Below are 144,179 nucleotides of genomic sequence, written 5' to 3' on the forward strand. Positions count from 1 at the left end.
CTAGATCTCACTATATACATTTCTAAGAAAAAAACCTACAGCAGTTAGAAAAATAGCTTGACACAAAAATTTTCACGGATCACAGGTCTCTTTTTGTTTGAGAAATGTGTCAAAGTTAATCTCGAACAATGTCAAAAAAATTTTAAGTAACTGTGAAACATTTTTTTTCTATGTAGATTTCGAAAAATAATTATTTTTCAGTGGTGAAAATAATGTTTAGAATTGACTCTAAAACTCTGGTCTTACATATATGCCGCTATTGAAGAAACATTTTTTTTAAATTATTTGGGAACTATTTTGCTATCAACGTCAATAAATTTGTAGCAACGACCAAATAATTTTAGTGGGGGTTATTCTGACTTGCAGAATTTCTTATAGTTAATTGATATAACAATAATTAAATATTATATAAATGGTTAATGTAGATGTTTTATTAAATTTATCTGTTATTGTTTAGATAAATATTATTAAAAGTGAATTATAAGCTTTATAAACATAAATGACTACAAGAAAGCTATATTTTAGTAGTATCTTACAAGATAAAGATTTCACTAACAAACACACGTAATTCTAACGTCCCCAGCAAGTGAAAGTACGTGCAAGTGTGGATAATTGGCTATTTTGGAACTAGGAGTTGGAAGGAAAAAAAGTGTGGGTTCAGTGATTTCTAGGTTAGAATCGACATTTCCTTGCATTCTTGGGTGAAAGTATCACACGTTCATTGACTGCGGGCCTGGGAGACGTATAAACTGGAGAGAGTATGTTTTTTTTTTTAATTGGCCTTGATGAACTGTGAGCCAACAGCAGAAGTGGAAAAAAAAATTATATAATATTTTACTTTTAACCTGACCAGAGAGGAATCCGCGAAATTTTACCCGGTATCTACTTGCACCGCGTATTTCTTCTGCATCCAATAAACTTTGTATGAGGAGCAGTGATGTAGGGTGAACGCGTTGGGAAAAAGGGAAAGATGAAAGAAAAAGGGGGGGGGGGAGAGAGAGAGAAGGAGTGAAGCAGGGACCGACTGACTGTGGTATTGTTCCCGTGAAAATTGACGGTGCGCAGACGTGGTTTGCCACCGCGTGCGGTCTAGCAGAACGCCGACCCGCGGCATATGGCATGTTTCTCGCGAGATCGTGAAAAAAAAAAAATATACGTATAGTAGTTTGCGGAACAAGAGAGAGGGAGCGAGAGAGAGAGAGAGAGAGAAAGGCGGGAGTCAGCATCATAAACCTGTCCGCGTGCTCAATGAACACGTGACGGCATCCCGTATTTCAAGTCCCGTTTCCTCTCCCACACAACACCCCTCCCTCCTACCACCCCCCCCCCCCCCCATCAGAACACACGGACCCCTTTCGGGTCCTTCTCACCTCACGTGTTAAGCCTGATTCGCACGAGCGCCGACTACGAAGCGCAAGCCTAAACCAAAGCAAAACTGAAGTTAAAAAAAAAAAAAAAAAACAGTGTTTAAAGAGCGATGGGTTATGCACACAAAAAAATAGTTTTATGACTCATTTATTGTTTTATACCGAAGGTTTTTTTTGCTATAAATGCTGTCACTTTGTATTTTTACGATAATAAATTTAAAAGTTCTGAGACAGTAAAGTGAAAAAAATTTTAAAAATATATATTATATCTTATTTTATTAAAATTTTCTTTAAAATTTTCTTTACACTTAATTTCTGGAGCAATAAAATTATATCACTTGAAAAGCATTTGATGTATAATTTTATTGAAAAGTCCATAACAATTTTATGTTTTTTGTAATAGTTTTTTGCAGAAATTAAAATATTATATATTTTGCTGAAAACTAGTTTCAAATATATCAAATATTGTATTTACATAAGGTTTACATCAAGTCATTCACAATTGTTGCAGATGTTGATATTGTACCTGGTTACTAAATAAATATATATATATTTAAAGATTATTTTCAAAATAATATATATCAGTTAAAGAGTAATGCATAATGCTAAGAAACCAAGGAAAGTTTGTTTTTAAGTATGTAACTTTATATTCATATGATAATAAATATTTTATACAATAAAAAAATGGGGAGTACATTATTATTTTGGAAATAAATGAAACCACCTTAGTCACTTAGATGTACTTAAGGTTTTTGTCATGTTTGACTTTGAGGAGCAAGAAGGTGAATGGGCAGCATGAAATCACAACAATTTACCTCATAACTGTCACTCACTAAGAACAGGCATTTTTTTCGCAAAAAAATATCTGAACTCCTGTTTTTAATTTAAAAATCTCTACCCCTCCCTTAATTATTAAATGCTTTTGTTACGCAATCATGAATAACATTTATATTGCTAACAAACTTCAATACGGTACGCCTGCATCAGATGTTTCTTCTTTATGATTGGCGGCCGTCTGCGAGAGAAGCCACTGCGTTTTTTTTTTTTTTTTTTTTTTTTGCCGCGTCATTGAGGATGTGTTTGCTCACGCCCTAAATGGCTGATAATGGCTTGCCCTAATCAGAGATATGCCCGAAATAGACCCACCTATTCACGAAACACAGAGACGAGCTTTTGAAAAAAGAAAAAAAAAGTGAATAACATACTTTCATAACAATTCAAAATAAATTCAAACATGCTGTAAATTTCATTAAAAAAAATTCTTTGCACGACTTATCCGGCAAAATAATATTTAATCGGGCAACTTCGACCATTTATACTGTAAACCAAAATTTACTAAGCGTAAGTTGTTCGTTCAAAAAAGGCATATTTTATTAACATGGAAACTTTTTTACAGTGTTAATAGTATAAGTTAACTTATTAAAGATTTTTTGTTTAATATGTCGTGCAAATAATTATTTATTTTCGCAAATTATGTTATTTTAAATTTTATTTTGATTTGTTAGCAATATAAATGTTATTCATAATTGCGTAACAAAAGTATTTAATAATTAAGGGAGGGGTAGAGATTTTAAAATTAAAAAAAAAATCTTTAGCTCAATAACTACACTTTATTTATTTATTTATTTTTATTTCATAAACGTAATTAATTGAACTATGAACTGTTTTCGGTTTGACGTTGAGTTTTGGGATATGCTTTTATGTGTCATAAAAGAGCTAAGATTTTTTAAAAATTATATTTATAGTTTAGGCCTACTGTTAAGAGGTTTCTATGGAGCCCATTGTCTCGAGCTTCACTAGTTCCGCGAAAACGAGATTCGCTGATCCAGTGGCGTGAGACTATAGTTAGAGTAGTGGCAGATAGGGTCGCAAAGTGGAAAAAAATTGGTGTGTGTAAATATATAATTATATGTGCGTGTGTGTGTGTTTTACCAAATAGAAAACTTATTGGTTTGTATCAAACAAACCTTCATTATCGTTTTTGTGCTTTGCAAAACTATTCAAATTTGACAACAAGTTATATTACTAGGGACTGAAAAAATTCGCCGCTTCAGTGACCCCCAGGATGGACTCCACAATCCTCTACAACAACGGGCAAATGCCACCTACTTGTTGGCTGCCCCATTTTGTGAGCCTTGTAATCTGGGTTGCTTGTGATTTGATGCTTTGCTCTTTGAGGGTTTACCATTGGCCCATGGTCCTTCTGATAAACTGTGGTCCAATCACTAGAGACCTGCAAAATTCGCGGTTTCGATGGCCTCCAGGATAGACTGCACATACCCCTGTACACTCGGGAAAATAACGCAAGTTCATTTGCTGCCGACTTGTAAGTCGTCTCAGCTGGTTTGTCTGTGATTCGATCCTTCTTTGGTTGAGGGTTTATAACTGGTTGAGATTCGTCCAGATGAACAGTAAGCCAATAGCAAAATTATCTAAGAGGTATGTGTGTTTGAATTCTAGCCTATCACCGAATGAATCCGCGAATTTTTCATGTCTCTACCAATCACAGAAGCAGGAAATAGATAAACGAGTTTGGTTTCTAACCTATCACGAGATTAATCCCCAAATTTGTTTTCCCTGGTCCCTGTGTATTACTGTCCGAGACTGTTAGGCGTTCGTGTGAACCGGGCTTTACCCTCAGGAGGATCTCGCCAATCAAAACTTCATCCGGAGGATAGTTTTCCGTCTGGCCGCACATTCGACCAGACGGCGCTTATAACTGAGAGTATTTACTATCCACCCCGCCCTCCTGTTTTTTTTTCTTGCCCCCTCCGACCTCCCCGTTTGGCGCAAGGCGCCTTTTCGTCACCTAGCGTCGTTTGGCGTTATAAAATCATTTTCACACTTGCCTTGCTACTGGGAGGTCTGGCGGTCGTAAATGTTTCTGCTTCCCCCCCTTTCCCTTCCCCACAAAACGTTCCTTTTCCATCTTCTCTGTTCTTTGCATCTCACAGTAAACATGGCGCTTCTCGTGATAGGAACGAGATCCCGAAAATTTCCAGGAAAAAATTTACGCATGATTATTTTCCTTTCGAAACCGAGGCTGCGCGTACAGTCTGCGATATGTTACTTGTTCTCAAATTTGATGAATTTTGGAAAGCAGCACCAATGGTGTACGTCGAATCCTTCTATCACTGTTGTTCTGTAAAATAAAGTTTTCTTTTGTAAACAACTTTCAGTGACTGTGTCTATATTCTTCATGTGTGGCTTCGCAAGTGACGGTTGGAAAAATGGGTTCCACCAAATATTGAAATTTGGACAATATGGGACAATGGTAAGAAATACGCGAGACAAGTGATTTCAGCGAACCTGGCGGCGTGGAGTGTACCTACATTTTTGTACAATATGTGTTTAAAGTGCGTGAGACTATGGTCACAGTAGTGGCAGATAGGGTCGTGGAGTGGGAAACAGCTAGAAAGCAATGCAGTAAAGTATCTAGCGCTTCACCAATGCTGATTGGCCAGAGTTTCCCATGTTGTCCTATTACGATATTTGTTTCTACTGATACTGTTTTTTAAAACTGTCAAATTTAAGACAGACTATATTAAAGTTTTTACAGATTGTCTAAAAGTTTTTGCACCAAGCTCTTGTATACCAGAATACACATAAATTAAATGTTATCATTTTGTTTTCCCTGAATGATATTTTTTTCCCCGTTTTTAAGTGAGTTACTACGAACAGTTACCTTAAAGCCTAACCTCAAGAGATTTTTTGCGATACTAGTATCCGAAAATATGGCATCCGACATCGATAGAATACACTGGGAGGCAACACCAGCATACTCTGGTAAACAACAGGGGAACTAAGTGGTAGTATTTCGGTTGGACCAGAAACAAAAGCTAAGTATATTTTGTAAGAGGGTTCCGGGTTAGGGAGGAACCTAGGTGCATCTCAGGCCGAAGCCTATATGCATAGTCATGCTGGGTATAAGCCATGCAAGGAAGGGTCGCATGCAGATTTTGCTATTAAGGGATTGGCCAGCCATGGCAGCGATTGATGCCATGACTAACTCCCCTCACTCTTAATTCTAAACTATAACTAAGAGATAGTTTGGGCCCAGGTAAAATCTGCATAGACACAGGGAAATTAATTCTCGGTAGCGCAGTGGCAAAGTCAGGCCCGATCACAACGTATCGAGCCACGGACGCTCAAGATCAAAGCCGAAGATTCACGAATGGCAAACCTCAATCCTTCAGTCTACAGTTAGTAATTTCATAAGGAATACGTTTCAGCAGAATGTCATATTATAGCTACGCTGGTGGCCACAAATAATTTTTTTTTGATGAGCAACAACTTAACTCTCGGTTTACAAATTTGGTAGGATTGTTTCGTGAATGGAACGGAAGTCGCATGGATCGAACCAGCAAACAAAAGTTCACAAAGTCAAAGAAAGACGTTACAGCCTTTGCTGTTTAATGCATTTTAACAAGATAGGCAGTAGTTTAATCAAATTTCTTAACGAAAATCAGATCCAAAGCCGAATTTTAGTTTTTTTTAAGACTTTTCCGATTTTATCGGAGCCGTTCCAATATAGTGCTCTGCAAATAGAATGATTCGATAGTCGACGTAGCTGCTCCTGCTCAGGCAGTGAATTATAGCGGCGGATACGTGTGATTTGCGTCCAGAAATGTTGTTGAAAACACAATTTGCGTAAATTTATTTTATGCTCGGCATTATTTTGAATAATTCTAAGGTAAATATTGTTTCCGAGTTTTGTATTGTAAGTGCATTTGCAGTATGAGATCATATGAGTTTGCTTGTCACTGATGTTAGATGCTATGCATCTCTGGCGAGGACTGAAAGACTCTCTCACATTAATTTTCCTTAGGTACACATATGCTTGAAGTTATACTTTTGTTAAAGATGTTCCAATATAGCGTTGGAGGAAGACGTCACACGGGAGGTATAGCAACCCTTCAGAAGCACCCCGATGTTCTACCATACCGCCGCAGGAGAATAATGGTGTTACGGGGGTGCGAATTGGGTAGGAGTGGAGGGGGGACAACTGGCGAGAGCAGACGCAGGGAAAGAGACCCCATGAATTCAGAAATGAGGGGGGGACGCGGGAAAAACCCACAATGAAGATTTGCTCCACTTGACCCCTCTCCTCCTCTCTTCACTGGCGACTGCGCAGGTTCGTACATGAGTGTTTGGGTCAGCCACCCCACTGTTCTTTGCCCACTCCCCATTTTCCCCCTTCCCGAAACCCTCACCCATGCACCCTACTTTTCGCGACCCTTAGTCTCGTTGGGGTGGTACGAGAATCACTCGTTTGAAGAGACATATGTGTAGAGTTCCAGCATGTCCCCTGTTGTAGCGAATAGTTACAAGTATTCCTTATTCATCACTTTTGCACAGTATTTACTACACCTTCATGTATTAAGTAATGGGACTCCTCTAAAAGATCGATGAACTTTTACGTTACCGAATAAACTTTAGAATTTTTATATATATTTTTTAATTTAGAACTAACTCCGTTACCCTGCTTTGCAAGATTAAATAAATATTTTTAACAGAGAAAGTTTCTTTTTAAAATCGATGTAACAAGTGATTTCTAATTAATGCCATGTTCCAACTAATAGTTTGGTTACATGGCCTTCAAAGGCTGAGTCGATATGATGGCAAAGATAATTACAGAAAGACTGGATTGAGATCCGGAAATTATGTTTAGTTGCGATAAAAATAACAGATATAACGGAGTGACACAATCCTATACTATGCCTACACGTTGTGCGATAAATTTATCTTGTTATTAACTATGATGTTTGATTGGTGTATTTCAAACATAATATACGAAACTTAAGTGTGTGTTCCTAAGAAAATGATAAAATTAATTTCAAACGATTAGCTATGAAGATTGTTACACTAAGTTTCAATATACTCGGAATGGGTGCCTTATTTTAAATAAACATGTAAAAGTATCTCAAATAATTCCGATGCAACATTAAAAAATTACGTATATTTAGTTTTATTTTGTGAACAACGTATTTTCCATTCCATGGTTCACTATTTAATTTCCAACAGAAAATACAATTTATTAAGTCGTAAATAGATACAGATGATGTCAGAGATTGTAATGATTCCAAGCGTTGCATGATTCCGTCAGTACCAAAAATACAATCTCAATTAGATACTTCTTCAATTGTTAATCTCAAAATGTATTAACTTATTCTGAAACTTGTATTCTAAAAGAAATATAATTGCTTGCTATGGCTTGACTCATTACTTGAAGAGCAGGACCTCTGAGTTTAAATTACTCAAATTTATGTGTACAATTAAATTAAACAATGTGTGATCTAACATGTAATATACGCTATCCTCGTCAGATTAATTAGCTATTTGAATCAGTTGGTCACGATTTGTATCAAAATGATTTGATTCAAATAAGAAGTTAACAAATTACAAATTCACTAGAATGAAGAAAAAAAAACACGAATTAAATTTAACTTGGACATCAGTACAGTGGTTCAATATTACCTTTAAGGAAAGAACAGTACCTTTAGCGTTATGGTATCGAACAGAACTACTAAACGCTCCTGATGAATAATCGATGTATCGTACAGCTTCCAACTAAAATTAGCACTCGTCACGAACCAAGATCCTATAACGGTTCCAAAGGTTTCGTTTAATGACGAACGGGTTCCGAGTTTGGATTCAGCTGTTGATGGCTCTACGGATGGTGCTTCCTTCATTCAACCCTTCGATCGACGTAGTGGACTCGTCCTTAACTAATGTGCTAAATGTCTTGATGTTGCAATTATTCTTCTAAACACCACCACTAATCATAATGTTCTAATTGTTTGAATTTAGTCCACTTGTAGGATAGTAGTTATATCGTCTCTTGCTGTGAAATATTCTATCGAAGTTATATTCTAGTCTTCTTACAAATTCATGCGATGGTTCAAATGTTCTATAAACTTAATATAATTCATGAAACACAATATTAAAATTCTTCACCAATTGACATGAAATTCTTCAGTAGTCTTGTAGAACATGTATTAAATATTTCACTCGTGCATAAATACCTTTTATCACAATTAATTACAATCGTCGAAAAACACTTCTGACCTTCAGGATGGTTTTTTATAGACTGATTTGATTTCACGTCAAACATAAGTTACCACAAAATTATTTTCTCGTACAAACTGTTTTCTTTAGAACAGAAGATAAATATGTATAATTTTTGCACCCCTTCCTATTCAATCATAGATTTAGAAAACCATATATTTAACTATCCAAAAACAAAAACCAAACACTTGAAAGTAAACGAACATTTAACACTTTTTTTTCATCTTTCATAGAGAATATATGAATAGATAGTAGGTAATTAATTGTTTTGTAAATTTAGCTGTTAAAATATTTAACAATAATATGCATAATAATATATAAAAAAGAGATATGATACACATAACGTTATATAAACATAACCGATTTAACATGCATACTGATATATAAAATAAAATATTTCGTATGCGTAAACCCACCACTTGCCAAAGCGAAAATATTATCTTGTTTTATCAGTAATGGGTTAATCGACGAAAACCAAGAAATCTGTCAGTTCGGTTTTATTTCCTTGGCTTTTAACTATAGATAGTGCTCGATATCTTATGGGAAAAGAGAAAAACTTTCTCCATATTTATAGTTTTTCTCATTTTATTGACCCCGGGCGGTGAAATAAGTCCGTTTTGCACTTAACTCAGACAATGAGGAAAGTAAAATATACATACAGAACGTTTGTAAGTCATCCTTAAATAACTTTTCTATCGAAAAATTACTGTTCCAATTCATAAGAGTAAGAAAAAAACAGAGGATTGGTGACTTCCTTGGTGCAAAATATGTTCGTGGTAAAAACCATCTCTAATCACGTATTCCAATTCTGTGTTAAACAATTTTTTTTTTTTATGTTTAACGTGTTAGCTCTCGGAATACGGCATTTGGTAGGAGTAATTTCGTGAATGAAATGGAAGTCGCGTGGAACGTAAATGTGTAACCATGGTGCTGCCTTCTGTGGTGGATGGAGAGAAACAAAGTTCACAAAGACAAAGGTAACATTAACATATTTTTTACAATTTTATACACTCTATCTTGCTTACTTTAGATCAGAAGTTCATGAATAGATAGAAGTTATCTTTCTATGTGCTCATTGATTTTAACTAGCCTGGAATAATTTATTACTAACGTGTCTAGATGTTGTTTGGAAGGATTAAAGAGATACAATGATATATATTTAATTTGTCTAACATGAGTCAATTTGTAGGTACACTAAATAATTTTGAATGCTACATCCAAAAGAGATCATGTGTCCCCTTTCCCAGTGTTTTGTGTAGATAAATTACTGGAATTTGCAAACTGTTTTAACCTTGGTGTCACACTACATCGCATATATATAAACATAATTTTATCTATAATATAAGTTTGATTTCTAAAGTTGTATATTATTTCAATACTAAGTATATTTCGACATCTAAGTTCGTGTACCTTTACTAGTTCTAAATGTTAGAATGGCCCCCGGGAAATTAATTTAAAGTGTCAATCTTTCTGGAAATATCATACTGCATTAGTTTTTATAAAGTAATAATATTTGTCAAAGAGTTTACTTTCAGTAAATTAGGTGGTGGTGTCACCAAAATATTTTATTGATGGTTTTTTCAATCATAATTTATCAACCATGAAAAAGATAACAGAATATTCAATAATTGGGCTCAATTTTGTTTTATTATGCTTATTATGTACGCAGTTAATACTGGAAAACTATTCAGGGAACAGTTTACAAATGACTTTAACTATTGGAGGTACTGAGACAACACAAGGTATAAATTCCTTGGTAGTAATCCGAACCCAGTATTATTACTGCGAACACTGTTTTGAATTCACAAAGTTTTTTTTTTAAATAAAGGTACAAATTTACACATGCATGTAACTTTACATGAGTGTTTCTGTCCCATTTACAAAAAAAAAATAAAAAATTCGCAGTGTATCGCTCGCCGTGAAATTGTTAAGGTGTGCTCTGAATCATTTATCTCAATGGAAAAAAAACTAAACCTCCCCCAGAGAATTGGAATTCTGCGTACGACCTTGCTCGTGCACACGCCTGCAGCTTGCTGCGGATTAGTAAAGAAACTTGGAACTTTTTTTTACCGTCACGTGAGTTCGAACCGTTAGCGTTCGCGGTCATCCAAGGGCTCCCGACACCGCCTGCTGATTGGTCGGTAACGCGGTTACCCGGACGCTGAGCTCCCCAAAGGACACGCAGTCTTCGCTTAGGCGAGAACACATCGACCTCTTTCGGAGCCAATCTCTCTCTCCCTGAGCAATTACTCCGACTTACGCCACATGCTACCTCCGCAGAATTGGTACGTTTACTACCATTAGTAGAGACCTGTAAAATTCGCGGATTCATTTCGCGATGGGATAGAGTCCAAATACTTTTGACATTATTTTGCTTCAGTGATTGGGCCACAGTTTATCTGAAGGACTCTGGGCCAATGAAAAATCTTTAACATAAGAATTAGCGAATCACGATCATTCCAGTCAACGGATGTTTCGAGTCGGTAACCAATCAGCAGATGTAATTTGCACGAGTGCGTAGAGGATCATGGAGTCTATCCTTTAGGGATTTGAAATCGCGAATTTTACAGTTCTCTAACCATTAGACTGATAAATCTTACAATTAATACTGGTCACAATAATTATTTAGGTGTCTTCGTAAAACTTAAGGACTTCCTTTAATGTACAAATATCCGAGGTTATTTACTACTTTCAAAGCATTTCACAAGAATCGTATTGATATATTAAAGAAAACTAACCGACAAAAATCACACTTCGTACATTCAAGTACGTGTTTACTTAGTTTACCATTAACAATAAACCCGTAAATGGTAATATAACGTACTTCATACAATAATCCAGTTATTTTAATCAATAACTTAGGTTTTTTGATATGAATTATTCGCAGAAAAAAACTAGATTAGCTATAATTTATAAAAAGGTATATTAAAATTTAAGGCTGGAGTGAACTAGGTCTGGAATCAACACTAAACGATGATGGAGTGAGTGAAGAATAATATACTATCAACAGTAAAAATATCGGTTTTATTGAATTTTTCTCGGAGAGACAAAACTTTGATTATAATAAGACTGTAAGAATGTTGAAATAAATTATTAGTTTGACACTTCCATAATATTGATATTTTATGGTGAAATATTTTTACCAAGCTAAATGTATTAAAATATTAAAAAATATACAGAATACCATATTTCTGACATTTAGGTGAGTTCTCAAGCGTTTTTCTTTTCTTCAAAGAGTAGGGACCTATCGGTCAGGTCCTTGGTTTGATTTCCTGTCGGGTTGGGTAGGTTTTACTCATGGAATATATCGTTTCCTTGTCCAGAAAAAAAGTTGTCGTGTTGTCTCTCCACCATCATACTATGTAAGGCAATGGATAAATTCCGTAGAACAACGTCGCCTAGCCCCTTCTTCCCCCCCCCCCTTCCCTTCAACAAGCCAAGTTCAGACATGGCTATCTTTGAATAAAGGTGGCTGGGAATCCACGAGGAAACCAGTTTACAGGCTGATCATTCGTCATTTGTTTGCTAATAAATGGCCGTAGTTGCAGCCAATAAACCACCGAGGTATCCAGTGTACATCAAAGGATCCGCCACGCTATTTCGCTTTTGCCAGTTTGTTTATTATGTGCTTGAACATTCGCTGGGATCATCCTTTGGCCGCTTAACTCCAAGAGTTTTAACGCGTCAATCTTGCACACATTCCAAAACATCCTTCGTAAAATAAAAATATAAATATAAAGGATACATGCTTTTAACTGGATTAAACTATCAAAATTAAAATCTCTGAACGACACTCAGTCGAAACGAAATAAAACAAATATGAATTTTTATGTATTAAAAGAGATGACATCAATCTTTGGATAAGTCAACTTTCCGAATACGATGAATACTTTGATCTTCAAAAACTTGAATTTAACAAAAAAAACTCATATCTCAACAGATTGCTTCAAGTGGAATGTAGTATGGTGCTTAATTAATTTCTTTTAGTAGTATAAAAAAAACTCAAATAGGTTCATTATCAGTTTCAATAAAGCATGGTCCAGAACGCAATGAATCATCGTTGTGAGCCATCGTTGTAGTTGATGGCTATCACTGAAACAGTGTTTGAGTACTTGAAGTCAAATTTAAGAGATTTTTCTGTTGTTTTTAGAAATATTTCATAATTTATTTCTAGACTATAACATTTGTAAATGTTAGTACTTAATTTAAACATTCAAATTAATTAAATCAAAAGTAATACCGCACGTACCATATATCACTGAAGCTATCCGGAAATGATTTAAGCAAGACAATTTGAATAAAAGTTTTCAACGGTCGTCGGCTGGAATTGAAATTTAAATCTGGTTTCAGGTTTAATTTTGTAGGAAATTCAAAGCTGCGCGCAAAAAAGAGAGAGAGAGAGAGAGAGAGAGAGAGAGAGAGAGAGGCAACCAAAGGCAGCAAATTGCAAATCTCATAAAATCCTCACCCCACCCTCGTTTTTTTTCACAACCCGTATAGTTCGACGCCAACCAGCTGTATCCATGCGCTCGCAAAATCGTTTAATATGTGTTAAAACTCTTTCATCCTTTCTCCCTCCCCTCCTCCACCACTGCTATGCTCATTTCATTCCTCCCCTTCCCCTGCTCTTCTCCTATCCATTCTAGTTCCCAATTTATGTGAGCCTCTGTGTGCTTGTGTGTGTGCGTGTGTGTGTCTCTCACACGCACGCTGTTCCTCTGTGATCTGTTTCATTTTGCAGGCATTAGAATATCAAATCCGCGCGCCGCCTCTTCCTCCCCTCATCCCACCCCCCTCCTCCTCACCGACCCCCCAGGGCCGAGCCTGATCATCGCCCAATCAGCGCCGGGCTATACGGGCCCGTAATTCAGTTAATCCGGCACGGCCCGCTGCCCGGCAACGGTCGTAAATCGCATCTGGTCACGTGATTCCCGCGTCGGAAAACCCACCCCCTCCACAACCGACAATCCCACCCTTGCAGCCGGGCTCATGAACCAATCCCCGTCCGTCGCAACGGCCGCGTGTGTTGGCTCGTGTAGCTTCCTGCCGGAGTCGAACATCCGTGTGCCTGAGGGATGACGCTAAAGCCCCTCGCGTCGCGTTGCAATCGGACTGTCCGTGAACTAGTACAACGGCACTCCCTCGTTGCAGTACGTTTTTGGATGTAACCTATCATTAGGGACACCTGTATTTCGCGATTTCATTTCATGTCAAGGTATTTCACAAAACACTGTAGCTTTTTCTAAGAGTAATGGCTAGAGACCGGAAAAATTCGCGGATTCATTTCGTGATATGCTAGAATCAAAAAACGTTTGCCTTTTTACTGCATCATTGATTGGGCCACAGTTTATCTGAATGATACTCGGTCAATGAAAATCCTTTAACAAAAGAAGTACCGAATCACTAGCGTCCCAGTTAACAGGTGCCACGAGTCAGTAGCCAATGAGCAGACGTAATTTTCCCGCGTGCATAGAGGATCATGGAGTATATCCTACTGGTCATTGAAATCGCGAATTTTTCCGGTCTCTAGTAATGGCAAATTGTGAGGGTGCAGCAGTACGGTGACCACATTCTCATTGGCCCCGTCAAGAGTGGTACGACACCTCTGACCAACCTCAGCCAATAACCACAGGAGAAAAGCTACAGTATTTTGTGAACTACCTTGACACGAAATGTATTCGCGAAATACGGGTGTCCCTACCTATCATTAGAGACCGGAAAGATTGGCGGGGTCAATGACCTCCAGGATGGACTCCAATATCCTCTCCACGCTCGGGTAAATGCCACCTGTTCATTGGCTGCTGACTTGTGAGTCGTCTCGACTGGGTGGCCTGTGATTCGACACTTCTATGAGTGAGGGTCTCTAATTAGCCCTCAGTCCTCCAGATTAACAGTGGACCAATGGCAGAAGCAGCACTAAGGTATAATTATTTGAATTTTAGCATAACACGAAATGAATCTACGAATTTTTCAGGTCTCTACCTATCATTAGGGGCAGGCTTTTTTCACGGATAAATCCGAACGCCTATTAGACTGCAACAAGGTATAGCCGTACTAGCGATTTCTTCTTTATGATTGGCGGCCGTCTGCGAGACAAGTCGCTGCCTTCTTCGACCGGGCCAATCAGAACGCGTTTGCTTCCCCACTGAATTACTGTGATTGGTGTTGTAACAATCGACGTGGAAACTGAAATAAACTTACCCAACCACGAAACACAGACGATGCTACAGTGTTTTAACTTTCAGCTAGTCGTGGAATATTTTCGCGAAATATGCATGGCCCTACGGCTATCATCTCTAATGAAATGAAACTTCCTTTCTCAGTCCGGTAAGCTTTAGTCGAAGCGATGACGTCATCAGCGCAATGAGAGAGGGAAAAAAAATTGCGTGTAAAAGTCAGGAAGCGAATGGTGCGACCATGGAAGCAAATAAGTAAGGGAGTTGGTGTGTGCAATCTTTGCCTTGTTAATACTTGAAGTCAAAATAAGAACGACCTCCTAAACTACATGCATGGCGAAACAATTTTTGGTTTTCATTAAGTTTAACATTTTTATTTTACAGATGTTTATTATGTTTGTTTAGCAATATTCACTACATGATGGCATTGTTATGATTCTACGTAGAGAATTTTTGCAGGCTATTATCTAATGCCCGGCATACGTTTCAATGCCACTATGTAATTATTTTAAGTTTGTACACACATACAAAGCATCTCTCTCTATCTCTCTGTAGGTAATTTATTAATATCTCTTTATATTCATCTCTCCATATCACTCCATATATCTTAATCTCCCTATCTCTATCTATGTATCTCTATATCACACCAAATATATCCATATCTGCCTATATCTCTATATGTATCTTCGTATATCTCTATATCTCAACATATCTATCTCTATATAGTTTATGGTATACAGCTACGATTTGTTTTGCTTTCCAATTGCTAACTAGTTGAATTTAACTTTAGAACAGACAACCACTCCATAGACTAATAGCGGCGTGATTTCAAAGGTCAAACGTTCAAAATTTCATAGTTATAAGAATAACGACGAGCTATCAATGCAATGATGAAATTTTATCAATAATAAATCAATTCTGCTTTAAAGATTGGTTTTACCAGAATCTCACCTAGACAGTATGGTAATTACCATTATGTACAACGATTGCCCATCCAATACGGTCAAATGTTTCGTTCTCGCCAATAATAAGATAGACGTTTTATTTTATTTTTTTATTTCCAATTTAATATTTTGCCCATAAACTTCTTTTCCCGTACAAAACTATGTATTTTAAAGTTGAAAACCATTATTTGTTGTGATATTACCGGTTAGTTATTTTAATTAACAGAAATACGAAGTTGGAGATTGTGTAAAGTTTCTTTCGAAGAAGTTTTCATTCTTATATATAGTCTTTATCTGCAGTGCATTAATATGCGGTTAAGTTGATTACTGTGTAGACTGCGCACTCGCATAGCCCAATATCGATATCGATAGCTTTGATCGTATGTCCACAAATTAATTACTCTTTCATTTTTTTTCCACACTTTACTCTCCCCACTGTAGCTCGGCTCGACGGGAGCTCAATTTACTGCTCGTCTCTTTATCGCGCACCTCTGTGACAGCACACTGCCTCTCGCCACTCGTCCATCCGCCGCACGTACAACGTCCCGGATGCTTCGGTCTCCGATACATAGAGACCGGAAAAATTCGCGGGTTCAATGACCTCCAGGATAGACTCCAATATCCTATAGGTACACACTCGGGCAAATGCCAACTGTTCATTGGCTAATGACTTGTGAGTCGTCTCGACTGAGTGTCTGTGATTCGACACTTCTTTGAGCGAGGGTCTCTAATTGGCCCTCAGTCCTCCAGATTAACAGTGGACCAATGGCACTAAAATATAATTATTTTAATTTTAGCATAACACGAAAAGAACCCGCGAATTTTTCCGGTGTCTACCGATGCATCAATATTCACACATGAAATCATCCTCTCGTCGCCCGCTATCGCTCACCAAGGGGTCACTCCGCTACCCTCGCATCAGGCCGCTCCGAGGATCCGCCGGTGTCTCGCCGCCAGCCCTCTGTCACTGTCACTGTCACTCTCACTCTCACTCTCACGCTAATCCCGCGGGCCGGCCTTCGTCTTTAAACACGCCAGTGACGTAGCTAAGGTGACTGGCGCCACTGGCCAGAATTGAAAATGGGGCCCCCTCTTGGATTAAAAGAGGGGGGGAGGGTTCCAGTAACGCGAAACCGTCGCGGCAGGCAACATTTTTATATGTTCTCCTTTGTTGTTGCTTTTAATTGTTTTGTCTTTGTGTGTTTTTTGTCTGTCTGAACGTATTACTGTTATTTGTTTTTGTACCTACCATAAAATACCGTAAGCCGTATGTATGCATGTAACAAATCAAAAAATTAAAAAAAAATTATCATACCTGTATCACATTGTTTTAAAAAAAATTATCTTTTATTTTCCGCTATAGAAAAACACACGACTGCGTAATTCATTATTGCTGACGTTTTTTGTACTAAGACACGTGGTATTGTTGGCGTTCGCTTCCTGAGATGATGAGAAAAAAAGGGAGGGGGAGAGAGAAGACAAAAACCAAAATGGCGCGCGCAAGGACCAGAGCAGAAACGTCTAACCTTGCACTAACCTCTCCTATATTTCTCTCAGAGACCGCCCCCCCCCCCCCCCCCCCCGCCCCAACACACGCGCTGGCGAACTGATAGATCCCCGTTCCGCGCGCAACAATTTATATCTGACGCCGTCAGACAGCGTCCTTTATTACCGCGCGCTGGATGGCGGTGTTGTTGAGGGTTGTTGTGGAAGAGGGGGGGGGGGGAAGTAGGAGCAGGACTGGCTGCGGTGGCATTTGTCGTACTCCAACAGGGCTGCCAACCAAACTAATAAAATGGGGGAAGAGACTGCCAGGGAAGGAGGCGCTTTTCAAATGACTTTGACCTATGGAACGCGATTCCGTCATCAGTTACGTGTAATAAAGGACTACGAAGAAGACCGCGAGGCCATTTTGTATACACCTGTATCGGCAGTTGTTTTTCTTTTGTATATGCCTGTTATTGCGGCGGTTGTTTTGTATGTGCCTGTTATTGTGGCGGTTGTTTTGACGATAAAGGAAGGCGTTTTTTTTACAAAACTTCCAAGAATATGTTACTAAGCACGAGTACGTAAAAGTGCTTGCACTTCTAAAGAAACTCATTACCAAGTTTATAATGACTAAATTATGGCTCAATTTATGAACAATGAATATTCACAATTGAAGAGTAGCCTTCTCTCTAACACTTATTAGGATCTGAACATATCTGCAAGTTGGCGGTTAAAGAACACAACGTCACAAAATTTAAAATTTTTCAGGTGAGTAGTTTTCTATCTGTGTCAAGATAATTTTCAGGTTTCATTGTTAGCAATAGCAATTGATTTGGCAAAATATTCTAGGTATGCTTTATTTAACTGAAATTCTGTCTTGAAAATAATATTTTTTTTAAATGTAGAACCCTGAAAAACAGCATATTCCTATGCATCTTTACGTCGTATTTTGCTGTCTACGCCACAAAATGGCTGCGTTGCCACCGACATTCTAAAAAAGCTACGCACCCTACAGCTTTATTTCTTCACAAAATGAACACAGTGTCATTTTATATACGGGGTACAGATAAATGCAAACCATTGTTCCTTTGTTGTCCATTTTCTGATTTTTCTGATAATTATTATTTTTTTATTTAATTGATTCATACAGTTTTTTTTACTGATTAATTTGTTTCAGCAATGCACACGGACAGAAGAATATTCACCCGCAACCATGAACGGTTTCCATTTATACATTTGCAGCTACATCTGCCATCTGATCGATCATACACCTATTACGCCATACAGTCTATTTATCTGGACATGTTTAAATACAGCGGCCAGCGGAATATTATTTTTTTAGATAAATAATTTAAAAATCAACTAGATAGGTAATTGAAATGGGACTTATTAAATTTACCAATCAATCCGCATTTTATATATTTATAATTTTCAATTCGCAATCAAAATATAAGTACCTACCTATCAACATTTTTACAAAAGATGAATTGTAAACATAAATTGAGTTTTAGAAAAGCGTGTTTTTTGGATTTTTTAAACTATTGTTTATTTACTTTCTTGACTCTGTGTGTCTGTTCGGTACAAATTTTACAATCGATTTTAAACTAACTTCCCAACGAGCTACAGACTTGAAACTTGAAGCACAGCTCAGAACTGGGTGTCAATGCACACGCGAGACTATAAAGCAGTAAATAATTAAATCAAAACATTTGATTTAATACTCCACTTTTTCAAACGGACGAAAATTATTTTAAAAAATCCTCCTAGCCGCATACAGATTACTAACCCCAAACAGATTGTCCTGACAATTTATTATTGAAAATTTTTGATACCTATAAAAATTCTTCAAAAAATTCGAAACGAAAAGCGTAGGGCGCATGCGATAGATGATAATAGTAAGGAGAGTAAGGAGTAGCTGTTGAGATTTCTCACACAACAGTTCATATCATTTACAGTGCAATAAAATGTTTATTGACTTAGGTGAACTACTTATGCATACATCATCTCTTCCATGCACCCTGCATTTTTTTTTTTTTTCGTTTTAAGTCTTACAAGTACTTTTATAGGTATTGAAAATTCCCCACAATTACAAATTTACAGGACAATCTGTATGGGGTTAGGAATCTGTATGGGATTTAAAATATTAATGAGGCTAGAAGGAATTATTTTATCCTTTTTTGTTCATTTTAAAAATTTGGTCCATAAAGTTTTTTATTTTAAATATAATTTTTTTAGATAGTATTATCGACACAAGGTCACAATAACGACCTCTCAGCTCTGTGTGTTCAGAACGCAGCTGGCAGCAATCATTTTCCACGTCACCGCATTTTTTTTTTGTCAGTCCGTGGCGCCCATATTGCCAACATTCCGAGTGGTTCGAGGGGGGAAGGTTCGTGAACGCGCAATGTTTACCAACCTACTCATTCCGTCACTGCTGCGCTCTCCCGGTCTTCCCCCCTCCCCATCATCACCAACCGACACCCCCACCACTTTCAATATCTGACGAAACTACGGGCCTCCCATTTATCGGATAAAAAATGCCCCTATCGTCTCTCGGACCGGCGACCGTCAGGTTAACGTTCCACCCCCAACCCCTCTCCCACGGCCCATCACAAAAAAAAAAAACCTTTTTGAATATCACGCCATACACAGCCCCACACCACTCATGCGCGTCGCCCGATATAGGTTCAAAGGGAATCGGCGAATAATGGCGACGCAAAAAAAAATATACATGTATACCGGACATAATTATTCGTGGGAGAAGGGAAAAAAAAGGCCGGGAAGTGAAGGGTAGAATTATGTTATACAGTCACTGCCGTAATGAGGAAGTTCTTTCCATTTGACCGCGGAATGATATATTGCTCTCCGCCGCTTTTGGTGAATGTTAGGAAATGAGTGACCAATCGTAGGTCGGTAAACTATATACCGTAGCTGCTTTCTACGGCTTTACCGCTTCGAACAGAATAAAATGACGATATCGATTCGGTGCCAGCGATTTTTTTCATGGGTTTACCGAAGTGCCTAGCTAATGCCCAACATACGTTGCTATGTCTCTTTCATTTTTTTTTTTTTGTAATTTGTTTGAAGTAAATACACATACACAAAGCATCTCTCTCTATCTCTCTACATATGCCCCTCTATAAATCTCACTATATTTCTCTCTCTCTCTCTCTCTCTCTCTCTATATATATATATATATATATATATATATATATATATATATAACCAGACATCTCTATCTTTCTATATTTCTCTCTGTTAATCTATATATATCTATTCATATATCTCCATATCACTCTATCTCTCTTTGTATCCCTCTATGTATCTATGTTTCTACTATATCTCAAACTAGCCCTTATCTATATCTATTTATTTGTATGCCTCACTCTCTCTATCTCTCTATATCATCCTATTTATATCTTTATTTGTACAAAACAGGAGACAAACACATTCATTGATATATTTTTACCTATCTAAATTTATTTTATTTAATATAAAACACCCACATATTCAAATGCTATTTATGTAGTGGGAATTTCTCATTTTGACTTCATTTATTAACATGGTGAGAATTGCCAACTCCCACTCACCAACTATTACCTCCATAATCTTTGCAAATAAATGCAGGCAAGCAATTTGTTTTTCACTCACGGTAAATCACTCTTAACTTACTTATGCATTTATTGACTTGTTACATGTTTGAAAAAAATATCTCAAAGAACACAAGACTGAGCGAACTGTGCGTGCAAAATGCTAAACTATAAAATGTACTGAAAATTTAGGTACGTTGCTCAGATTTATCCACTATAATTTATATGAAATGAGGAACACAGGAAAGGGAAAATTCTAATAAGAGTTCTGTAATAAGATCTGACTGTATCAGTAACCAAATTTCAGTAGTTGCTAGCTTCAGTACGATGTGTATTTAATTGACTTTTCAACTGTTTCATGGATAGTTTAAATATTGCTGAATAGTTTTATTTATGAGAAACTACGTTTTAGGCAATAATGTATACGAACGGAGTGCTCTGTATAAAGTTAACTTTAACTTTAATTGCAGTTATCACGATAAAACGTTGTAAAAAGCCACGTTGCATGTTACCAAGAGTAGAAAAGAAGCGTTAAGTAACTGTGACACACGCATTTTCGTTCCAGCTGCAGGGTACCAGGTTGTAGAAATATTTTGCTGCTTCACTAAAGGTAACTGTTTATAGTTAGTTATACATTATGATAGTGTAGCCAGACTTCTACGTTTCTTTGTAAGGGCCATTTAACAGAACATTTGTGTTAGTATTATAATATATTTTTTACATTGACATCCCCATATTATTCCGCCTAAAATATTGCGGAAATGGTGCTTTACCACGTGTGATGATGGTTGCTAAGTATGAATTAGAATCTCCGTCGTTAAAACTAGTCACTTAAATAAAAAAAATATTCAAACATGTTTCCTTGATACAAGCACTTCATTTCAGCCAAATTTTTGGACGCCTGGCCAACATGGTGCAGACCACCCTATTCCTCGGGAACGAATTTTCTCTGTTTCACATATTATTTCTTCACGGAAAGTAGTATCTGCTCATGGCCAAGCCTTGCTCATGTTGAAAGGCTTTTCTGCGGGAATTATTATCAGTGGCTCGTTGGACGGATCATCCTTCAGTGGTCCACGCAGCGAGCTGTCGGTGTCAGGAGTCAGGTCGGGGCGGTCGTTGACTCCCCAGCCCTGCGCTTCCGCCGAACACTGCCCGTCAGTAGGTGGAGCGAGGGTGTTCTGCGACATTGGTGGTAGAGGGGTGAGGGGACGGAAGCGGTGTAAACACTATCATTAGTTCCCCGGCGAAATGTTCCCTCGGCTAATCGCACCGCGAGGCCCGTAACACCGAGCCCAACCCTCCTCCGCGAATCAACGCGGACGCTTGCCCCGTGCAGACGCGGGGTGGAGTCTCTCTGGCACGGTGCACCGCCAGCCACCTACCCCCCCCCCCCTCCCACCAATTCCTCCTCCACGAACATGAATTGCAGATTCCTGCTTAACGAGCGCGCAGATGTTGGTCTCCTGACCCCCACCACCCGTCCCTGGACTACCGCTAACACCCCTCCACCCCTTCCTAGCCTTGATTACCACCACCACCATCCCCGTGAGGGGAGGAGGGGAGTTGTGGACGATCCTTGCAGGACACGCGAGCGATCCCACGACTCAAATGATTCGCGAAATCTAATCGGGATTGATTTGTGTCTCCCACGAGGAGGAAGGGGGGAAACCTTCCACCCCTTCCTGATAGAAAGGTTCGGTTAACCCACCCTTCCCCCTCCCCCTTCCACACCTTACCGTCCGATCGACGGGGTCTGCTCGCCTTCGTGTTCGGTGTAAATACTGAGTGCCTTCCCCCATCCTCCTCTTTCCTCCCACCAATCACCATCACATTCCCGAACTCACCTCCAGCCACCCCCCCCCCCCCGAAGCACATCTGTGTGTCTCCACCATGCCCTCCACCCCCCCCCCCCCTCATCCTTACAGCACCGCCGAGCACGCGAATCCTTTCTCTCAGGACATTATGCAGTCTCCGTAATGCAAGTCCAATGCCTCATCCTCCTCCACCACAAAAAAAAATGTACCGGGGAAGGGTTGATACCCATCTCCACCCCTTCGGCCAAATACAACCCCTTCCTCTCTCTCGGAAAACCTTTCAAACTCCAGCCAAATTAGATCTTCGCCCCCGAGGTTTTAAACTGGCGCGGACAACAGCGTCGTTGACTGGTAACAAAGAGGGGTGAAAAGGAACAGGGTAAGGGGTAGGAGGAGGAGGAGGAGGAAGGTGTGAAAACGAAGGTTGTGTGCGAAAAAAAATATACACTCAACCCTTTTACCCCAACCACCTCCTTTCTGCCTCCTCTTCGGGGCCGATTCTTCCGCCGGCCGCGTGCGTCGCGCGAAATAAAGCGGTCAGCGAGGGAAATGGCGCCGGTAATAGAATGCTCTAATTCCATAATGAATTGATTTAGTTGGAAAGGAGAGAGGTCTGGCAACAGACAGGGGAAAAGCGTACAGGGTGAACCTGGAGAAAGAAAACCTGCGCACCCCTCTCAACCCCTCTAACAGGACTTTGGTATATCCTGAGGTCCTATCAGAGTGCCGATTCTCTACTTATTCCAAGGTGGTGGCTTCTTTATCTCTCTGCTTGTTTAACATTTCGAATGCACCCTTCGAGCAGCGAGTGAGAAAGGGAGGCAAAGAGTAAAATTCTCAGAAGCCCACTAATTTGAATGGAAAAAAAAAATAATTTTCCTAGTGTACGATTTAAGTGATAAAAAAAACTCTGAAATTAAATTGTGTCAAGTACATCGTTTCATGGAAATGAAACACAGTATGTTGGTATTCAAAAAAAAAATTAAAACAATTAAGAATTTTATAGACATATCACGTGTTACAAATGAATACTGAAAATTCCCTAATTAGGAACTGGAACCAAATTAATATGTATAATAATAAGTTATCAAAAAAGAGAACTTCCATATGCATGTATGAAATAATAGGCCGTGCATGCTTCAGGTTGTTTAAATTAATAATGCAAGATTTTACAGAAACTACTTAAATAAATGTTTCAACCATGTTGATATAAATATCATATATATAAATTAAATACGTCTGTAACTAACGAATTGAATCATAAAATGTATCCACATGTGAATAAGCAAAGGGGACAATAATTTAAATATGATACGGTAATGAATATTTTCGAACCATTTAAAAAGTAAACAACCGATTTCATCAATATATGTACATCTATGAGGTAAGCGACGAGTGTGTGTTTCAAACAATATTATGGAGTCAGAAACAAAAAAAAATTATACAATTCAAAGAATAAATAATATAATACAATAAAAAAATATTGACAAAAAAGGAATTGGATTTATGCATGTGGCAATGTTGAAAAATGTCGTAAGCAGACAGAGAATTTTTTTTCCGCTTAAAGACATCAAACATTACAACATGTAAAATACTACTTGTCTCTCATGTTCTGATTAATGTAGGTCTACAAAATGATCATGAATAATAATAATAATAATAATAATAATAAAATTATATAGATATTATTGTGCACAACAGAATCACAAAAGAGTTAGCATTTCCAGAACCCTCAAAATCACATGAAAAAAAAAATATTTTTCTACTGAATGTGTACACTTTCTCAAATAACATTTTTACTATCCATAGGTTAAAATTAAATGTAATTCCGATGCATATGTTGCATTGAATTACTCAGTGGTGCGAGGTGTGAATTTAAAGGCGACGCATCCCTTCCGGGGTGTGGATAGGTGCCTCGGTCCATTAGCAGGATGCGCCTGCTACAGATATAAAATATTTTACGTGCGAAATGCTTTTAGCGGAATGTCCATTTGGGCTGTCATGTACGGAGCGCTTTGTGGGGCCGGCAACTGCCGCGCGGCCTGTTATTGGTTTCTGTCCATCTCTCTACCTCCTACCCCTTTCCCCCTCGTTTCTCCCATTTCACCCCCCTCCTTCCCCCCCACCACCCCCTTTTCTACCCTCTCCCCTCCGGCTGTCGACCTCATACAGAGGCGCATTTGAACATCATATAAATTCCGGAAGATGGACGGGTTACACCGAGCAAGAGAGGGTTGGTCGATATGACCACTTCCCCGACACTCCCCTCCTAGTTCCCCCCTCCCCACCACCTACCTTCTCCTCTCTCGGGCGGACGTGGGTGCGAGCGAGACGGGGGGAAGGAATAGGTCTGAAAGAGGGGTGGGGGGCGGGAGAGAAGTGGAGGGGAGAAGAGCTGGACAACTGGGTACTGCGCCACTCTGCTGCGCACGATTCTCCCTTGCGGTGTTGCCGCGCCTGTGTCCGGCACACAAATCATCCTCCGTTCCTTTCCCTCTGCTCCGCTCACCCCTGAATTCATAATGCGCCGCTCGTACCGAGGCGTTTTGCCAAGTCTCAGTCTTCCTCCGACCATCTCTCCTGATCTTCTTCTGTTCCTCGGCACGCAGGAAGAGTCGGGGCCATAATTAACTACCTCCAACGGAAGGAAACTACAGAATTGCTCATAAAAAAATATTGATTAAAAATCAGCCACGTCCAGTTGCTTGTTTTAATTTAATTTAATTTTCACTGAAACATCCTCAAAAACACTGGTAAAAAAATGAGTTTGGTGTTTTCACGTAAAATTGATGATCAGATGCCGCATTTTTATTTTCATATTTTAGTGTGTTAAGTGAAAACTTACCATTTCCCTTCATATTGGGCATTTAAAGAATAATAATAACAAACTATATTCATCACAAGGTTTTAACATGGTTGGACATTCTTTTCAATCTTACTGATATTTAATAACAATTTACAACAAGAAAACTAATTGGGAATATTTTCCTTCTATATATCTACCATACAAAGATTAATTTTTCTTAAACTATTTTCATTTTCCTTCTTACAAAGTTCGTTGGGAAAAAAAAACATTTAGTCAGAAATTTAAAGTTTAAGAAAACAAATCATACAAAAATGCCGTTCAAATTTCACTTAATAGATAAGTATTTGTTCAAATAGTACTGCAGAAAAGCATTGTAAATGTTTGAGCATTATCTCAAAATAAATCTGTATTCTGAATGTTATTTCAATAATAATAATAATAATAATAATGATTAAAATACCCCTTCATTTATATCTACAGTATACATTGACACAAAAAGTTTAATATTTACCTATTTATATGTGTGTATGCCGAAATCAAAGTTTTACATACTATATGGCAGAGGCTGCTAATAATAGGCCATTTCTTGCGTATAGAATCGAAGCGGGATATTTTCTTTAGCAAATATTTTATTTCCATCTTAAATGAAATTGTTTATAATGGGGTTGCCTTCAAACTTGCTTACCTTAACATGAATATAGTTTAAGTTATTCAGTAGATGTGAATTACTCTGACAAGCAATGGCTTTATCAGGAGGGAAATGGAATTCGGTTGTCCATCCCCCCTTCCAAAGTGGAAAAATAAATACAAAACAAAAAAATATGTAAACAAAAACTACTAAAAAACATTTGCAATCACGTTGGTTGTTGGTATTTTAACATATTTAAATAAAATAATTATGCAATATAGACACTGCATCATCTGTGAGAAGTCATAGGACCTTGCTCCCCATGAAAGAGGTTGAATCCCGAAACATTCTTCCTCCCCCCCCCCCTTCAACCATTTCCATTTTTATTTGAATACGCCCTTAGTCAGTGGGGGATCCAGGATTTTGGTTTGGGAGGGGCTTGACCCAGCTGAGGCTAGGCTTTATCGAGGCAAACACTTAAACAATAGTGGACCCAAATGCTTTTGGGGGGGGCTTGAGCCCCTTAGCCCCCCCTCTGGATCCGCTACTGCCCTTAGTGATTAGTAATCAACCGAGCATAGCTTCTTCCGTTATTAATAATAGAATCACTGTTGTAACCGATATTTTTTTATGAATTTTCAGCACATAAATTCCTTGTTTTAGATCTTTAGGTTCGTCTTCGCCCGCAATTGAGGTGTTTTTTTTATTTTATACAACTATACTTTATAAAGTAATTACTACTGTTGTTTTACTATATAAGCATCGCTTATATATTTTTTGTGTCAGATACATTCTGCACATAATCTTTTATGTACACTCAAACTAAAATTATCGCCCAAATAATAGGGTAATATTTATTTTCTGAGCTCCTCAGATAAATAATACAAACATCTTTGCAAATTTAGTCCTAGTTTTGAAATATTGCTTCACAAAATTTTGGAATCAGCTAAAAATTTTACGTGCGTTTAAAGCTGAGCATGAAAAGAAACTTGAAATGAGTATTACTGTGAAGTATATTTAATGTTCACTAACTTTTTAATTTTTTATTTAGTCATATATGGAGGTAGCCTCCATAATTCTTATAGTCAAAGTTATGACAAAGTCTATAAAACTAAGTCATAAACAGTAAAACCATACACATAAATATGAGACATGCAAATTTCTATTATTTTCTGAACATCAGTCTGAACTTAACGACCTTGTAAATTAATAACTATGTATCTTCTGTTCATTATTTGCTGCTTCTGTCCGGCTTACGCAAATCTGGGTAACATAAATCTTAGTAATGCTGTGATTGGATCCCTGTCCTTCAGGACGTGTCGAACTATCCATGGTCCAATGAGACGTTAAAATGTACTGGTATGCAGTCTAGCGTGTATTCTACAACCATACGAATTTTGAAGGTCTCCTCACACAAACCTTCCATCAACTGCCTACTAAGTCGATAAACTAGAAGTGTACCACCCGTGACATGTGTCTCATTAAAGTGGCTGAGAGACTCTGGTACACTGTAAATGTAACAGAAATATTCATGTAAAATTATAGATTTCTCATTGCAGTTATACTGGGTTTGGATTCTTACCCGGGCATTTATGCTTTGTGTTGTCCCAGTACCTCCAAAAGTTAAAGTTGTTTGTACACCGTTCCTCGAATGGCTTTCCAGTATTAACTGAGCATATTAATAAGCATTTTAATACAAAATAAAGTCAAATTATTGAATATTCGATTATCATTCCATGGTATAAACATACTTTACTTGAATGAAACATTGTTTTTAATATAAAAGTATGCGCCCATGTTCGTAATAAATGCTCAGTATTGTTTCAATAAATTATTTCATATATGCCGAAATAAACATAGAATGTGTTGTACAAAGTTACAAAAGATTTCTTGTAGCATTACAAACTGGTTTCCAAAAAAAATTTTTTTGTAAAAGTACAGAAAATTTTTTTCTGTGTACATTTCAGTCGGAAACTTCTTTCGCCCTCCAACGAAATTTAACCTTTCCCCCTTTTTTCCCCAGTCTTTCTCTTTTTTTTTTATTCGAATGGTCACTTCGATACGGACCATAAAGTAAGTACTTAACAACATTCATCCCGGTAGGCGCACTTGAAATATGGAACTGTTTTCAACATGGCCGCCGAGGCGGGAGTTGGGCGAGGAGAGGGGAGGGGTTTGAGGCGAGGCCATTGGAGGAAGGAGGAAGGATAGAAGGTTTTCGAGTTAGCGAACCATTTCTGCACGCAATTTATGGTCCCGAGATGACCACTGGGCGAAAGAGAAGGGGATGGGGGTTGGATGGCGGGTTCGGAAGGGAAGCCAGAAATGGGGGAGGGGGAGGGTGAAGGGGGACAGAAGGGTCATCCAGTATCTCTACTTGATAATAGCTTCTCCGCCGAGACCCATACATGGGGAGGAATATCCCGGCAATATATATTCTGTCAGAAACTCGTACATCAGCGGGGTAAGAGGGACTACGGACTTTGGTGTGGTCCGGGCGAAGTTGGGGGGGGGGGGGGACGTAAAAAAAAATACAACCACCCTCACCATGCGCCATTTGCCTCTTACCAAGTGTCTTGCTTGGCGCCCCCGGCTTTGGACTCGTACGGGGGGGGGGGGGGGGGGTTGAAGGAGGAAATATGCTGCTGCCAAACTTGCGAGATGTACAGCCGTACGAAAAACAGCTCTGTTGCCCATTAAATTTATTAAATAAACACTTCATTGGAACCGTTCTGCTTGAAATAATTTATATGTATACACACCATTGAAGTGAAACAAATATAATTTAAATTATAAGTATGTTATCCGAAAAAAAAAATAGTTCCTTTTCATCTTACACAAGCAGTTAAATATATGTTTTTTTTCCTTTAACCTGATTTGAGGGTTACCTACTTCAAACTCACCAAAAATTAATATAAAATCAGCTTTGGTATAGTAATTTACTGGTGGCCTTAAAAATTCTATAACATTATCAGCGGAAAAAATAAGTTTTGAACTAGAAAATTTACCAAGAAAACGTTCGCATAGAAGTGGAGCTCGTGAAAACAATTTTCTGAATCGGTCGAATGCTGGATCAGTGGTGAATAATTTTCTTATTTCCTTCAGAGAGTTTGTAACCCAACACACTCTGATACATCGGTGGGATTCGTGAGTGAATGCTGCTGTCAAGAACTGGGAATTTTTTCATCTGCTCGTCAAATATAGACCGTAATGTTTTGATGGTATATTTTAATTCCGGCATTTAAATATATATGCATATCTTTATGATTTTATTGTATAGTCACATTTTTGAATATTTGCTATATTACAACACTATAATAATACATTATATTTCATTCATCCTTCGTTCTTACTCAAATAAATTTTCTCCTCACGTATATAGGCAACCATAAACAAAAGAAATTAATTATTCTTTCTTTTTTTAAGAAAAATATTTATAATATCTATTGCTTAAAACAAGGCACGACCGAAAAATCTGTTAAGGTTTCTGTCACTTCAGTTTTGCCTGTGTTTTTACGGGTAAATTCCTTTGAAACCAAGTTCCTAAATATTTTCTCAAAAATATACGAATAACATAGTAACTGTTAAAACTTCCTCGTTCAGAAACTATTAGAAACTTACATATTATGATAAACTTAGTTTTTTGTCATACGTTTTGTGTAACTTCAGCTGTGTGCTAGAAACTGTACGCTATTTTACTTACAGCATTGCAGTAAAATATGTTGGTAATTATTCCCATTTTAAAAACTGTTTTTTTTTCTTTTTTAAAATTATATATTTATGACAGTATCACTATCATTTTTAAAAAACTACAGTTTATGTTCTTATTTACAGTGCAATGAAAATAAAATCTTGTAACCTACTGTCACATTTATTATTCTGAAATAGAATTTGACAGGGTTTCCATTCAAAAAATTTTGCTGTGCCACGGCATTAAAATTAATGCGCGCTGATTTCCCCTATCATAAATTATATCAAGCTAAATTCACCATATTGGCTCCAACGCTCCCACATATTCTCCAGCCAAATGAGTTTGTAAATGTTGCCTGTCGAAATCTAAATAAACATACAGTGCCTGCATCACTTGCACCGCGGTCGTAGACTTTCAACTCACAGCACAATGATGCACGAGCAGTTGCATACACTCTTGGATACAGAATGTTCTCTATTAAATACGTTACTTATTGCAAAACATTAAAATATTATCTACAAATTTTGTATGAAATATTTTTGTTGTGCAAACATATTAGCTCTTGGTATAAGGCATTTGGTAGGAGTAATTTCGTTAAATGGAACGGAATTCGACGAACGTAAATGTGAAACAAAGGTGGTGGACCCACAAGTAGTAACTTAAACCCTTATAAAGTCACTTTTGTAAATTTTAGGGTACATGTCAAATGTGTTGGTGAGGCAAATGAAACTTTATGATAACCTAAAGTATATTTGGTAGACTAAAATAGTCGCAGTGAAAATATCTCAAGTTTTAAAATACCTTAGCAAACTGGCATTACAATGATAATAATAAATACTCTCCCCTAAATTGTCAATTGGCTTGGTATATTTACATTAAAGATAAGGTAACTGCACAATTTACTGTCAGTTTAATTAAGGCCCTATTACGAGAATGCGGGCCAGTGAAACTTTTGCAGCGGCAAGTGGTTGATGGTGTTCACAGACTCCCGGCTGAGTATCAAACGGCATACCGGACCGTAACGCGATCATTCAGGAACTTCCCGAAGGCGAACATGTTACAGCACCGCCGACCCTACAAAACGCTCCAAAGGAAGAAACACCTAATACCGCCAAAGCGAGTGCTGCACTTAAAACGATAACTGGGTACAATAATTATGGTGGGGAACTGTCCGATCAGGAATTACCTTCACAACTGCGGACAACTGCTTACATATGAGTTCTACAACGTCAATAAACCCGACGGCATACAAGAGTAAGAATATTTTTTCACTGGTGTCAGGACATATACACCGTCTATCACAGGCTAATATCATGTACATATGCCATACCATTTTGGCGCTGGTTAAAACTCCGCATTGCTACGATTATGACCGTTCCAGGAGTCGACCTACCAGATGATGACATTGTGAATATTCGATTCAAGTTGTTTCCACGCGTGCGCCAGCGCGGAGTTATGTGGCTCTTCACCCGAGCCCTTGCAGCACATGTTATCCGCGAAAGTGCCGCCGGATTCACAGGGCTTCTTGCAACGTCTCAGACTAGGGAGATGGGAACTAATTCAATACAGTACCTTCAAACAAGTAATGGACACACCTTATTTGGGTTTTAAGAATTGTGTGTTAGCGTCTTCATTGCACTGGAGTACCTACTTAATACATAGTAGTACCAATAATGGAATTGTCATTATCCAATGTTATGTATTTTATTTCTAAAAATAAAATAATAAAAAAATAGCACAGCGATAGTGCACGCGCTTGTTAACTTCAAGGGACATGATTCAAAGCTCGTTACTGGAAAAAATACCATTACTTAACATTATAATGTTATATAAATCAATTATACGAACTTATACATAATTTTATAATATGTGTTTTAAAATGTTTCAGGTTAATATTTTATAAATTCCTTAGAAGTACGTATACATTCTAACGTGTGCCGACAGAATTCTTTCTACGTGTGCGCTGGAGGTTTTGTAAGGGATGGGGGTTCGAATATGAATACGGTTAAGTTCTGCACTTGGTTTTGCAAGGGTACCTACCCCTCCCCCCTCTCCAGCCTCGGGGTCAGTTGGGGGTGGGGATAGGAGGAGATTAAGGGGAAGTGGGGAAGGTATGGTTGGTAGGTTTTGGTACACCCGCTCCTTCAGCGATATATAAATTTTTTTTTCTGCGCCCACTATTTCTAATCTCGGTAAAGTGGTAGCCCTGGCCGGCCACGAAGAGAACGAGCAGGAGAGGAGATGGTGGTGGGGGAAGGAAGGAGAGAGGCCAGGGGGGAAGTTTAAGGGGAATTGTGGGGAGGGGGGAGAACCTTCCCTCCTTCGCCGTGCATCAATCTTATTTATGTGGCTACAAAACTCGCGGAATGGTGGCTGGCTGTTGCGGCGGCTATTCCTTCCAAACTCCCCCCCCCCCACCACCACCCTCCCTCAGAAAGCCCGCCTTACAACTATTCTACTACCCTATCCTAGCGCAGCCTCCCCTTATCCCCTTTGCTACCACCAACTCCATAGCTACCCTAAAGCACCAACAACTACCTTATATACGGCCGGCCCTCACAATGGATCTCAAGTTTCTCCCCCCCCCCCCCTTTTCATTCCTCACTCGACTACCACCTCCTGCAACTGATATTCTCCATCAACTTATCACACTTTTTTTTATTTCAGGTTTAACCCTTACTTGGTTCTCAACGTTGTACGCTTTTCTTATAATCAAGACAAAAATAATACTTTGTGCACCAAGAAACATAAATCTTTACACACACACACACACCTACACACACCTACACACACACACACTAGCTTATAACCCACGACTACGTTCGTGGCAACTTCAATATATTGCTGATATTGCACTATTGTCAGACAGTTTTGTGAATAATTCCAATACTTTCAACTAAAAAAAAATCACATTGAATATAAGATATATTTGAGATTTCATTCATAACAAAACTATGTAAGATTGAAATATGTAGCTAATGTTGTAAAAAGTACCTGGAGAATCGACACACAGTATCCCGCCTGAGGCAGGGTCTGCATGGATGGAGTGGGGCTGGCACTCACAGGAGCCGGCTGCCCTGCATGAGGGGAGATGAGATGGGGTATGAATTGATGCGGGAAACGGGAGTACCCCGAGAAAACACCACAGGCCACGGCATCGTCCGCCATATTCCTCACTTGCGAAAAAAAAATCCGGGTTCGACTCCACCGTGAATCGAAGCCCGGTCGTATTTTTTTTTTTGGGGGGGGGGGGGGAAGGAGGGTAGAGTGAATGTTCTGACCACTCGATCACCGCGCCTCTTACTGTTGTAGAACGTAATATTTATTAATTTTAAGTATAGTTTAAGTACGATGGTTTTATAACTCTCGTTTTACTGTGTTCAGAGATATTTTTTTGAAATCTTGTTGAAATAATACTTTCCTTTTTTTTCTGCGATAGCATATTTTAAAATTATTGCAACACGCGCGTTTGTATTTAACTTTCATTTATATTTTGTCATCTCTGATATTTGATCAGATGCACAGAATAGTTAAAATTAAACTTCCCTCTTCTTAACTTCATTACAGACACATGTGTATATTATTTGAAGATTTTTGAAACAATCACATTTTAAATTGAAATGTATAATACTGGTATCAATTTCCTCTTTGTACGTGTGAGTATATTAATAGTTATGGTTAGTACTAATAAATCAAATCTCAAAAGAAAATTCACCCTCCCACTTGATTATATTCGTTTATATGATTTTTTTTTAAGTTTTTTTGAAAAATGTTAATAGTTTTCAGTTTCAGGTGATATGTGCAGTAAAAACCGCTGCTACTAATTACAACTTAGCAAAAAAAATATAAAGCTGTATATTGAAGTGCAACTTCTAGTTTTAAAAATAGAATAAAATTATATTTACAAAAAATAAAAAACACACTTTTATTGTTTTATGACATGAAAAGTAAAAAAAACTCTTTAAAATTAAGTAATTTGTTTAACAGTGACACAATAAATATCAGTATAATGTAATTTTTTAATAAGTTTAAAATAAGAATCAAGTACTAAACAAAACAATTTCAATTAAAAAATAGCGTGAGGTGCTTGATATATGTTGCTCTAAATTTTCTACTACTAAAAACTATTTGTTAATATAGTCATTATGAAAATGAAAAAAGAGAGCAACGCACGCTTGATATAAGTTTTTAATTTTCTACCACTAATGGCTATTCTTCAAAACAGAGTCATTATGAAAAGGAAAGAAGAAAGCACCCCACATGTTATTTCAATAAAATTAATGTTTTTGTTTATTTCTTGGTTCTTATTTTAAGCTTATGCAAACAAATTACAATATACAGAGTCATAGTTCATTCTATCGCTGTTGAAAAAATTACTTACAATTAAAGATTTTTTGAAATGAAAACTTATCCACGTTAGCCACGTTTTATACATATTTAATTTTTTTTTATTTTTAGTTCATATTAAATTACATTTTTTTTTATAAATTTCTCGAAATGCACCACTAAATCAATTTTCAATGTTCCGAAAATTTAAGGGGAAATTGACCCCCATCCCGCGAGGGGTACAGATGGTATCCGAAGGCCTCGGAAGGACGTCGATATTAACGTTCTTCAATTTTCCAGAATTTCGAAATATCGCAGAAAAATAAACTCCATTCGGAAAAGGAGGGGGGGGGGGGGGGATCTAACCCCGAACACATTTTACACCGTGGCCCGGCCTCGTGGATTGTAAACACTCCAATTCAAAAGAGAATGTATTTTCGAAATTTTTGAAATTTTTGGGTGTTGACCTCTTGACGGTTGAGGGGTGGTTGGAGGAGGGGCAGTCGATCACCGACGACTTTCCCACCATGCGCCGGCCTCATGGATAAACAAAAAAAAAATTATACTGCGCATAACTCGAAAGAAGTGTTTTTTTTTTTTGCCCATAGCTCGAAAGTAGCAGTATTCTGTCGTTATGACACCCTCTCTCTTCAGGGTATAGTCATAAAATTATTGTATTGTCATCCGGATTACATAAACTTGCAAAGTTTCAAATCGCTACGACAAATAGAAGTAGGTTAAAATCGACTATCAAGTTTTAATCACACAGTTAGTTACAAATGAAGCTAATAAAGGTTTGTTAAAAAGATATCTCTTCGTTGGTAATTCTTCACAGAACCTAACATTTTAAATATCTTTGGCGCCATATTTGTTCTAACACAACATAATCTTTCATTTCTTTCAAGCTGCTCTCGTGTTCTGGAGAGATAAAAATATGTACAACTTTTTAAGTCTAATCATAAGCTTTTAAACACACAAAGATTCATACAAATCGGTCCAGTAGTTTTTGCGTGATGCTTGAACGAATAAAGACGTAACGGACGCACGAAGTGATAACGCGTTTCAGATTTCAGGCAACGCCATCTATTGAGGAAATTCAAAACTAAACTGTTATTAGCGCCGTTAGTTCACTAGCCGCCGCGAGCTTCACTAAGCGGACGGGTCTCTTCAAGGAGAAAGATAGGAATTATCTATGGAAAAAATGTTATTTTTTATGTAATAGAATATCCGGATCCTATCATCGTAGCGAGATAAAATATACACAGATTTCTAAGTCCAAAAATAATTTTTAAACACAAAAAGGTTAAACAAAATCGGTCTAGTAGTTTTAACGTGATGCTAGATCAAACAAACATTTTAAAGTTTAGCGGTTTTTTTTTTTCAAGTCTTATTCGCTTTTATCAGAGCCATCTCACTACATAGTTTAAAATTTCGGTCTGCTTATCAAATGATTCAATAGTCTACGTAGCTGATCCAGCAACGAATTATAGCGGCGGGTGCCTTTAGCTACATGCGATTAGCGTCAAAAATTTAATTTTCATTTGAAAACACAAGCTCGTCATTATCATTAAAAGAATTCCACGTTAATTTTTCGTGTCCAAAGTTTTGTATTGTAATTGCATTTGCAAACATGACAACACGTGAAATTGCTCGTTACCGACGTTTGATGTTTACAAGTCACTGGCGAGTAGGTACTTACTGAAAGACTCGCTCATATAATATATTTTTGTTCGAAATTTTCCCCCCTTTCCCCCTTTGAAAAAAAAAATAATTTTTGTATCCGGCCCTGATGAGAATTGCGAATTTTCTTGTGATCGCGAGAGGAGGCGGTGAGAAACGCGACGAGTTCTCTCGGGAGGCTGTCGGATTCTCGCGGCTCCGTGTCGTCACGATCCGGCCATTAAACACGCCCCGCGTAGGGGGGGGTGGGAAGGGGGGAACTCGGATCAGGAACCTTGGGATTACACGTGTTTTCCCTTCGTCTGCGACTCCCCTGACGTGGTTAATCCCCGCGACGCATCCGGACTGAAGCGAGATTCTCCTTTCCGAGCTCCAGGATTAAAATCGCATGTTGCAGAGGCAAAATGACATGGTTACGTGTTCATGCAAGGCTCCGTCTCTGACGCCGTGATAGTTATTCCTTGTTAGTTTATCAAGATAGCTATTTTTATATTTCTGTGTCGGAAAGCAATTTTTCGGCCATCGAATATCTTCAAATCGACATTTTCGATTATCAAATTTTATCAAATGTCACGAACATAAATATCTGGTGATATTAAATATATGTTGTAATAATATCTATTATAATAGAACAATGGCTAGACCATTATGATTTGACAAAAGATTTAGTCTTATATGTATATTTTTTATTGGTGTCAGTTTTATGTGGCATTGGTTATTGTGCATTTTGGGACGTCTGTGATATTTTTTTTCCAATAATACTTTTTTTGTTGTTGTTTATGAATAAACTTGTATTCCTTTTATTTTTTGGTCTTAGATATTATGTTTTTATTTAAATTTTTTTAAATTGCACACTATCAGACTTTGCGGAAAAAAAGTACTTTCTTTAGAAAAAAAAACTTTTACATCTAGGCTACAACGAAACTTGTCAAAAATTATCTTACCTACCATTTTCCGCCATCTTTACTGATCTTATGTTCCCCTGAGTTTATTTTCATCCCGACGCGACGTTGCAAGTGTTTAGCAAGCGCAGAAAACTAACATTCCAAAAATATTTATTACTGTATTTTTAAACGACTGTTGAGAACTTATCAAGATAAGTTACCTGCAATAATACGAATGTATAATTATGCACAGTTTCACGCTAAATCGGGGAAATATTAATTAATTGTATTTAAAAAAGCTTAAAGGGACTTGCATGGTATAATTACAGACTTGTTTGCTTCAACAATAAGGAACAGAGCTTTTTTTTCGATGGTGACAGCCCTACAAAGACATTTCGACTGAACTAAATATGAAATATTCTTTCCCAAACGCAATGATTGTTTTCACGTAAACATATCTAACGCTCATTCTCTGCGTATCAAATTGTTTTAAGCGTTTAAATTTTACACTGATAATTGTAAACAGACGACTCAACCCTATTACACAGGTTGTCTTATAACGTCAAGCCGAGAACAGTTGATAGGCCAAAAAATTGCGATTATGAAATAAAAAACCACAATTATTAAAGTGTCATAGTTTTTGACGTGACAACATCTAATAAATCGATAAACGCCGGCTGCACGCTCGAAAAAGTGTCCCGTGACGCACACTGTCCCGTTACGGTGCGTCCCGTTACTCTCATTGTACGCTTGCGCCGCATCTATCTCTCTTCCACTCGATTGGAACAACCATCGATTTGACGTTTTCGAGGCACATTAAACTTGAAACACTCCCATTCGTTTCCTACTTTTCCTATCATCGTCCTATCCTTAACAGAATAACACAGATTGGAAGAAGTTAAATAGCAAATATGTATTAAAGTTATAGTTAAAATAATCTCTTCGTTAAAGTAATAAATATATTTGAATTAATGAGTGCAAATAAAAGTAAATTCATCAATTAAATTGTAGATTTCATTTCACTCCTTCTTTGAATCCATACAAAATAGTGATAATTCAATAGAAATTATTAATTCTTATTCATAAAAGTATGCAATAATTTCATCAATGTATTGTTATGACGTCACGTTAAACTATCGTCCGTAAACCGACTTTACAGACAACCAATTTTTTTTAGTTAAAGCTATTTTTTCGAGAGGTTTTAAATACCCGCCTTTCACGATATTATAAGATAGTGTGATTAAACATTTTTAGTAATTCAGAATAAAATATAACATGCTATCCTTTTAGGAAAAAAATTGTTTGGAAGACTTATGAGGCAAAAAAAATATTATTCTGGTAAATACAGTTGTACTGTAAAAACATAGCCTACTTTGCCAACTGAAGTTATATGAAAAGATGGCTACTTAAAGTAAATAACTTGATAAGTTAGCAAATAATTTTTTTTTACAGTGTGAATAGTCAAAGTTACTCGATCTATAATTGTTGTCACATAAGTCGTGCAAAGAATTTTTTCATTCCAAAAGTATAGCAATTTGAATTTGATTTATCTTGATTTATTTATCTATAGTAGGGTTAGTTATGATTGCATATAAAAACTTTTTTGTCACAGTATCTAATATTTGATGGAGGGTGGAAATTTAAAAAACTTTTGAATATATATAACTCGATAACCACGACACTTTTTGAATTTTTTGTTTTTTTATTCATAATCGTGATTAATTGGCGTATCAATTTTTCTCGACTTGACATTGAGTTATGGGACGTCATTTATGAGCTTCATATCATTTAATATGCAAAAATTACACAAAGTACGTTGTTTTTATTTCAATAACCATTATTCCTCAAATGGGTGATCAAACATGTACTCATGTTGCAGAATAAATCTTGCAGGGAATTTAAATGAATTTGAAAGTGATTGGATCATGTTTGAAGCACTTCTTACTGGATTATCTGCCAAAAGGATGGTTTGTGGCTTAGAAGTCACACTGCAAAAGCTGCAAAAGGTTTTATTAAAAGCATAGTCAGAACTTAGCGCATTGCTGTAAAAAACGGTTGCATTAATTAGCACTCGTTGATTTACGTGTTACATAACGTGAAAATTTGGATTTGAAACAAAAAGATTGCACAAAAACATTTAATTTTTCTTTTTTTTATATGTATTACTTCAAAGATGAATTATTTTTTTGTACATCAATTTTCAAAACAACTGGATATTTTTTCCTGGGACAAAAGATCTATTCCAATTCTTCTGGGAAGCCTTGTCGCTGTGGGCATTAGAGAAAATTGGATTCGCTAACCGAGAAGAAAAACTCACATCCCTTCATATTTTTTTTTTACTCGCCGCTGGCAAACAGAATCAAGGAAAGAAGGGAGGAAAAAAATAAGTTTTGAAGTCAATCTTCCACTTTGAGTCGCCAAGTCTCATTGTCGAACATTCTTTTTGCGTCCGGGTCAATGAGTCGGATGAATGCAAGATGGGTAGCACCCCCGAGATTAAATTTTTGGGACATAATTCTGGATGAGAAAGTGTTCCCGAGGGAAGACGCTCTACCGAAAAAATTCCCTCCTCCTCCTCCTCCTCCTCCCCTTTTCCTTTCCCAACCCCTCGCCGTAATCCAACGCTCTTCCTTTATGCAGACGCTCCGAGATGGAGACGAAATCTTAATAATTGCGACATAAACATCTAGGCGCCCTCAGGGTTCTTAATGGTTATTGCTACTTCGCTGTAGCGTCGCCACGCTTCCCATACTAACCGTACTGAAAACATCTGCCATACAGAAAGTTCCCTCTTCTAAAAAAAATAAAATAAAAAATAAACAGAATGAACATAATAACAATAACTTTGATAAATAGCTAAGCATGTATTAAAGCTGAAATATATATATTTTTCTTAATGCTGAAATGGCAAAAGACCATATAACACATAAAATTGTGTTCGCACTCCAATAAATCAAGTTCCATTAAGTAAACTTCTGGCGAGTTATTGTTAACTGCAATACATTTACATATTTTTTCTATAGCTAGCATCTGAAATGTTTACAAACTAACGTCTCACAGTCATCACAAACCAGCTGTGGGATCGTTTTAACGTAGGTAACATATGTGTGAATTCCTTTCAATTATTGGATTGCTGCAACTAAATGTTTGTATTTTTCATGAATATGCTATATATTTAACTGTGTACTAACAAAGTTTAAGGATATTAAGTTTAGTTTTTTAGTATTTTTAAGCCTTATATGTTTATTTCCTACTATAAAAAAACAGATAAGTATTCATTGAGGTGAAGCGAAAAATATTTTTTGATCGAAGTTAGGTTGCTGAATATATGACCAAATTATTTAGTATAAAAACTTAAATATATAATTTTAATGATTTACCTGACACAGGTTTAATTAAGAAGATTTTACTCTTGAGTATACATACTTGCTACCTTACTACAAGATGAATGCTTAAAGTTGTAAGTCATATTTACGTGAACTTATAAATTTATTTTTTAATTTTAATATTTATTTTATTTGACATTTAAAATATGGATATCATCTTGATAATAATTAAAAGACAGTAATTGCGTAAAGGGTAGGGAAACTTCACCAGCTCGATTCTTATTGGTCCTGTCGAGTGCCGAACAGCATTTTTCAACTACCGTAGATAATAATTTTAAAAAAATATTTCATCCCTATGTTGAGGAACACAAATGTTCAGCCTTATTTTCCGAGCGACATTAAATTTAATTAGTCAATATAACATTTTCGTGAAGAACTAACTCACACAAAATCCTTCGTACGTTCGAGTAATATTTATAGCTACAATTTAAAAAAATATATATATATATATATATTACAACAAACAAGTGACAAAAGTGATTTTGAATAGACGTTCACGGTCTTGATCACACAATGTATTTATTTTTTGTAAATGGAACTTCAATATTCATACAAAAATACTTGAAAACTACTGTATCGCTACAAAATAGTATTCGCAGTAATAAAAGGGTTCAGTTCTTACCCAGACATTTATGCTTTGTATTAGCCCAGTACCTCCAATAGTTCAAGTTATTTGTAAATCTTTCCAGAATAGTTTTCTAGTATTAACTGAGCACATTCATAAGGATTATAAAACCAAGTCAAACCGAATGATTTATTATTCAATTATATTTTACATGGTTTAAAAAATTTATACCTGAATGAAAAAAAATTAAAATTTAATATTATGCGCCAATTTTCGTAAGAACTACTCAGTATAATCTCAAAAAACGTATATAATACATGCAAAAAAACACAACCATGTGTTGTACAAAGTTACAACATATATTTTTTGTAGTATTACAAACTATATCTTAGCAACTGATTTCCAATGGACTATTCTGTGAAAGTACAGAAATTTTTTTCTTGCGAAGAAAAAATGTGCCCGATGTTTCAGCTTGCCATGTTGCAGCTATCTTCAATTCCAGACAACTGTATAGTCTGAACTTCTAATTAGCAGTATCCTGATTGGCCAGACCATCATCATAGGAACCATATGGACCATTATATTTCTCGGCCATGAATGGCAGATACAAAAATATTAATTTAAGAACACCACTCCTTCAGTGGTCTGTCGCCTTTAAAGATTGCTGTAACTTGGCAAGAAAAAACACCGAGAACATCATATTTCATGGAAGTGTCTCAACCCAAAGAGCCAATAAGTAGAGATAGAAAAAGATTCGCGGCTACATTTCGCGACAAGCTAAAATATTAATACACATACCTTTAATCGGCTTTTGGTATTGGCTCACTGGCTATCTGGATGACTCTGAGCCAATGAGGAACCCTCAACCAATAAAAAAGTATCGAATCGCACAGGCAATCACTGAAACCATGATTTTTTTCTTTCCATTTCCTAAGAATAAATTGTCAAGACTGTCCGATGTTTTCGACGCGGTTAGTAAAACGTAAAGTAAAGTCTCGTATAGAGAAGCTTCCAGCAAAATATCGCACGAGTCTTCAAGCATTTATAAATGAACGGTCCCCGTGAAAGAAGCTACTTCTCTCCTCCCCCCCCCCCCCCCTACTTTCTTCGCGCGCCCCGTAAAACGGAATATTAAATTAAAACTGTCAGCGCTTGCTTATATTTCTTAAGAGCTTTCCTTCTTCGAGAATTTCTTAACGCGCTTTATAATTATCTTAACCCCTCCCCAAGACTTCCCCTTAACTGGGGCGCGGAACAGTTATTAACCATTTATCTTTATGTCAGAACTTGAAATGTTTGTACTTAGCGCGAAATGGGGTAGTAACAGAAAGACTTCCGTAATTTTTTATTTCAGTTTATTTCAACACATTTTGTTGTAACATCAAAACTCTTCACTTTAAGACAATTTCCTATTAGCAGAAACTAGACCAATTTCTTTTTAATCTGTTTCAAGGATACCTAGTGATATTTGTCCAATATTTCAACTCAGGTGATACAATTTATATTAAATTAAGGAGTTGTCCAATGTTGTATCAATATATAATATATATTTTTGAATTATTGTGTATGATTAGGTATTATTTCAGAAAATCTTGTGATTGTGACTTTTGTTTGGCCCACGCTTAATAAAACTATACATAAATAATTCAAATATATATATATATATATCACAATTATGTGGACACGATAACTTCCGCAATTTTTCACAAATCTTTTCAAAACTGATGCATAAAATCAAATTGTGGAAAATCTCAGTTGAGTGCATTAATTGGAAATTTTTGACCAAAGGGGTAGAAATGGGGAAGGATTTTTTAAATAATAAAAATCGCTGTAATTCCCTTAATATGTAAAATATCACATCAGTTTTAACGTAATATAACTTGTAGGAGTAATACCAAAAACGTTTTAATAAAAAATTGTTTCATTCAACCAACCATAATTGCAAGGGGTGGAAAAAACAAGGGTTGGATGAAAAAAAAATCATAATTCTGTTCGTAAGCACACCATATATTTTTTTTAAAAGTGTTTGTAAATCTTATAATTTTTATCTAAAACTTTTGTCTGAAACAATTTTTGATAAGATGAACCATTGCTCCAAAGTGCTGAAAACAATATATATATATATATATATATATATATATATATATATATAAAGCCCGTACCTTGTGCACTATTAATTACGTTTGTATTTACTATAAAAACATAAAAATAAAATCTACAACTTTCGTCCAAAAATATAAGACCAAATATTACAGCAAAGGGTGGTAAGATAAGTGGAAAGATAGTGGAAAAAAACAAGGGTTTGAAGAAAAAAAATCATAAATTTCTTTGTAAAGACACAAACGAATCCGTTCAAATTGTTTGTAAATCGTAAAAAATTTATCTACATCTTTTGACTGAAACATTTTTGATAACATGAGCCATTGCTGCAAGAGTTTGAAAAAAAACCAGGGTATAATTTAAAAAAAATTAATAATTTCCGTACCATGTACACTATCAAATTCGTTCTAATTTATTTTAAAACCTTTATTTATTAACCTACAACTTTTGTCTGAAAAAATTTTAATAGACCTACAATGACTGCAAGGTGTGGAATAATAAACAGGGTTTAGATGGAAAAAAATCCATAACTCCTTATTAGGCACACTATTAAATCCGTTAAAATTGATTGTATATCTTATAATATTTATGTTAAACTGTTGTCTGTGATATTTTTTTTATAGAAACCATAATTGCAAGGGGTTGAAAAAACCTGGGGTTGAAATAATAAATAAATAAATAAAACATCCCTACTATGTACACTACCTAATCCATTCTCATTTAACATTCTAAATTACACCAAGGGTTGGAAATAACAAGGTTTGAAAGTAAAAAAGATCATTAATGTTTTTTTAATAGATATACTATCAAATCATTTATAATTTATTGTACGAATCCTATACTCTTTTCTTAGAAATTGAACTTCTTCCAATACTCATAATTTGATGGAAATTTTAGGATTTTATTGGCCCACCCTAGTTTTAAATCTACTTTGCTATCAAATTGAGCCGCAAAATAAGCGCAGCTCTATCTGTCAGCTCATGTCCCTGACTACTAGGAACTGGAAAAATTCGCTGTTCCAGTGACCTCTAAGACGGATTCTCCAATCCCCTGCATACTCGGGCAAATACCACCTGCTCGTGGACTGCCGAATTGTGGGACTAAGTTGCTTGTGATTTGACACTTCATTCCTTTGAGGGTTTTACATTGGCTCGTAGTACATCTGATAAACTGCGGTCCAATCACAGAAGCAGGAGAAATAGGTAAACCGACTTGGCTTATTGCTAGGGGCAGGCATTTTTTTCGCGAAAAAAAAAAATCTGAACGAATAGTAGACTACAACAAGGTATACCCGCACAAGCGGTTTCTTCCTCGTGATTGGCGGCCGTCTGCGAGAGAAGTCGTTGCCATATTTGACCGGGCCATTCCGGACGCGTTTGCTTCCGCACTGAATTACTGCAATTATTGGTGTTCCAGCAATCGACATGTACGGGAAATAAACTTAGCCAGTCATGAAACACAGACGATGCTACAGTGTTTTAACTTTCAGCTGGTCTCGGAATATTTTCGCGAAATATGCATGTCCCTACATATAGCTAGGGCCATGCATATTTCGCTAAAATATTCCACAACTACCTGAAAGTTAAAACACTGTAACATCGTCTGTGTTTCGTGGTTGGGTAAGTTTTATTTCAGTTCCACGTCGATTGTTACAACACCAATCACAGTAATTCAGTGGGGAAGCAAACGTGTCCTGATTGGCCCGGTCGAAGAAGGCAGCGACTTGTCGCACAGACGGCCGCCAATTACAAGGAAGAAACCGCTGGTACGGTTATACCTTGTTGCAGTCTAATAGGCGTTCGGATTTATTCGCGAAAAATGCCTGTCCCTACTTATAGCTAGAGACCTGCAAAATTCGCGGATTCATTCGGTGATAGGCTCGAATTCACATATACCTCTTAGATAATTTTGTTATTGGCTTACTGTTCATCTGGACGAATCTCAACCAGTTATAAACCCTCAACAAAAGAAGGATCGAATCACTAGCGTCCCAGTTAATAGGTGTTACGATTCAGAAGCCAATGAGCAGATATCATTTTCCCGCGTGCATAGAGGATCATGGAGTCTATCCTACAGGTAATTGAAATCGCGATTTTTTTCCGGTCTCTACTTATAGCCTGTCGCGAAATGAGGATCCGCGAATTGTTCCTGTCTGAACTGACTGCACCCTTCCCAAACCCGCACCAGACTTAAGACGAGGGGAGGGAAAGAAGGAAGGGGGAAGAGGGGGGGCGTGTCGGGGCGCCGCGCCGCCAGCACGTGGCGCCACCCGACGTCGCTAATCGCGACGATGACGCCCCCGCGACGCCCGATCAATATGGCGTCCGTGCAAACGCGGTTGGTTGTGGTGGGGGTGTGAGGGATAGATGCGCCCCCAACCCCCCCTAAAAACCCCCCGTCGGTACGCCGTATTATTAGCTTTCATGTGATGGATAACCGGCCAATCAGGCGCGCCAGGGCGACCGGCGTTGGAATGAAAAGCTTTTTATGCTCACCTCCCCCCCCCCAGTACGAACCACCCCTTCCCGCCCCCTCTACTACACCAAACACACACACACAGACACTCTCAGCTCTTCATCCCCTGACGCTAAACTCCACCGCACCGCCTCCCACCATTCTACAGCTACCGCCTAAACTATCCCCTCCCCTTTAAGTTTGGAAGCAGGGGGGTGGCAATAAAAAAAAAAAGATTTTTTTTTCTCCCCCGCTCCTATACATGACTGACTAAAATGCCCAGATTTATACCGGCCCGTGCTGAGATCTCGCAAATAGCGTTTAATTGAGGATTTTTTTTTATTTCTCTCTCTGGGATCAGTAACGTGCAATTCCGTTATGGAGTGTGTTTCAAATCGATAAACCTGGTTTAAAATTTCGCGTCATATTGTCGACAATAATGTCAAGTGAAAACATTTATTTGGAAACCGGACATATTCATTGAAACGTTTAATAAATAGGCACGAATTCATATTTTAAATAAATAATAAAAATTATAATTTAAATATATTGTTTATTGATAAATATATACATAATGAATTATAATCCATACAATTTCACAAGAGCTAAATATTTGAAGAAGAAAAATGGTGTGGTTCTACTTCCAAAAATCTCATTATTTACTTTGCTACGATTGAAATACAAAATAATGAATTAAGAGTAACAGGAAAAGTTCGAGGATTCATTTCGTGATAGGCTAAAATTTTAATGCTACTTCTGCTATTGGCTCACAACATATCTAGAGAACTCTGGCCCAATGAGGAACCTTTAACCAAAGCAGTATCGAATCACAGGCTAATATGCTCGCACTTTCAACACGCCAGCAACCAATATCTGGATAAAATTTTACCGAGTTTGCTTAGAACTATAGAGTCTATCTTTAGAGGTCATTCAATGAACCCGCGATTTTTTCCAGCCCATATAAATTAATGTGTCAGACAATTTTATCAGCTACATTTGATTTTAAATCCTAATTTAATACCTAAAATTAAATAATCGTTAATTGATCCAAAAACTTTTGATTTAAAAAAATTAATCTAAAACAATAGTATTTATATTGTTTAGTGCCATTGTATATTGTTTATGCCTAGGGACTGGAAAAATTCGCGGTTTCAATGACCACTAGGATAGACTCCACGATTCTCTATGTACTCGGGCAACTATCACCTGATCATTGGATACCGACTCGGGACACCTGTTTACTGCGATTCTTATGATTCGATACTTCTTTTGTTGAGTGTTTGCCATTGGCTCAGAGTCCTTCAGGTAAATTGCGGTCCAATCACTGACGCAGCATTAAGCTAAACGAGTTTGGATTCCAGCATGTCTCGAAAGGAATCCGCGAATTTATGCCATTAGTAATGTTTTGGTAAAATGTTCTGAATGAAAATATACTTTAATAAATTTAAGAATAGTAAATCCAAAATAATTTACAAAAATACATTCTATTACAAAGCATGATTTAAAAGAAATTTAATTTTTAATTTAATTCAAACGCTCTAAAAAAAAAGACACACATTTCTTGTACGTTAAAATCATTCAATAAAATATTTACGTATTTACCACTTATTCTAAACGAGATATTATTTAATTAATTGTATACCAACTAAACATTCGAAATTTCTTCGAATATTAATTTAAACATACATAAATATTTAAAAAAAACTTAAACAATTATTTAACCGATTGTTAGAGCCATGACTATTTCGCGGCTACATTTCACTTCAGGATGGACTGAACTGACCTATATATAATAAAGCAATTTTAGAGAGTTCGTTGAGTCATTGGTTGATAATAACAAGGTTACGTCTTTTGGCGAGTTACACTTAATTGGTTGGGGCAGGCATTTTTCGCGAAAAAAAAATCTGATCTCCTATTATACTGCAACAAGGTATAACCGCAGCAGCGGTTTCTTCCTTGTGATTGGCGGCCGTATGCGAGGAACGTCGTTGGCTTATTTCAACGAACCACTCAGCACGCGTTTGCTTCCGCACTGAATTACTGTGATTGGTGTTGTAACACTGAACATGTACCTGATAGAAACTCACCCAATCACGAAACACTGGCGATGCTACAGTGTTGTAACTTTCAGCTAGTCTGGAATTCTTTTCGCAAAATGTGCATGCCCCTAGTAATTGGGTAACCACTTATTCCCCTTGTTTATAACTGCTACAGGGCCGCTAAATTCCCTGTAGTCCAAACATCAAAGTGAAGCAGGTGTATAAGTGCCTCAAGTTTACTTTGCTACCCAATGAATCCGCGAATTAATTGAGGCTCTGCTAATTGTTATAAATCTGGGAACAAGAGTTCAAAAAAAATTGCCAAACACTAAACGCAGAGTAAATTATTACTTGTTTATATCATTAGTTTCACGGAAATTTTAATATTTTTTTGTATGATTGACTATAAATTTAATAATTTAAATCACTATTTTCTTTAGACTCATGCTGGCCGTAATTATGTTTATTATTAGGATAACCATCCTATCATTTACAATGCTTAAATTATATTATTGTGATTTATTTTTCAAAGTTCAAATTGTTTGTGACTCCAGTCGTAATTAATAAATGCTTTTAAACAGGGTGTCTCAGTTCTTTATGGCAAAACTCAAGAAATCATTATAACAGTTCAAAAGAAACAAAAAAATAATCTTTTATTCGCGAGATATTTTAGATTAAGTATGATTCCAACTTTTCACTACCTTGTCGTTTAAAAATTTTAATATTATAAAAACTTTTTCAATATTATCCTAATACGTCATTTGAAAAAGCGTTAGATTTTCCTTAAGGCAATCTTGTTTTCAATTTTCATTTTAATTTATAATGTAAACCTCTAATTCAAAAATTAAAATATTTCAAAAATAATTTTTTTTTAACTTTTGAACCTTTACTCGACTACAAAACCTACAACTATTCAAATTTTACTATAAAAAAATCTTTTAATTGATTTTTTGCTGGTAAATCCACTTGTGAAAGTACTGTTGTAGCAGGATTAAAAAATGGTAAAATATTTTCATAAAAAATTTCATTTTCAATATTTACAGAAACTGTTCAAATTCCTTCTTATTCTTCTTCGTCTTCGTCTTCCAAAATGCAGAAAGTATTAATATTTTGTAATTATTTTCAGAAGATATATAAATTTAAAGAAAACGAGATCATTTAATTTTTAGTGTGAATCTTCAGATTTTGATTTGCTGAATAAAAGGAGTCTTTGTTTAATTCACTAACAAGTTGTCAATCGTTTTCTTTTATCGTTAAAACAATCTGATTTTAACTACGTTTTGTAACATTCGATCATCATTTATTAGCACTTCTACATAATTTTTTACGCCAAAGTATAGTGTTAGAAAAACTTTTTGTGAATTTTTACGCGCAGTAGGTATTTTATTTTTAGTCCAGCAAGTGTATGATTATAAAACAGATGGAATTACTGAAATTTCGAAATTTTTGAGCTGATGTTGGTTACCTCTTTAAATGACACTGAAGAATGAAAACCAGATTTTCTGAAGGGAAATTTTTCTTTCATACAAATGTTTATCTTTTCAGATTTGTTGTCACCTATATTTATATTAAATTATACGCACTTACCACCCCAAGATAGTGAAAAGTTGTAAAACCAAATATGAAATATCTGGTGAACGAAGACCTTTAATCGGATCACAAATGACAAAAAAATTAAAAAAGCTGTGTTGCGTACATAATTGCGCCACCGCATACTTCACTCTCTCTTGTGGTGCACTAGAGCAGTTTAGACGGAAGTTTTATGGCGTCTTAAAATGGTGTTTAGCGAGCTAAAGCATGTCGCTAAACACATTTAATCCCAACAAAAATTAATAAGCTGAAATAACTGAAAAAAATTTTATACTCGGTTAAAAACAGCACTCTACGAGTTATGTTCTGCGTACAAGCCTAAGTGCTTAAATTCGTTATAGACCTATTAAAGTTATTACTTTTTTTTCTCTTCATATGTTTATCCTGACCCCTGAAAGTACGCGAGTATAGTTTCGCATACTTCACACCCAGTTTAAATAGCCATCGGGGTGGTACCTCCGGTGGCAGGTAGGTACATATATACAAGTATACAAGTATACACTTCACTTCGAATTCGTACACGGAACCTTTAGTGCACTGCTTGAGACGGTGAACGCAAGGAGGAATAAGCTGAATGTTCCGAGCCTCATGGAACATGGTGTAGTCTCCTAGTCTCTCTCCCCCTCCCCCCTTACTATCCGTTCTCCTATCCGCACACACCCTGCGAATTACCGAGGGTGAGTTGCGAGCGTGGATAGGGTGGGGTGAGGCAGAGAGGCATTTAGCCGTCAGTGACAAAGCTGAATTTACATAAAGGTAACTAACTAACTGTTGGGAAGGGAGCGACCGGGGATGTTGACGAGTGTCGTCACAGGGGTGGGAGAGAGGGAGGGGAGGTCGTCAAAGGGGGTGAGTGGTGGGGGGAAGGCCCGGTTTGAGAGAGGGGGGTGGTGTGGGTGGGGTTGGGGGTGGAATAGCGCGCGACACGAGAGAGGCGGGCAGCTGACTGACAGGCGCGGCGATAGATGGCAGTGCGGTCGCTCGTCATAGCGTCACGCGGGCGGTGCGGCAGCCTTAACGTCAACCCCTCCGACCCCCCTTCCACCTCCCTTCCTTCCCCCTCCTTTCCCACCTCCACCCACCGTCAAACCAGCGCTGCCAACGTTGTAACTGCCAAGCCCGCGAATAAAGGCAACTCTCTGGCCGCAGTGACGCATTGCATTGCTGCATCTGCACGTTCAGTAGTTGTGGTGAAGTCTGGAGATGTTAGTTTTCCGAAAAGAAAAAAAAAATTCTGAATATTTTCTAATGAGTTTTACGTTCACAGATACAAAAAAATGATTTTTTTTATCATTTTTTTTATTTTACACAAGCAGTACAGAAAACATACATGAGGCCTTTCTTTACAGCGTAATGTCTCACCTAACATTTGAAAGTTGGTAGGGCTATTGCTACCCTCTACCAACTTAAAGGAACAAAAACAATTGTTGTTTGAACAGTATGCCTACGTCGCAATCTGCAGAAAAATATATTTTGTTTAAATTAATTTTAAACTATGAAAGTCTATGTTGGTAATGGAAAAAAGTAAAATTTAAAAATAAAAACATTTTGATGATATTTTTCCAAAAACGTTTCCTCGTTAAATATTCCTGCTCACATCTCTAGTTAGGACATTATTTATTTCTAGATCACCTTTATAATTAAATAGAATAAGTTCTTGCTTTTTTTAATTTAATTGTAATTAAAATGTCTAAGATTGTTCGTTATTACTAACATGCAAATAAGTTTCCGAATTTTTTGAAGGTCATCCCTGCAGATAAATCCACATTGTTTCAATAATTAGCTAGATTTTAATAAACACTCATGTTGAATTCTCCATGCACTGTATCCATCATTAAAATATTTGAAATTAAACATCTTAACGTTCTATTTAACCAAAGAATATTAACTATTGTTTCTAAAACTTGAATATTTAATTTTTCATATTTCGCGCAAGAAATTTTTTTTAATCTTCATACTATACAAAGGATCAAGCGTAATCAACCTTTGTTTCGAAGATAAAGGCTGGATTCAATTGGATTAAAGAAAAGTTATTTGAGGGGCTTTATTATAGATCTAAGAGCATCGTCAACTTTATTCTCAAAGTACTAGTTTTCATTAAGGTTACCATCAACATAACCATGTTTACTAAAGAAACTTCTTCTACCTAAATTATATTCGTCAATTAAGTTAGATACTCCATTTATTTCTCATCAATTTTTTTACTTACAATACGTGTCATTTTTGCGAAAATTGTTTAAGTTTTAACTTATAGACGATAGTAATTAGCCAGACATATTCTACACATAAGTAGTCAACTATTATTCAACTCTTTAGGGCAGTACGACTGCAAAGAGTGTCATATCACAAAAAAGACTTCAGAAACGTTTCCATGTAAATGTTTCTTTCCATTTGCAAATCGCCAAAAAAAAATAACTAAAATGGATAGGTGAATTATAAATATTTTCCACAAAGAAAATAATTTCTTTACTTCAAGAGAAACAAAATTCAGGATAAAAAAAAACAGAAACTAAATGGTTTAGATGTTCTTATGGACCGAGGACTTTCAGAAATTAAAGTAAATTTACGGACATTTCAGCGAAGAATTCACCTGAAGTATACGAAGCGTTCTTCGTAATTTCAGGTGAATCGATCTTCGTAGAAACTACGCCGTATTTCAACTGCTTATTTTTTTTTTCCGGTAAAACCCCTGGGAAAAATAACAGTTTTTTTTGCATGAAGTATTAACTAGTTTTTAATTTTCTTTTTTGCTTTTTACGAATTTTTTTCTTGTAGATTTATGTTCAAAGTAAGTAAATTTTAAGAAAATAAAAGATTTATTTGAATATCTCTGGATTATTTCTAATCAGCGTTTTTTTTTTTTTGGTAAATTAAAAATGAACATTTTTTTTTTACCGTGTACGTGGATAATAAAGCTAATTCAGCTCCGCTCCCTAAACACGACGGCTTAGCTTCAAGTCACGCGCGCTAGACATCGGCCCCCAAGCGGGGGTTTAGGAGCGCATTCCGATAACTGACGTCACGACCGCCCGGCGCAAATGCGCTCCTAATATTTTCCTTCCCTCGGCCGCTCCCAGGTGTGCCAACAACGGCGGGGTCCCACGAGCCAAGGGAATTCCCCCCCTCCCCACGCAGTGCTGCCAACCCCCGTCTGGGGGCGAGCGGTCAGTGATATTACGGGCTCGGAAAAAAAAGAAGGGTGTATGTGTGAGGGGGAAAATGGTGGCCCAAAAGGGGCCAGTGGGAAGCGAGCGTGCCCCGCTCAAGTGTGTGTTCTCCTTCCTTACGTGTATCCCCCCCTTTTCTCTCCGTTCCTCTCTCTCCCCTTCCTTCCTTCCTTCCTTCCTTGTTCTTCCTCCTTCCCTTCTCGCGGGGCGGTATTGATCACATCTGGGGTCCGGCGAGGTCCAGCATCTGAGCTCACGCAGCCTTTGGCGTCGCGACGCCCCTCAGAGCGAGAACTCGCCGCCGACGCCCGGCGCTCCCGCTTTTACCGGAGATTCCCCCCCCCCCACCCATTGCCCCGCCCACACCAGAAGACGAGAGCACACCTCGCTGTAATGTCGCGAAAAAATATCCCTTCAGATTCCCAGAAAACACGCCGTCACTCACTCATCATGCGAGCAGGGGCGTTGCCGAGGGGGGTGGGGAGGTTTAGGGGTTCAAACCCCCCACCCCCACCCCTTTAGCATCAAATCTTTAATTAATTTCTTATGCATCACTCAAAAAATATGTCATATTAAAATTAATAAAAAAATTCTACCATTACAATATTTTAATTTAAGTACTGAAAACTGCTAAAATAGCACTATTTTACACCTTAAAATCCAAATTTTCCCGGGGGAGGACCCCCTGCCCCCCCCCCCCACTTTAATACAGGGGGGGGGGCATTCTTCTTAACACCCCCCATACACAAATCCTGGCTACGCCACTGCATGCGAGTATTATGACTTCCAAATGCGAAACTCCGAAAAGGCCCCCAGCTGACCCTGGCACGCATGCACACGGGGTGCAGAGCTTCAGAAAAATACCACGTGAATGAAAAAAAAAATATATATATATATATATATATTGTTCAAGATATCCGAGTGGTGTCTGTTTCCGAAAAAAAAAAAAAGCATTTATGAATAAGTTTGAGTGCGGATGAGTAGTTATGCAGCTGAACGGTATTGTTAGAATATTTTTTTTTAGAGTTGAATTTTGTTAAGTACTCCAGGGACTTTGCATTGCAATTTTTCCTTCGTTTCTTAGCCCTGTAATCTTATGATTACAAATCATATAATATAGTGGTCATGTACGAGAAGACTGCGCGCCAGTTCAAGGCCTTGTGCCTGGAGGCGAAACCTCGCTAGAAACAACAGCGAGCGTCGCACTTATCATCCCGGCTCATTGAACACGGACACGGCCCCTGGCCAACACAAGAAAAACCGTTTAAGAATTGATGTTCAAGGTCAATCCTGAGACAAAGAATGTTTAACTGTTACGCAGGTTTTTTTTTTTTAAGTTCCGTGTCCAGGCCGGATTTATGAACCACGCAAGAAACGCAAGACGGAAAAAACGCAACGCAAACACCGACCAACGTTCAACTTGTTGCGTTTCGACTTCAGTTTGCGCCTTCTACAGTTGAAGTGAAGCGCCCCGAATAAACCTCTAAAAATGTAGACGTAATGTGTAAAGAAGGCTTCGAGTTTATTTTTACTCCACGCGTCACATTTTAAAATGTGACACAATAAAATAAAATGTCACTTTTGAATAATGTGACACGTCGAAAAAAAAAATTACGAAAAAAACTGCACGTAGACATATTTTCTACAGTTTTACAGTTTCAAGATGTAGTATTTGGTGATGTCTCGCGACTTATGGTTGAGTGTTTTTACGTCTTGCTTTCTTACGTTTCTTGCGAAGTTTATTAGCCCGGCCTATTCCGTAATCGTGCAAATAGAACATTTATTACGGTTCTTTATTCTGAGATTAATGCTTGGTCTGAATTGGTAGCTCAAAAACACATTTCCTGATATGTATTTAAAGTACCAACTCACTCTTAGTACTTGACAGAGGATAATAAATATAGATTTATTCAGCCAAGTGTAGTATTTTAAACACAGGTATATTGCTCATGTTAAACCAATCATTCTACTTCAATTATAATTAAATATACTTTTTATTTGATTCTATCTTACACCATGTTTATTTTATTTGATAATTTCGGGAGAAAAAAAATGTAACGTATTTTCTATCCTACTATGAAGATATTTTGTTGCAAAAAGGAATGTCTGATTATTTTTAAAACTTCTTAGACTGTTTGGCTGTATTGACCAAATACCGACTGCTTCTAAACAGTTAAATTTTCTAGTTATTTTCCTTCCCCCTCACGAAAAAACGTCCTTTTTATTGTCAGTCACAGTGTCATACTTATTTATTTTTTGACTAGCGGGAATTCATAAAAACCCAGAGGACGACTTAGAGATAATTGTGAATTTCTTAGTAATTATCCCTTCCCACATTCATGGGGAGGGATAAAGCAAGACTAAGACTGTTGTTATGGAAAGAAAATTCCCTAAAAGATCTTTCTTTCTTCCCTTCCCTTTTTTTTAGCCAAAGAATGAGGACGAGGCATTTCCATACACTTATTTCAGATTATTCATTTTCTGCTTGGCAGAGGAAAGTAATTTCCACGAGAAGAAGAGAACATTTCGTTTTAAAGAGACGCGACTTAAAGTGAAGTTTCTTATTACCCTCGGAAAATTCTGAACTTCTAATGGAAATGAGAAATCTGCTCCTCATCCGGTTTGAGGCTGGAAAATTATGAACTTGCAAATAACTGTACTATCTTAGCTAAAATATTTCAGCAATTTTTTTTATTATTATCACTTCGTTTTGCTTCCTCTGAAATATTTTTTTAATATCGTTGAATAAGATCAATTATCGAAATGGATAGAAATTTGATTCACAATTACATCAACATTATTAAAAACATAATACTAAAATCAATTTATAGGGGAAAAAAGGACGCTAGGAACGTAAATATTTAATTTGTACGGAAATGAAATAAAGTATTACGTGATAAAATAATGAGACTAATTTGTAGTGTGTTTCGTATGTTTTTCTACAATTTTTACAAATAGAAACATACTAATACATTATCCATTTGAATAAATCGTTTTACCGTGTAACAGTATGCTAAAGGGAAAGGAAACAGTAAAAGTTTTAAAAAATTGTAATAATTAACTCTAGAATATTCAAAGAAATATTTTTTGCTATTTTCAACTAAATTTAAATACAATATGCTATCAACAAGATAATAAATTAACATTGACTTCGGTTTTTACGAAAAAAATTATTTTAGTGGTTAATTGAAGCAAATCTTTTATATTTTAAATTTTATTCGTTTTCAAGTTAAAAATAAAAGCTAAACTTCCAGGTTAAAAAGGGAAACTTAAGACTATCGTCCGAGGCAAATATCTATTCATATAAGTTATTTCATAAAACTGCGTTATAGAATATATTTCTTCGTGCAAACATACGGAAAATTTTTTATTGAGTCAAGTTTAATTTGACCTGTTACCATATCAATCAAGAGATGTGAAAATTAATTAATAAATTCTATTCAAACTATTTACATGTTAGAATTATATATAACTGTATATTTCACAAATTTATTTGACTTGGTCTGTGAATTATAATGTATAACATACCTATATATTTTTGCAGTAATTTTGAAAAATAATTAAATGGCATTTTACACTCACACATATACTACTAAAAACTAAAAAAAAAAACTTACTATAACGTAATTGATTACAAAAAAGTATGAGTATGTGTTTAGAAAACTGATTTTTTTAATTAAAAATTAAGCTACACTCAATACGGCATTTATATCCATTCATTCTTCATTATAGTTGCCATGATTTAACAACTAGAAAAACATATTTGTTTTGAACAACCTCTGCGATTTATAACTAGCTATTATACGGAGGGCGTTTCATCAAAAGTAGGTAATTCTGCAAAAATCCACCCGAAGTAAACGCGGTATCTTTGCCTCAATCAAGTTCTTCTTCTTCGCTTACATATACGTTTATAATAAAAACAATTAACAGCAAATTTTATATTCATGTTATTATGTATAACAAGCGACCCGTCCGGGCTTCGCACGAATGTGATCTACTAATGTGACGTCATTTGTAGGGGCAGGCATTTTTCGCGAATAAAGCCTATTAGACTGCAACAAGGTAACGAGCACCAACTGTTTCTTCCTTGTGATTGGCGGCCGTCTGCGAGAGAAGTATAGTTGCCTTAGTTGGCTGAGCCACTCAGGACGCATTTGCTTCCGCAATGAATTACTGTGATTGGTGTTTTAACAATCGTCATGTACTTGAAAGAATCTCACCCATTCACGAAACACAGATGATGCTACACTGTTTTAACTTTCAGCCTGTCCCGAAATCTTTTCGCGAAATATGAATAGCCCTAGTCATTTGGATTTAATATGTAAGTGCTTATAAGCATCAATTTATCGTAAGTGTCCAGTGTTTTCAAGAATTATGTACATACTGACACGAACTACCCGTTACACCAAGGTGTGCTGAGAGCAGAGAATAACATAAAACCTACTTATTTAATTTACAGGTAAATAAAAAGCACGTAGAATGCGCTGTGAGCATCTAAAATCTACCAGTATATAAAAGGAGCTCCAAGGACAAGTTTTAAAGCTGAGGTGCCTGAGGTGCTGACCGCCATCTTGGATTGTGACGTCATGGCGGCCATCTTGGCCAATATTTACCTTGACCTTGACCTTGAATATTTGCCAAATATTACTTAAAATTTATCAACAATTGTTCCAAATTCGCTAAAAATTTCCAGTTTTTAGGGAAAAAAAGTTCCACCAAAAAATCTTAAGGAATCAGTAAAATAAACATTTCCCTACTTCGAAGAAAAAAAATCCCGTTTTGAAGGAAAATTTCCCTTTTCCCTCCTACAAAAATTCAAAAATTTGGAATTTAAGAAACCTCAAAGACATTTGATGGTCAGTGTTCTAAAAACTAACATAATGTGACGCTTTGCAAGTGACAGTTGGGGAAATAGGCATTTCAGACACCTTTTTTGGGAGCTGCCATATTTGAGACAAGTTTCATGGACACAGACATTAGACAGATGACTCACATAGTTGCTTCTGGGATGAGGAGCCTGGTTGATAGTGCGGTCGCTTCTTGGGAGGGTGGGTGGGGAGGGGAAGATAGATATGGGAAATATTCCCCCTCACACCGAGGTTGTAAAAGTATTTGCAAACTATCAGTGAAGTCAGTATGTTATTCTGGGTGATGCAAGGTTAGCTCTTACAACACCTGGAATTTCAACTATGTGAGAAGCTACGTCGACTAGGTCTACTTCTTTAGGCCCATAATGTGTAAAGTGTGCTAGTGTCAATAGAAATGTAAAATTTTTTTTTAAATGCACGTGTTCAATTTGTTTTTAAAATCTCCCTTCACCACTTAATCAGGGTTTGAAATTCCTATACCCGCCACTAAAGGAGAGAATGAGCGATAAGGAGTGGATAAATAAGGGTTCATAAATGGGGAGAGGGAGGGGGGAAGATGTTCGCAGCAATAGGATAATAAAAGGGCGCGGACGAATCTTCGCTCCGCGGACCTACTAACCGTCACAAAAATAGCTGCCAAGCCGAAACCTATAAACAACGCGGGAATCTCTTCGCCGGAAACAAAAGCAGAGACGCCTGCGCACACCGCGGGACCGGTATATCATCCTCGCGAACACTAACACTCCCGGTCGGACGCTGCAGTTTGTGGGCTCGCACTGGAAATAAACAACAGCGTCCCAGAACTTAGCTGGGCTTGGATCAAGGCATCGAGAAAGTTTGTGGCAATGACGTTTGTGTCTCGAAATAATACGTTTTCTGTTTTAGATAAATACGCTAGTTTTCTTGGAAAAATTTCTATTTTGAATATATGGGTGTAGATTACAAAAGTATTTCAACTCTTAACAGTATTTTTCTATTTTTTACTAGTAGTCCTTGAGTATTCTTAAAAAAGCATTTATCTTTATAAACCAACTAATATTACTATTAAATTTTACTTCTTATATGCATTTGATACTGCAAATAATTTTATCGTCGGTTCTTTAAGAAAACTGAAATGTGGTAATGGGTCGAATCCCAATTTTCTTAAATCCAAATCTTAATTTTGAATCACTAAGTGTGCTTTTAATCTACCCCTCAAAAAAATATTAACTAAGTTTTTTTAAATATTCAACCTATTAATGTTCGTTTAATGAAGCATGTTCCCTAAATCTATGTGTATACTAAATTTATATTGCAATATACTAAGTGAAAAAATAGGTGTGAAGGAAGGAGCATAAGTACCTGATAAACTTGAGAGATATCAGTGCTGAATTTCTGAGTTTATTTCATTTCCTCCAATTAATTACTTTGAACAATTTTTCTTCAACATCAAATATTTATAATACTAAAGATAGATGACATTTAATGATTCGAGGATTTAATTGGCCGATCATTACATAAAAGCATAAAAGACTTAGTAATCTACCATTATTTTGGAATTTTCACGGAATTCATTGTGCAGAAAAGTAAAATTGAAGCACATATGCATCTTTACGTTGGTAATTTGTCTACAGAGGTATTGACAGACCTTTGACGAATCTGAGTGACGTATGAAGTAAGTGACCTAAATCGTTCTTAAAACATTTTGATAATATAAACAAATTAATCCGTGAATTAATCGGGCATGAACCGCCATTTGAGAGTGTACCGTTATATTGAGGGATTGTACCGAAAGTTTGGGCACTGTAGCATTATTTCGGGGCAATATGCTGTTATTTCGGGTATAATGTACAACTATTTTGGGAGAATGTACCATTATTTAATGGTGACGAAACATTTTTTTTTTTTAATATTGTCGCGGGTTGAAATTTTGCAGGGTTGTTGAAATCAAATTTAGGGACTTTACTGACGGGACTCTGGGCTGGCTGCTCTGTTCACTCGTCAGCGCAAGTGGCGTGACCAAGTAATTGGGGCACGGGGCCGGCGCGGCGCGCTGCGGGCTTGCAGAATTTTGTTTGTTTGTTTGGCCGCACGCTGGCGCAGCCACGGGCCGCAGTTACTGGGGCGCGCTGTCGTAACAAGCCGCGCGGTGTGGCCTGCACATTGGGGTAGAGGGGGGGTAGTCTTCCCAGATGTTCTAGTTAGTTGTTTAGTAAATTTGACTTCAATAACGAGCTTTTGTTATGGTAGGCGCGGCAGGGCGCGCGAATTTAAGCGCAAGTGAGTGGTGACTCGGGGCTCACTCAGGCGGAGGCTATGCGTCTCACCTGTGGTCACGAGTTGTTAGTTCGTTCGTGATGTAGGAATTCAGGCTCACTCAGGCGGAGGCTATGCGTCTCACCTGTGGTCACGAGTTGTTAGTTCGTTCGTGATGTAGGAATTCAAGCTTTCGGGCGGAAGCTATGGCCGACGCCAGAGGCCACGAGTCGTTTAATTTAAGTTAGGTCATAATGTAGTCATCTTCAAGCTTTCGGGCGGAGGCTATGGCCCTCGTCAGGGGTCACGCGTCATAGTTTTTAAAATGTAATGTTCGTTCGGGATTTCAAGGGCAGGAGAGGCCCCTACGTTATTTTTTTAAAGTAATCGATCAAGAAAGGCTTTTCGGAAAATGTGAGTATGGACTTATCTTTGTTTTAATTTTAAGTATTAATTATGATTTGAGGTATTCGGAAGGACTAGGGAAGTGTTTAGTGAAGTTCTCTCATTCTCTCTCTTGTAAGGTCGTTCAATCGTTAAGGAAGTAAAGAGATTATTGTTTTAAATTGTAATCCCGCTATTTAAATGTTCTTTAAAATGATGTTGAGTATTTGACTTTAAGAATAAAATAATTTTAATTAAGTATTATGTTATTTTGCAAAATCTCCTTAGTTCAGCTCTCACCAGACATCCTGTACGGGATGACGAACCTATGATCCTAGGTACAGTAAAGTATTTTATGAAGTTAAGACTAGTTGATGCCAAGCGAGTTGTTTCTATGTAAAGAGCTACGATTCTCGCCCCCCCCCCCCTCTGAAGGTGGATCGTGACAGAAATGGTGGAGGCGCCGGGTAGGTTCTATTTCTGGAGAGAGAGAGAGGTAGATTTTTATGTTTATTATTAAGTTAGTTTCAGCTTCTGATAGCAGGTTATTAAGAGTTTACTTGAGGAGAGGATTACGGAATTTTAGTCTATAGTGGAGGAAGTCTTTGAGATTTTTTTTTTGACGTAACAGATGTTTATTTGAGTATACTTGTAAGGATAAAGTTTATAGTGATAAGTTGTTTTAAGTCGTTGAGTTTATCAGGGATTTTTACGTGAGGAGAATACGTTATAATTTAAATGATTAATAGAGATAATGCAAGTGGTTTAATTTAATTGAAATTAATTTTAAGATTGTAGGTTAAGAGAGTTAAAATTTAAAATAAAGTTTTTTTCGTAAATAGGAATTATTTTCAAGAGAAGTTTGTTTTGTTTTCGTGCGCGTAGGAGACGAGACGTACGAATTAAATCAGTCGAGGGAAGGATAAACGTTAGAAAGGAATTAAAGAGAAAACGAGAGTTTATGTAAAAGAGAGTTATAGAATTTATAGTGATGTTTTGTTTTAATTAGAAAAATGTTGAGAGTTGTTTCAGAACGACACGTCAGTGGACGTGGCAGAGTGAACACGTGACGGGGAGGTGCTGAGACCTAGCGGAGAACGGAGGAACCGCAAGCGAGGGTTGGCGCACCTGATGGAATTCGGTGACGTCACGGGCTCATACGGAGACGTGGACAGGCCGTGACCTTGTTTTGATCAGCTGTACGGTAACTTAGCGATAAGAAAATAGACTATTGGTTAAATAAATTTAAATTTAAGTGTGTTTTAGGAGAAGAGGAACTTTCAGTATGTAAGTAATTTATTTTAAGAAGTGTATGATGTATAGGCTAGAAGTGTTTCGTTGTAAGTTGTTTATGTTTTTGTTAGTTAAATTCTACCTCGGTTTTAAAAATATTTTTTTGGGATTTGTAAACATTATTAAGGAGGTACACTATAAAATCGATAAGCATTGAGAAAACTAGGAAGGCTAGATTTTGTGTGTAGAGGGAATTTACTCCAAGGGAACAGAGAAAATTAATGTTTTCATTAGGGCAAGGGACCCTAAGGTGAGGTGTTGTGTCCCTGGGAAGTAGGGATTGTAGAGCAGACCCATAGGAGATGGGCTATCTACGTGAATTAAGGGTTAGGAGAATCCTGAGTGTTGTTAGTAGTTTGGGGCAGGAGTTCCCCATGGTAGTACCGAAGTGGCTATCCTGTATGGGATAGGGTACCATTTCAATGAAGTTTGTTGGTGGGGTTAGAGCCCCCTGTGTAGTGGGCCTATAGCAGATAGGCACTACAGTGAAATTTTTGGTTATTTTGTGAGGTAAATTCCCTGGAGGTTAAGTAAGATTGGATTCAGTTAGGAAGGAGGGAAATGAGAAACATTGCTGTAGAGAGTTAGTGTACTTGCCTAATGTGAAATTGAATTTTACTAAATTAATTTAGGAGAAAGTTTTGTTCGGTAAATAAATAATAATGGAAGATAGCTAGATAATTAATTAATTTTTTTTGAGTAAGGTGTTTTAAGTAATGAAATAAAATAAGGTGAAGTAATTTGTATAATTGGGGAGGAGTTTCTTTAAGAGTTTAGATAATTGTTTTTGAATTTATTGAGATATTCAGCCAGTGAAGTTTGAGTGTGAGAGATACAGTGAGATTTTAAGGAAATCGGTTGTTTATTAATTAGGACAAATGAGATTTTATGATTAAGAGTCAGTAAGCATAGTTAAAATTTACGACATGATATTTGTTGACAGTTTACAGTTATTAAGGAGAAAACAGAGTAATCTATTTATTTTTATTTTAATGGTTTGAAGATAAGATTATGAATTTTTTTTGGAAGTTTCTTTGGCATGTTGGAATAATTTTTTTTGATTTTTAGAATTTACAGAGAAAATTTAATTGATTTACATTAGTTTGGAAGTATGGAGGTTTAGTGTTCGATTAGCCCTAACTTGATGGTCGGATCCCAAAAGAATGCCGTAAAACCGATAGCCAATTGAGAGGAATGCGGTAGGCGCTTGTGTAGAGAGGGGTTGTGGGAAAACTCCTTGGGACTGATGGCAGATCAGGGGCCCTAAATAGTGTGTGATGCTGTAAAACCAGTGCAGGGAAAGCCTGGTATGCTTAAATTTTTGGGCACAGGTTAGGTAAACCTGGGGTTCCATGGGATTTAGTCATGTTAGCTGCTGTGAGACATTAAGATTTCCAGGCTCCATAGTAAATTCAATGTAAATTTTTGTTTTCTTAAAATAATAAATTTGTTTTTAATTTATTTGAGATATTTGATTTGGAACAGTGAATACAGACCCCGAGGAATAAGAGTTGTCATGCTGTGAGAGGAGAAGGTGGTAGGCCTAAAAGGGTACAGGCACCACAGAGGTTATGTGCATTGCATAATTTAAATATAAGGAAACTTGAGAATTTGAAATTTTGTTGTTGGGTTGGATACCCATAAGAAGAGTATAGGCAGAATTTTTATTGTTATGAGATGTCTAATTTAATTGAAAAGAAGAAAGTTTAAAGATGCAAGGTAACATTATTATTGTAATAATTGAAAGAGATTAAGAGGTAGAGAGAAATAGGCAGTTTTTGTTTGTAAGTACTAAAGTTTACATATAGAAATTTAGTAACTAAGAATGAATAATAAGTTAAGTCTAGTGTAAAAGTTTTTTTTAAGTTTGTTAAGTTAAGAGTCACAAGTAAATTTTTTTTTAGAGAGAATGTCTTTGATAGGAAGTATTAGAAACTTATGGGAATTTTAGGGTAACATAAATAATGTAGGTAATGAATAATAAATAGATGGTAGGTCTTAAGTTAGGATTAACATTTGAAGCAGAATTTAATTAAGAAGAAGGAAAATAAATAGGCCTAATGAAAAGAACAAAAAAGGATTTTATGGTAAAGCATTTTTTTAAGTAATAAACAATGAATAATAATGTTGTTTCAGGGTAATGTGTACTAATAATACAATTTTTTTTTAGGACCAAAGAACAGGAATTATGTAATTTAAATTAACATGTATTTTTGAAACTGTTACAGATTCCTTAAGATGAGCTGAGCAGCAGTCCAGTTTACAAGATGACAAGAGTTCGAGAGACAAGATACAAGATCACTGAAACAAGAGCCAAGACTGAAGATTCAAGAGAAGAGAAAGCTGGCAGCCATGGACTTACAAGTGGAGATTAATAAGGTCATGTAAAGTTTTATTTTTTTTTATGGAAGACAGTAACTGGAGTTTTTTTTTGTTATAAACATTATTTACAGAACTTTTTAGGTTATAGTAATGTAATGGAACTAGTGAGTTGTGGTAGCTGTCAAAAAGAACTAATACCTTAAGTTTAATTTTTAAAGTTAATTTTCTTAATTTACAGAGGGATTAGTAGTTTTTTTTAAACCTTATTTAGGTTGGAATTTAAATACAATAGCTTATTATAAATGTGTACGAACAGTTCAAGTTCACAGTACTGATAGGTAGGTCAGATGATCTTATTGATTTTGATGATTTGTTGTTTTGAGTTGATTTTTAAGTGTTGTGAATTAGACAATGAAATAGTTCTGAAAACTTAAATTATTTCAAGCTAAGAAATAGTAAAGTTAATTGTAACTCAAAGGACACCAGAATTTAATTTTTTTTTTGAATTAGTAATGTTTGAAAATTTTATACTTTACAAGAAAGGTTATAAACAAACAGATCGGATGGAACAAGGATGCAGTAAATCACAATTTCATTTAGAATTATTGATTAGCTTTTGAGGTTATGAAGTAAAAGTAATTATAGTTTAAAAGTTTGAATAAAAAAAAAATGTTTTTTTTTATTTGTTTGAAATAGAAAGTTTAAAAGTTAATTAGTCATGATCTAGGTGGGTGATGGGGTGGGAATTGGCCACTCTTTTTCCCTATAACCTCCCTAACATGGCCTTCTATTACAACTAACAGAAATAAAGAAGAAGAAAAATGAAGAATTATTAGTTAGAATGTTTCTTTCATGAAGATACCTGATGAACTTTTACTGTTTGGAAGAATAGAAGCAAGATTAATCAGATGTTTTACTCAGAAGAAGAAGAAGAAGAAGATAAAGCAGTTTTATGACTCGACAAGCCAGAGATTGGTGTTTCCCCTCTGCGCTTCTATTGACTACGTTGTTTACTCTCATGGGATAGCTGGTTCGGCACCATGGAGAGAGATTGGTGGGCATTGTGGTTGCCCCCAGAAGAAAAGAAGAGTAGAAGAGGTTATGGGTGGGTCATGTGAACTGACCTTCAACCCAGTTACTTCGTGGGGACTATTTGCTGTATAGAGAAGATCAAGACTCAAGAGTTAGGGAAAATCATTGGAGGTCATGTTTCCCTTCCTTAAGTTTTTCCTATCAAATTATTTGCCTGATTAGATTATGCTAAGGGTGGGATACTTTATGTTAGCAGTTGAATTAATTAATTTTATTTTTTTGTGTGTTTGCATCCTTGCCCATCGATTGCAGTTTAGTAGTTAGTTTTGTATTTGTCAGGCGTGATGGTAATGCCTGTTGATGATGTTTCAGAATTGTAATCTGTTCGTGATGAGGATGGCACAACTCCGAAGCAGATGTGGGGAGAAGTTGTGAGCTGCCCTGGAAGCCAGTCCAGTAGCTGTTGGAGTTGAGTGGTGTTTGCTGATGGCCAGCCCAGGGAGCTACTCTTCTCGACAACACTGACTTCGAGGAGTTGCACCAACCTTCACGAGATAAGAGTTTAATTAATTGAAACACTGTAAGGACACTTAATTTTTTTTGAAGAACGAAAGAAGTATGGTATTAAACGGAAACCGAAAAAAAAAAATAATAATAATTATCAAGAATTTGCACATTGTTTAACGAATACTGAGAAACTAAGAACAGTAATTTAATTTGTAAAGAGAGCTTCACTAACAGAACAATTTTTTTAGAATTGAGAACTCGAGCCTCTGAAGGTTCCTGTGAGAACAAACCAGATAAAAGTTTTACATTTAATTTTATGAATACTTGTTGTTTTAAAATAAATCTTATGCAGAATCTAGATGTATGTTCAGACAGCAAGGAACTAAGAAAATTATTATTTTTGTGAAATGAGGAATTTATAGTTATGGTTTAATGGAAAAAGACAATTTGTAATTTTGAGGTAGCTCGATGGGGCTCGAGCTCTGTGAGGGGAGGGTTATGTCGCGGGTTGAAATTTTGCAGGGTTGTTGAAATCAAATTTAGGGACTTTACTGACGGGACTCTGGGCTGGCTGCTCTGTTCACTCGTCAGCGCAAGTGGCGTGACCAAGTAATTGGGGCACGGGGCCGGCGCGGCGCGCTGCGGGCTTGCAGAATTTTGTTTGTTTGTTTGGCCGCACGCTGGCGCAGCCACGGGCCGCAGTTACTGGGGCGCGCTGTCGTAACAAGCCGCGCGGTGTGGCCTGCACATTGGGGTAGAGGGGGGGTAGTCTTCCCAGATGTTCTAGTTAGTTGTTTAGTAAATTTGACTTCAATAACGAGCTTTTGTTATGGTAGGCGCGGCAGGGCGCGCGAATTTAAGCGCAAGTGAGTGGTGACTCGGGGCTCACTCAGGCGGAGGCTATGCGTCTCACCTGTGGTCACGAGTTGTTAGTTCGTTCGTGATGTAGGAATTCAGGCTCACTCAGGCGGAGGCTATGCGTCTCACCTGTGGTCACGAGTTGTTAGTTCGTTCGTGATGTAGGAATTCAAGCTTTCGGGCGGAAGCTATGGCCGACGCCAGAGGCCACGAGTCGTTTAATTTAAGTTAGGTCATAATGTAGTCATCTTCAAGCTTTCGGGCGGAGGCTATGGCCCTCGTCAGGGGTCACGCGTCATAGTTTTTAAAATGTAATGTTCGTTCGGGATTTCAAGGGCAGGAGAGGCCCCTACGTTATTTTTTTAAAGTAATCGATCAAGAAAGGCTTTTCGGAAAATGTGAGTATGGACTTATCTTTGTTTTAATTTTAAGTATTAATTATGATTTGAGGTATTCGGAAGGACTAGGGAAGTGTTTAGTGAAGTTCTCTCATTCTCTCTCTTGTAAGGTCGTTCAATCGTTAAGGAAGTAAAGAGATTATTGTTTTAAATTGTAATCCCGCTATTTAAATGTTCTTTAAAATGATGTTGAGTATTTGACTTTAAGAATAAAATAATTTTAATTAAGTATTATGTTATTTTGCAAAATCTCCTTAGTTCAGCTCTCACCAGACATCCTGTACGGGATGACGAACCTATGATCCTAGGTACAGTAAAGTATTTTATGAAGTTAAGACTAGTTGATGCCAAGCGAGTTGTTTCTATGTAAAGAGCTACGATTCTCGCCCCCCCCCCCCCCTCTGAAGGTGGATCGTGACAATATATTGTACCTAAACATTAGGAAATGTAGCATTATTTTGGGGCAAGATTTTGTTATTTCGGGACAATTTTGGGAAGATGTCCCATTATTTTATGGCCAAGAACCATTATTTTAACCGTCCTGTACCATAATAATTCGTTAACATTCCTAAATCCCCTCGGTGCTAGGCACGTGTGCTTTCTCGGAGGAGGCAACCGACTTCTCTCCATTTCCCGGCGAGGCATTCGATGTTTTTGAAGTGCGCTCGAGATCCTGCCGCCGCAGATTGCGCGCTCCTTTACAGGCTCGGATTACTTTCGTTCCTTCTCTCATCACCGCCTTCGTTCTTTTTCCTCACCCCTCTTTCTACCCCTGTTCCTCCCTACCAGCTTCGGCTTCCCTCGGCTTTCTTCGCGGATAACCTTCTCCTCTTCCCCCCCCCCCCCCTCCCAAACTAACACCCCCGTCATTCTTGAGGCAAGCTGAGACGCATGCCGCCTCCTCTTCTAGGCTGCGCCGCGAGGCATGCCGGGACTACGGTTCAAATTCTCGCGACATTCCTCCCGCGGAATGAAGTTGAGATCGCAGGGAAATGAGTCACGGACGAGTCACGTGACTTTCAGCACTTCCCTCCCCTCCCCGAGCCACCACCCCTCCCCCCCTCCCCGTTTCCACCCAAAAGCCGACCCTCAACAGCGGGCGTCGTTTTCCAACGCGGTGCAGCGCCTGGCGTGGTGGCAGCCCGCAGCGCAGTCCAATATCAGAGCAAGTAGTTTACCCCTGGCGCGGTGATCCGACTACAACACGTCGCACACCGTGCTAAACAAGTGCTGTTTCGTTTTTATGCTTCATTATGCCCGATTGGCAAATGTTTGATCCTCATTTTTTTTAATGAATAACCAAAAAACTCTGATACAACTGTCTTTTATATATATATATATATATATATATATATATATATATATATATATATATATATATATATACACCAATCTCCAAATTCATATCTTTAAAAAATATCGAATTGACATACAAAATTTCATCCCAAATTTAGCACCTTTAGGAGACGTGTTTAAAAAAAAAAAACATTTATATAAGGAAACCATGTGCAAATGTTCGTTCTTCTAGACCCACCGGTTTGAGCTGTACGTTGTCTATCTGTCAGCGTTAGAGTTTTATTATTATTTATATCCATAGTTTGATCTTTGCTGAAAAGGGGGAACTACGCGCCAAATATTTTTTCATCGACGTTTTCATGCCAAATTATATAGAAAATAGTTTCTCCTTAAGTCTGCCCGACATCTCCTTGTGGTTCGACGGGTCCTTGTGATTGTGTATAGGTAGGTTAAGTCTAGCCAAGAGTGATATGAATCAGGCAAATAGTCGTGACAATTTTTAGTTTACGTATCTTACATCTATGAAAATTTTTTAAGAAAGAAAGCTCAACTGTGTCAGTATTATTGCTGAATTATGGTAGCCACGTTCTTAGTTCTAAACGATATTGGAATTAAGGAATTAATAATTTATTTTATCATTTACTTTCTTAACCCTTTGATAACAAAAATTAATATTTATTCCCTAACAATGCTATAAAACTGTAATAAAGCTAGTGCCATTACGTTAAAATATTTTCATTTCATACCATAAACAGTAATTTTAGAGCAATCAGTATTGAAAAAAAACTCAATCACTCTTGATAATAATAATTTAATAATGAAACTTTATGTATTTATGTCAATTAGCGTTGAAACGTGTGTGTCAAAATGTTCAGTACAAACATATAAGTACATTATCTCATAAATTCGTCGTATTAAGACACTCGTATCCGTCTTCGGAGAGCAAAATCTGTCATAACTCAAAACTCGAGTACTAAATTTATCCCATCTAGTCGGGCTGGCAACAGCAGCCTCCTTGGAGGTAGGTATTAGTATCGCTAGTGATGAAAAAAAGAAAAAGAGAAGGAAAATATACTCCACTCTAACGAGAGTGAAGTGTTGACAAATTCGAGCGTCGGTGGTCTTGCGGGGGCTCCCTCGCTCATATTTCATAACTTGGGTGCTGGCCAAAACTCTCTCTCCCCCCCCCCCCTCCCCAATTCCTTTTCCCATCCTCCGCCCACTAAACAAACTTTTACGGTGATTTTACGGTCCGAATGATGTTTCCTTGATGGCACATCTTCATAAACCTTTTGACAGCTACAGCTTATTACTGGAAGACTCAAGAAAGAGAGGGAGAGAGAGAGAGAGAGAGTGTGTGTGTGTGTGTATGTGTGGCCCTCACCCACCCACCTACCCACACACACACACACACACACACACACACTTCAAACATATGAAGTAGTCGGAGAGGACCAGCATCTTTATGAAGTGTGAGGTAACTGCTACCTACCGGAGAGCCATAACATTGGTTTTGACACTTTTATAGCCCTTTTTCCACGCGCCCGATGCTCCAAGAATTTCCGACCCTTCGAGCGCCAACAGATATGAAGGGACGCACCAACTGGCCACCATTAATATTTCATAAAACCCACGTGAGACTTCTAATGTTCTCGCAGGATAGCTCTGAGCAGAAGGCATCACGGAGACCATAGTTAAATTGTTGTTAAGTCACTTTTTTTTCTATCGAATCAACAGGGGCCGTTTTAAGTAAGTAAAATCAGAGAAAATATTTTTTTTTTCAGGTTAATCATATGGATTAATAATTCGCTTTGACTTAATTCACGATCTTTCCAGCTGACTTAAGACACAGAAACCATATATAGATAATTCAAACTGACAATATATATAACGATGTAGGACAAATCTTCATTGTACGCTAGTTTTACGTTTCTCTTAAATATATTGTCTCACCTAGAAGCTATTTCTGTATCTAAGACTTTTTGTTGAATAAAAGGTGACTTAAACCACTGTTATTTTAACCAGTAGAATTTATTAAAATTCAGAAAACGTATTATTTAATTTTTTTAAATCTGAAAATTTTTATGCTGAAGTTCCGCTATTTCGCCTCGATATATAGCTAAAGCATTTCTAGATACAATCGTGTGACTTTCAGACAAAGTATCGTTAATATTTATGACTGAATTCGTGTATTCATTGATTTTTTCCCGTACAAACAAGAACAATACAAAATTTATCTTAATATTTTTATATACATACTGGAAGTAATATTGTCTCGAATTAAAACTCTTCTGATTTTAAATACTATATCAATCATAAAATCATATTCAACCATATTTATCTCTGTATTATCGCTATCTCTTTTGGTATTTATATTAATTTTATCTAAAAAAAAATGGATGAGAATTAGTAACCAGTATTCTTAGCTAAATGGTGGTAAGATCAAATTAATATTATCTAACGAGACATTTGCCTACGAATATAATAAATTACTGAACAAATCGGAGAATAATTTCACTTGATAGTTATTGAAAACAACTGTAGCATGACAGAGTTATCATACTCTTATTTTTTAAAAAAATAAATAAATAAATAGGTGCGCAATATTATACTTTTGGACATCTTGCTGTATAGTGACATTATAAAAGCATTTTTTTATGTGAGGTACAAAAAGATGATAACAATTATTTATTCAAGTAAATAAATTTACTATCAATCTGTATTTCGTATATTATTTTAATTGATCTGTGTCTACATATCATTGATTTATCAATGATTTTTCACTGATATCCCAGTAAATCCAAAATAGCTTAATCACAAACGTCACAGGCAATTCTGCTGCTTTTTTTACTCTGCAACTACTCACAAACATAATTCTCAGTTATAACTTATTTAAATCACTAGTTAATATTATGCTGCGAGGCGGCCCAATGTTAAGGCTCAGAGTCGCATCTCAGAAGGACACGTGTCCCGGTCTGACTGTGCTGGTTTCTATATTCCGTGTGTTCCTGAGATCAATCTGCTCAAATGCTGTGATGAACCCTTACTAATTGTTACGGACGTTTCCTTCCCAATTTTCCTTTAACTTTGTTGTTGAGATCAGCCTTCTCTAAAGGCCTTGCAGCCTGTCGAGTTTTCGTCTCCATTAGTATTTGACAACAAAGTTTGGCGGGTGATAATGGACAAAATTAGGCTTTCAACTTCTCCATAAAATTATATGAGACAAAAAAAACTAACACTTTTTTTTAACCCTGTCTTTATTATTAATGGATTGAGGTAGCTCAAAATTTAGTGCTGGATGTAAAATTTATTCTTATGAATTTTTGCGTTTCTTTACTTTTATACCATTTACAACATGAGTCATAATAATACCAGTTGCATAATATATTTAATTTACTGTCATCTTTAAAAACAACTAAGCACATTTATATTAACGTTATTTTAGTAACTAAAACTTTATTTCCTCTTTGATCTCCCACGATTATTTTGTCATGTTAACGATTCGTTGAGATGGAAACGCAAGTCTTCGCTTTCTATAAGCACGATTATGATAGGCTGATTCCATCAAACATCCGGTAAATCTTGGAACCAGCCATATAACGATAGCAAAAAAAAATGATGGCAAACCTATGTAATCCAAATTTTTAAACAAAAACTTGCTGCGCTGACAACGTCTTCTGTATCGTCAATAACTAGGGCCATGCATATTTCGCGAAAAGTTTCCGAGACTAGCTAAAAGTTAAAACAGTGTAGCATCGTCTGTGTTTCGTGATTGGGTGAGTTTCTTTCAGGTACATGACGATTGTTAAAACACCAATCACAGTAATTCATTGCGGAAGCAAACGCGTCCTGAGTGGTTCAGCCAAATAAGGCAACTACTTCTCTCGCAGACGGCCGCCAATCACGGCTGGTGCGCGTATACCTTGTTGTAGTCTAATAGGCGTTCAGCTTTATTCTCTAAAAAAAGCCTGCCCCTATCAATAACCCATTAATATAGACCTGGAAAATTCGTGGTTTCGATGGCCTTCAGGATAGACTGCACATACCCCTGTACACTCGGGCAAATAACGCAAGTTCATTGGCTGCCGACTTGTAAGTCTGTGATTCGATCCTTCTTTGGTTGAGGGTTTATAACTGGTTGAGATTCGTCCAGATGAACAGTAAGCCAATAGCAAAATTATCTTAGAGGTATATGTGTTTGAATTCTAGCCTATCACCGAATGAATCCGCGAATTTTGCAGGTCTCTACCCATTAACATAACTTGAAACACTTCAATGGAATGTATTGTGCAGCGAAATTTTGACAAACAAAAATAGTTCAGCTACAACGGCATATTGTATTTAACGTGCTGGATTGATGGCAACTACCCCCTTGCGAGGGTTGGATCGCCACCAACATGGGCTCCCTAGAGACACGGGGAAAATGGATACGCGGTTTAATCCGCGACTTGGAGGTGTTTGAGGAGAAACTAACAGAGAGAGAGATTCCGTTACGTTAACACAGCAGTTTACGTTCGAGGGTGGCCCAAAAAAAGCGAAGACAGTGAACATAGTTGACATTTGTCAGTGCCCTAAAAAGTTTTCGATGGCGTTTATTGAACTATATAAATGTAACCCTTTATCTGTGGCGCCTTAAAAATAAAGCGTATAGTAATAGGAATAAGAAAGGGCAGGCGTAGAAGAAACAAAAAGTGTAAATGAACGCATTCAGTGACCGAGCATTTTTTTTTTACACTTTTTAACGTGTAATTCGAGAAAAACGCATACATTTTAAGTACATTTGCACAATCCTTGTGTCAGGTTACCACTATTTTGTGTAATTTTTACATCAAATGTAGGTTTATATTCTAGAAACCCAACGTTGGTTTAAAAAATACAGTTTCCGTGTGAATTAACGACTCTCCTGGTAGGTTTAACCCACAATCTTCTTAATAAAGTACATTAACATGGGGCAAAATGACACAATGTGTTGTGATAAGAATCCAACCAAATTAGTTTGTGTAGTTTTACACAAACAGTACGTCTTTAAACACGGTCAACAAGTTTAAATTCACTCTAATGTATTTTTGCGTGTCATTACATCGAGTAATTTTATACCTAATAAATATAGACCTGCAAAATTCGCGGGTTCAATTACCTTCAGGATAGACTCTACTACACTCTACACACTCGGGCAAATGCCACCTGTTCATTGGCTGCTGACTTGTGAGTCGTCTCGACTGAGTGTCTGTGATTCGACACTTCTTTCAGCGAGGGTCTCTAATTGGCCCTTATTACTCCAGATTAACAGTGAACCAGTGGTAGAAGCAGCGCTAGGGTATAATTATTTGAATTGTAGCATATCACGGAATGAATCCGCGAATTTTACAGGTCTCTACTAATAAACCTAGGAAATATCCTTCAAATTCAACATTGATTTTAAAAAACTACGTGGCAGTGCAAATCAACGATTTTCTGATGGTTTTACACCCAAATTGTGATGGTAAAATTACACTAACATGAAGTAAAAAACCACTTTGTGTTGTTATAACAAAACACCAACCAGGTGTGAGTAATTTTACACAAGCAGTATGCATTTTCAAACACTATTAGCAATGTTAGTTTACTCAATTGAATCTGCGTGCCTACACTGTAAAAAAATACCTTCTAAGTAGTAGTATTTTTATGAAACTATGGGTAGGGGCAGGCGTTTTTCGCGAATAAATCTGAACGCCTATTAGATTGCAACAAGTTATACCCACACCAGCGGTTTCTTCCTTGTGATTGGCGGACGTCTGCGAGTGAAGTCGTTGCCATGTTTGACTGAGCCACTCAGGACGTGCATTGCTTACGCACTGACTCATTGTGATTGGTGTTTTAACAATCGATATTGACCTGAAAGAAACTCACCCAATCACGAGACACAGACGATGCTACAGTGTTTTAACTTCCAGCTAGTCTCGGAATCTTTTCGCGAAATATGCATGCCCCTAACTATGGGTAATATTTGAATACTTATTGTGCGTAATTTTATGTGCAGTGTAGCCAGGACTGCAAAAAATAACACTAATCATAACGTTAAACACATTGTGTATTTTTACACAAATGTAGGCGTGAAATTCAAACTTGGTGTTATGTATAAAATTAAAATAATATTTTTACACAGAATTTAGCTAAAAATACACTTGCCTTGTACTTAATACTTCAAATAGTTGATCGTGTAAAATTACTCATTAGTCAGTGCCAAATTTCTCCTCCATTTTTGGAGTAAAATTACACTTAAATGGGTGAACAATTACTTGGACATGACATCTTACAACTGGAACTAAAACCAGTAACACTAACGCCCCTAGCAGCTGATATTGTAAATTGAAATATGCGAGTGGGAAAAAAATTAATAAGAATAAGCAATCGACGACTTCCCTGTAATCAACTAACACAAATATGCCTGATTTAATTCCATATTAAACAGCACATAATTACGTGACGGTAACAAAAAAAATCGTTACAGATCACAAAGTGCTGTGTTTGTGTAACGGAATAACTGAAGAAACAGTCACACACAAGAGTTTAGGCACCGTATGGGGGGGAGGGGGGGGGGGGCACTTCGAGACGGCGCACGGTAACGCGGACTTACAGTAAACACTCCGGAACTGGGGAAAAGGCTATTCTCGTCGCGCTATAGTTGGAGCGCTGGGAAAACGAAGCGCGGCCGGGAGATGATGAAATATTTATCGCCTTCCGCCGCCAGCCGCCGCCGCGACCCCGGCAGGGCCCCGCATTTCACGGCGCGGTTATTTCCGAGCCGGCGGGCATCGCTCATAAAGCACCGCCGCCTTAAAGGTTTTGGCCTCTGTCTCTCGCGTTGGGCGTGATGTCCCCTGCCATTTTGGAAGCCGTCCAGCCATCCAACGCTAATGAAAGCGAGAGCGGCGCAGCGTGTGATGACAACGGTGGATCATGTCGACGTGTAAAACCTCACCTCTCGGTGCCCGGAACTTTGGTAGGGAGTAACGTTCGCAGGCTGCTTTTCGCGGCCGTCGTCCGAAGTAGCTCGGGGCGAATAATTCACCCGACGTTTCGGTCGACATTGCTGTCGCCATCATCAGGGAGCAGTTACCTGCCGAGGTTCAGGAAGCGCCTTCCCCTCAGGCGAGAGTGAATAAAGGTAGGACAACTGAATTCCCTGTATTTTCTATATACTTTACTTATCACTTCGACTGATTTTGGCTTCTTTCCTGTGCGTTTCTTGAGGTTTTTACATGAAAAAAAGTGTAAACTGGAAATTGTGTGAGTCCAAAAAAACTTTTTAAACGAAACTTTGTGGGGTTTGCATCAGTTACAGCTTAACTTTGAACTATACATATTTCAATTATATACAAATATATGTTTGTTTTAATTATTGGTACATATTAGACAAGAGAGTGGTTTATTTGTATTGGTTTGACTGTATTTAATTTAATGTAGATTGCAGGCTTTTCGTGATTATTGTCTAATCAAATAAATATTTGCTTTAAAATTTGAACCGCTTCGAAGTGTTGAATTGTACCAACGTTTCGCTCTGCATTGCAGCAAGCATCTTCAGGACTGAGAACTCTACCTCTTTGAAGCAGCTCAAAATTGATGGCCAAATATGATTAATTTTACTAACTTAGTATTCCAATTGTTACGTGCAACGCAAGCCTGGAGCATAAACTTCATCACAATTTAAAAACTAAATACGAAAACAAATAAAAACAAAAATAAATAATTTATGTAAACGTAATAACGCGACGGGTTTCTTAAAAAAAATATAAAAAACGATAAACTTTTGTTTTGTCACAAAAATAAAATTAAGTATGGAAATTTATTTTAGAAGGACCGAGGATGAAATGGTAGACAGTGTTGCCAACTGCGTCATTAGCAAGGCCCGGTGTGCCCACGTTCAGTCACATTCCTTCCCTCCAACCCCCCCCCCCCCTCCCAACCGCTTTTACCAATTCCACGCCTTCAACCGAGCTCTAAAAGCAACTACTACCAGAGGGGTTCAAATATAAAAGATCCCGACGTCTTTTTGGGGAAAAGGAGGGGAGGACTAGAGACCTCTTTCTGGTGCTAATTTACGATGCCTCATATTTACCCTTTTCCATCCCCTCCTCCTCTCCTTGCCCACCATCATTCCCGCGGTAAACGGCCAGAATGCTGTCTCTTGTGTCTCCGCTTCCTTCCGCAAGTTGGTCCAGCGCATCATCCGTCTCTCTCTATTAATTTCCTCCCCCCTCCCCCTTCCTTTTTCCAAATCCTGCGCCCTGCACCAGACACTTCCCAACGCCTCGTCCCGGACTTTTCACTTAATTCAGGGCCGTCTTTTAGGGACTCCGTTCACGGACGCTTGCACACGATAAATTTTCCACGCGCGCGACAAGAGACAAAAATAAAGGTTTAAAAAAAAATTACATATTTGTAGCAGGAGTGTTAAATGCAGTAAAGGGGAATGCGAAGAGGGGTCTAGTCTGGGGTTGGGGATAAAAATACCGATAATTTTCCACTCTATTAATCACCTTAGTTTTCACGTGTAGGCGCGAGCAAGAAAGAGAGAGAGATATGGTCTGGCTTCGGAGTATTTATATACGAGAGCGCTCAATGCAAGTAAGAACGCGACGCGATTTAAGCTGTAGTTTGGAGGGCGCATCGTCTTATCACAACGAGATTTGAAAGCAAATATATAAATATGTGTATGTATATATATATATATATATATATATATATATATATGAGCACATCTTTCAGTAGTAGCCAGCAATGTGTAATATCTAACCTCCGTAACGAGCGGATCAAACCCCTGCTATTGACCTACATTTTTTACAAGAAGTTTTATTCAAATACCTTTCCATTTTGTTAAAATCCATTATTCAGTTAATATTCCAAAGTTTCCCTTTGTATTCGAGAAACTTGGTTCGCGCGATCCGCCACAGGTGGCAGCACCGCTGTTGTTACACATTTCCGTTCCTTGAATTCCGTCGCATTCTCGAAATTACTATCACCATACGCCGCATACCGAGAGCTAAGATGTTACACATCAAAACATTCGCATACCGCTATGTAAAATACCTGCAAACTACAATTTTTTTTTTCAAACTCCCTTATCCATTTGTTTATTAATGATTGTCTGGATAGTAATTTTTTTAAGCACCGACAACCCAATCATCCCCTTCTAAAACGGCTTCTTATTAACAATGTTAATTTAATTTGTAATATTTGAATGATTCTTGCACTGGTGTAGATTGATTTAAATACGCTCTTGCTATTTCGCACTGTATGTCATAGAGAAAACCCAAAGAACGGAAAATTAAAGATAAACAAATAACACAGAAGTACAGCCAAAATCAGCCTACGTCAAATGTTTAAATTGTACACACATTACAAAGGATTACGTGGAACGAATTAGTCAGGATAATATCACATCATAGCCCAACTGAGTGGAATGATGGCGACGAGACAGTGCAGTGGCAACACAAACACAGTGAAAAACAGAGAAATCATACGATAATTGATAATAAACAGATAATCTGTACAATAACAAAACCGACATAAAAACAAAAGTCACACATGCGAACTCAGCGATGAAATTAAAATAAAATAAAAAACAACAGTATTCCGGCAACACAACGACAACGCAGATTATCATAAAATGTTTCCCAAGATTTATTCTGACAATTCCAGTGTTGATAAAAATTGATGCGACTTATTTAGACAGTCAAAAATCCACACCCATGACTTTTCCAGGACATGAACAAGGCCGGCGTGCAACCAACTGCACAGAAGAAAATGTTCTGTACTTTAAGAAAAGATGCATTTGGAAACCAATTGCCAATAAATAGTTTGTAATACCTCAAGAAAGAAATAGTAATTTTAAACATCACATGTCTGTGTTTTTTTTTTTGCATACAAGATATAATGTTTCGTGATAAAACTAAGTATTTCTTACATTAACTGCCACATAATTTTATATTTTATTTGATGTTTCATTAAAACATATTTTTAACCCTTGGAAAAAATAATTGAATTTTCAATAATTTGACTTTATTTTGTTGTATCGTGCTTATTTTTATGCTCAGTTAATACTGGAAAACTATTCAGGGAACGGTTTAACTATTGGAGGTACTGGGACAAGCATAAATACCCGGGTAAGAATCCGAACCCAGTATTACTGCGAAAACTAATTTGTAGTGATACTGTGGTTTCATGTAAATTTACATTTTTTTTAAGTATCTACATTATAATTTAAATTAATATTCATGTTCCATTTACCAAAAAAAATACAGTATGTGCTACGGAGTCATCCTCCAACCAAGGCGATATTCGTGTTTGATTTAGCAAGCGATATTCGTGTTTGATTTAGCAGGCGATATTCGTGTTTTTTTTAAGCGTAGGTCGATACCAGGGATTTTTTTTTTGCAATTGGTAAACTTAGTGGTCGTTTTCGTGAGGAGGTGAGGTTTTCTCAAGGTATTCCCGTCTCTCCCTTCGACCTACCATGAATTCCGGCAATTATCTTTTTCTCACCCACTCATTCCTTAATCGTGTGTAGTGGCCTCGATGTAAATAAGAAGTTAGGCTTTAACTGAAGCTTTCAGGGTAAAAGTGCTACAAGTACCAAAAAAAGGCATTTGTTTGTTTTTTTATGCAAAGTTATCTATAAACAATGTATAATGCGCAAACTCTGATATTAGTCCGTCCGAAGAGTTTTTTGTAGTTTCAAAGTGAGATGGTTTAACGTGCTGGCATTAACAAATTTAAATAATCTTACAAATTTTATTTTTGACGTCTAAATCACTTAGATCCGGAACCATTCCTGAAATAATTCGCAAAAGCTATGATATACAGCTTCCAATAGAAATGCTATTTGCTGTCCAAACCTGTAGGCAGGTAGCTATGGACAGTTCTATGGGATAAATTATCACACCATAATGTACTAACAGCGTCTAAAATATTAGTTTATGTGACTTTTCAAAATAATTTATTTGTGAAAATTTAATTTTTTTTTTCCACTTCAACAGTAACAATTATTTACAATAAGTTTTTCTGACAAATGATATATTTCTAAAAATATCACTTTTTTGTATTTAAAAATACTGCAATCCTTAGAGCACGCCTTTTAAAACAAGAAGCATTACAAATTATTCATTGAAAACCACAATACTATTTAATCAATGCAATATGTTTTGTTGAATACAGTTTAATACTTTTTTGGCCATTTTGTAACACAATTAAAATTTCTATAGTAATTAAAAACATATTTATTCTAAAAATAAAATGAAATCAAGATTTTAAAGTAACTCTGTATCAAACTAAATGACATCTAAACCGTGTTTGTCTTGAAAGCAATGCCTATCACTGGATTACGTATGGAATTCGAACATAGATTTTAATTTGCCGTGTTTATTTCAGAAATGACCAACCGGAGAACTTCTCTTTGAAGATTACCAGATGGTTAAAAATGTCATATGTATGGATGATTTACTTACGTACGAAAATAGTTCTTATATTACGATTTTTGTAAATTTTTGAAATAAATTTTAATTAAATCTACTTTTTTATACAAAACTTATTTTTACTAAACAAGTCTTTAAATGCAAATTTTCATGTCAGTCCTAGCATGTACTTAAAGCATGAACTCCCGTGGTAAATAGTTTTTTATTAACCTTTCGTATGCAGAATTCGTCTTAAAACTCTTTATTTTATTATAGTATTCATAAATTAATCAAGAAATAAAGTTTTCCCAAAAATATATAAAATAATTTCATTCATTGTTTTGGGAAAACAGATTTTTATGTACAAAAAGTTAAGTGTGTCAAGACGAAAGGCACTTACGAACGAATGGTTAATCAAAAACTGTACTACGTGATTTCATGCCATCAGTCAGTATATGCTTGGACTGAGATAAAAATTTTCCTTAGCTTCAAAAAAAATATTAAGGATTTTATTATATAAACAAGAGCCTTATATAAATAAATAAAATATTGTTGATTTAAAATTTATTTGCAAATAACTATATTAGAACCAAAATAATTTTGGATAATACCCCATTAAATTAAAAATTTACTTTTCGTTTTGGGGAACAAATGTCCCGGAAGACTTTTGTTCCACGAATATCTTTTTTATTCTATCCTCCCCCCCCCCCCCACACACACAACACAACCATCATCCCCCCCCCTCCCAGCCCAACAATGTTTCCTTATTTTTCATCCTCTGCCGTAGATCGACACGCAAAAATGTCAATCAAATATTTATCGGCTGGGTTTTCGCTGGACGGTGGATCGGCGGTGAAATTTTCGAGACAGGTGAAGGGGGTTTGGGGGGGGGGGAGGTTTGGGGGTTAGGAGGTGGAATATAGGAATACGGGCATTTGCGTGCATACTCGATAGGTCTGGCTTCGAAAGGGAGAAGGAGGGGGGTGGGGTGGTTTTTCGTCCGATACACGTTCTTCATTATGCATTTCGATTCCGGATTCACCCCGAACCGACCGGTTCCGGAAAGGGGTTTCCGTGAGGGTGGTAGTGGATGGGGGGAGGGGGTGAGGGAGCGGGAGAGGACCGCCCTTACACAGATTACGCAGACGGAACTGTTAATATTGATGACGCAATTCCGTCTCTCCCGCCGTCATCATCTCGTTAAAACACAGCGTGACGTTTGACCGAGAGATCGCTCCTGGCTTATATCGTTCGCCTGACAACAAATAGACTTCCCCCCTCACCCCTCTTTCTCACTCACTCTACCTATGCGACGGGGCGTAACCCTTCGCAACGTTTTGATTGGCGTAGTCCACTGACTTCTGTACTGCCCCTACCACATCCCACCAGCACCGAATCCTATACCCGGCACAGTTCAAAATTTGACTTTCTCCCCGAATAATTAATGCCGGTTGAATCATTCAGTGTTTTTTTTTCTCCCTCGCCGCCTCTCTGCTTACGCAATATCTCGTAGGCAGACGTGAAAAGTTTTTTCAGTCCTTGATTTAAAAAAAAAAAATCTGTCGATGTTCAGAAAAAAAATTTCCCGTATAATTTACGTAATAAATCTACTACTCTTCACATGAGGGTGGAAAAAAAAGCTTATTGACAGGCCCGTGAAACGAACGTATTTATAGAGTCGGAGTTATTTTCTGGCGTCGTAGGATTCACTTTAGTGAACTCCGTTGGTAAAACCCCGCAGTCTCTCTAACACACACACACACACACACACACACTTTTTTTTGTGTCGCTTTCCCGTTTCAAAGAAATGGGTTAAGTGGGCTTTCGAACTCATCCTCGCTATCTAGAAACGCCTCAGTGTTTGTATGTGTGTGTGTGAGAGAGAGGCCTCGATTCTCAAGTGGTTAAAGCAAACAAACTCTGCCAGAAACTATAGGGGAAGTCTTAACCCGATTGTTTCAGTGACGTAATCTCTTTTTTTTACACTCACACAAACGAAAAATCAGAAAGTCAAACGATGAAACAATAAAAAAAATACTTCATTTGAAACTCTTTCTTTCATCATGCAACACGCAACACATTCCTGTACACAATTTTATGTATACACATTTCAACCATTCTAGTAGAATTCGCTATTTAATATTCATTAGGAATACTACATTGTAAACAGACAAATGAGAGGGTTAAAAGTGAAACGTCACAGAAAGATGTTTAGCAATTTTTTTTAGGATACAATAATATTTGAAACGCTTGCACAAGTATGTAAGTATACAACCGTGTAGCCGAGTGTACGTACTTGTATGGGTGTGTACAAGAAAGTGTTTAAATTTCCGAGTGGAGAAGCTGCGTGTGAGCAAGTATGAAAGTGCGCAGTTAAATTGAGCTCAAATATACAAGTGCGGGATTATGCGAATGTACAAGTGCGCAAGTATACAAGTATATTAGCGCGCAAGTATGCTAGTGTGCTGCTATTAACGCAAACATGCCATCGAGCACTGCTGCTGCCATCTGTGTTTTCGGCAAGTAATAATGATAGCTAGTTAAGTACACAATTGTCGTTCACAATTCAGGTTTGCAATTGTAACAAACACGGCGGCGACAACCTGCAAATAGTATTACGATTGTGTCACTCTCTGCTGGATTCGCTCTGGGTGTTAGCATTTATTTCATTACGCTTTATCGTTGCACTAAGATTACGTCATGACCTCGACTTATTCTACCAACTGTCACTTCAAGTACACATTTATGAATATCTCTAAGGGTATTTTCACAACTTTTCGAGTAACTTTACTATTTAACATTAAAGAAGACTAACATTTAGTATTTAACTGGTGATCTTAAACGCTAAGGCGTCAGATGCTTCAAACTCAACTTTAATGACATGTGTATTAATAATTATGTTGACTCTGTTGTCTATGTAGAAAAAAACTTTATATATAGTGCATAGTTAACGTAAAACAAAATAAATCAAATTAAATGCGGCGAAAGCTTTAAATAATGTTGCCGATGTATAATGTTGGCAGTCCATTAGTAAGAACTATATATTTTTAATTTTTTATTAAATTAAAATATATAACATTTACATATGTACATCTCTACATATAATCGTAATTTTACGAATTAGTACCTTTCTTTTTTAAGTTTTTATTTTCATACCACTATTTTACATATTTATTAAAAAATGCTAAATCAATTTGATGTTCGAATGCATGTTCAAACCATACTGTTAATTATATAAAATTATGCAATACTCGTTCCATGTGATGGCTATAAATTTTGATAGTAAAATAAATAATAATGTGTAATATTTTATATGACATCGTATACAGTAGGATATACACGTAGAAAACATGTTAACCAAAAATAATAATCTACTACTATAACCTTGATAAAGCAACCAATTCAGTAGCACCATTGAATCGGTAAAATAATAATAATAGTGTACCTGATGTATTAAGAGGCCAGCCTAATCAGAGGTGTATATGTTTAGTGAGAACGGATTATAAGTGCGACGCTCGCTGGGGCTTCTAGCACGGTATCGCCTCTAAGCGCAAGGCTGTGAACTGGCGTGCATAGGGCAACTATGATATCTGAGCGGTAACCATAGCTACATATGGTGGGAAAATGAAGATAAATATGTAATGCAAGTCCCTTGGTGCTTTCAAGAATCTGTACAGAATGTTTCATAACTAAAATTATCATGAAAACTCGTATTTTAACCATTTTCACTCTTATAAAAAAGTTTAAAAAACGAAATGCAGAGACAGAACTACTCATCAGCCCTTAACTCCTTCATAAATGATTTTCATAAACAGACACCTAAGATATCTTTAGCAGTTTTCAAATCACGTGTATTTTTTTTGTGAAGCTCTGCACATCGTATCTTTGCCCCTTTATTGGTTTAGCCTACCTGGCTCTAAATTACTATCTGGAAAGTTTGAAATTCTTTTCGTACAGGAAACTACAAAGCGTATTCGCAGTTAGTTTTTTCGTTTAGTAAAACTAAGTATTTCGACAAGAGCTATAATGAGTATATTCACACTGATGTTCGACAAAAGCAAGATGAGCATATTCAAAAGGCTGTTCGACAAATCTAGAATGAGCATATTTACACTACTATTCGACAAGGGCTATAATGAGCATATTCACATGGGGCGACGAAAGACTGCCATACTGAAAAACTACCATAATGATAGTATTCCGCTTGGCCTCTTCGAAAAATGCTGAAAAATACCTTAACGGAAACTGCCATAATTTTAAAGGATGAGGTGGAATTCTGCCATATTTTCTTATACACTCAATGGAATGAGTACAGCCGCTTTTCTCTCGAAGTAGAGTGAAGAATACGTCGTTAGGTAGCGCTGTTAACTCCCAAATTATTTTTTTAGGTTAACTTAAAAAAATACAGATAGCGCTTATGACGGTGACTTTCTGTAGTTCCAGCCATAAATTAACTCAACAGATCGCGCACTAACAGAACAAATGTTTCCAAAAATAAGTAATAGGAAGCAGCACTGTATACTTATAACTAATATCTGTAAAATATAAATATGGTAGTTTTCCATAATGGCACTTTCCTTTTGTTTTGACGGGGTTCGACGGAAGACTGCCATACTGGAAGACTACCATATTCGAATAATTCCGCCGGGGGGCGACGGAAAAGTGCCATAAATTAAACTATCGTAAGTTAAAACGCGACTATACAGTCATAATACTCGAACGACATGATTAAATTATGTATATTATATCAGAAATAATTTGTATAAATAAGTAGAATACATAGTCGTGTGAATCTAATTAATGTTTTAACTCCAGGTCACTAGTTGAAATGAAATGCAATCTAGTGACCGAAAATCACAATTACCTGACAACCGACGGTTAAGTAAGTAAAATATTGCATTATTTATATAATATGTTTGAAATTCCACGACAGATTATCACCATCAGGAGTATAGTCATCAATACTACTGAGGTGGCAATTCAATTGAGTTTATTTTACGTCATGTCTATAAAAAGAACGATAAACTAAACTTAAGCATGAATTATTTTACAAAAAAAATTTATGTTTCTAGATCTTTAATAATACCCACATTATGTTTCTGATAGGCTGTTGGGGTTCACTTTTCGTGGGCTGACTTCACTACGACCTTACTTCTTGATGACTGTGGTGTTGTTTTTGTCATCTCGGGACTGTTACAGGGTATTGTGATCCCAGCGTTATGTTTTTAGCATATGCTGTGAAAACCATTAGAAAAGTATTTTAATATATAAATGCACAGAAAAAGAATTGCCATTAAGAATATATCAAAACAATCACAAATGTGAATACGATATAGTGAGAGCGATTCATGTTTGCTGTTTAAGTTTTATTGATTAATTAGTTGTGATATTAGGCCTATGTTTTAACTGCGTCAATGACAACGAAATCATTTCAGAATATTAATTTATGAAAGCCTTAAAATCAATTTTATATTTGTTTACCAGGAGAATAGCCTATTTCCGATATTATTTTTCTTCTTATTCTGAAATGCTTGTTTGTCCGTAAACATAATAGTGAGATCAATATAGACAACAAAACACAACGCCACAGTAGAGCGACAATATGAAAGCAATTAGCCGTGACCTATAGTACGGAACCATCCTACTTATTTTCTAGAAAACATCGGTGGGGCTGTATCGAAAGTCACGGCCGTTGGTTTTACGTGAAACTTCTGTCAGCGAGTCGCTTTTAGTGTAATAGTTTAAAATAAAAATAATAAAAACGAGACATTGTCTACGTACTAAATATTTTAATTCAAAACAGACACTAAATGGTATAGCTTAACATTCGTCAAAAATGTTTAACATTGGCCTGATATGATAAAATATACCGAAGACATAATATCTAAATTAATGTTTTTTTGGGAACGTACCATCTGTATTGCCCAGTGTTGTCGGTTCTCTATACACAAACACACGAGTCACCCCGCTATCACGTCTGAGTCGTGAGCTACACTGAATAGAATTTTTTTCCTAACCTAAATTAAACCTATGTGTACCTATTCAGGAGGTCTAGGTAGGGAAGACTCTTAAATGCGTCTCAGGCCGAAGCCTATATTGTTAGGAAAATATTAAAGAAAGATTATACAGACCTTTTAGACTGTTCTGTTACCCGTATGTTTCGCTGTGATTTTTAAGACGTTTCACGTCAAAACGATATGACAATGGCCAGTCGGGGTTTGAACCAGTGTTCTCTGGGATACTAATCTAGTGTCTTACGACTCGGTTGATAACTTCGATAATGTATCTTTTCTCATCTTCAGATTGCCTTGTAGTGATGCCTCATGCTACAGGCGTGAATGTACGATCATCGCATAACATTACAAATACATAGTTTCAGACTATTATCACATGTCTTGAAAAAGTATTGACATCAAATATTATAAGTACAACTATCAAAAATTACAGTCACGAAAATTTTAATTCACGTATTTTCAGTATATCATATTTTACAAAGATGATGCTTTAAAATACATTTTTAGGTTAGTTGACGATCCCTTAAGTACTTTTTGCAACTCCTGGCTTGTAATTTTTGTAAAATAAATTTTTTTTGTCTAAACAAATCTGGCCACCCTACCCCCTTCCCCCACCACTTTTTTTACTACGTTCTTGACACTTATTGTTACAGAAACAGGTTCCTCTTTTGAGTAAGCTTATCTGCACTTATACCTGTGCCTTTTTTAAATAGAAGTGTAAATAAATATACACATAAAACAAATCAAAATACAAATCTGTTTAAAGAAATTCAGTTTCTATGTGAATTTTAAAAACAGCGTAGTTCAGGGAATAAAATTTCAACCGACAAACCAAATGTTAAATAATAGGTAAATTAATTCAAGATGTAGTTTCGAACATACACTTTTATTCATTAAACTGTATGTCATGAGAAACCTAAGTCTGTTTGTGACTTAAGAAGGGAATAGATTTTTCTCCCGAAACGTCGCAATTGTTGTCTTGGGAAAAACATACTGTGTTATTCTGTGCTATCATCGTTGTGGTTTTCAAAATATCTGTTTTGTTGGTCAACTGTCGCTTACGGTGTTATTCTTTGCTGTCGTCGCTGTTTTTTAAAAACGCTCGGTTCACCAGTGCGTCTCTGTATATCCGATTTTTATTTCATTTTGTATCTGTTAAGTTTCATCTTTGGGTTATTCTCTTTGCCGTTGTGCACCGTAAATTTTCTTTGTCAATGGAACAGAAATATTCGTATAAACTTAGAAATTTTTTAAGTTGTACATTTACATGAAAATAACTGTATCAATACAAAATAGTGTTACAATTGATGTTTTGTGTTGCCCCAGTACCTCCAATATTTAAAAGTTATTTGTAAACCCTTTTTTGAATAGCTTTCCAGTTTTAACTGCGCATATTAAGCATGGTAAAACAAAAGAAAGCCAAATTGTTGAATATTGGATCAATTGTCTTTTCCATGATTTAAAAAAAAATATTTGCCGAATGTACATATCAATTGAAGCATAAAATTATTAGCCAATTTTTGTAAGAAATATTCAGTTATACCTCGATAAACCGTATTTCAGATGTGCAAAAATAACCAAAGCTATGTGGTTTACAAAGTTATAATATCTTTCTTTTAGTATTGCAAACTTTTCCTTGTCAACTGTTTTCCAATAGAATCTTTTGTAAAAGTACTGAAAAATCAATTCTGTGAGTTGTCCAAAGTATTTTTCGTCTTTATTTCCTGTTCTTGTTGCTAATGTCTCGTCGCTGTTAGCTCACTGTGTCCGTCTGCGCTGACATAATTTTTTTACCAATTCTTTCTACGTATTTTTCTGTCTATGTTTTTAATGTTTTGATGTTCCCTGAGTTTCGTTTGTTTTCTGTATGTTTGCACATTTATCTTTCTTGTCGGTTATTGAGGTTTCTTATGACATACATTATAATTAGTAATGGTGTATGTCCTAAATTATATATGTATTTAATCAATCTCCCAAATTGCAAGAGCCATTAAAAAAGAAAAATTAAAGTATTTATTTGTATTTGAAACCCGTACGTTTGCAAACAAATGTAATTAAAATAACATTATATATTATTTCCTAATAATATCAAGTGAAGTAGGTATGGAGAATTTGATTTCATAATGCAATTAATATATCTACTTAAGTTGTTGAACTGAAGGAAAGGTTCGAACATAATAATTTAAAACAACAAAATTATAAGAAAGTGAAATCTCTTGTTGTAGGATATTTTTTGGACGAAAATAAACATACACAACCAATAAAGGAACTATTGATACTGTAACAGTTAAAACATATGTTTTATACTATTACACGTCCAAAATAAAAACACTTAATTCCAATTTTTGTTACAATTAAAATTACAAATAATTAAAGAGCGGTGTCACTGCGATGTGCACAAATATTAAATAAAAACTATCTGTAGTTGTGTACTTAAAGAAGTTCATGTTAAAAACCCTGATGATTTAATTAAGTTTCTGAGGGTTTCATTGTATGAAATAAAACATTTATAATCCTGCTTAACCCTGATGTAACCAATTGCTTACTTCTGTACTCAGGAGTACTGTAAGTTCCAATAAAATATAGTTGTATTATAATAATGTGAATATTTCTCAATACGTAAGCAAATCTCGCAAAACTAGTGTTATCTAAATTCTTAGTCTTCAGAAACTGATCGATGTTAGGTCAGTACTATCATTATCTAAAATTCCGGCGATGTCAGTATGAAATGTATCTTTAAATTTGACATCTCCAACACTATCATTGATTTAGTACTTAATTTAAGATTTTGAAAATGCCTATTTGCAAACAGTTGTTTGAATCGTTTTTCAGTATTAGCTGCGCATATTAGGCAAACAAAAAAAAAGCCAAAATGAAATAACAAGTTTAACTTTTCTGTGGCTTTAAAACCAAATAAATAAAATGTTATAAAATAACGTCATACTTGTAAGCACACACATATTTTAACTAAACACACTCTTTTAATATCTAACATTTATTTCAAAATAACTTTACCATTGACAACCTCTGCATATTTTTTTACTAGTCTATATAACTATATAATTATTGTACAGCGGGCTGTAAGTATTTTGTTTGCAGAAAATCAACTAAAAAATTTCCAGACCAGTTATACAAATTATATTTCACTGGTATGAAATTACGTGATTAATGCTGAACGAACAACATAAAAGCACATAAATTTGTTCGTTACCGAGGTTAGATGTTACTGCACGTACTGCACGTGTTGATGACACACGAAACTACAGTAAACTCGTGGAATAACATCATGTCAGTGTTTAGAAGACTGCAAGTATCCGCTCTACCACTCTGGTTCTGGGGGTAGAGCGCCTGCCTTGTGACTTGTAGGACCAGGGTTCGCGCCCCTGCTCCTTCAAGGCGGATTGCCCAGACAAAATGGTGGCATTTTCTCTGGTAGGAATACAATCCCTTGTAACAAGTCAGGCTACCAAAGAAACGGTGGGTGGAACAGAAAAAAACCTTCCAGGTGGCTTCCATATGGGGAGCCCGTTTCTTTTCTTGGGCTCCCCATGCGGTGGCCATTCCAGGGGTTTCTCCGGGGGAACGGAGTTTTGCAAAAATATTTTTTTAGTTTTGTAGCTTTTTATTTTTTAGTAACTGTAGCATTATAATTCCAAAATGTTTTAAATAAAGCTCAAACTAACATTTAAAACATTTTTAAAAATATTTGCTTTTGTACATAAAATATTTGATTTAAGTGTGTACCTATCAGTTGTATACCAATGTTGTGTGTTAAAAAATTTACCGGTATATTTTCTTGCAGAATTAGTGAATGTTAAATTTTAGTCACAACCTATTCACCAATACCTCTGTTAAGTAGTATTTTAGAAGTTTTCGACAAAAAAATATTTATAGGCACATGAATTTTATTCCTAAAAATATTATTTCTGAAAAACCACAGTATTCAATCATTAAGATCGTCTTTAACAAACACAGTATTATGTGTATATATATATATATATTAAATATATTACAAATAGACGCTTTGCCATCAAATTTTCAAATGCAATTTCATGGTATTAGATGTTCCGCAAAGTAGTAGTTTATGTCAACTACTCTTTAATATTTAATAAATTATATTAAACTGTAATCGGAATTGATCAAGAAAAGATGCTGAAGAAGAAAAAAAGGAAACATGTTTGTTAAACTATTCAGCAAGATATTTCAGCTGTCCAGATCTGATTTTCAAGTTAACAAACGTCTCTGAATTACGAAAGCATTTATTGTATAACATTTAGTAAAAAAACTAATTTAATTAATTAGAATTATCACATAGTAAGAAATGACATTAAACGTGGTGTCCACTTTTAATACCTTTGAGTTATAGTGGATGCCAAGTTTTTATTTTTCACCAACATGTAGCTGCACTTGAAGATCTTAGGTCTTATTAAATTTATAACTTTCTCTGCATCAATACCTGATTCCAATTGATTAGCTATGAAGTAGAATATTGTGTCGTAATTTGGAATTTAATAACTAATTTTGATTGTAATAGAATTGAAAGTATGCAGAAAAAATTCTGAAATTAATATTTTGAAATTTCAGGCTTTTAAATTCTTTTTTAATATGCTACATTTAATTTGCAAGTTATATTTACTAGACGTTCAATCAGTGATACACATTTTGTTGTATACGTTTTATTCCCATTTTTGATGCTTCAGACATAATATCTCGGTTTGGATTAAGAATTTCAACTTGCAATTATAGAATTTGTGACACTTTTAAAACTATAAAATTTAAAAAAAAATGGTAACTCTTTTTGAATAATCTAGAAACATTCATTGGTAAAAAACGTTAGCAAAAAGTTATTTAAAACTTTAATAATCTACATGTTTATTTTGTACACTCCATTTCAGTTTCTGTTTAAGATTGTTTTGAAAACCAAAGAAACCAATTAGTTAATATAAACTTTATCAATCTTTGTTTATATGTGTGCTGTGTTGTTTCGTGTTTTGCCGTATCAGTGTATGTGTTTTTGGTTGTTATTCTATGTGCTTATATGGTACCTATTTTTATGTATGTGTCATAATTAGTTTATAAGTGTTGTAAGGCACGAAAAACTGAATTTCAATTTGATTTGACAGTTTTAAAGAAGCAGAATAATATGCTACGCATAGTAACATTTTTTTTTATTTCCGAATAGAAAAAAATACTTACATTTCATTAGAGTTTATTTTTGAAAGACAGCAAGCCTGTGCAAAGCCCACCAACATTCCATGTCACCCCTAGAGCGCCTGTGCTGCTTGCCATGTGCCAACAAACTGCACTACACAAAAATATTTCCTTCGAATTTCAGCATCTTAAAACACATTTTGTAGAATTTAAATAATTTAATATGGACATTAAAAATCTTAATATCTAAGTTTTTTTGTGTTCTGTCACCCTAAAAATGAAAACAGTACATAAGAAAACCCTTGAATATTTGCGTTGGATTTGCACTCATTATATAATGATATACAATTAGCCTACGTCAAGTACCTATTCCAGTGTGCAAAAATGTAAATTCTATGAGCTAGTTACATTACAAATTTACGAGTAAGGCCGTTTTCCTCATTCCGTAGAATGTATAAGAAATTTTAGCTGAATTATCCTTCGTACATGGAAAACTACCATATATATATTTTTAATCGTCGTAATAATAATACAATGCTGCTCCCTATAATACATTTTTGGAAATATTTCTTTCTTCTCGTCCGCGATGTAGACGTTTTTTGTAATTGCAACTATCACCGAAAGAAGCGCTATCTGCAAGCTTTAAAGTTAACCTGAGAAACAGCTAAAGGGTTGACAGCGCTACCTACCGAGTATTCTATACACTACTTCGAGGGCAATGCCGCTGTACTCTTTCCATATAGTGTATACGAAAATATGGCAGATTTCCGTCTCAACCTTTGAACGTATGGCCGATTTCCGTTATGGTACTTTTCCTCCTTTTTCGAAGAGGCCAGGCGGAATACTGTCATTATGGTAGTCTTCCGCACCCCCATTCACACTGCTGTTCGACAAAGGCTAGAATGAGTATAGCCACACTGCTGTTCGACAAAATATATAATGAGCATATTCACACTACTATTCGACAAGGGCTTGAATGAAGATATTCACACTGCTGTTCGACAAGGGTTGGAGTGAGCATATCCACACTGCTGTTAGAGGTTGCAGGCGATCGGTCTTTGCACGAAATTCTACACTTTTAACGTTTACGGCCGTTATCGGCCTTGAGGCTGGTTGTGCCACGTGGTGTTGACAACTTTGTGGCTTGGGCGGATTAGGTGAGGGGTATGTGTTATGGTTCACTGTTGCCTTCCGCTGTGTGGATATGAAAGAACAACACAACCCCCTGTACTATAACCCGGGAAGAGAATATTTTCAATTGATAGTCCCAAATAGATCAGACTCAGTGTGTTGCCTGTATTTTTTTTTTGTAAATGGAACATAAATGTTCATGTAAAATTACGTATATGTATATATTATACATTTACATAAAATTAACTATATCACAACAAAATAGTGTTCACAGTAATACTGGGTTGGGGTTCTAATCCGAGAATTTATGCTTTATGTTGTCCCGGTACCTCCAATAGTTAAAGTTATTTGTAATCCGTTTCCAGAATAGTTTCCCAGTATTTAACTGCCCACATAATAAGCATGATAGAACAAAATAAATTTAAATAGTTGAATATTCGATCTTTTTCCGTGGTTTCGAAAAATTGTCCTTGAATGAAACTTCATTAAAAATATTAAATTATGTGCCAATTGTCATAGGAACCAGTGGTCAATAAATATTTTGTATAACTACAAGAATAATAATATTGTAAATTTCTACAACACATTGCTATGGTTATTTTTCATTATATGAAATACGTTTTTGGAATCAATACTTAATATTTCTTGTTGAGCTTACGAAAAATAGCGTATAATTTAAATTTTTAATTGATAATTTATACAAGCAAACATTTTTTTTACCATGGAGAGATAAACGTAATTTAGACCATAATTGGACTATGGTTTTTTTAAGCTTATTAATTTTCTCAGCTAATACTCTAAGGCTATTCAGGAAACAGTTTACAAATAACTTTAACTAATTTAGGTATCTAGAACAACGTATAAATGCCCGGGCAAGAATCCTTACCCAGTATTACCGAGAACAATGTTTTTGTAGCGATACAGCTGATTTCATGTAAAGGTACAAATTTACATACATGTGTAATTTTACATGATAATTGCAGTTCCGTTTTCAAAAAAAATGCATTGTGTATTGCGTCGAAGCTGCGCCTTGCATTGCAGTAGGCATCTTCGGAGTTGAGAAATCATGGTATGTCCACAGGGTACTCTTCAAGCTGCCAATCACAAGAGACTTATTCCTATTTGCTCAGGTCTCAAATCAGACTATCAAAGGAGGGCTGGCTTTCCTGTTATTGGTTTTATTTTAGTTAATAATACAGGGGCAACAGGAAGAGTCATCATCGTATTTGTCCGTTTAAAAAAAAAAGACCTCTGTGAGTATGCTAGGAAATTGCTAGGCATAAATTTGATTGATGTCAGGAAATACCAAAACAAACAACTTTTGTTAAGGAACATATGAAGGGAAAAAAAAATTAATTTGGCGGGCTTCAGAGGGGGGACTGCGCCATTGACTGAGCGATCGCAGCGCAGTGGCGTTCAGACGCTACGCGGGAAGCAGGCGACGAGTCGGACTCTAGACGTTTAGAGTCAGCCGTACGCAGTCCGGCGTGCATCACCCTTACGTGGTGTGAAACTCCGTAGTGGCAGGCGGTCGTTGCTTCAGCAGTACGAAGGTCTGCACATTTGGCACGCCTCTGTCGTGAAAGCCGTCAATGCGCACTGTTCATATGCTGCATTTCCTTTCGCCTCCTCATACTGGCCAGACCTGCGAATGACGAGTCTGCTGTTTGTCAAATGTGTACGCATCGTTATCACTAACAATCATCACTGAGCTAATAACAGCCCAAATCCGAAACATGTAAATCACTACACCTACAAAACCACTGTGATGCACACCTAACAAGAAACAATTTTTTCTTTGCGTTATTATTTATTTTTTCGACATGAATAGACAAGGAGTAATGCATTTTCAGCTGAAAATCAAAATTACTTCATCCTGACCACTGCCCCCTTTCCCCCTTATCTTTAGGTACATTTTGAAGAAAGACTACTTATTTCAGTCGGTACCTTAGTGCACCACCTGGAAAAGTTCCATCTAGCTGTTCGTGCCATGGGCACAAGACCATTGCCAACTAAAAATGTTTTGTATGTGGCAGTAATCATTTTTATTCCAATTAAATTACTTCCTTAAATGTGCACATAATACGAGTAGATTATACGAATGGAAAATCTTGTTCGAGTCCATAAAATGAGCAAATTCGGAACCAAGAGGGTAGAAATGACGAGTTCTTTAAAACAAAACAAAAAATCACAACAACAATGCCAATATTAAAATCATGGCACGCGTTCAAAGTTATTGTAAACACTGTAATATTTTAATATGGGTAAGGTAAATAGTAGTTGAATTTATTTTAAAAAACAAATAATTACTCCATTGGTAGGCACAGTGTGGAATATGTTCATAGTTATTCTGTGAACATGTTATTCTGAACATGTATTATAAATGTATTTTCAAGCCGAGCTCCTCCTGCGATGCGTCTGAATACGTAACGGATCCTAGCGACCCGCAGGAAGCGTTCAGGCGAGGACAGCGCTGGCCATAAATAATTTCGCGCTACTCGTTCCGACGGGGCGTGGCATGTCTGTCGGGTATTTCCGCTATCGGGCTCGGCCATCGGGGGCACAATAAGCTACAGCAAGCAGGGTCACGGGGGGGGGGGAGGGAAGGGGGAGGGGGTGTGGGGTGGGAGAACGAGGTTGAATTGTGGGGGGGGGGGGGGTTGGATGATCCCGACGTGCATCCCCCGCGACCTGCCGGTTATATATAACCGCGCGCACCCCCCCCCCCCTTATAACCGTTCAGCCTCCCCGCAACACACCGGCCAATTAACTTCCTCGCATCGCGTGTCGCGGCCCGCTTCAACAAACAAAAGCGAATCGCAGTCGGCATTGCGGACGGGATGACGTAGAGAGGGGGTAATAATAATATGGGGTCACCGGGCGTTCGGAAAATACCGTTCTCATTTTTTTATTTTCTTTCTCTCTTTCGAGGTTTTCGTCCCTTGACATCGAAGTCGTTCCAAGACAAATAAGAGGTCGGACGATTGAATTAAGCAGCGAAGCAATGGATTGGTTGGGGGGAAGATATGCATTGTTATTGACACGTGGTCACCACGCGCGTTTGAAGTGAAACTTCACACCATATATTTGATAAATATCATATATTCAATAATTCATTTGAAAAATGACACCGCATACCAAAATACACAGTGCTAGTAATAATGTCTTTAAACATTTTCCCAATTGTAATGGATTTTAATTTAAGTTTTCCGAAAGAGAAAACGTATTGTCGTTTCTAGCGTAACTAAATATGCACCACTGTAGCGTCGCTTCACAAACGCCCAAGAGTGAGAGCTCAGTATTTCCTTCTCCTCCTCTCCACCATCGAGTGCTCCACTCTTGAAATTTGTACTTTTCTTTATGCTCTAACGAATCATCGCCTCGACTTACCCTATCACCCGTACAGAACTTTCGCTTTAAAAAAATAAGAGGTGTACGCGAAGAAAACGCCAACGAAACATGGTAACATCCTCCAATCATCCCAACTTGCAAAACTAAAATCAGGATGGACTGCGTCGGGAGTTGAACAAGTTCTGACTCTGTGGGAGGTGAGTGATTCGAATGGGTGTCCTGTCTATTCTCTACCCATTTTTGACGTTGCATGGCAGAGAAACCTCTCTTAAAACTATGTTATATTTTCAATTTTAGAAAAAATTAATACGTTGGCACGGGAGTGGATTCGAAGGAAAAACGAATTTTCTCTGCAATCCTCCTCGGGTTTTCCGCCTGTTCATGGTAATGAGATACGCATAGAACCTAAAAATAGATTCCTTCCATTTACGGCAAAAAATTCTGAACACCCTTCGATTAGGATAAGTTTAGAAAATAATTTAATTTTTATCGATTCCCACCATCTAGTCTATGTAGGATATTTTTTTTCATTTTATTCCCACCTCAATTTTAGAGTTCCGGCATAAAACTGGCCTCATCAGGACACAAAATAGAATTTTAACTTATCTTAATACTAACTATATATAGTTGGCTCGTAAATAACCATAGACTAACTGAAAATTAATTTACTACCCTGTCATCACATGAAAGTTAATGAAAGATTTTTAATCGACTACTAATACCAAAAAATTCTGTTTGACAACTGTATGTGCAAGAGAAAATTTTATTTATTATGTTTTTACTGGCGGCAACATAAATTTCCAAGATGTTAGCAATGCGCTTCACCTTAACGTTACGCATACTTACATTTGAAATAGTTTCTTAAGTGCTCGTTAAAGTGAATTCAAGCAACTTTTTAAATAGATAAATTGGGTATTTTGTAATGTTACATATAATATTGATTTTATTTTTGAGCATATAATAAATTACTATATACTAGATTACTCCACGACTTCGTTCACTTGGACAGAATAATCCACATAACATATTTAAATAGAAAAGATGTACAAATATTGCTTAAAATACGTGATTGGTTTTTCGTTCAGGAGAAAGTACAAACTAATTAATAAAATCACTAACTCCAGAACTAGCTACGTACCAACACTTGATGATTCACCCAATTACTTCTATGCTGACAACAATGAAATAATTTTAAAAAATTAAAAAAACCAACTAAAATTATTAAATGTGTTTTATTCCTCAAACTTAAATAACTTGTAATTATTCTTGTAGTTTCATTGCATTTATTTACCAATTTACAAATCAATAGTCTCATTTTTCTTTACAATCAAACAGTAGTAATGATACATGGAAAATTCTGGGTAAATTAGTCATGGAAAAAAATAGCACAGACGAACACCGTGGGTTTACGCTGATGAGAAAATTTCTGTCTGATATTTAAAGTTTGACATCTCTGATTAACGCTTATTCTGTGTGTGTTTATGTTTTCATTATTTATTTATAGAGACCGGAAAAAATTCGCGATTTCAATGACCTATAGGATAGACTCCATGATCCTCTATGCACGCGAGAAAATTACACCTGCTCATTGGCTACTGACTCGTGACACCTGTTAACTGGGATGCTCGTGGTTCGATACTTCGTTTGTTGAAAGTTTTTCATTGGCCGAGTATCATTCAGATAAACTGTGGCCCAATCACTGATGCAGTAAAAAGGCAAACGTTTTTTTGGATTCTAGACTATCACGAAATGAATCCACGATTTTTTCCGGTATATATTTATTTATTATTATTTTATTTGGCCTTCTTGAAGTGTTCCATGACAAACAGTGCAAAACTGCAATGGCGTGTCTCCACTTTGACAAGGAGGGGGGGGGGGGGTGTCACGTCGAAGGCCAGGGACAGACCACGTGACAAGCTGTCAGCGGGATGCTGTTATTAGCATCCCGGGGCAGATGCGGTTTTGTCGCGACACGAGATACGCGCGCGGACGTCGCAGGGGAGGGAAAAAAAATTTCCCATCCTATTTTCCGGCCCGTCAGTCGGTATGCCCGACAGGCCTGCCAACTGCAGCTTCGGGCTTCTGGAGACAGTTGGAGAAAAAAAATAACGTCAGAGAAATGGACAGTACATTCCGGCTTATCAGAACCATTTTTTTTTTAAAAATACTTTTTTGGGGGGAAAAAATGCACTGCCCCTTAAGGGCCTCGCCTACCTGGGCACACACACGGCGTGTAGAACTTCATAGGGGAGGGGAAACACGGGTTTTTAAAACTGCTCAAAATATCCGAGTGTGGTTTGTTTACGAAAAGCATGTTAATGATACGCAGAGGACAGATAAGTAGTTTTATTTCCGATTTTTTCTTTATAAACTGTATTTTATAAGAGTGAACAAATAGCTGAAACGTTCATGAAACTTACGTTAGAGATTCTTGAAAGCACACAAGAGAATTGTAATACGCCTTACCTTCACTTATCATCCCGCCTCACTAACACAAATAAATCTCTGACTAGGTGGACCCCTTAACAACGTAATTTATATGCAATAGAAGCCATGTTTATACCCTGTAATTTTGACAGTAAAAAAAATATTTCTATGTAATTTCTTATTGAATGTGTTTCGTTGAAAATAGCAGGCGAGTTAAGTATCTTCTTTTACTTTAATGAGCGTTTAGGTATGTTAACAGAAAGTTGAACTTTATTTAGGTTTGTGATCATTTAACAGTTATACGTCATAGAAACTATAAATACGAGTCTTTAGGCCCATGGCAATGTTGAATTTGCTTAACTGGCTGAGGGATATTTATAGAGAACGGAAAAATTCGTGGATTCACTTTGCGTTATGCTAGAATCCAAAACCTTTACGTTGTTTTTGCGATTGGCTCGCAGTTTATCTGAAAAAAAATCTGAGCCAATTAAAAAACCTCAGTAGCCAATGAGCAGGCGGCATTTTCCCGAGTATGCAGGGTATTGTGGCGTCTATCCTAAAGGTCATTGAAACCGCGAATGTTTCCCATCCCTAGATATTGTACATAAAGTTTGTAAATAGAGCATTTAATTGTTATATTTAAGGATTTCTACCACCAAATATAAAAAAAATGTGTCGTCGTTCTTCAATACCTGTACTAATTAAAACGCGTTTTTTAAATTGATAAACATTTTATGAATAATTAACTATTGGTGCATGATATTGTCTTTATAAAATCATCAGAAACGAAATACGAGACCATCCACTTACGAAAAAATCCTAATGGAGGATTGAATGATAATTAAACCTTAACGTATTTTAAGAGGGAAAAGCCACGTTATTTCCCTGCCCGAAGATGGAACTTTAATCCTGACGATCGTATATTGTCCCTAAGCGAACTCGACTTCAGTAAGCTTTAAGAATTAGGACGAGCCCACTAAATTCATATTACGCAGTTCTATCGAAGTTTCATGTAAAAAAATAGTTTTTTTATGATATCTAGATCCAATGTTATAAGCAAACACTAAAATGCATTCCACTAGAGTCATATGTACGGATTAATTTTTTTCCAAACAAAAGTTATCTTTTTTAATCGTCAAAAGTGTATTTATAACTATTTTCAAAGTGTCATGCAGGGAGAAGTAAAACATTTACTACGAAAATTGAAACGACATAAAACTTATGTCACGGTGAAAATGCGCGCTTAAAAATCCCATTCGTCTCAGATGCATCCCAAAATGTATCGCGCAAGAGAGTAAGTTCACCGCTCTCTGGCAGTAAAGGCGAAGTGGCGCTTAGTGAAGGAGTGCAAGTGGACCTTACAGTCACATCCCAACACCTTTACCGCAACTCCCGGTGCAAGGTCCCGCGGATGTTACCGAAAACTGTTGCGTGGGTGTGTCCAAGTTATTAACGGCGTATGTCTCGTTCCAGGTCGTCATCTTTTATTTAAGTTCTATACGGTTTAAGTTGCCAAATTTATGAGTGGCTGAACTTCCCAAATTGAAAAAAATAACAATTCATAAATAACACACTTTTTTGCATAATTATCTGGCAAAGTTGAATTTTTTAACGTTTTCGTGCATTATTTATAGAGATCGAAATGGAATATAAAACTGGAACTTTTCAGTTTTCAAGTCAATTTCACTGGCTTCTTTGTGGTATGGTTTGATTTCTTTCAGATAAAAAAATATTTAATTTTACCTGGCCCTTAAAATCATTAGAATGTTTATGAATTCAATGACTAAATAAAATTAAATAACTTTTTTGAAGGCATTTCAAACCATACCACGTAGTAGCCTCCAGCACTGCTTTTAAAAACAAAATTTTCAGTTGTTTGTTCTATTTGATTCTCGTTAGCCGAACTGCACAAAAATGTTAAAAATTCAACTTTGCCAGCATATTATGCAAAATGTATGCACTATACACAGTTTTTTTTTCATTTTTTGAAGTACGGCCTCTTAAAAAGTCTACATGTTCAAACGTGTTAAACGTAGACATAAAATAATGACCTTGAACCAGAAGCCACATCCATTCAGATAAAGAATGTTTCCGAATACCATATTTAAGAACCCTTTAATCCAATTAATTTCTGTAGTAGTTGCGAATAGTTCCCAGGTTCTTTACAAAATCGCCGATATAGTCTTTCGTGACAGAACGAGTTGCGTGAATACTAACTCATCCTTTTGGCGTTTGTAATGCAAACATTTGTACCATTCACGCTACAGTTAAAAAAATTTTTAAATTATCGTTGTTATTTTAGTTTAGCCGAATACTCGTTTATGTCGCGAATCGACATGACTACGTGCACATTAGTATGACCAACTGTCAACAGGTGGTATCAGCAGTAGAGGTTTCCGGGTACTATCCGTCCATAGAATTGTGTCCTCTACATCGTGGTTGCATTTGCTAATGGATGAGTGGATGCGTCGCATCTTTTAAAAACTTAAGGTTTATAACCATTTACAGAACCCAGCCATACCCTGTTTGCTCTAGAAATACTTTGTTCAAATGCCTGTTATTTGATCCCAAACAGGTTAATGCAATTAACTATTTTAGCAATAGAAAAAAATTTAATTGTGGGCACTACAGAGTAGGTAATTGTGTTCAGTTAATATCTGCCAAGAATGCTCAATGTTGCTCTTACATCAAGGGAAAATTAACATTAAGTGTTGTGCTAACGGGCGTTTATGACGGAAAACGCAAAATGCAACTGCTTTCTCCAACAACAAAAAAATCAATCGGCGTTTCAAGTTCAAGGTGATTCCACTATCAACTAATGTATTGTATCCCAATGTATTGGAACACAGCCAAAGGTATATTTGTATAAGTGAGACAGAAGGATAAACGATTACAGCGCGGTATCACCTCTAAGCGCAATGCTGTGTACTAGCGTGCACAGGGCAACTATGATATCTGAGCGGTAACCGTAACATTGTATTTAGGATAAATGGAGATAACGGTAAAATGAAACTCCTTTGAGTGCTTCCAAGAATATGCACCTGATGTTTCACGTCTGAAAAAAAAAAATTCTGAAATCACGCATTTCAGCCATTTTCAATCTTATAAATGTACAGTTCATAAACGAAATACGGAAACACAACTACTTATCCGCGCTCAACGTATTTTTTGAAGTGATAACGTCTAATAAATCGATGAACTCCGGCTGCACGCACGAAAAATCATGACTCATTATCACGTTACGCCTGAGCCGAGCATACAATAACCGGCCAATCGCCGTGCGATAAAATTAAAATTTATGCAATTTTTCATCAATGTTTTCTTATGACGTTATCACATAAAAATCTCGTCCGTAAACCGACTTTACAGACAATCCCATTTTTTAATGCTTTTCGTAAACTGACACCATTCGGATAGCTTGAGAAGTTTTTAAATCACGTGATATTTAAAATAAAAAGCTCTGCACTTAGTATGTGTGCTCGGGTTGGGAAGGGTGAGAAGAGAAGGTGTAGGGGGGGGGGGGGGCGCCTCAATGTTTCCTGCAGTAGGATAAATCCCATTGAGCGCACGGGTAATTTCCTTCCACACCGTTGGCACACGTGTTATAAATCGTAGTAAGCTGCAAGGGCTTTAATTTCGATTGCCGCACAGCAAGATGGCGCGATAAGGCTACCTGCGCGCACGCGTCGAGGAACACCCGTTCTCGTTATGACACGTGATCACGCCACACGTCACTTTCTATTGTTAGATGCCAACAACCCACAACCCCCGTCCCCCGTCCCCCCGCCAACACCCTCCTCCCTCATCCATCTCGCCCAAAACCTACCCCTAACGGCCGACACACACACTTCTGCCGACAATCACCCGATCGCTTATCGAGGCCAGCCAATTTACGTTCGACACACGTCAGTTTCCGAACTGCCCGGCGAGCAATCTCGCGATTGGCTGGTCCTGTTCCTAATCGGCTTTGGAATCAATGGATCAAATGAGGATATATAGTCAAAGTGCCTAGCTAAAAATAAATAAACACAGATCACACCATCGCTACACAAGAACACTTCCTGAATCTCTTTATTTTTTTATATTTTTGTCTCTTTAAACCTGAGTAAAGCTTATTTTTTCTTTCAGAGCTCAAATATTTCGAGGCTGTTTTCGATGGCGTTTATAAAATTATCTGTAATATTTGATTGAAGATATTTCTAAAACACAATAGCTATTGGTAATGTAAATTGAATTAAGGTTTACAACAAATCACTTACTTTGTAACAATAACTATAGGGTTGGTTTTAAAAAAAATATAAGAAAATAAAAAAATTGCAACTTTTTTATTTGTTTTGTTAATCTTAAACAGAAATAGTTGCATTCACCTCTTATATTTTTCATTACATGGTGTCTGTTTTATTTTACGTGTACCTGTTCTGGGACAACGAGAAACCCCTCGACCAAAGAAGTACAAAATCACAGGCAAAAAAAAAATTAGTTGTCTGTAAAGTCGGTTTACGGACGATAGTTTAATGTGACAACGTCATAACAAAACATTGATGAAATGATTGTATACTTTTATGAATAAAATTGAATCATTTTTATTGAATTATCACTATTTTTATGGATACAAAGAAGGAGTGAAATTAAATCTACAATTTAATTTATAAATTTACTTTTATTTGCACTCATTAATTCAAATATGTTTATTACATTAACGAAGAGATTATTTCAACTATAACTTTTATACATGTTTGCTATTTAACTTCTTCCAATCTGTGTTATTCTGTTAAGGATAGGACGATGATATGAAAAGCAGGAAACGAATGGGAGTGTTTCAAGTTTAATGTGCTTCGAAAAAGTCAAATCGATGGTTGTTCCAATCGAGTGGAAGAGAGATAGATTCGGCGCAAGCGTACGATGAGAGTAACGGTACACAGCGTAACGGGACAATGTGCGTAACGGGACACACTTTCGTGCGTGCAGTCAGCGTTAATCGATTTATTAGACGGCACGTCAAAAAAAAAGGTAACAGTTGAGACGACTTACAAGTATGTAGCCAATGAACTGGAGTTATTTGCCCTGAGTGTACGGAGAAAAGCGCATGCGGTCCGTCCTGAAGGTCATCGGAACCGAGAACTTTTCTTTCCGGTCCCAAGTTCCTCGAAACGCGGGGAGTTGTTTTGAGGTGAAGAAGAAGTGGAGACGCATGACGTTTGTTTCCCCAGAGCTGCGGTAAATCGCATTTCAACGCAGCGGCGAGGCGAAACCTGTAGGGGATGTAAAAAAAAAAGTTTTATGACGACGATGTGCCCTTAATATATTTTTTTTTTACTCTCGGCTTGGTCAGGACGACCCCGCGCGGGCGTGAGAAGGAAAACCACAGGCGATTGTTTTCCACGGGTACCAACTCCGAGAATAGCTCTTCCCTGTGGCTGGTCCTTGCGGTGGACAGCGGGCTGACTTGCGTCTCTACGCCGTGAAATATATTAGGGTTAGACTATCGTAAAGGAGAAGAGAGAAGTGTTTAGTTTAGTTTTTTTGTCATTAAAACAAAATATATACATTTCTGCTTGATACACGTAGGAGATACGATTTAAAATTGCAAAAACCATAATTAACAGTATAAACTTCTCACCTCCTGGTAGTAATTTTTTTTTAAATAAAAATTGTGCACGTAGTTTATGTATGTTTATTATTTATACCCAACATTTCTGCTTTTGGTAGACAAGATTAGGAGGGATAATTTCTAAATTATAAAACCATTTATATCCCTATTTCACCTCTCGAGGAGAAGAATTTCTGTAAACATATCTAAACGCTCATTAAAGAAAAAAGAAAATACTTAAGGAAAATGTTTTTGTCTCGTTTTGACTGATGTGCTGAATTTTTTTGGGTTCAATATTTTTGTGCTGTCATCATTTGTGGTTTTTTTTTCGTTTCTCTTTTTTTTTTGGTTTTTGGAAAACTATTGTGTTTGTTTCATCTTTTCGTGTTGCTGTGTTTTTGTCTCGCTTCAACTGTTGTGCAGATTTTTTTTTGGTTCGGTATTTTTGTGTTGTCATCTTTTTTTTTTCGTTCTGATAGTCCATTTTTTTCTTTGTTTGTCTTTGTTTGTTGACCATATTCCTGTTGTGGAGTATTGTGTGGCGTTAAATCCTGACAACAGCAATTTTTTGCTTAATTTGTGTGTTTTTTTTTTGTAGTTTTCTTCCACAGACATACATGTGCTAAGCAATGGCGTATGTCCAAAAGCTTGCATCAAGTCATGCACTCCCATTGCACAAATATTTCAAAGATAAATATTTTGGCTACTTGTTAAAGACAACACTTGTGAACTTGTGTGATTGTCATGATAGTTCTAGTCATTTCCTCGCGGCGCTAAAAAAGAAAATAATGCAGAGAAAGTATGAGGAGACATTATTTGTGCCTTGACATGCCAAAGATTGGGATAAATTCGAGGGATGTTTCTTTTTCAACCTCCGATGGGCTACGAAAAAAAAAATTACATAACATAATAATTTTATGACCAAACGTACAGCAGGGTTACTTATTTTTTCTACATAATCGCAAAAACGATCGAGGCATTTGTCATATCGCAACACAAGCTTCCCAAAGTCTTCTTTGAAGAAGTTAGCCGCCAGTGAACAGAGATAACAGGGCCAGCGCCTGGAACTCCTTCTCCCTCGCGACGCTGCTGTGAGGCGTATAGACCAATAGTGTGGCGCATTCTGCTCCGTTATTTGCAAATCTTGCTATAAGTCTTGACGCGGAAGGGAACCACACAACTTAGAACAGAGATAATTTAGAAACCTCGAAAAAATCCACATAACTTAGAACTGTCATAAGTTAGAACGATCATAACTTAGAAACACGTAACTTAGAAAGACGCATCGCAGAATCACATAACTTACATACAAACGTCGTAACTTAGAAAGTCATAACTTAGAACTATCACAACTTAGAACTGTCATAACTTAAAAACACACCGCTCAACAGGCATAACTTAGAATATTCCATCTTGTGGGTTTCTAAGTTATGTGTTTCTAAGTTGTGTTTCTAAGTTGTGACAGTACCCCGACGCGGAAGCCAGTGCACCGCGCGACTATACCATCCCGCCTCACAGCGGCGTCGTGAGGGAGCGGGAGATCCAGGCTCTTGCCCTGTGTCTCTATCTATTCACTGGCGGCCAACTTCTTCGAAGAAGGCATCGAGAAGCTTGTGTTGCGACACGTCAAATGCCTCGATCATTTAAGCGATCATTTAGGAAAATTAAAAGAACTTGCTGAACTTTTGGTAGTAAAATTATGTTATGCAAATTCGTTTTTTTTTTCATAGCACATCGGAGGTTGCAAAAGTAAAGCCCCTCGTAGTTCAAAAATATAATTATTGCGAAAAAAAAAATTGGTTGTCTGTAAAGTCGGTTTACGGACGATCGTTCAACGTGACAAAGTCATAACAAGACATTGATGAAATGATTGCATACGTTTATGAATAAAATTGAATTTTTTTATTAAATTATTACTATTTTGTATGCATACAAAGAAGGAGTGAAATGAAATCTACAATTTAATTGATATATTTACTTTTATTTACACTCATTAATTCAAATATGTTTATTACTTTAACGAACAGATTATTTTAACTATAACTTTTATACATGTTTGCTATTTAACTTCCTCCAATCTGGGTTATTCTGTTAAGGATAGGACGATGATAGGAAAAGTAGGAAACGAATGGGAGTGTTTCAAGTTTAATGTGCCTCGAAAAAGTCAAATAGATGGTTGTTCCAATCGAGTGGAAGAGAGATAGTTGCGGCGCAAGCGTACAATGAGCGTAACGGGACAATGAGTCATTCTTTTTCGTGATAGCAGCCGGCGTTCATCGATTTATTAGACGTTGTCACGTCAAAAGATGGAGAAAAAAAATACTTGATGGCAGCGCGTAATCCCAGTTAGGTAGAAAAGGGTTGGAGGGGAGGGCAGTAATACAAGGGGCCTTGACGTAGTTGCATACGGCCAGAAACCCACTTCCATCGCGGGTCGATAGCCACCGCACGCCTGCTCGCGCGTATGAGCTTTAATTACCTCCATTTAAATGATGTTTATCTTAATTACATTCCTGGGCCTCCGGGCCTGGCGGCGCCCGAGTAAACCAAAATAGGAGGCAGTCTATCCCCCCTCCCCCCCCCCACCCAACCCAAAACTTCTCCCTTACACTGTTAGTGCGGGGCGTGTTATTGTTGGTGCCGTGCGCCCTTAAGAGACAGCCCTTTAGGAACGAGTGAGGGGGGGGGGTGGTAGTATTGTTAGAGGGCGGCTCTCGGCAACGAGGGCTTACCCCCCCCCCCCCAAACAATAAGTTTTGTGATGCACGAGCCGTTTGCGCCGCTATCTTTGCGCATCCCCGGCATTACGCGCGGTTTATGACTGGGTGTTAACGTTAAGCAGTGTAGGGAAGGATACAAACAGTTTGGACAAGGAAAACGTGTTGGAGAATGGGGGCCAGAAGACATGCTTAGATAAATCCCTGCACGCAGCGCAAACCGTAATGAAAAGACACTCGAAGTTTATAATAAAGAACCGAGAAGAAGCAACGTGTCACCAAAAACTAAGAAAAATAAAAATTACGTTAATACGTGCACGGTTGAGTTATTTAAAACACTTAACGTAAGTAATATAAAATAATTTTATTTCTATTTACTATTATCCACTTTACAAAATAAAACATTAAAAAAATTGTTTCGATGCCACAAGGTGTGTTTGAAGTGAAAATACTAATTAAATTATCCACATGAACAATAAAACTAAACAGTAAAGTAAAGAATGGAGATTGACCCTGGACGTTAACTATTGTAATAAATATGGCAACTAAATATCTGCAAATCATTTGTCTGATTATTTAATCTACTGTATTAGTTATTTCACCTTACTTTCTTCACAATCCTGCGCGTTGTACTTTTTGTGATGTTCTTATTAGTCACGACCTCGGATTATTCTATCGGCTAGAGAGAATTTTCTCTTCAAAAGTGGACTGGTACCTTTTGACGTGACAACGTCTAATAAATCGATGAACGCCGGCTGCACGCACGAAAAAGTGTCCCGTTACGCACATTGTTCCATTACGCTGTGTCCCGTTACGCTCATTGTACGCTTGCGCCGTATCTCTTCCACTCGACTGTTTATAAAGTGAAGTGAAAAGTTAATGTGGTTTTCATTGCTTATTGCATCAACAATTTCGGCAATAAAGGTTAATTATTCTTGCATTTTAAAAATCTGATTAATAGTATAATGTTAAGTATTTATTATTTTATTATTAAAATAAAAATGATTCAATTTTATTCATAAAGTATGCAATCATTTCATCAATTTTTTTTTTCTCTATGACGTTGTCACGTTAAACTATCGTCCGTAAACCGACTTTACAGACAACCAATTTTTTTTTTTGTGATTTCTGTTGACTAGAACGCCATTCATTATACGTCCACTTAAAATTCCAAACGTCACTGGCCAGGGCTCATTAATAGATACAAGCGCCGCTGGGGTTGTAACCGTCACCGTTGATCCTTGCCACGTCACGTCATGAACGTGAATGTACCAAAAACATGTTCTCTCGAGACAAACTTGGCCGTTTAACAATTGCGTGTATTTGCATTACTATCGTGGATAACATACCGTTGTGATGATTTCAACATTCATAGTGACGATGAGTTAAAAGTCTTGAATGTAAGCGCAACATCAGAATATGTAACTTATCAAAAGGGCCCCGCCTACCTGGGCACACTTATGGTGTGCAGACAGTGGACCATGTTCACGAAGAACCTTTTAAAACTGCGCTGAGGGTTCTATTTCCGTATTTAAGTTTGAAACAGTATTTTTTTAGGAGAGTGATAATGGCTAAAAAGGGCGCTTTCAGAATAATTTTTAGGCTTGAAACGTCCTGTACATGTTCTTGAAAGCAATCAAGGGACATGCATTACAGCTTTATATGCATTTCTCTGCCATAATTGTATTATCGTTACCGCTCAAATGTCACAGTCGCCCTGTGCACGACGAGAAGAAGTCTGCGCCGTGCCGCGCTAGAAACACGAGATCGCCAACACAAGACACACCCCTGACCCGGTCGCCATGTTGCGTCGAGCCGCGGGGGCCGCCCCTGCGAGATATGGTATTCATAACCGAGGGTGGGCGGCGGTGTATCGATTGCTGCTTGGCTCGCAGGGGCAGAACTCGCCCCTCGTGCGCGGGCCAATGCCGTGACGTCTTGCCCGCCAGCGCGCCCGCTGGTTGGCCAGGAGACCCACACCCGCGCACAACCCCCCCTGACCCCTTACCACACCACCTCCACCACCACCCTTGTTTTGTCTCTTCCGTCGCGGGATATGTTTTTGTGGGCGGGGTCACTGTCATAGCGAGAGATTTGTCTTCCACGAGTTGTTTCGACTCTGTTGACGGTTCGGAATATGTAGGCGGGGCTACGTTATCGCAATAAATTTGTCTTCTACCCGTTTTTAGACTCTTTGACGGCTCGGAATATGTTTTGTGGGAGGAGGCACGTCAGTTCGAGGGATTGTGGAATTTGTTTTCTACATGTTATTAGACTCAGTGACGGCTCGGAATATGTAGGCGGGGCTACGTTATCGCAATAAATTTGGCGTCTACGCGTTTTTTGACTCTTTGACGGCTTGGAATATGTTTTGTGGGAGGGGGCACGTCATTGCGAGGGATTGTGGAATTTGTTTTCTACATGTTATTAGACTCAGTGACGGCTCGGAATATGTAGGCGGGGCTACGTTATAGCAATAAATTTGTCCTCTACGCGTTTTTCGACTCTTTGACGGCTCGGAATATGTTTTGTGGGAGGGGGCACGTCATCGCGAGGGATTGATGAATTTGTTTTCTACATTTTTTTAGACTCAGTGACGGCTCGGAATATGTAGGCTGGGCTACGTTATCGCAATAAATTTGTCCTCTACGCGTTTTTTGACTCTTTGACGGCTCGGAATATGTTTTGTGGGAGGAGGCACGTCATTGCGAGGGATTGTGGAATTTGTTTTCTACATGTTTTTAGACTCAGTGACGGCTCGGAATATGTAGGCGGGGCTACGTTATCGCAATAAATTTGTCCTCTACGCGTTTTTTGACTCTTTGACGGCTCGGTATATGTTTTGTGGGAGGAGGCACGTCATTGCAAGGGATTGTGGAATTTGTTTTCTACATGTTATTAGACTCAGTGACGGCTCGGAATATGTAGGCGGGGCTACGTTATCGCAATAAATTTGTCCTCTACGCGTTTTTCGACTCTTTGACGGCTCGGAATATGTTATGTGGGAGGAGGCACGCCATTGAAAGGGATTGTGGAATTTGTTTTCTACATGTTATTAGACTCAGTGACGGCTCGGAATATGTAGGCGGGGCTACGTTATCGCAATAAATTTGTCCTCTACGCGTTTTTTGACTCTTTGACGGATCGGAATATGTTTTGTGGGTGGAGGCACGTCATTTCAAGGGATTGTGGAATTTGTTTTCTACATGTTTTTAGACTCAGTGATGGCTCGGAATATGTAGGCTACGTTATCGCAATAAATTTGTCCTCTACGCGTTTTTCGACTCTTTGACGGTTCGGAATATGTTTTGTGGGAGGGGGCACGTCATTGCAAGGTATTGTGGAATTTGTTTTTAAACTTTTTTCGAAGCTTAGGACGCACTGAGGCAATAGCGGCCTCGCGTGAACGTACGGATTACATTTTATCCGGTAAACAAGAAGTCGATATTTATATTAGGAACTGCTTATGGGAAAATTATTTTTCTAGAATATATATTTTTATAACATACCAAGGCCTGAAAATATCGCATTATTTTTATTTATTGCGTCTATAATCTAGACAAATACCGAAATAAAATAAAAACGTCTGTGTAATTTTAAATTCATTTCATATTAAATATGTTTCTGGTTATTATTTTAAATTCATGAACTAATTCGTGTGCTATACATATTGTCTGTCTGTAAGAATTAATTAATTAAAAATTACAGCTGACCTTATTGTCTTGTGGAGGAAATACGTTTTGTTTAGGAATACATTTCTAATTAAGTTTTGATTTTATTGTGATCTTTTAAACGGTTCCAACGTTCCGAGGATATGGTAATTATGTATAGAAAATTGATATCCGTAAAGTTATAAAGCGTGGAGTTGTTACTTCAATGGATCTTATGTTTATCAACACTGCTTGTTTGCTTATAAACGTGTTATTAAAATTTTTCATTTTATTTTTCAACTATTCACAAAACACAAATATTAATAAAATATTTAATGAAACTCAAAAATTAGTATAAACATTAATAAGCAATATTAACTATTTTAATATTTTAAGTTTATTAGTCACTGACAAAGCTAGAACGGAATATCACTGTATCAAACGAGTAACCAAAAAATAAACCTTTATTTGAAAATATACACGTGATTAAATGATTAGGCAAATACTGCAAATAAAAGATTCAAAAAAGTTTTTTATACTCTTAATTTCTCCTACAAACTTAATAATAAAATATAAGAGCGTTTTTGGTCATCAACCTTTGTTCGAAATAAAAATGTGTCTACCAGAACATTTATTAACGTTTAGTGGCCTACAGGAAAATTGTCTGTAAGAGTCTATTAAAACTTAATTAAATAATAATTATTAAAAAAAGAAGGTAACTTCATATTTATTTGTTTGATGGTAAAACTTTAATTCAATTGTAATATTTTGTTAATACACCGACTAAGATTGTCTAAACGTCCTTTAAATATTCCTTGATTTAAAAAAAAAAAAAAAAAAGTACATTATTCATCAGATATTTTACATCTAGATTTCAATTTCAATTGTTTTTTTAATGATTCTTGCTCTGTTCTTATAGATAAAACTATCTCCGGCAGGCAATAAAAACTCGCAATAGTGCATAACCAAGAAATTATTTTAAATCAATATTTCCCATTGTTTTCACATTTTAATTATATAAAAAATATATATCAACGAAAATTTAGTTCAAGGGGAAACTGATGTGCACTAAATGTAAATATAAAAAATTATATATAACTATATTTTGTATTATTTACAACTAAAATATAGAGTATTAAAATTTTGTAGATTTTTTCCATCACTAGGAACCTACTAAAAGGTGTTCGATGAAAATTTTTCTGTAAGTAAGGTTATAAACTTAGACACTTAGCTAACGTCATTACGAAATTCTTCCCCTAAGGTGGTGAAAAATAATGTAAATTTACCTAACTTTAGTACAAAATGTATATCTCCAAAGTTAATCAAGCGGAAAATAAACATGTAATAACAAAAACTTCCTTATTTATATTTTGCGAAATCAATTTTCTCATAGGTTTTATATGGATAAGTTTACTTTAACGAATTAATAAGTAATATTGAAACATCTACTAAAATGGGAGATAATAATCTCAGCATGAAGTTGTTTTTTATGTATATTTATTAGATAATGAAAAATAGTGGGTTTTGAATAAGAAAAGAGGGTGAGTTTTGTTTAGAAAAAATAAATTGTGAATATCATAAAGCGGGTGGGAAAAAATGAATGAAAATTTTCAACATTAAATAACTAACACCTATTTTTACCATTTTCCGAAATTCTTCTCCTCGAGAGGTGAAATAGTGGTATAAATGGTTTTATAATTTAGAAATTATCCATCCGAATCTTGTCTAACAAAAGCAGAAATGTTTGGTGTAAATAATAAACATACATAAACTATGTGCACAATTTTTCTTAAAAAAAACTACCAGGATGTGAGATGTTAATATTGTTAAATGTGTTTTTTGTAATTTTAAATCGTATCTCCTACGTTTATCAAGCAGAAAGATATATATTTGGTTTTAATGATAAACATACTAAACTAAAAACTTCTTTTTTCTTCTTTACGATATTCTAACCCTAAGATATGCAATTTATTGAGGTTACTTAGGTTTTATAAAGAGAAATCCCATTCTCCCAATATTGTAAATAAAAGTTTAAGAAACGTAATTATCCCTCTACATTTTGTCTAACGGAGTGTTATTTTATTTCTGAAATTCCACTGCTTAGGGTTGAAAATGAGGAGCTTTATTTATAAGCAAATATAATAACTCTAAAAAGTACTCAAGTATTAATTAAAAACCTGGGCATGGATAACATGAATAAAAGGGAATAAATTATATCTATATAACTTCCTGATGTTAAAAAATGTTACCACAAATGTGGTTACACGTTATTTAAATTTTATTTTATAAGAATTATTATAAAATCCGGAACGATTTTACTGGCAGGTAAAATGTTATCTTAAAATTAAATTTTTGTATTGTGTTTTAAAAAGTGCTTATTTTATCATATAAAAACTGTAATTTTATCGTAATTCATTTATTTTGAAAATAATATAAATTATTTTCTACCTGTCTAAATAAAATAATTACGATTTTTTTAAAAATTACGTAATATACCTCCCGTGATAAAGAATGTATATGTTTAGTTTTATAAGTGTTAGCTTGTCACTGCGGCATCTAAAGCAAAATATGCTAAATTTTACATACATATTTTGCAAACAAAAAATTGTAATTAAGTTTGAAACAGATCGAAAACTTGTGAAAAATTAAAATTTTGCAACATTGTGTTCTTTTACCTTCGTGATGCATAATTATTGTACTTAGACCAGGCTCTTTCAGAGAGAAGTGATCTAAAGTTCTTGGTCTGTTTGTATCGAGAAAATAAACCGTTTGGTCACAAGACAAAAACTTATCAGTCGGACCTTTGCGTGAACATTTTGTGTCTGAGGCCGGTCCCTTGAAAACATTTTGGCCGTAAAAGATAATGAGTTGAAAAGAGAAGGGCTTTTTTTTTGCCTCCCACCTCAAGATAACGACCTAATCTCTCTCAGTTTTCCTTCTTCTTTTTTTCCCCCACTTCCTTCCTTCGCGCACTCGCAAAGTTAATCTGCTGTTCATTACACGAAAAAGACATAATTCAATTGATTCGTGATGCGGGTAGCAAAGCAAGCGAAACTTTTTTTTTGCACCCCCAAACCCCTTCTCCCAAGGACCCTGCTCTTAAGTCTTCGCTCACACTTTTGTGTTCGGTGGGGTCCGGCCCCTTGGAGATTTCACGTTCGCCTAACGTTATTTTTCCACCCATTCTCACTCTTTCCCCCCCCCCCCCCATCCCCCGGATCACCCGCACATTTTTTTCCCCTACACTTCCCGCACCTCGAACGCACCAACCATCCATCCACTAACGTTTCCTACGCTGCCACTTGCTACCCACGTCACAGCAAGGAAAAGTGTTATTTGCTGTTATTCTCTTTTCGTGGGTGGTTATTTACAGCTGGCACGGCCGAACATCAATCCCACCCCCCCCCCCCCTTCTTCAACCTTGGTAGTGCTTCTAGGGTGAAAGAATTCCGCGCGGGTCAGCAAAATTTACCTCCGTCCACTCCCTTCCTCCCCCCCCCCCCGGCATAGTAACTGCAGTCTGACCCCTGATGGCCATTAGCCTTGGAACCAGAGAATCGCTGCCGTGAAATAGATTGAGCATTAAAAGAAAGGTGGGTGATAAATTACTGCCGAAAGTTTCAGTCCGTAAAACTACAATGAGCTAAGGAAATGTTATTCTTCACACTAACTACAAAGATATCAACATCTACTTCTAAAAATACTTTAATGTGAATTTCCACTGCAATAAACAATATTTTGATTTTTTTTTTTTTTTTTCAGTTTTCACGTCAAAGAAACGTCAATTTATCAGTAGGGGAATTTTGTTTAATCTGATGAATCACTAAAATCGTGTTATTTAATCTAAACATTCTCTACGTGTATTTATTTATTTTTGAAATGTGTAGAGGATTACCTGCTTTCAACATTGGCAATACCTTTTTTTATTAAAAAAAATAACGGAACAGCTTGTTTTAACTATAACCCAGGAAAACGGTGTCAAAAAAAGGCCTCTAGTTGCAAAACTCCATTAGTCGGTTTTATTATCATTCCCTATGATTTTTGGGTTCTGAATCCGAATCTGCAGTAATTAAAAAAAAAATGTCTTAGTGCATTTTGAGATATTCGCAAAAACAGCGGAATAATTGCCATTTATTTTGTATTTTCTTCTAATTTCAACAGTATGAGGCGGGATGATAAGCGCGACGCTCGCTGGTGCCTCTAGCGCGTTGTCGCCTCTAAGCGCAAGGCTGTGAACTGGCGCGCAGTCTTATCGTCGTACACAGGACAACTATGAAATTTGAGCAGTGACCGTAACATTATATAGCACAGAAATGACGGTAAAGTTGTAAGGCAAGTCCCTTAGATGCTTTCAAGAATCTGCACCGGTTATTTTACGCTTAAATATTGACCCGAAAACACACCTTTTAGCCATTTTATCTCTTCTAAAAATAGAGTTTGAAACCTTAACACGAATTCAAAAGTACTTTTTCGGCCCTCGGGAGAATTCTTAAATGCTGTTCGTAAATAGACCCCACTCGGACAACTTGAGTAGTTTTGAAATCGCGTTGTTTTTTTTTTCCTGAATCTCTGCGCACCGTATGTGTGCCCAGGGAGGCGGGGGCCTTAACTGGTTTATAGCACATCGCCAGCCAAAAACGCATTTCCTACTTCTAAATACCAGTTTCAATTTTTTAAAGTGAAAATCCTCCCCAGCCAATAGGGTAAGACCAGGTGATACCGTCACCAAAGAGTAACGAAAAGTATGATGATCAGAGGGCAACGAAGATGTGACGATCAGGAGTGGGACTAACGATGGCGAAGAAGGGGGAGGGGGCTCTTGAATGGGGCGCTCGATTTTTTTGTTTGCATTATAGCACACTTGCATACATTCACTCATTCATATACAAGTACCCGCGTGAGTTTCATACATTAGTAAGCACTTTTTATTAAATACAGTCACAATTTCATCCCATTCTGTTAAACAATTTACAAGTAATAAGCTTCTTGGGATGTAGAGCAATAGAAGTTCCTCATTGTGGAAAACAGATTCGCAAGGCTGTAAACACCACTCCAAACTCTTACACTAAGCATAAATTTCAGGCGGAAAGGGAAGGGGGAGGGGGAATTATAGCAGCACCTCTGCAGACACGCCAGAGAAGAAAATAAATAAAGACGAAGAGGTGGGAAAGTCTTCCGTGGAGAAGAATGAAAATGACGGCCATGAGGAGGGGGGGGGGAGGGTCGGGGGGAGAAGGGGGGCATTGTATATATTTCTTCCTTTACGCCTTCCAATCTCACCTCTCCTTGCTCTCGCCCGCACGCCTTCGGTCTCCCTCCTTCTCTTTCTCTCTCTCTCTCTCTCTCTCTCGTCTCTGCTCGCGCGGGCTTTTCCCACTTGGAAGAAAAGCACTTTCATAAATCTGCTAAGAGATATATGTGCGCACAATTTCCGGGATCCGGCCGTTAAAGTTGCTCCATTGCAATGCTGCTCCTTGCTTCCAGTCATCTCTCTTTCTCTTTCCCTCTTTCTCTCTCCCAAGCTCCATCTCTCTCTCTATTATTCTCTCTCATTTTCGCCTTGTTCCTCTCCGTAACCCACCATCATCCACCCCCCTTTCCACGCGCACACACTTGCGTGAGGCGAGACACGCACTGGGCGAAACATGAGCACAGGAAGGATAACGGAACAATTCTGTAAAAGGCATGAAGTTGGGAATTTTCAGACGATTGCACGTAACTGAAGCCACTCTCCGAAACACCATCGTCATATTGCAACGCCCAAAACATTGCGGAAAATGGTGCCTTACAACATCAGATGATAGTTGAAAAGGAAGAATTAGAATTTCCGTCGTCAAATAGTCACTTCCATCAAAAGCAAGCCGGTAAAACTGGTTCAAAATTAGGGGAGTTTTCGCCGGTCATTGGTCGCTACAGGAGAGCGGAAGGTTGAACACATATAAACCCCTGAATTGCGGTGTCTACATTCACTCATTTTGCACCTGATGACGGAAGAAAACGTGAGTTAATGAAAAGTAATTACTGTTTTCTCATATAAAGCTGTCCGATATGTCGTTTGCGTGTTCAGAATATGTTTTTAATTATTTTCATGTCTAGATTCGCCTGTGCGTCGTTGTGTTGTCATTTGTAATGTCTTGATTATTTTTTTAGTATCGCATATTTGGGTTCACTTGTTTGCACTGTGTTGTTCAGAGTTCTTGTTTTTTTCTTATATATTTTACTGTACTCGTTTCTTGTTTTAACTGTCTTGTCGTTCCAAGCGCCACTATGCTCGTCTGTGCAGTTTTTTTTCCCCCTGACTGAATTCCTCTTCCACTGAATTAATGTGTAATGCCTAAACATCAGCTCACATTGGCATGCTATACGCGTGTTCACAAATTCATCTTCGTTTGCCCAGTATTGAGGTTTTTTCTATGAACAACCACTGTAAACCAGCAATGACGTACATCCATGAAATTATTTCAAATCTATCTTCCTCAGAGAAAGAATCTCTCAAAGAACGTACCAAACCCTACTCTTCAAACACGCCGCAGAACATCGGCTCGATGAAAATCTGCTTCACGCAGTATCTATGTAGTAATTAATTAATGCATGGCCAACCTCTGGTTAAAAGGTACAAAGAAAAAAAATTGGTTGTCTCTAAAGTCGGTTTACGGACGATAGTTTAACGTGACGTCATAACAAAATATTGATTAAATTGTTGCATACTTTTATGAATAAAATTGAATCATATTTATTGAACTATCACTATTTTGTATGGATACAAAGAAGGAGTGAAAGGAAATCTACAATTTAATTAATAAATTTACTTTTATTTGCACTCATTAATTCAAATTGTTTATTACTTTACGAAGAGATTTTTTTAACTATAACTTTTATACATGTTTGCTATTTAACTTCTTCCAATCTGTGTTATTCTGTTAAGGATATGACGATGATAGGAAAAGTAGGAAACGAATGGGAGTGTTTCAAGTTTAATGTGTCTCGAAAAAGTAAAATCGATGGTTGTACCAATCGAGTGGAAGAGAGATAGATTCGGCGCAAGCGTACAATGAGCGTAACGGGACACATCGTAACTGGACAATGTGCGTAACTGGACACTTTTTCGTGTGTGCAGCCGGCGTACATCGATTTATTAGACGTTGTCACGTCAAAAAAATGTTTGTTTGATACAAACAAATAAGTGTTTGCAAATGGCGAAACAATTAATTACTTGCTGTGATAAAATAATTTGGTGGCCTAGCCAAATTTTACGTGTAGCAAAACTGATTCTTTATACTGACCAAATAAACAGTTGTGTTTACGAAAACATTGTTTTGTTAATTTTTTATGCCAAAGAAATTTTTAGACCTGCAAAATATTTGTTTCGATAAACTATATATATATAAATTTTTGGTGTAGAGTAGCGGTATTTGCGAGAACAAAAAATTTAAAAATCCGAAAATACTTTTATTATATGCTCTTTCACTTCCTCTTTTCATTAAACCTGGCGGAGATAAGAAATTCCAAATACTTTAGGAGATATTGCCGTTCTTATTTTGCAATACAAGAAAAATAATTAAATGTTAACCAATTTACAACTAATTAATTATATCCAAAATTAATAGTTGATACTTAAATAATATGAAAATTAAAAAATAAATAAATTAAATTTGTCAAACAGTAATTAGCCTCAGTAAACAAAACTATTTCATTTAAATTTGCACTAAGACTAATTAAACAAAACTTGTCAGGACTTCTGAGGGAAAAAACTAAGATTATCAGGAATAGTTGTGCAATATACGAAGTTAATCAAAGTTAAATTTAAATTAGCAATTATACAAACTTTAACAGAAATCAATGATAATATGAAAAATTTTGGACACAACTAACCTATTTCGCAATATTAATCTATTACTAACTAAACCACATATACCTGAAGCAACAACACATCATCACCATACATACAATTGTAGAAATATCCAGTCAATACAAATTCTTCACAATATTAATTTCAGTAGACTTTCATAGCAGTTAACCGAAACTGATGAACTTGAAGAATGATGATTCAGTCCTGTAGTATTATACGTTAGAATTATTTTAAAAGCAGCGAATCTTAGCTAGCTAATCGTATATGAATGTTTTTTACAAGTTTTAAATGCACATTTTTCAATCTTGCTCCGTAGATATTCCTTTAAATTCGGTGTAGGAATTTAATTAATAAAATATATCATCACATTAAAAATGACAGTCCTTTTCGGCCTTTTCAATTCAATATATGTTACAAAACTCAATGCTCTTAACAAAAACTTTCATTTTTTTCCCTGCCCTTGTTTTAAAAATAACACATTTAATTACAAAGAGTATTAACATATAAGTTTTCACAGAGATTTTATGCACAAGCATAGAGTAATGCTGTAATTTATAATAAAAGAATATAACTGGTGTTATCAAAGAAATTGTACTTATTAAATTGTCTATTATCAAAATTCAGTACAATTTCATTACAATATATATAGAATTATTCAAATAAATATTTTCAAGCAAACAGACCTTTCTCTTGGTATGTGAAATGGAGCATAAAATCTTCAGTTCCAGTTCCAGCTACTGATTGGTTCACATCGTAGATTAATAATATAATACGTACTAGTACTAGTCCTCAGAACACGACGTCATTATTGGCTTACAATTTGTCATCACAACTGTCAAAATCAACTGTTGTAATGATTAACACTTATGTCTTTTTACAAATAATACGTCAGAAAACACGTATTTCCATTAAAATTATTGGTTGTTAGGTAGTAATTTTTGACAGTAAAATATTTAAATGCACTAATAACTAAGAATCGAATACAGCATTACAATGAAACTTGGAGCATTTTATAACACAAAGCTTCAGCCATGTCGTACGTTTCTGATATTTCTAATGGTCAAAAAAATTCCGTTTGGTTTTTAACGAAGACTTATTTTGCGAGGTGGTCTTAATTCAATAGTTGTTATTTAATCCATAAACCAAAAATATGAATTAACAACTAAGAATTTTTCCCAATGAGAGTCACTCAAAAAGGTAATATTTTCAACAATTGTACTTCCCTGGATTCAATATGCTGGAATCAAATTTGGTTTGCCTTAAAATTTAATTTCTGGCAATTAAAAGCTTAAATCTGCGCGTAGTTCTGATTAGTTTCATTTAAGTAAAAATCTCATTATTAGTTTTCAGTCTCACGAATTTCAAAATTACTTCAAAAAGAAACCACGTCCGTTTTTATCCGAAAACACGTATTTTAGATTGGAACATTTAATCACGATCTTAGAGTTTCAGAATTGGAAAAAAAAATGAGGATTTTAAATTAAAGGTTTTAAATTCTGATAATAAATTAGATAGTTACAATTTTACTTTCTCAATGGAGGGACAGATTCCGTTTATTCCAAGTTTTTTTTTTAACGAATTCATGATGGAATGCTGATGACGTTTTCATTTAATGTCAGCCCAACCTCGTCTGGGATAGGAAGCTTTAACGTTTTGCTTTGCACATGCTATTAAAAAATCTGCCGATATGGTATATCTTGTACTATGTTGTACTGTGTTACTATTCTTGTTATATGGTATTTCTTGTACTATGTTACTATTCTTGTTATATAGTATTTCTTGTACTATGTTGTACTATGTTACTATTCTTGTTGTATGTTATTTCTTGTACTATGTTGTACTGTGTTACTATTCTCGTTATATGGTATTTCTTGTACTATGTTGTACTATGTTACTATACTTGTAATATGGTATTTCTTGTACTATGTTTTACTATGTTACTATTTTGTAATATGGTATTTCTTGTACTATGTTGTACTAGGTTAATATTCTTGTTATATGGTATTTCTTGTACTATGTTGTACTATGTTAATATTCTTGTTATATGGTATTTCTTGTACTATTTTGTACTACGTTACTATTCTTGTTATATGGTATTTCTTGTACTATGTTGTACTATGTTACTATACTTGTAATATGGTATTTCTTGTACTATGTTTTACTATGTTACTATTTTGTAATATGGTATTTCTTGTACTATGTTGTACTAGGTTAATATTCTTGTAATATGGTATTTCTTGTACTATGTTTCACTATGTTACTATTTTGTAATATGGTATTTCTTGTACTATGTTGTACTAGGTTAATATTCTTGTTATATGGTATTTCTTGTACTATTTTGTTACGTTACTATACTTGTAATATTGTATTTCTTGTACTATGTTACTAATCTTGTTGTATGGTATTTCTTGTACTATGTTACTATTCTTGTTATATAGTATTTCTTGTAATATGTTGTGCTATGTTACTAATCTTGTTGTATGTTATTTCTTGCCACTGCAGGGCTGTACCGCCCGATTGCGTCACGGCGCTCGGCCAGCGAAGGGTCGCGGACACGCAGCCTCCGGGCGGAGCGACCTCGCCAGACGGATTGGCGGCGGGACTCGCCAGCAAGTCCTCCTCCTCGGAGGCTGAGCTCGAACTCGATAGAGTTCACGCCCCGAGTCTCAGGAGCTCTAGAATCCTCTTGGAAATCACCTGCGAAAGGTCACGGGAAAAATCTCTTTTCCCCTTCCGCCGGGCAATTCGTCTCTCTCCACCAGCCACCGGCGGCGCTGTAATCTTCGAGGAGGAATAACACGCGGGGCTGAAACGATTACTACTGCCCAGCCCGATTACAGCGAGCTCTTGTAATCCGCGAGGGGTTTGGGAAGAGGAGGGAGGGAGGGAGGGGAAACCATTAAAGGCGGGCGGTCGTCGTGGAAAATATCGGAGGACCCGTCGAAGGAGTTCTCGCCCGCTCCGTTCGGGAGTGAATCTTAAAAGCTGAGTGTTACTCCGGCGGTAATGACATGTAGATCGCCCGGCAAACAGCCGTTAAAACACGGGGGCAGGGATTTCCTCACGTCGCCATCTGCAGTGGCTCGGTTGAGGAGCGATGTTCCACCGAGGGAGACAGCTGCCCGGAGAAGTAGAACGACTGGATTCTGTGCCCTACCCCAATATCTTGGTGGACAGAATGTAAGTTAGTTTATATCATATTAACTGTTCATTATATTATACATATAATGAATACCAAATATTATCGCCTATGTAGATGGTCAATATGGCTCGTAAGTAACAATAAATATTCAGCGATCTTCGTTGGAATGTCAGTTTTGAGTATTATCAGGTAGTTTACATCATATATATAGTAATTGTATCTCGGTAAGGGTGAGAGATACTGTAGCTCTCGAAGTTGTTTCATTAGATTCTGGGTGTAAAAAATATTATTTAATGACACCAAACAACATTACTATTGATGAATTTTATGCTATACAAATGTTTTCGTTATGACTTATTCGTATAACGAAGAACACAAAAGTTAGGTAGTCAAATACGACAAAAAATATGAAGCGGAATATATATATTTTTTTTTTGTTTCTTCAAAATTAGTGACTTTCGATCGTAGATATCTCGGAAACTGTGTGAGATAGCGATTAAGTGAATAGAAAACATTTCGTGGAACATTTTATCAGCTTTAATTTTGTATTGTGTGTTATTTTCGCTAGGACGCATAGTTTTCTATATTAAAACGAAAAACCGAAAAAAAAGGGACTTTCTATGTGCCCCCCCCCCCTTGCCCATCGCTGAATTTTTTTTTCTCTAATTCTAATTTTGTTCATTTTATATTGTTGCAACCAGATATTTACCAACATGCTCTCGTCTGTAGGTCCTGGAAAAAAATAACTGATTATTTCAAGCAGGCATCTACAGCTGTCCTATAATTCACACGTGTTCACAAGTGTTGACTTCAACAACTAGCCAAAGCTAAGTCCTGTGCCGTGTCGAGCAAAAAATACGGAAGATTTATTGCAACTGGTATCGAAACATGTAAAATTGCAAGATGTCAAACCCAATCCCCCTTAATATTACTCCAAAGAATACATTACTGAAAAACCGCCATCTTGGTTTCAACCTTTTTTCTCATCAAATTTTCTTTAACATTTTATATTAAAATGTTAATGGAACGCCTTGTTATTAACAGTGAACTACTGCTACAAAAAGGTTTCTCCTCTGAAAATAATATTTAGTTTTTTAGTGTTGATAATTTTTTTTTTCTGAATTTCTAATCGATTGTTTAACTACTGTCAAAAGTCAATATTTTGGAGTCTTAGAAAAATAGTACAATTTAACATTATCAATGGTATTAAAAAATAATAATGTTAATGTTGACAAGCTAATTGGTGTCGATCTGGCAACGGTGGCAACAGTGGCTCTGTACTGCAATCTAAGCGTGAGGCGGGCTTCAAGTTCTCGTGGCTCGCTGCGGGTCCATTGCGTATCTGATGTTCTCGCATCTGTCGCCCCCCCCCCCCCCCCCCCTTACCTTCTCTATCCCACAACAGACGTTGCCAGTCGCAAGGCCCGAGACAACCAATTACTCTCGCGGGGTCGTAAACCATTTTCCATTCTTTTGCGTCGTTCCATTCCGTCCCTGAATTCAGCCCCCGGCTGGTTCATTTCCCATAGTGTGCGCGTGGAGATTGGCCACCTCTGCACGGGCCCGTTACGACTATCAAAGTTTGATTAGTTCTGTTCTTTTTGCCCGTCGGACGTTTCACACCCCCTTTCCCCCTCCCCAACAAAACCCCCCACCTTTCTTTTTCCCCCCTTTCACCCGTTCTGCCAGACACACCTCCCTTTTTTTTTTCTATCCTCCGAGCCTTCGTAAACTCTCCAGTCGCTGGAATAAGCTCCCAGACCGGACACTGCCCATTTTTCCTCCCGTTTTCAATCTACACTCACCGGACTTTGCGGAGAAGGTTGGAGAGGGTTAGCGGGGGGTGAGCCCTACCGACACACCACTCCTTTCAGTTTTCCTATTCTTTTCCTTTCCTTCACAACGAACTTTTGTCCTTTTTTTTCTCTCTCCCCTCCTTCTTTCATTTTTTTTACCAACGCCTTTCTTTTATATTTTTTTTTTATTTCCTTCCAGCGAGTTCTCTCACACTATCTCTCTCTCTCTGTCTGTGTGTGTGTGTGTTCGTAACTTCTCGGCGAAATTAGCAGAGCTTTGCTGCCCGGGGAGTTTTTCGGCGAAGTTTTCAACGTTTGGGTTTTGAAGAGAGACGAGAAGGCCCCCGTTGTGAGGAATGAAGAAGGAAGCGAGGACTAAGAGGAGGACGAAAGAGGAGAAGGATGGTTTCGCAACGGGTCCAGGAGGAAGGGGGTTGGGCGGTGCGCGTGGAGGTAGGGGCAGCATGGTTTTGTAAGTGGAGGGGGTTAAGAGGACTAGATGGATGGAACTGTCCACGGCAGAAACCTGCGAATTTGTCGGGCCGTCCTCTACCCCCCCCCCCCTTCCCATCTCCTTCTCCTACCAATCCCCTCACCTTATAACGCACGTTGCAGTACCCGCCTAAGGGTGGCGCCAGGGAGCTACTAACTACCTTCACGAGAGATTTACTCTCCATGCTCAGACGAGCCCAGTTTTACGTCCGCCATTTCTGTCTTGATTCCAAGGGTGTATCCAGTAGGGGCAGCTGCAGACCACAAACCACCCTCCCCCTTTTTATACTTTTCTTTATTAAATAGAGATATAAAAAAGCAAAAAAAAAATGCATTAAAACATGTCTGAAAAAAAAACTTAAAATATGTTGGTTGTTTTGTTGTTCTATTTGCATCGTGTATTTATACATAGCTAAAAAGCACTGTTGGTGAAAACAGGTAAAATTGAGTTAGCCATGCTAACCATTCGCCATCGATGAACAAGGAGAAAGGAACTGATGTAAGACCGAGTCCGAATTCAAGTGTGATGTTGTGTACTTGCAACCTTGCGTCTTTCGCTTGCCCTTGACGAAGCCGGACGTGTTTAATGATTGGCCTCTTCGCATGGTATTAGCCAGCCAAAAAAACATGTTGTTTACATTTAATATTTCAACATATAAAACTCGTTTAAAAAAAACATGTTTCGCTGAAATTAATCATTTTTAACACTTCATTCCCGTCACACAAATTTACGGCTATTTAATCTATTATAATACATTCTGTTTGTAGTTACAATATGTATGTGAATACGGTATGTATGTAAATGTAATTGTTAAAATTTCTTTATATTAGTTTTGCCATGCATTTATTAATACCAATAAATAGAGACCGGAAAAATTCGCGAATTCATTTCGCGATAGGCTAAAATACAAATGGTTATACCTCAGTGCTGCCTCTGCTATTGGCTCACAACTCACCTGGGTGACTCTGGGCCAATGAGAATGCCCCAGACCGAAGCTTTATCGAATCACGGGCTGCTACGTTGGGACGTCTCACAAGACAGCAGCCAATGAGTGGGTGACATTTGACCGAGTGTACGTATACCTATGGAGTTCATCCTACATGGCATTGAACCCGCGAGTTTTTCCGGTCCCTACCAATAAAATATATTGTGAAAATTATTTTAAGAGTTATGTATTTAATTAAATGTTGTATCCAATTTGACCTACAAAAGTTTTTTTTTTTTTAAAATGGCGACGTGTCTTCAACTGGAATAACGTGAGAAGTACAGATTCGTTTACTTGCGCACTTGCATACTTCACTTCCAGTTCCAGTTCGGACAGCCCTTGTGACGTCGCTCACGAAAGACAAGCACACACGAGCAAGTCCGGACACTGCACAAAGCTCGTCTCCGCCACGTCCGTCCGACGTCCGTTCGTCCGTCAACTAGCCGACCGATACGCAATCGCTCCGTGAGTCCGTCATAACATTTATCCACTTTGACACCGCCAACTGACTAGCAGGCTGGCATTTAGGAGAAAAAAAATATCTTGTATTGTATAAGTAGGGGCAGGCATTTTCGCGAAAAAAAAATCTGAACTCCTGTTAGACTGCAAAAAGGTATACCCGCAGCAGCGGTTTCTTCCTTGTGATTGGCGGCCGTATGCGAAGAATGTCGTTGGCTTATTTCAACGAACCACTCAGCACGCGTTTGCTTCCGCACTGAATTACTGTGATTGGTGTTGTAACACTGAACATGTACCTGATAGAAACTCACCCAATCACGAAACACTGACGATGCTACAGTGTTTTAACTTTCTTCTAGTCTCGAAATCTTTTCGCGAAATGTGCATGCCCCTATGTATAAGTAAGTTTGGCAATCATGTAAACAGCGATACGGAAATTTCGCGCATTCAATTATTTTGTCTGTTAGAATGCACTCTCTCGCACTGCATGTATTTATGATTGGACCGCAGTTATTTGGACACGCCCCTCTACGACTTTGATCCAACGATGGCCAGCTAGGAGAGAAGTAAGCGAATCAGGTAGTGCCAATTAACAAGGCTAAAAATGTTCTCGCTAAGAAATCAACCAATGGAAAATCACGCCTCGGTTAGAGAACATCTATGACATTGATTTATACTCTGATGCCATAAGAATTTGCTAAATTTCCGGGTCTCCACTTACAAATAATTAAAATATTATTTTCCCATTTTCCCATATTTTTGAGTTTCCGCATCTTATTAATTACACTTCTTTGTCTCAGTGGTGTTTGTTTCAAATATAAAACTTAAAAAACGTTTTCAAAAGCAAATTTAAAAGCAGCTGCCAAATAAATAAATTAATTTTAAAAAACTTCTAATTTAGTCAATGCCTTGCAAAAGTTTTGAAGATTACAAGTTCATCCGTTCATCCGTTCGTTCAAAGTTAAAGCTTGGCAAGCATTTGACGGACGAACGGATAGAATTTTTTTGAGTCTTCATATTGGCTTGAAGTCACGTGGTTGACGGGTGGACTGGAAACGGACGGACTCGAAGGATCATTATGAGACCAGCTTAATCTCCACAAACTAATGTTCTATTTTTTTTAACTTTTGGTTATTTATATGGCCATGCACATTTCGCGAAAAGATTCAGAGACTAGTTATAAGTTAAAACACTGTAGCATCATCTGTGTTTCGTGATTGGGCGGGCTTCTTTCAGGAACGCGTCGATTGTTACAACACCAATCACAGTAATTCAGCGCGGAAGTAAAAGGGGCCTGAGTGGCTCGGTCAAACAAGGCTATGACTTATCTCGCAGACGACCGCCAATCAAAAGGAAGAAACCGCTGTTGCGGGTATACCGGGTTGCAGTCTAATAGAAGTTCAGATTTATTCGCGATAAATGCCTGCCCCTAGTTATTTATTATTATATTATGACACCATTGATTTTCTTCAAGTCAAATTCATAAAAATCTACCCCTCCCCCCTTTACCGTTTTTAGCTGTACATGCCTTTGCTGGGCTACGTACATAAAGGATAGAAAGTACGTCCCCGACAAGTAAAGTCATTTGGCGATAAACTAAAAATAAAATACTTAAATTTTTTCGCGAAACATTCATGCCCTAATAATCTTTTCTGCAGCGGGAACTTAGCTATTGGCAGCAATAGGTGTTATCAGATCATCGATAAAATTCCGAAAACACTTAGATGGTTTTGACATTATGCTAAAGATACGAGTCAATCAGCTATTTTTTTTTAACCAACAGCGATACTTTAAATTTTGATTCAGCGCCAATAATAGAGCTGAATATCTTAGCTACATACAAATTCAATTAACAATTTTTTTTAATACTATAAAAGAATAACAAATAAGAGTGTGTAATCATAGTTACTGTGGTAAAGTTGTGTGCTTGCACACATGATGGTTTTTTTTTCCCATGTTTGTATGTATTTATAAGTATTTCAAAACTCAACTTGCTTTCTTTTGAATTTATTTTTCCTTCCCTTGTTTTCAATCGTTCAAAGTTTTTAATTATTTATGGTTGCTTGAGGTAGTTCATGTGAGTGAATTGACAGTGTGCATTAACATATAGTTTGCTTTTGGAGAGTAAGAGAATGTTGAAGGAGGGGGACGGAGTGGGACTGGAAAAATTCGCGGTTTCACTGACCTCTAGGATAGACTCCAAGATACTCTATGCACACTGGAAAATTACACCTGCTCATTGGCTACTGACTCGTGAGACTTGTTAACTGGGATGCTTGTGGTTCGATACTTCCTTCTGTTGAGGGTTTTCTATTGGCTCAAGAGTTCCTCAGGTAAACTGTAGTCCAATCACTGAAGCATCATGAAGGTGAACGAATTTTAATTCTACCCTGTCGTGAAATGAATCTGCGAATTATTTTTTTTACTTCCGGTCTCTAGTCATGGGCTTGTATACTTAACAAAGCTGCTGCCGCTAGCTCGGCGCTAACTTGCGAGCGGCCCTTTTTATTAGGCGTGAGTCTCAATCTTTTTCGGACTCGCGAAAAAAAACAAATTCCTCTCTTTTCTCTTTCTCTCTCTCTCTTTCTCCCTCTCTCTCGTCTGGAGTTAACCGAAGCTCAATACCAACACCCCTCTACCCCCTAACATCCTTTTTCGCAATTCTGTTTCCCGTTCCAGCCGCTGTACAATAATTACTACAACCCCATCCCCCCCCCCCTCTTTTTCCCACCAGCCAACCTTCCAACCTGGTAGCTTCCCTTACTGCTCTGTTAGCCAAAGGAGGAAGATTTACCTGCCGGAAAAAAAAACTCCTATTTGTTTCATGCCGCGAACACATTTAAACCGGAGAAGGGAATGGCTACGCCACGCGACGCGACAGCACTACATCAGGGTGGAAGGGCTTAATAGAGGGGGGGGGGGCGAAGGAAACAACAGCTCCGGCTCACGAACGCAGAAAACTGGCGCGACGCGACAGAAATTTTTTTTTTTCGCGTTTCCGTGAGCATGAGGTTATCACCCGCGCGACGGAAATAACAAAAACAAAAATTGCAATATAAAATAATTCTCGACTTCAAATGTGCACCAGACATAAATACAGACATCAATGCTTGCAAGTTTATTTAATAAACATGTTTTGAGGAAAACGTTTTTAATTAAAATTTATCGTTTCTTTGAAGAAAAGAAAAAAAAATTCACTGTGCCAGAACACATTTCATGGATTACACATACAGATTTTGTAAACAAAACCTTTTGAAAAAAACAAAAAAAAAATTATTACTAGAGACCTGCAAAATTCGCGGATTCATTGACCTCTAGGATAGACTCCACAGTCCTTTAAATACTCGCGGAAATGACACCTTTTCATTGGCTACTGACGCGTGAGACGTCTTAACTAGGCTGTCCGTAATTCGGCACTTTCTTGGTTTAGTGTTTCCCATTGGCTCATAGTTACCCGGATAAAATGTGGGCAAATCGCAGAAGCTGTACGAAGGTATAGTTGTTTTGATGATAGCCTATCGCGAAATGAATCCGCGAATTTTGCATGTCTCTAATTATTACCGATGCTTAGAGGCAGGCAATTTTTCCTGGAAAAAAATTATGAACGCCTATTAGACTGCAACAAAGTATACCCATACCAGAGGTGTCTTCTTTGTGATTTGTGACCGTTTCAGAGAGAATTCGTTGCCTTATTTGACCGAGCCACTCTGGATGCGTTTGCTTCAGCACTGAAGTACTGTGATTACTGTGGCATGTGCCTGAAAGACTTGACCCAACTACGAAACACAGGCGATGCTACAGTGTTTTTAACTCTCAGCTAGTCTCGAAATATTTTCGTGAAAATTAATGCCCCTACTAACACCTCCAGTTTAAACATCATTCGAAAACAAACTAAATACTGAATCGCGTTTCAGTAACGTCGCGCCCACGACGCGAGGAAATAGGAATTTTTTTTTTTTTTTCATGCGGATTGTCTGTTCGCCTGTGTATTTTATCTCGCAGAATATGTTGGACGTTTTGTCTAGAAAAATTACTTCACTCCCGTCACGCTACTGTGATTCCCGCATTATAGAGACCTGCAAAATTCGCGGATTCATTGACCTCTAGGATAGACTCCACAGTCCTTTAAATACTCGCGGAAATGACACCTGTTCATTGGCTACTGACGCGTGAGACGTCTCAATTAGGCTGTCCGTAATTCGACACTTTCTTGGTTTAGTGCTTCCCATTGGCTCACAGTTCCCCTGATAAAATGTGGGCCAATCGCAGAAGCGGTACGAAGGTATAGTTGTTTTGATGCTAGCCTATCGCTAAATTAATCCGCGAATTTTGCATGTCTCTACGCATTAAAAATTAACTTACGCTGGAAATGTGACACTTATCCAGTCGATCATGACTACAGACCCGGAAATTTCGCAGATTCTCCAGGCCCCACGGTAGAATTCAAAGTCATAGGTGTGCTCAACCCATGTTTGCCTTCCCATCGGTTGATTTCTTAGGGAGAACCTTTTTAGCCTTGTTAATTGGCACTATCTGATTCGCGTTCTTATCTTTTAGCTGGGCATCGTTGGCTCACGGTCGTAGAGGGGCGTGTCCAAATAGCTGCGGTCCAATCATGAACACAGTTGCGAAAGTGTGAAGGTTTGCATTCTAACTTCACTAACGTGAGTAAATAAATGCGATAAATTGCTGTTTCCCTAATCATGACAAACAATATTCTATAAAATGCTGTATGCTGTATTGACGAAAGTTTTATTTAAGTAATTTTTTGAGTTAATATACTGACTTCATTTTGACATTACAGTATTGTATTTTATTTTTCTCTGTAATAGGTACTGTTCTGAAGTATCACGTAATATCATCAGTGTTGTAATATGTTGTTATTGTTTGTTCTCTGTTTAATCACAAAAAATTGTGAACCAGCCTAATGCTAAATTTTGTTCTTGTCTTTATAAATAACAAAGTTAATTTTAAGCACATAAATCTACAGGTGTTTTATTTAAAGGATCGGTCTGCAGCTCTCTTGACACGACACTTAGCCAGTAGTAAACGTGAAGAAAAAAAATTTGTTGAACCAAAATTGCGCAACATATATATTTGGCCAATGAACATATTAATATTAGCTGAAATACACCCTGGAAAGAACAATATTAGGGGCATGCACATTTCGCGAAAAGATTTCGAGACTAGCTGAAAGTTAAAACATTGTAGCATCGTCAGTGTTTCGTTATTGGGTGAGTTTCTATCAGGTATATGTTTAGTGTTACAACACCAATCACAGTAATTCAGTGCGGAAGCAAACGCGTGCTGAGTGGTTCGTTGAAATAAGCCAACGACTTTCCTCGCAGACGGCCGCCAATCACAAGAAAGAAACCGCTGCTGCGGGTATAGCTTGTTGCAGTCTAGTAGGAATTAAGATTTTTTTCGCGAAAAATGCCTGCCCCTAACAATACCTCTCAAAATTTGTTTATTTACGCGCTGGTTCCTTCAATGACAAGTTAAACGCTTTAATCCTCTTTGTGTTTATTACTGATTATCTTGCCCTAAGGACCTATTAATTATTCAAAAGTGCAACATAAAATGAATGGTCCAACCGCATAAACCCCACATCTGTAGCCAGCCATAGAAGTTGAGTAAGAGATTCCGTTTCAAGTCATTATTTAATATTTACGTTAAAAACTGTTTTGCGCAAATAACTGTCGATCAACCATTCTTAAAGTTTCTGGGGAGTAAAAATAGGGAGAATTAAAAATATAAAAAGACGAATTTGGAGGATTATAGAGGATAAGTTGGAATTCCAACGATAAACTTCGACTGGCGATTCATCACAACCAAATAAGTTGAAAACACCTATACTACGACTTATGGTCAAACGTACTACGAGAGACTGGCGTTTTTTAATGTAAATAATGACAATATTTAAGATGGAACACTAGGTATTTATATTGTGTTCAATTGAACTAAGTTGTACTACTATCATCGCGAATTTTGCTGCCGGAAAAATATTATTTCATTTAAATAATTGGGGGTAACACTTTTATTTTACACATAATTTTTTGGGGTTTTACTATCCCAATTATTTCAATGAAATAATTTTTCTACAGCGACAAAATTCGCGATGATTGTAAGATTTCATTAAATTAAACCTATTCCAGACTCTCTGGGTTCAACCTTAAATACTTAACAACAACCCAACTTTAGATACGTATACCAGACTGTGAAGCACTTTAACCATAAACAGGGGCATATATTTTTCACGAAAAGATTTAGAGGCTAGCTGAGATATAAAACACTGTAGTGTCGTCTGTTCTTCGTGATTGGGCGAGTTTCCTTTAGGTAAATATCTAGTGTCAGTACACCAATCACAATAATTCAGTTTGGAATAAAACGCGCCTTGAATGCCCCAGTAAAATATGTCAGTGGCGTTTCTTACAGACAGTCTCCAATCACAAGGAAGAAACGGTGGCGCGGGTATGCCATGTTGCAGTCTAATAACCGTACAGTTTATTTTTTAGAAAATGCCTGATCCTAACCATAATACGTACAGTTTGTCGGACTCAACGTGTATATATCACTTTGTGAAAGTTAGCCACTGAAAACGTCTGCAAGTTTAATAGTGTTTAATATTTAAAAGATAGAAACATGAAAAATTCGCGCATTCAATTCGCGATAGGTTAGAAACCAATAGTTTTTTTTTTTGTTTTTTTTTTTTTTTTGCTGCTTCACTGATTGTAACACAGTTTATCTGAAGAACTCTGGGCCAATGAAAAACATTTTAAAAAAATTCGTATCACGAGCATCCCAGTTAACAGGTGTCACGAGCCAGTAACCAATGAGCAGATTTAATTTTCCCGCGTGAATAAAGGATCATGGAGTCTATCCAATAGGTCATTTAAATCGTGAACGTTTCCGGGCTGTGTTAAAAGAAAGGGACCATAAAAATTCGTGCTTTCGTTTTATTTTATGATAGACTCCAACGTCATCTGCATTCTCGGGTAAACGTTACCTGTTCTTTGTCTGATGACTAGAGGCAGACATTTTTCGCGTATTAGACTGCAACAAGGTATACCCGCACCAGCGGTTTCTTCCTTTTGACTGGCAGCCGTCTGCGGGACAGGTCGTTGAGTTATTTGACCGAGCCACTCAAGATTCGTTTGCTTCCGCACTTATTTACTGTGATTGGTGTTCTAACATTAGACATGTGCCAGAAAGAAACTCACCCAATGCTACAGTGTTTTAACTTTCAGCCAGTCTCACAATCTTTTGGCGAAAACTTGCACGCCCCTACTGATGACTTGAGAGACGTCTCTACAGGTAGTCTCTGATTCAACATTTCTCTGGTGGAAGGTTTCTCAATGGCCCACAGTACTATGCATAAACTGCGAGCCAGTAGCAGACATAGCACAATGCCATACGTATATCAATTTTAGCCTATCACAAAATAATACAGGGATTTATCCGGTCTCTGTTAATAGATCATTACCTCTTTAAAATTAGTCAATGGTTTAAATTTTTTCTGTTCATACATTCGAGAAACAACGTCACAATCTTAAGCGGTACCGGAATAATTGTTGAGAGGATTCTGTGCGTCACTATTTACTTTTAATTTTCTTGTCTGTAGAACAACATTATCAAGCGGGAAAGGACTGGACGAGATAGGCTAAAGTTTTAGTGCCAAATTGCTAGACACCTGCAAAATTCGCGGATTCAATTACCTCCAGGATAGACTGTACTACACTCTACACACTCGGGCAAATGCCATCTGTTCATTGGCTGCTGACTTGTGAGTCGTCTCGACTGGGTGTCTGGGATTCGACACTTCTTTGAGCGAGGGTCTCTAATTGGCCCTCATTACTCCAGATTAACAGTGAACCAATTGCAGAAGCAGCGCTAAGGTATAATTATTTGAATTGTAGCATATTACGAAATGAATCCGCGATTTTTGCAGGTCTCTACAATTGCTAGAGATCGGAAAAATTCGCGGATTCATTTCGCGTTATGCTAGAATCCAAACTTATGTACCTTCATATTACTTCTGTTATTGGTTCACAGTTTATCTGAAGGACTTCCAGCCAATGTAAAACCTTCAACCATAGAAGTATCGAATCGGAAGCATCCCAGTTGACAGGTATCACAAGTCAGTGGCATTTGCCCGAGTATATAAAGATTTTTGGAGTCTATCCTAGAGGTCAATGAAATCGCGAATTTTTCCAGTCCCTACTAATTGCGGAAAAACGCACATTTAAATTTTAGCGCATGACCACGAACGCGAATGTAGTAAAAAAAAAAGCTCAACTTTTCACTGATGGCGGATAACCCATTAGCTGGCAACCCTCGAAGTTTGCATTATCATTTCAAGACAGCCCAGAACGTAAGCCTATAACAGGGACTCAAAACATTCGCGGTTTCGATGACATTCATGATATACTACACTGTTCTATGTACAATTCAGGATATACTACACTGTTCTTTGTACACTTCAGGATATACTACATTGTTCTTTGTACAGTAAGTTATTTGCTGCTGACTTGTGAGTAACCTGAACTGGATTGCCTGCGATTCGATACTTCTTTGGTTGAGGATTTCTCATTGACCCAGAGTCGTCCAGACGACAGTAACGAATATCAAAAGCAGCTCAAAAAAAAAATGTATTACAATTTTAGCCTATCGCGAAACGAATCCGCGAAATTTTCCGGTCTCTAGCCAATTATACAATATATTACCTTTTAGAATTAGAAAGTGGATATTTTTAACACGCTTTGGATGACTAGAAACCAAATTTTAAAATTCAAATTAAAAATTTGTAAAACCCTAACATGTGCAATCCAGATGGAAGATAAAATAGGATTCACGTTGACTTTAATGCGTATAACCGTGTACAATCTAACCTGGTACCACAAAATATAGTAAATTTTACAGGTATTTGCATTTAGCACACATATTACAAATACACTGTAAAAAAGTTTGTATTTTTTTACAAAGAAAATCCATGGAAACTCAGTTGCCAACGATATCACTTGTGAAACTTCAAAGTAGTGCTTTGTAAAATTGCACATGGTAGAAAGGTATTCCTTCAAATTTTACAAGTAATGTCGTTAGAACTAAGTTTCCAGTGACTATCCTTGTAAAATTACAAAAACATTTTACAGTGAAGGGCTATGTATTTTTCGCGAAAAAATATCTCAAATGCCATTAGACTGCATTAAGATATGCCTATGCCAGCGATTGTTTCCTTTTAATTGGTGGCCGTGTGCAAGAGAGGCCATTTCCTTATTTGTCCGGGCCATTCAGAATGCGTTTGCTACCGTACTGGATGCATATGACAGTGGACATGAACCTGAGATAAACCCAGCAAACCACAAGTCACAATGATACATAGTTTTGACACACAGCTTCTCTAAAAATCTTTTCGCGAAAAATACTTGGCCTTATTTACAAGACATTCGACATAACTAGGGTCACGCATTTTTCGCGAAAATATCTGAACACATATTAGACTGCAACAAGGTACACATTCAACTGTGGTTTCTTCCTTGTGATTGGCGGCCGTCTACGAGAGAAGTCGTTACCTTATTTGACCGAGCCACTCAGGACGCGTTTACTTCCGCACCAAATCACTGTGATTGATTTTGTTACAATCTATATGTACCTGGGAGAAACTCGCCCAATCACAAAACACAGACGATGCTACAGTGTTTTAAACTTTCATCTAGTCTCGAAATCTTTTCGCGGAATCTGCATACCACTAGCACGTAACGTAAAATTCAATGTTTATTAAGCGGAACATGCAGAGGAACTGCCTCTATTATTTTTGCCGTAACAATTGTATCGATAGTGTCGAAACGCCCGCTATAATTGCGTTGAAACCAGTTTCCAGCCTCACGCGGGGCACCGTTTATTGAAAACTGTTGCCGATTCGATCTCTTTACTGGGATTCGGTTTGGACAAGATATGGAGTACGGGCCCTCGAGCTAGTGTTACGGTTGCGTCCCAACAAGGTAGTGCTTAGTCGCTACCTTCACCCGAACGCCTTGGAACTCCCGCCGCCGCAAGACCCGCGTAAACCGTTTGGGCGGAGCGCGCGCGCGAAAACGGGAAGGTTTCCCTCCCGAACCGCGCGAATGTGCGCTTAATGGAGCCGTCTCGCAGATGAAGAAATTTTCGGGATAACTGAGGCTGGCAGGATCGCCGTCAACAAGGCCCGGAGGGCGGGGGGGGAAGGGGGTTTGCGGTCCCCCCCCGTCCCCCGGAACCAACCTTATGAAGGCGCGAAGACGGGAGATGGAGAAAGCTGGGGGATGGTGAAAGAAGCGGGAGGAGAAAGTGAGGTCTAGGGGTTGAGGAGAACCCGACGGGACTTTCGTCGGAGGAATGCCTCCACGGAGATATGTAGGTTAATGACTTTGCAACACAACGTCGTACCCCCTCTCCTTCTGCGGGAGATTCCAAGACGAAGATTGCCGCTACGACGAAAGGGTTTATGGGGTGGGCGGAAATACCCTTTTCCTCCCTCCACTCCCTTCCCCCCCTTTCAACCCCCTTTTTCGCACGCAATTACAAGTTTTCTTACGGATTTCCATCTCGGCTGCGCGCTCTCTTCCCCCCCCCCCCCGGGTATAACCAACTTTATATTGTTCCTTCCCTCAAAGTCGTATAGGTGACTTTAGTAGGCGATGTTTAAAATAGTGCACGTTAGTATCTAACGGTTCTATATTTTTGTTGATTCTTTTATTTCCAATGTGAACTAATTGTAATGTCGTTAATAAAAGATGTTTTTTCAGCTGTCTTTTTCGAAGATTGCTGCAAGACATCACGCCGAAACGTCGTTAAAACCATCGTTCGTACGAACGAGGCCTCGGCTTAGAAGCTAAGAAGAAGTAGCACCTAAATATTAAAAATATATATGGAGTGCGTCACATGGTTACGCCCGGTGGCTTAATGGGATTGGACAATCCAAGATTTTAGTAGGCCACAAACCAATTTGTTACTAACTCGGTGCGCTGAAGGATAGTATTTAAGATGAAACTGGGCGTTTTACAAAACTTGATGTTGTCTTTTTCCACAGAAACAGTTTTGAACCAGCGACAAATTTGATGTGTTTCTAGAGATTTTTTTTTTCATTTAAACTTTTTTGAATCTCACAGTGTTCATCTCAAATAGTTAGGGGCATGAATTTTTCGTGAAAGTGTTATGAACGCTTATTAGACCCCAATAAGTTATGCAACGGCTAGTGATTGTTTCCTCTTGATTGGCGGCCGCCTGTAAAATAATCCATTGGCTTATTTGGCCCAGGCCATTCAGGAAGCGTTTGCTTACCCTGCTGACAGTTAGACATGCGACTGAAATAAATACCAGCCAATTACATAACACGGACAATGCTGCAAAGTTTTAATAAACAGCAATAATGTGTGTATTATATGCAATATGAAAAAAAAATAGTAAAGCTCGTTTTTCAATGGTGTAGACCAGCTTTGGGAAACAATGTACACCATAGGTATAATTACGGTTGGTAAAAATCTTTTCAAATGATTTTTATTTATTAACTTGCAGCTGAATTTTGCAGGTCGAATTCTGAAAAATCCTGTTAACTGTATTAGATATGCCAATTTGGTGAACAACGAAATTTCTGTTTTATCGTCTAATTTTAATGTGAAATCCCTTAGACCTGTACATATCTCGCTTCAATCAACCTACCCAGCAAGGTGACTACAATTGTAAAAAATACTGGAGGTGCATTCCGGAAAAACGAGGTTCGAATCTCGGTCCATTCATTCTGACTTCAAACATCCGTGGTTCACCCAAAATCTATCTCGGCAAAGACCGATTCATTCTACAGGTTTCTTGGCATATGATGAAAATTTTACGTCGCTAATGACTACGTAGAGACCTGAAAAAGTCGCGCGAATTAATTTCGCGAGAGGCTGGAATACCAAAATGTTTGGCTTCTTTATTTTTTATTTTTTGCTTCTTCAGTGATTGGGCCACAGTTTATCCCAAGAGACTCTGGGCCAATGAAAAAAAAACTTCAACGAAAAGAAGTCTCGAATCACGAGCAACCCAGCTGACAGGTGTCACGAGTCAGAAGCCATATGCACTTGGCCCGAGTGCATAGAGGATCATGGAGTCCATCCTATAGGTCATTGAAATCGCGAATTTTTCCGGTCTCTACCTATAGGTCACTGATGACAAACCCATGGCACGCGACAGAATAAATCGGGCACGCCAATAATTAAAGAATATATGTACTTGATCGCTACAAGTAACAAAGTATGAGCCTTGTATAACATATTTAGCATCTAATTTACTACAGCAGAATCACACTAATCTTTTCATTTATTTAAATAAACATTAAATAGTAAAAAATTCGATTGCTGTACAATATTCCATTTGCAAATAAGTAATTTTTAAGTCAATAGCATCTAGATTTATTTTTGTCCATTATTATTATAACTAAGTCAAGATTTTTTTATGACACGTCATAGCCACTTTTATTTCATAAAAAAAGGGGCAAGTCCACCAATAAAGGTTTGCCATCCCTGCTATAGGTGATTGAAATTGTGAATATTTCTGGTCTCTGCTAATGACCTAATGCAAAACCAAATATCTATGCAGACCTGACAAATCCGCTTTTATTTTCTTGTGCCCAGATGAACTGCACACACTTCTACACAAATAAGAGTGTCTATTTTTTCATTGGCTTCTGACACATTTTTTACCTACCAACCGGCTAGCATATGATTGTTTCGATCGAATTTTGTAATACTGTTATTGGTTTCTCGTCCTTGGGAGGGGGGGGGGGGGGCGTGTCAAAAAGTACCTATCGTCAGAGACAGGAAAAATTCGCGGATTCATTCCGCGATATACTATAACTAGAGCCACGGAAATTTCGCGGATTCATTTAGTCGCAAGCTAGAATGCAAACCTCCACACTGTCGCACTGTGTTCATGATTGGACCGCAGTTATCTGGACACGCCCCTCTACGACCGTGAGCCAACGATGTCCAGCTAGGAGAGAAGTAAGCGAATCAGGTAGTGCCAAATAACAATGATAAAAATGTTCTCGCTAAGAAATCAACCAATGGGAAAGTAAACATGGGTCGAGCACACCTATAACTTTGAATTCTATCCTGAGGCCAGAGGAATCCGCTAAATTTCCGGGACTCTAACTATAACCCGAAAAAAACGTACCTTTAGATCGCTCTGTGATTGGCTCCTCACAGTTTATCTGATAGTCATTATGAGCCAATGTAAATACCTCCAACCAAAAAATGTATCGAATCGCAAGCATACCAGTTGACAGGTCTCACGAACCAACAGCCAATGAGCAGGTGGTATTTGCCTGAGTATGTAGGGGATTCTATCCTACAGGTCATTGAAACCGCGAATTTTTCCAGTCTCTACCTATGGTTAGGTACTGAAATTTTTTTGTGTTTTTTATTATCTTGAAGTTAGACTGCACAGATCTCTGTGCAACCGGGAAAATAACGTCAGTTCATTGTCTGCTATCTTAAGAGTCAATTCAACTGGTTTGCCTGAGTTTAGATACTTCTTTGGTTGAGGATTTTCATTGGGCCAGAGTAATCCAGATGAACCGTGAGCCAATAGCAAAAGCAGCTTAAAGGTAAATGTATTTGAATTTCAGCTTGCCGCAAAATGCATCCACGAAATTTTTTTTTCCCCGTTTTCTACCTATGGTCCAATGAGAACGCAGTTTAAGTGTTTTAGTAGTATGCATGCCAGCCTCTCTCCAAATTACATACGCGAAATGTACAGGTGTCTGCGAAATATTTACCTCTTCAATCAACCTTGTGAGTTTCAAACCCAACATGTAGAGACCGGCTTTATATCTTAACACGTTAATATTCAAGCTTTTATACTTTTTTGTTACTACTGCTACTGGCTCACAGTATATCCGAATGACTCATGGCTAGGGGCAGGCATTTTTAGCGAAAAGATCTGAACACTTATTAGACTGCAACAAGGTACACCCGCACCTGCGGTTTCTTACTTGTGATTGGCTGCCGTCTGCGAGAGAAGTCGTCGCCTTATTTAACCGAGCCACTCAGGATATGTTTACTTCTGCACTGAATCACTGTGATTGGTGTTGTTACGATCGATATGTACCTGGGAGAAACTCACTCAATCACGGAACACAGACGGTGCTACAGTGTTTTAACTTTCATCTAGTCCCGAAATATTTTCGCGAATTCTGCATGCTAAGGGTATGCGTATTCCACGAAAATATTCCGAAACTAGTTAAAAGTTAAAACACTGAATTATCGTCTGTGTTTCGTAACTGGGTGAGTTTCTTTCATGTACATGTTTACTGTTAGAACACCAATCATACTCATTCAGCGCTGAAGCAAACGCGTCCTGAGTGGTTCGGTCAAATAAGGCAACGACTTCTCTCGCAGACGGCCGCCATTCACAAGGAAGAAACCGCTGATGCGGGTATACCTTGTTGCAGTCCAATAGGTAAAGACCGTAAAAATTCGCTGATTCATTTCGCGATAGGCTAAAATCCAAGCTAGTTCACCTTCATTTTGCTAAAGTAATTGGATCACAGTTTACCTGAATGACTCTAAGCCAATGAAAATGAAACAGCGAATCATCAGCATTCCAGTTGACGGATTATTATCCAATAAGCAGGTGTAATTTGCACAAGTCTACAAAGAGGATCGTGGAGTACCTATATCCTAGAGGTCATTGAAACAGCGAAATTTTACAGTCCCTGACGAGATATCAGATATTTTTTTATGAGAAACAAATCTTATAATTAGTCAATTAAAACATAGCGCATGGTGACAATGGAAAGGAAATACCAAATTAATATATCATGGAAGACGTGGCAGGAATCAGGGCCTTGAAAATATGGACATTACTGAAAAAAATATAGCATATTATATTTTCATTATCTTGTAACTAAATGTGCTGGTCAGTACCTATTCCAATTCATGATTCCTCACTAGAAAAACTTTCAAAGAATTTATTTATATGTGTAATGATGTGATTTTACCGGGAATTTAAAATTAAGAATTTATAAATCTAACCTGAGGATAAATACATCATGAAAAAATATCAAAATATCCTAAGATTAATTTGCAAAAGCATCGTTGAAATTTAAGTTCCCGGTTGGGTTTTAAAATGTTTGAAAGAGTGTTTATTTTTTGTTCAAATTTTCCCGGGAAGGGGCTCCAAACAAGTAAATAGCCCTGGGCCTCGCAAAGTCTTGGGCCACTCCTAGCAGGATTAATTCCCCGATTCCTGAAATTCCTCAAAGTTCGTGCACGTTCTAAACGAAGCCCCAAAAGCGCGTCGCGTCCGTCCTCAAACTTCACCCTGAGACGTTCCACGCGAAGAGGATATTTACCCTAGAATCAAGATGTATCCGTCGTAAACAGCCGGGGCGCAATCCGCGCTTTGCTAGCTCGCCAGCCAAAGAAGTGTTTGTAATAACGACATCACTCATAGCTATTTCCACGCGCCGACATATGGTCTCTCGGTGGCGGTCGTGTCTTGGCTAGCGCTGCCTGTGTGTCGGATGCAGAAGGAAGGGGGGGTGGATACGAGAAAAGGGGGAACGTATAACAAACACTGGCCCACATTTAACAGCTCGGAGAGGCCACTTAATATGACATCAAAAAGCGAACAGTTTATGCCCAGGCATCTTTCCATCCCTTGCCCTGGTCTGTTAGGATAACACACTTCCGACACGAAAAAGAGAGAGAGAGAGAGAGAGAGAGAGAGACATGTGCACGACCTTGTTTCTTTAAATAAAAAAAATTATTTACAGAAGAGGGCAGAAAGGAATATATCAGTTATGTTTGCTCTCTACCTCCCCCCGCCCCTTCACTCACTCTCTCTCTCTCTCTCTCGACACTATAACTTTCAACTTCCTTCTCGACCGCGCGCGAGAACATAAAAAAAAAGAGGTGGGGGGGAAGCGGAGGCAAGTATGGCACAATCGAGGAATTGTGTAAATAGCGGAAGGCAGAGTGAGATGGTTGCTGCGGTCGGGGGTCCCAGAGTCTAGTCCGGACCAGAGAGGAGAGCAGTTGTTCCCACATGTAATGACCCGGGATGTATTAACAAGGCGGTTGTTTATGATGTCAGGACGAGCGCTCGGCTGCTGCTGCTGCAGGAAATAACAGCGGGCGTCCGGAATCACTTTAAACAACGCGTGCGCGGGGAAACACGGGTGTTTCTGAAACAAGGAGGGAAAAAATTCCCCCCTCCTTCTCCATCGGTTCGAAGAGCGAGCGTTAAGACAAAGGCACCGGCTTTAGCTTGACACGTTGGAAATAAACAACCAATTTTCTGAATTTAACTTACCAAGTACTTTGACAAACCCTATCTGTGCCTCACGCTAATTTTTTTTTGTGTTTTGTTTTAAATGGATCAGAAATAGTCATGTAAAATTACATTTGCATGAAAACAACTGTATCTCTACAAAATAGTGTTCGGATTCTTGCCCGGGTATATATGCTTTGTGTTGTTCCAGTAGGTACCTCAAATAACTTAGTTAAAGTTTTTTTGTAAATCATTTTCCTGAATAGCTTTGCAGTATGAACTGCGCACGTTGTCAATCATAATTAAAATAATAAGTCAATTTATTGAATATTCGAGTATCTTTTCAATGGTTCGAATTTTTTGCTCTAATTAAATATCAATTAATATATACAATTATGCGCCAATTTTCGTAATAAACACTCAGTATTATTATTAAAAATTTAATTAATAAACGCAAAAATAACCCCAGCCATGGCTGTACAGAATTACAACATTTTTCTTGTATAATTAAAAACTCTTTCTTGGAAACTGGTATCCAAAGAAATCATTTGTATAAGTACGGACATTTGTTTTCTGTGCAGAGCCAAGCAATGTAAATCCCTATTTGACTCTTTAGTTACATTGCATGGTTATTATGACTTAATAATCGTGTTTTGAATCGTAACACAACATCGTAGCTCAATCAACTTTTTCTAAAGCTCAAATCGAGCGTGATAAGAGCCTACACTGTTAGAAACTACAGTAAAACTTTCGAAATTTCCCACAAAGAATAAACTTCTAATAAACGAAGATTTATTCGTGTGTTTCATCGTAAACAAGGTAAACACACACGTAGAAGAAAGAAGAATGTTTTATTCTGTAAATTCAACAACTTTTCTAAATTTTATTCATATTTCAAGGTTATTTTTGTTAAGTCATGTTGAAATAAAGTGAACTCAGAACCCGTACATTTACGATTATCTCTTGATAACTGGTGAACAGCGTTCTTCGTAAATTTTAAGGTGAAAATTTTTAACATTGTAGGTTCAAAGCTTTAGTTGAGTCATACATACGTAAGTTCAGTTACAATCTTTCGAAGGTATAATATGTGACTGTTGGAATAAGTTCCCAAATTTGAATAAATTAACCGTTAATTCCTTTCTGTCGTCCACACGCTTATGGAGGTTGATAGAAAACACAGTATTGTTAAAAGAGCAATCTTCTAACTTTTTTTTTAAGTTATCTAACTATGACTTAGGCCTATTTGGTTCTTGTCTACAGAAATATAAAACGTTTTAGGTAATAAGTAGAGACCTGCAAAATTCGCGGATTCATTCGGTGATAGGCTAGAATTCAAACACATATACATCTTAGATAATTTTGCTATTAGCTTACTGTTCATCTTGGCGAATCTCAACCAATTATAAACCCTCAAGCAAAGAAGCATCGAATCACAGACAAACCGGTTGAGACGACTTACAAGTCAACAACCAATGAACTTGCGTTATTTTCCCGAGAGTACAGGGGGTATGTGCAGTCTATCCTGAAGGCCATCAAAACCGCGAATTTTGCAGGTCTCTAGTAATAAGAAACTCAACTAAATTCACATTTTAAAACTACCATTAAATAGAATCTCATTAAGACATGTAATGTGTTTTTGATTTTGCTTGAGTGTTTTGGCCACGTCATGTTTGCAGAGATTACCTCTTACGTTTCATTCGTCAATGCAGTCAGTCATCATCAGCAAGAACGCTCTATCCAAGCAAGTATAGCTGCACAACGTCAGAGACGTCACGGCTGAGGCCCATCCAACTAAATATGTTCAGGCATTGCACGTGATAGCCTAGGAACTTTGTTGCCTGTATTTTTTTTTTTTTGTAAAAATAATTTTTTTTTGAAATACCTGAAACTTTAAACAGTATTTTACTTTATAATTTCATACCAAATATTTTTCCCTTGTTTCCAAATACATTTCGATCAAAAATATGGCTATTAGTATGCTATAAAGCAAGGAAAAAGGTCACGTTTGAATAGCTAACTAAACAGTAATTTTAATGAGATATATACTTGGTCAATTAAAAGGTATCATTTACAAATTAACCTCTTATTTATCTCTAGGATATGACTTCATTTCTCTGATAAATTCAAAGACACAGGAGGATTATTTAACTCTGCTGTGGACAAATTAAACTTACATCTGACTTCATCAGTTAGTGGAAATTCGAAAATGAATTTTTAAATTTCTTCGCATTCATTGCCTTAATTCTTCTTGGAGAGCTGCATGGGTATTATTAGGTTATAAATTTTTATGAACCTTAAAGAAGTTTTGAAGTATTTATTTTCTTCTACGCATTCTGATATTAACATAACTTAATTTCTGTGTCAAAAAAAAATACATTTACAAGTTTATGCATGCGATAAAAATAGTAATTACTACGTAAATTATGTAAATAATTTAGAACAACTTAAATAGTTGTATTATGTGATCAAGTGGAAAGAAAATACATTTCGCCATGTGTGAGTATCCGTTTGTCTTCCCATATCCTACATTTTCCCCGCGATTTACGAGAACGAAGAAATGTTGCGAATTGCTGTAAGTTTTTCATAAACATAAAAAAATTACATTTGAATTGGAAATTGTTCAACACTAAATTCCAAATAATTTTTTAAGGTGACTCTTGGATAAATTTCTTTACTGTGCCTTCACGTCATTTATCAAATTTGGTTTGTGGTGATCACGGGCCGTGCTTGGTTTCTGAAGAGAAGGTTTTGTTAGTGACGCAGAAATTTAAAGGTCTATCGATTGTTAAATATACTCCAGCCGTGCGCACACTTAAGCCGTTATGTTGAATGATGTGAGTGAGAGCAACAATCAATGTTCGCATTTAATTTGTTATAAGTCATGTGGCGGGGTTTGTTATTGGTTTGAGACTCTATGCTGTTAAAACTAACGAAGAAAAAGGCTTACAAATTATCCATGGACCACACTTTACGGGTATTAAGGGCGGTATCCCAAGGTGTTCGGGTAAGGTTAGCGAATAAGCACTGCCTTGTTGGGATAATCGAGAGGCCGTATTCCAGAACGTGTCCAAACCGAATCCCAGTAAGGAAACAAATCGGCAACAGATTTAAAAAAAAAGGTGGCCCCCGTGAGGTCAAAAAAAACTGGTTTCAACACATTCTTGCGGACGTTTTGCAATCATATATACAATTGTTATGGAAAATATACTAGAGATAGCAGCACCATTGCATAAAAATAGAATAACCTTTCTTTTAGTTTATTAGGCTATTTTTAAAGTTGCGTTTATTTCTTGTTATGACAATTAAAATTGCAGAATGTATTTATTACAGGATAGTTTCGCTATCATGAAAGTTTCATTTAGCACACCCAACACACTTGGTACGACCCCCGTAGATCACAAAAATGAATATACACGAAAGACTCATAAACCATAATTTTTTTATCTTGGAATACAGACTTTACCTTGAGCACGACCTGATAAAACCTTAAAAACACATATTTATGTCTACAACAAGAACAATCTCATCCCTTTTATGAGCATTTTTACTTTTTTTACAATGGAACATAGAACGTGAAACTGTGGATCCGGTATATTTCCTAAAAAAATATGATTATCTGGAACTACGTTAGAAAGTCCTTAAACTGTAAAATTTGCATAAACATAGGGATATTTGAAGTTGAAATTATCATTAGGTAAATCCACGAAGTGTCCATGTCTCTATTTAGATTTCACATTGGGTTATAATGCTATTGTGGGTTCCATGTTTACAAGCCCAGTGATTCATCTATGCTCCCCCCTCTCCGTTTTCCCTTCATCACCGCAAGCTGTCAAGTCACGAATATTTCCATAGAAACTAGCAATAGATTGTATCAGCCTGACAATTTGACCAGCCTGGTATTAAACATCACGCGGTAATCACAGTGGGTAGAGTAAAATATAATCTCTAATTGTGACTAAAATTTTTTTTTGTAAAAGTGCAAATGTTTTTTTAAGTTACACAAAATATATTTTTTGTTAACACGTGTATTGTAGTCAATTACAAAAATAGTGTCAGTAGCATATATATACATGTGTATGTTTTTGTGTGTGTTTGTGTGTGTCTGTGTGTGTGCGTATACCCACATAAATTCTGTGAAAATGACAGCTACGTCATTCAACTTTTTATATAAAAAATATTATTGTGAAATCGTTACATATTTTACCATATAAAAGTCTTTTTTTACAGCACAATAAAAACATTTGATCTCGAATAACGAGTTTTACTGTTCCAGTTCCTGAATGATAACAGGTTAACGAAACCATACCAACACATTTGTATAATTGCAGCATTACCTTGGTATTTTCTCAAAAATATTTGCTGTAAAATTCAAAGAATTTCACTCGTGCTTTGACAAAAATATTGCAACTGGTTTAAACAAAAAAAATTTAACGTTACTTTTTTTACAGTGTAAAAATCAATCACCTCTGATCAAAATATGCAGGTTCGATTTCTGGCGGGGTTACGCCCGGGAAATTTTCTGCAAGTGTAGAAAAGTGACGGACGTTATCATGAGTATATGGTAATCCCGTTTACCCCCCCCCCCCCCGAAGTTTCATAAATATTTCATATATAACCTCATCACCAGTGACCTGCCAAATTTAATCTCAATTATCATATTATCTTATTTTATTAACTTCTTTTTAGTTTCGAAGTTTTATGTTGACAAAAAAATTGGTTGTCTGTAAAGTCGGTTACGGACGA

This window comes from Bacillus rossius, chromosome 14 (genome assembly GCF_032445375.1).
Source record: "Bacillus rossius redtenbacheri isolate Brsri chromosome 14, Brsri_v3, whole genome shotgun sequence".
NCBI lineage: Eukaryota > Metazoa > Arthropoda > Insecta > Phasmatodea > Bacillidae > Bacillus > Bacillus rossius.